Below are 108,152 nucleotides of genomic sequence, written 5' to 3'. Positions count from 1 at the left end.
TGATTCCTGGTCAGAGGACATGCCCCAGTTGCCGGCTCGATCCCCAGTAGGGGGCATGGAGGAGGCAGCCGACAAATGACTCTCTCATCGTTGATGTTTCTCTCTCCCCCTTCCTCTTTCTGAAATCAATAAAGACATATTAAAATGTTCTTCCTCCTTAGAAATTAAATAAAAGCAAATACCCATATTTTACTTATCAGATTGGAAACGTTATTTAAAAATACTCACCCGAGGATATTTTTCCATTGATTTTTAGAGAGTGGAAAGGATGGAGGGGGGGGAGAGAGAAACATCTATGTGAGAGAGACACATTAATTGGTTGCCTTGTGCTCATACCCCAACTGGGCGGGGGATCAAGCCTGCAACCAAGGTATGGGCCCTTGACCAGGAATTGAACCTGCCATCCTTTGATCCACAGGCCAATCTTCTAACCACTGAGCAAAATCGGCCAGGGTGGAAACTTTAAATAAATTATTATGGCCCTGGCCTGTGTGGCTCAGTTTGGGCATTGTCTTGTGCATGATAAGGTTGTCAATTCAATTCCCAGTCAGGGCAGATGCCGGGGTTTCAGGCTTGATCCCCAGTAGGGGGAGTGTAGGAGGCAGCCGATGAATGTTTCAATCTCGCATCAATGTTTCTTTCTCTCTCCCTTCCTCTCTAAAAATGCATACAAATATTTAAAAGTAACTAACTAAATAAATTCTGCACAATACTGGTGCATGTGTATGAAATTGGAATGCTCATACTTTACTGGTCAGAGTTGGTTGTTACCTTTCTAGCCATATATAGTGGTACCTCGGTTTTCGAACATCTCCGTTGACGAACATTTCGGTTTATGAATGCCATAAACCTGGACGTAAATGCTTCGGTTTTCAAACATGCCTCACAAGTCGAACATGCCACACTGCTTCCACTGAGTGCAAGATCCTGAGGCCTAGCTGTCGGCTGTTGATCCCTTGGTTTTCGAACATTTCAGAACTCGGTCTTCCAGAATGGGTTACATTAGAAAACCAAGGTACCACTGTATATGTATCAAAAGCCTTAAAACATGCACACACACACTTTTTATCTCACATCTAAGGGAGTCTGAGGAAACAATGCAACAAGTAGAATAAGATACATGTAACAGGGATACTACTCACAGCAAATCATGGGAGGGAAGCCAGTGTTCACCAAGTAAATGATTAGTTAATAATAAATTATGGTACAACCAAGTACCTATTAAAAGCTAAGTTTCCAAAGAATATTTAAGATTAAAAAATATCACAGTACATGGGAGAAAAAAGATCAGCAAAAGAGAACAGCATACACATTCTGATCTCATGGGTGGGAATGAGAAATATACACCTGCAGGAACCGGGAAAGGTGTATATCAAAATATTAACACTGACTGTTTCTGGGGATAGATTACAGGTGATTTTCGCTTTCCTATTACTGTTTGGTTTCTCCCAGGTTTTTAAAATAAGCATGTATTGCTTTTTAAATGGGGGAAAGTAATAAATGGTATTTAGAAAAAACCCCAGAAGATACAAAAATCCAGTTATACTTTTTCATACTTCTAATTTTTAAACTACTAAGAATCATATCTAAATCTACATATGAAAAAAGAACATGTGTAGGGAGATACTTTTATATAGTAATAAAATATTATCGATTACAAAGGGGTAGAAATATTGCTTTATTTGAGAAGCTTACATCCAAATTATTTTTAGGTGTTTTAAAAAGTCCTAACGACACCAAGAAGAAAACATACAGCTTCCACGGAATAAAGACAAAAAAAACAGGGTTGATGATAGCCCCAAATGATACTTCCTAAAATAAAAAAAAATGTAATATTTAACATTTCTTCTTTTGAGGCAGGGTAAATGAACTGCACACATCATAGGTAAAATTTTCTTACTTTACAAGGAGGAAGGATTGTCATCCTGTCCTGTTTTGATGCTTATGAAATACAAAATACAAAATCCACTCTTCTGATCAAGATGATGGAAAAAATCATTCTTCAACATTTCATTTCTCACCCAATGAAATCCAAAGGTCTGTTGAATCCACCTTTTCAATTCGTGTACTGCCTATGACAAAAAGAAAAAGTTCAATGTTTATTTAAAAAAAAAAAATTCTGGACTTCTCTTATGAAAAAATAATCATGGCTCTGCCCAGGTAGCTCAATTGGTTAGAGCATCGTTCCGACACGCCAAGGTTGAGGGTTTGATCCCCAGTCAGGGCGCATAGAAGAATCAGTGAATGAATGCATAAATAAGTGGAAGAACAAATCAATGTCTCTCTTTAAAAAAATAATAATCAAATGCTTCAGAGATTAATATAAATTACCCTTAAGATGGCAAAGTCTAGGGTAAGAAGTACTCAAGATTATTTAATGTACAGTAAGAAAAGATTACTCACTTCTAAAATAAGCCAAAGCATTTTTGATTTCTGTAAAATCCAAATAGAAGTATGGAAATATACTTTCAAAATTATATGGGAAGATTCCATAGACTTAAAAAAAAAAATCAATTGAAAATAGATATTTTAGGTAACACTAAACACCTAGTTTAAGGGAATAGAGCAGAATTCCAAAATAGGTACCCCATCAAGTAAATCTGATTGCATACTGTACCAGTTTTCTCCATAAAACTTTATTTGAAGGTAACTTTACAAAGGAATGTCAACCAAGGTTCTGGTTCCTTAACTCACCAGCATTCTCACATTATTCATATTCTAAAATAATTGGAATGTCTGTCTTTTATCAGTGATAAAGGTAGAAAGAAAGGCAATGTTTGAAGATGTCTTCTTGACTTTTCCATTCAGTAGGAAATCAGTGAGGTTTCAAGTATAAATTGGTTTGTCCTGTGGAATTAATAAAATGTTTATACTTAACAGAAGACTATATTTACAGTTGAAATCCTTACATAATCAATCTAGATGAGAAATTCAGGAAAGATCTTTTTTAAATCTATAATTTTAGCCCCGGCCGGTGTGGCTCAGTTGGATGAGTGTAGTCCCGTGTACTGTGGGATCGCCGGTTTGATTCCCGTTCAGTGCGTATGCTTGAGTTGTGGGTTCGGTCCCTGGTTGGGGTGCGCGAGCGATATGGCCGATCAAGGTGTCTCTCTCGAGTTGACCTTTCTCTTTCTCTATCTCTCCCCCTGTCCTCGTCTCTATCTCTAAAAGCAATAAAATTTAAAAGAAAAATGTATAATTATAATAAAACTCTAAAGACTTTTAAAAAATGTTTTGAAGAAAGAACCATCTATACAGTTCTAAAACATTTAAGCCAATTACTCTTCTCTATAATAGTTATTAGTTTACATGTAAATTGAAAATTAACACACCAGCATATAAGCAAGGAAGATTAAAACAAAAGACTGTATGGAAAACTGCAACATTTCCTACAAACACAATTATCCCATAATAAATTCTTTCCCAAGCACATAATTTCTATCATTGGTTCAAACATAATAATAGGGTTATGCATACCTGTACTTCTTCTTCTGAGACACATTTATGGCATAGGCATTTACACAGCCATCCAACCTTTTCCCCTGGAGACAAAACAATAAACAAATATAAAAATAGGAAGGAGACATTAAATGCCTTGATCAAAAGAACTGGATCCACCCTAGCTGGTTTGGCTCAGTGGTTAGAGCGTCTGCCCTCAGAATGAAGGGTCGTACGTTCAATTCTGATCACGGGAATGTACCGTGTCTGCAGGCTCAATCCCTGGCCCTGGTTGGGGCCAGTACAGGAGGCAATCAATCGATGTGTCTCTCTCACAAGGATATTTCCCTCTGTCTCTCCCCCTCCCTTTCACTCTCTCTCTAAAAAAAAAATAAAAAAAAAAAAAAATGGAAAAAATATCCTTGGGTGAGGATTAACAAAAACAAAACAAACAAACAACCACTGGATCCTATCAGACTGAAATGGCAAGATCCACCTAATAATGAGGTAGCTCAACGAGAGAAATAATTTTCAGATCCTGATGATGTCCCATGAGCTTCCAAGCATTACAACTCTGTTATAGTCACATGTATGCAAATACTACAATATTCAAACCAATAAACATTCATGGTTTATGTTGTGTGTTTTTTAATACATGTGTTTATTGATTTGAGAGAGAGGAAGGGAGAGGGAGAGATAGAACATTAATGATGAGAGAGAATCATTGATCAGCTGCCTCTTGCAGACCCACTACTTGGGATCGAGCCTGAAACCCGGGCATGTGCCCTGACTGGGGAATTGGACATCGACCTCCTGGTTCATAGGCTGGAGCTCAATCACTGAGCTAAGCGCCAGGTAGGCATTACATATTTTTTTTAAAAGAATAGTTAGTTTATTTTTAGAGTGAGGAAGGAAGAAGAAACATCAATGCTTGAGCAGAACACCGATAATTGTTTCCTGCATGCCCCCTATTGGGGATCAAAACTTAACTGGCACACACCCTGACCAGGAATCCAACCAGCAAACTTCCAGGGCATGGGACAACACCCAATAAACTGAGCCACTCCAGCTGGGCTTAATTTTTTTCACTTCAAAACACTCATGCCTCAGTACTCCTCTTAGTTTATATATTGTCACTTAAAAAAAACATGTGAGCCCTACACAATCATATCAGTAAGAAACTCTTACCAGCATGTGAAGTTACACCACTCCATTCACAACTCAAAGTAATATAAGATTAGTAGAAGTGGGTTATTTTTCTCAATAATCTAAATTTCCATTTATAAAGACTTAAGTTTTAAAAATATATTCTCTCCACACACTTTCCTTTCCTGTCCTTACTTGCTCCCTACAATCCCCCATCCCCTGTCCATTTCTCCTCTTGAACTCCCCTTTCCCCTATTTCTCTCTTTACCCAATTCCCCGCCCTTCCTATAATCCCTGACTTTAGCTCCGTCTCCACAAACCCTCCCTTTTTCCTCTCCCATTTCATTATTCTTTCCAGTATTGTGATGCCTAGACAGCATTCAATCTCCAATCCACTCCTCTCTGAGCTATGAGACATGTATGCAGCTACCCAGTGTCATCTTCATCTGGCAGCTCAATTTCCTTCTTCTGTTTCACAACACTTCCCCTTCTCATAATCCTTTCTTGGTTAACCCTACCACCTAGTCTTTCAGCCTGTCACCTCAGGGTCATCACTGACTGCTCACTCCCACTGCCAATACCACTAACTCTGGCTCCTGAATGGTTCCCAATATTCTGGCCCCTCCTCTCAGTTCAGGCCTTCATCATCTTTCACTTGCACAACTCAGCAGTTCTCCTTGCCTCCAATCTAACCTGCCTCCCATCTGTGCTCCAATGCTGCCCTGGGTCATCTTTCTAAAACACACAAAAAATCCTATCACTCCTTTTCTTACACCTTGCTGACCAGCTATTTTGAGCCAGAACTTGCTCCTGTGGCTGGCTACTTTTCCCCACTAGAATGAATACTCATGACCAGTCAGCAAGGTGTTTAAAATTACTTAAATTAATGTAAATACAGACACAAGTTCAGCAAGGTGTTAAAAATCATTGCTTTCTCTCAACACCTAAAGAATCAACTCTAAATTCCTTTGTATGGCCAAGGGCAGCAAAAACCCTCTGTGATTTGCTTCCTACCTCTGTCTCCAGCCTCATTGTAGTCACTGGCCCATCAGCACCATTTTAACAGTCACTGAATTTGAAATTCCCACAATCCTTCATGCCTACATGGCATTTTCATGAGCTCCCCCTTCTACTTCAAATGATCTTCCTCTTTGTACTGGCCCTTTAAGATCTAACTTAACATCATCCCAGGGAAACACTCTCTGGATTCCAATGGTACCTCACTGCTTCCTTCTGTGCTCTCAAAGCCCTTCTCACACATACTGTCTTTTAACTGAATAAACTTGTAACAATGGAAGAAATCACACAGGTCATAATGGATTAGTTCAAATCAGAATGCTTAATTGGCTTCCAGTTTTACTTACTTTTGTGGAGTCAAAGGCGGCAAATCCCATTACCTTCAACATTTCTATTTCTTCCTCTGTTTTGCCCTCTAAGTCTTCCTCTGCAAAAATAAGTGATAAATTTTAAAACTCTTTTTTTTTTTTTTTTAAATGTATCTTTATTGATTTCCGAGAGAGGAAGGGAGAGGGAGAGAGAGATAGAAACATCAATGATGAGAGAATCATTGATCGGCTGCCTCCTGCACGCCCCCAACTGGAGATGGAGCCCGCAACCTGGCCATGTGCCCTGACCGGGAATTGAACCCCGATCGCCTGGATCCTAGGTCGATGCTCAACTGTTGAGCCATGCCCGGCCGGGCTAAAACTCTATCATTTTATACATATAAAAAGAAAGGTGGCAACAGATGAATAGTCATTCCACCTTACCAGCAGAGAACATATAAAACAATTACTTAAAGACTTGACGGTAAAGAAAAAAAATTTCTCTTAAATTTGGGCACAATGTAACTTAAGATGCAAGGGAGGAATGTGCTCTCCACCTTCCATCAGAAGGGACTGCTTAAAGGACATGCTTGAAGCCTTTAGCCAGGACCACCTTTAATATCAGACATGACTCTTATTTTGAAGGTACTTCAAAAATAAAATATGCTCACATGTTTAATTGTCCTTCCTATATCAGGAACATCATAGATAACCAGGAACTCACTAAAGTACAATTAAAACAAAATCTCAAAACCATATGCAATGAACACTATAAAAAAAACTTAATATGTTACAATGTTAAAATATTAAACTTTTAAAATTTAATCATGCCTGAAGTTATCTAAACAAGACTAAACTCTTCTTACAGTTATTTATCTAATAACATTACCAGTAATCTGACCTTCTTTGCTCTTTGTTTCTTTCTTTTCCTCATCTCTTCTTTCTTTCAGTCGAGAAGGAGAAGGAGATGTGGATCTATGTCGTCTTGGGGATCTAATATTTAATAAGTAAAGAGGTCAGAAACAGACACATACCTGGCCACTTGTGTCAATCAGCACAGATATACATGAGTGCCTGAAAGGTAAAGGCTGAACAAAAGCCAGGCTCCAGAGAACCACGAGTCCATTTCCTATAGAAGAATAAGTTAGAAGGTTCTGCCTAGGCCCTGATTGTTAACAACGTAAATACAGTCTTAGTATAGCTAGGGCTACAAAACTGTAAGCCAGAAAAATGTCACTGAACAGTTTCTATCAGCTACACATAAACACACAGAAAGTTGACTTAAACAGCAATTGATGCTTAATTAAGAATCAAGAGTCCATTCTAGGTTATTCCAAGATCTCACGTTCTTGATTATAGTTGAATAAATCTTTATCACCAGAAAGTCAATAAAAAACAAAACACTTATTTCTTATTCTTGCCAAGCACCACGTTAAGTTTCTCACTCCTAAAGGCAACTCTAGGAATAGAGACTTATTAACCCCTTTCACCAATGAAATGTTAGGTTTCCAATAAGGTGGGCTTAAGTTCCCCTCATTTCATGACATGTAAATTGCCTTAGAAGTGATAAAATCAAAGTAAAGGGCAAGGACTAGTTTCTTTGGGACTTTCGGTAAAACCCAGGGCTATGTTCTGCACTTACCTGGAGCGTCTTCTGTGTGGGGATCGAGAGCGACTCCTTTTCCTGTCTCTCTCCCTGGACCGGGACCTATCTCGGCGCCTGCGTTCTCTCTCCCGGGAAGTGGACCGGGACCGCCTGCGCTCTAACACAAACAAACAAAATTGCAGAGCCGAAAATTACCTCAAACATTTAGAGCTGCACTGTCCAATATGAATATAATGTGAGCCATTTCTAGTAGTCAATTAAAAAAGTAAAAAGCAGGTGAAATTAATTGTAACAATGTTATTTGGATAAATATATATACTTCCAAACTATTAACATTTCCACATGTACTCAATATAAAAAATTATAGCCATTTTTACATGTTTATTCTACTAAATCATGTAGGAAAACTGTATCCTACAGTTAAACAGCACTTCTTAATTCTGATTGAGCACATCTTAAGAGCTCAGTAGCTGTATGTAGATCCCGCCCTCAATTAACTTTTAAGAAAATCAAGTCCTGACTAATTGAAGGTGGAAAAAACAACCAGGGGGAAGAACCTAGGGTCTAAGAGTACATAGCACTGCCTCACTCATGCGTGTGGAGATCAGCAGACCTTAGGAGGACCTTGCTGGACGCAGGATTCTAAACAACGATTTCAAACCCTGCCTAGTGTGGCTATTGGTTGGGCCTACTCCCTCACACCGAGAGGTTTCAGGTTAGATTCCAGGTTAGGGCACATGCTCAGGTTGATGGTAGGGGGCTGCAGGAGGCAAACAATTGATGTTTTGCTCTGATATCAATTTTTCTCTCTCCCTCTTCTTTTTTCTCTCTCTAAAAATCAATTAAAAAATATTTTAAAAAAAGTATCGGTGTGGCTCAGTTGTTTGAGCACAGTCCCACCAAGAGGTCATTGGTTGGATTCCCAGTTGGGGCACATGCCCAGGTTGCGGGCTCCACCTCCAGTAGGGGGCGTGCAGGAGGCAACCAATCCATGATTCTCCCCCTCCCTTACTCTCTCTAAAATCAATTTAAAAATATTTTAAAAATAAAATCAATAAAAACATCTTAAAAATATGTCAATTTGGAGGAACCTAAGGTTGAGCATTTAAGACACAAGCAGTATCACATGCTGAGGTTATGGAATGTGCCATTAATTCTCCCATCAGTTTTATCAGTAATATTAACCCTCAATGTCTAATTGAGGGAAATCGGACTTAGAAAGGATGGGTAACTACACGTGGTCACCCAGAAATTAAATGAGGGAACCGTGGTCTGATTCTAAATTACCGAGTCACAAGAATAACAAAAGTTACTATACGAGACTGACGAAGAACGAAGCCCCAGTTTAGAACCGGAAAAAAAAACTACTTTCGAACTGGAGGGCCTAGGTCTTCGTCCCCCATTCACACACACCCCCAGCCCGCTCTTCTCAGCAGTAAAGGTACTGAATCTCAGCTGCTCTCGCACAGGAAAAAAGAGAGGGGAGATGTGCCTCCAACCGAGCACCAAATCCTACAAATTGCTTCTGGACTCACCCCTCCGTGGGGAGCGGCTGCGGCTGCGACCCATTTGGAGCGCTCCTCTACCTCACGCCGCCTCGGAAACCACTGTGCAGCGATTTCCGGGAGGGCCGGAACTGCGCTTTCACTGCCGACTGGAAAACAGTGGAACGACTCACAAGGGTTCCGGCCTCTAAAGAGCTGAGGCTGCGCAAACCAGCCCAGGATCGCGCGGCCCGCTTCTGCGCTGGAAGATGCCGGTGAGCAGCTAGCTGCTTGTTACCTCTGCTCCCTCGTGCTGGCTTTTGTTTCGCCGTGGGCATTAAAGTGTGCTAGTTGATGTTATTATAGAAATCTGGAAAAACGCGTATGTCCACCACCCTAACAGTTTTCATTCCCTCACCCCCGTTTTTCTTTCCAGTTCTTGTCCACATGCACAAAATATTTCATATCAAACCAATTCTAACCTGGGCACCACGGTGGGTCAGGAAGCAGAGGGAGCGAGGGGAAAGCATGGGTAAGAGACTTGATTGTGGTTTTTGAAGGAAGGAATGGGAGATGCAGGGTAGGTGGGTTTATTTGTGATTGGCTAGTTTGAATAATTTCAGCGGGTTTTGGGATGTAGGGGCTGTCCAGGGTTGTTTCGTAGCTGGCCCTGGACTCATTAGGGCAAAGGAATAGTGCCTGGTTTGTGAAAGGTTGGTAAAGAAGGGGGTTAGAGGACATAGGCTACCAATTCAAAGATACTCTCCTAAGGCTGCAGGTGTTAAAACATGAGAAAATAAAAGAAACAAAAAAGCATGATTAATAAAATTATTCACATGACCATTTATTGCACACCCGGGTACCAGAGGATTGATACTGAAAAAGACATGCCTGCTCTTGAGTAGACTGCTGGCCACTGAGGGGTACAAACTAGCCAACAGTGTGAACCTGCACTGATAGGGAAAGAACATTACGAGGGCACCTAAGACTGATACCTAACTGGTTTTGAGAGGGAGGGTTGTCAAGAGAAGTTCCCAGAAGGAAGTGATGTCCAACAAGACCTTAGGGAGGAGTAGAAATTAGCCAGGTGATGTTTGTAGTGGGGAGAGGTGGAAGAGATTGTGGGGGCAGAGGGGGCTGCACATACAAGGGTGAGGATGGGCTATGCAGAGAACTGAAAGTATGGCAGTCACTTGGGGAACAAGGAGTGGAAATGTAATGACAAGGCCAGAATAGATTTGGAAACTATGGCAGTTACCCTGAAGCAAAGGATGGGAGGGAACCAGATTGAGTTTATTCAGAGAACACTGATAATGTACAGGCTTGACTGGGGGAATGGCATAGGAGACCAGTACAATAATTTGGATTGTAAATTACAATGGCCTGTACTAGAATGGTATCAACAGTTATGGTGGGAAGTGCTTAAATTTGAGAAATAGTTGGTGAAATAGAAAAACTTGGGGATGTTTGTATGCAGAGGGTGAGGGAATTAGAAGGTTCAAGAATGACATCCAGGTTTCAGGTTAGTGAAACTAGGTGGATGGCAGCATCATTTGCTAAGATAAGGCATGTAAGATCAATTCTGGGGAAAGAAGATACATTCATATCAGGACAAGGTAATTTGAAGTGCCATTTTGAACACCCAAGAGGAGATACCAAGTAGATGTGTATTTGGAGCTCAGAAGAGATCTAGGCTGGAACTACAGAAAAAGGAGTCATCAGAATACAGATGTTCATTTGAAGCTGTGGAGGAAAAGAGGCCACAAAATCTTTTTTTAAGTTTTAAAAACTTTTTTAAAAAGCCACTTATGGTGGGTGGTCAGTCATGTTCTAGGCCGGTATTTTCCAAGACAATGGTCAGTCTTTACCTTAACTGAGCCTATTGTTTGTTTGCATCTATGATAATGTATCATTGGAATATCAAAGTAATTTTCCTTTTTCTGGACCCCTCAAAGCTCAGGCACTGTTCTGCGGAGACCACAAATCCCCTCATGGTTATTAATTGTTCACTGTTAACTATCCCGTACCCACCTAAGTAAAAGAACTGTGTCTATCATTTTACTTTTTATCCAATCCCAGAGGTTCCCTCCCCCGCTTTGCTTTGTCCCACCTCCCTAATCTATCACCAGTGGATTTCATGTAACTCACTTATGTCTCCTCCTTAGATTTTAATGTATGAAACAAGGTGCAAGACTGCCATTCTCCAGAGCACTGTCTCAATCCGTTGAGGTTCTCCTTTCCGGCATTCGTTGACAGTTTGGTTCAAACTCACAAAAATTCACGGATTTGAATGCTTTTACATTGGCAAAGCCCTGAGAGTGCATGAATTCACCCACCTCCTGCAAATTGAAGAAAAAAGGCCTGGAGATAGCCACAGGAGGAATCCTCAAAGACTAAGGAATGGTCAGAAAAACAGAACGAAAACTGGGTAAGTGTGGTATGAGAAAGTTTAAGAGAAGGCTGTTTTTAAAAAAATATGTTTTCATTGATTTCAGAGAGGAAGGGAGGGGGAGAGTGAGAAACATCAATGAGAGAATCGATTGGCTCCCTCCAGCACGACCCCTACTTGGGGAGCAAGCCCATAACCTGGGCATGTTGCCCTGTCGGGGAACTGAACTCTGCTAGCTCCTGGTTGATGGTTTGACATTCAACCACTGAGCAACATCTGCTGGCTGCTTTTTTTTTTTTTTTTAAATCCTCACCTGGGGATATTTTTTTCCATTGCTTTTCAGAGAGTGGAAGGGAGAGTGAGAGAAACATCAATGTGAGAGGCACATATCAATTGGCTGCCTCCCTGCACAGGGGCTGGACTGGGGCCGGGGTTGAGCCTGCAACCAAGGTACATGCCCTTGACCAGAATCAAACCCGAGACCTTTCAGTCCGCAGGCCAATGCTCTAGCCACTGAGCCAAACTGGCTGGGGCTAGGCTACTTTATTTAAGGACGAAAACTTGGTTAATTTTAAATGTTAAAAGGAGTGAAAAAAAATCCAAACACATGGAATCTATAGGATTTAGCAACAAAGTCTTTGTTGACTCAGGAAGTTTTCGTGAGGTTGAGCTGTCAATGGCTTTTGAATGAAGACAGTTTTGGAGAACGCTTTGGACTTTGGTGATGCAGGGCAAAATATGGTAGTTGGTAAATGTGTGACTGGTGGTTTTTCAAAGATGGGAGAAATTCAGCACATTTAAATAGTGGTGTGAAGGAGTCAGTAGAGAGGAAAAAAGTAGAGAAAGGGAAAAACCAAAGGATTAAGTTCTGTAAAAGGACACCCTGAGATCAAACTTAGGCAGGAAATGGCTCCTCCCCTTTAAGATGTGGGATGGACATTGGGTTCTGCTAGGGCTGCTTCCTTATTTACCGATCAGGTTGCCTTCTCTCAGGATGTACATTGTCCAGCAGTGTGTATCTTCAGCATTGTATCTGGAAGAAAATCCTGTTTTCAATACATGGTTTGAAGTTCTCTCATTCTAAAGGCCATTTAGATGGAATTTGAGTGGGGAGGGTGGGTTAAGGTAAACACTTGTGATCACACTTGTAAGTTTCTTCCCCAACTGACCCTTTTTTTTCAATAAAGACAAATTGTATTTAAAGTATGTGTGTGTACCAACATTAACCATCTGTGATTCTCTGGAAATGTACTATCTCTAGCCTTGGTTAAATTTTGTCTTACCTTTGCCAGCCCTGTTTCATACAAAAAGTATCCTTTACAAAAGTATCCTACTTTGTCATTCCATATGGATGCCTGCTGTTGAGTCAGTAATTCTCCCCCAAATTAGATGTAATCTGACCACTAGTTAACAGTGATTAATGATGTTTGAAACTTGGCTTTTATACACCTGTACCCTGGACCTTGGGAAGAATTTCAGACTCTCTGTTTGGGGAGGGAACTGTACTATGCTGTTTGTTTTTTAACACAGTCAAGTGATTAGATCCATATTGCTTGAAATTATGGCTCAATATATCATTTTAGGTGATTGACAAGTTATCCATCATTTGTACCCTGGCTCTATTATCTCTTTTGTTCTTTACCTGGGTTCATCTTTAAGGGAATAAAACCTTTGATGTAGTTTCAGTATTGACAGTCCACCTTTCTATGTCAAATCTATTTGATAGAGCTTTCTGCAAAGATGGAAATACTCTATATCCGAACTGCCCTATATTTTAGCTACTGGTTACATGTGATTACTAAGCACTTGCAATGTGCCTACTGTGACTGAGGAAGTAAAATTTAAATTTTATTTTAATGAGCTTAAATTTAGATAGCCACGGTGATTCTTAGTAACCCTATTTTTGCATGTGACATCAAAAATTGTTCATTAACAATGGTAATAGTATTCAAAGACTTGAAATTTGAGAAAATGTTGGCTGCTAAATACTTGTAAAAAAGCTAGTACCGCCTGGTCGCCATGGCTGTGATTGTGCACTGACCCCTGAAACGGGGGATTATGGTTCAATTCCAGGTCAGGGTACATGCCGGGGTTTCAGGCTGGATCCCCAGTAGGGGGTGTGCAGGAGGCAGCCAATCAGTGATTCTCTCACATCATTGATGTTTCTATCTCTTTCTCCCTCTCCTTTCCTCTCTGAAATCAATAAAAACAAATTAAAAAAAAAAAAAAAAGCTAGTACCTACCTCTGTTCATTTAATTTTGGCTTACTAAGTTTCAAGCCAAACATACATACATATATATATATGTTTAAAAAACAAAAGGTACATTCATATCCCTCTTTAATACTTTAGCATGAGAATCTAGAACATTTGCTCTTAAGGACCTCTTCTTTACTAATAGTGAAGCTAAGATAATTATTACTGGGTATTGTTTTCTAGCCCTGGGGAAGAAAAACTATCATAAATTCCAAAAGTTAAATTGGAAAATATCTAACTTAAAAGAAAAAAATTCTGGTTTCAACTAAGTTTTTTTTGTGTGTGTGTGTACATTTCATGTAAGAACTTATTTATTCTTTTTCCAAATGGGTATTTATTATTTTTACAGATACATAAAAGTGATTCCCATTTTTAAAAACATACCAAAAATATACATTAACCACAAAAAGAATTCACTCTGACTGGAAAGTCGATGAGGATGGCGGTTTTCATAAGAATGGTAAACACAAGAAGCCAACATATATAAATCATGACAAGTGTACACCTCATTTTTGACAAAAATAAGTTCTATTTTTACATTAATGCTGTATTACCAGTTTCTATACGACATACTACGACCTTATTTATATTTACTACGAAACTTCTATTAGCATGTGTAACTCAAAGGCACTCAATTGAGAATTTATAAAGTCCTGAGCTTAAGTAGGAAACACGATTCCCAACTAAAATTTGAACATAAATAATTCTAAAGAGCAGAGAAGATGAAAATGTTGAGAGTGTAATATTTTGTACATAAATAATCTTATGAAGTACTAAAAAAATTGTAGAGGGAAAAAAAAAAAGAAAAAAAGACCATGTTAGGCAAAGGTATATACTCAGAATCACACTGATTTTTTTCCCAATTCCAGTTCATTTGAAAGTTTGAAGCTGATTCTTTTGTTGGTAAAACTCCAGGAAAGCGAAATTAAAAGCAAAATAAAATAGCATAAGAATGCTTAAGTTAAATAAAAAGTTTCATCAGCCATGAAAGAAGTATTTAATGATTAAAAACAACTACATATTGAAGAATAGGAGAAATCATAAAGAGCAGTTGAAAAAATTAAAGAACAGTCTTAAACGTATCAATTAAAAGAGCATTTATAGTTAGCCTTTCAAATTATTACTTTAGCATTCTTATAGACAAAAATAAATTTACAGATGGATAACTGAGGTATATTAACATTAGGCAGGATCAAAGTTTAAGCTAAAAATTAAATCTATATTTGGTTTCAGAGAAATGTGAAATTTACCTATAGCGATTTTCTACTGATGCTAAAGTAAAAGCATGAGCTGATATCTTTATAACAGAAATGGGTTGACAGATATATTCTTGGCTTTAAAATGTTTTTTAATATATGCATAGAAATGTAATGAGAATAAGAATAGTCTTCTGTTTTATCTGTACAGTTCATAAGGCCTTTGTCACTGTTAGTCACCTTAGATGTGAACAACATAGGGCCATTAAATTAAAGCTGGCCGAAAAAGTTCAAAGTGCTACTGTTTCCAACTGAAAAGATCCTCCTCAGTTTTCTGGATTTTCTGGATGACGATTATTTTCAGTTCTTTTTTCTGGTGATATATACAGGAAATTACAGCAGATATATAAAGGGAAGATCAGAAGCCTGCTGTCCAAGTTCATCACTACTTGTTCCTATAAAACAAATTTGTTGCTTTAATGACAAGTAGATAGTAATATTAAAAAAAACAAACAAACAGAAAACCAAATTGTTGAACTGAATGAACTGAAGGAGACAGTATGGCAGTTAAGAGCTTACATCTGCAGTCTGAGTCACCACTCAAATCTCAAAACTTCTACCCACTAGCTGTGTGACCTTGGAGTGTCACTGACCTTGTCAACTGCAGCTTCCTCACTGTAAAATGAGGACAATAAGAGTATCCACCTCATAGGATTACATGAGACAATGCACACAGAGGGTTCAGCAAAGCCAGCCATATATGAAGTACTAAATTATAGTAGTTATTTTCATTATTGAAAAATTTCTGTCAAGTACCTACACATTTTATGAATGGACAGAGTCCAGAAATATGCAGACTTCTCATTTGGCTTCAATTTCTGAGGGCTCTTAGGTATAGCAAATAATTAGGATGTAGGTGGGGAGTCATTATTATTACTATCAATCGTGATTCCCATTCTTATGTAAGATTTCCCACTGTCTCTAATGCAGACATGTTATTTGTCTCTTGGAATATAAAGCACCATGTAAAATCAATTTCAAGTTCAGTTACCTCAATACACATGAGAATGTCTTGAAATCCCAAAGAGACAGGAGTTGATAATACACTTGAAGACCACAAATGTAACCATCACTCATGCTACCGATACCTTGTTTGGAACCCTTAAAGCACTTGGTGAACAGAATAAGTCATTACAGTAAAAGCAGCAGTACTGAAATAATTTCTACTTCTTTAATACTTGGCTATACTCTCTACAATAATATGCATTACTTTCACCTTATTTTATACATTTTGGAGAATATGCTAGTAAACACTGTTTAAATCTAGAGTTTTAATTTTTTTTTTTACTAAGGAGGTGCTTCTGGAATGTATTCCTGGAATAAAGAGGGACTGAAACTGGAACATCTGTATGACTGACATAGGCTCAACTGGACATAGCTCCTGTGTTGGGGGAGCAGCAAGATAAATTTGGATAAAGATGGTAGGGAATACAAATGTCTCTCTCACACACACACAATTTTTCTATAGTCTCTAAAACAGGGAAAGTGATTAAGATGGGTAAGATGACAGGTCAGGTAAGGAAGGCAATCACCTGGGCTGATGGTGCTAACAGGGATAGCAGAGAGGAATGATGTCAAAGCATAGGTGACCTGGTCAAAGTGTACAGCAATAACCCAGGTGAAGGCATATTTACTAAATTGACTCCCCATCCCAGCTCTTGACTATCTTACCAGATTACTTTTTTTGCCTGCCCCTTAAATACCAGTGTCCCCTAGGTTTCCATCCTGTCATATCCTCTACACATTTCCTGTAGGTTAGCTCATCTAATCATTATTTCTAGCCCAGGCACTGCTTGGAAAACTCCAGACCTAGCGACGACCCACAAGCCTATCAAATTTTCACCTTAATACCCTCACACTAAATATACCTTAAACTGTGTTTATCACCTCCTCATCCTCACTTTAAGTCTCATTCATTTTCTTTTTTTATTGATTTTTTAGAGAGAGGGAAAGGGTGAGAGAAAGATCGATTTGTTGTTCCACTTATGAATGCATTCATTAGTTGACTCTTACATGTGCCCTGACCAGGGATCGAACCCACAACCTTGGCATATTGGGATGACGCACTAACCAACTGAACTACCCAGCCAGGGTGTTATTTTCCTTTTTGTAATTCAAATCTCAGGTGAAACTACTATAAATCAAGTTGCCCAACTCAGAAAACCAGGAATTACCTTTGACTACTTTCTTTCTCACGCTCACACACAATTAGGAACCAAATTCTTTCAACTGCACTGCTTTACAGTGGTACCTCAGTTTTCTAATGTAATCTGTTCCGGAAGAACGAGTTCTGAAATGTTCGAAAACCAAGGGATCAATAGCCGACTGCTAGGCTTCAGGATCTTGCACTCAGTGGAAGCCGTGTGGCATGTTTGACTTGTGAGGAGTGTTTGAAAACCAAAGCATTTACTTCCAGGTTTATGGCATTCATAAACTGACATGTTCATCAACGGAAAAGTTAGAAAACCAAGGTGCCATTGTATGTCTAGAATCATTAACATTTCTTCATCCCTACTGCTACCTTCCTTAGATTAAGGTTCTCATAATTTCTTATCTGGATTATAGCAATAGCTTCTAAGTCATCTTCCTGTCACTATCATGTCTCTAATCCTTCTTACACATTGCTCAGTGATCCTCTATAATGCAAATCTAGTTAGATGTAAGATGGATAGTTATAAAATATGCAAAAATCACTAGCTTTCTTATATGTCATCAAAACTATTAGAAAAAAGATTCATTTCATATTAGCAATTAAAATATAAAATACTTAGCATTATGCTTCCAGGAAATATATAAGAACAATATGGGGGACAAACTACAAATTTTAGAGACATAAGGTAAGACCTCAATAAATGTAGAAACTACCATATTCCAGAAAGGAAGATATCAATTTTCCAGAAATTAGTATATATATTTAACAAATATAAATCACTGCTTACTTTGGCAGCACATATACTAACAAATATAAATCAAAGTCCTCATAGGAATTTTTGAGAGGAGACATGACAAAATGATTCTACACCCCATACAGAATAATCATGCACGAAGACCTCACAGATTTTTGAAAAGAGAAGAATGAAGGTGGGTTTGTATTACTAGGTATTAAAGTTAATTTTTTTTAAAAAATATATCTTTATTGATTTCAGAGAGAGGAAAGGAGAGGGAAAGAGAGAGATAAAAACATCAATGATGAGAGAGTCATTGATCGGTTGCCTCCTGCACGCCCCCCGACTGGGGATTGAGCCCACAACCCAGGCATGTGCCCTGACAGGGAATTGAACCCGGATCGCCTGGATCCTAGGTCAATGCTCAACCGCTGAGTCAAGCCTGGCCAGGCTAAAGTTAATTTTAAAGTTAGTCTAGTTAATGTATTATTGTCTCCACAACAAATAAATCAATAAAACAACAAAGTTTAGAAATGAAACCAAATATATAAGGACTTAGTATATGATAAAAATGGCATTTCAAATACATTGATAAATCTGATACACTTCAGATATATCATAAAATACATGTAAAAAAATAAATAAAAGGAATAGAAAATAGTATAGCCAACTGTCTATATAATCCTAGTTATTAGGACTAAGCATCACACTAAAGAAATGATTAAATGATTAGATTGATAGATTACTTCATGAAGTTTGAGACAAATGACAAAATGGGAAAACTACAGCATAACACAAATGTTATTCCTCTTAATATATAAAATCTGTTAAAAATTAACAAGAAAACAAACACCTTAATAAAAGTTTAGATATAACAATATAAATTGTCATTTTACTCAAGATAATATGACCAAGAAGCAAACAAAAAAAACAAACTACACCAGTAACCAAGGAAATGAAAATTAAATACAATTTGTTTCCACTTTTTATACTGGGGAAAGATTAGAAAGACTGATGATAATACACTAATGTTGGTTATACTCTCCTGCTGGAAGGAATGTAATTTGTAAAGTATTACTAGAGGGCAATTTGGCTCTGAGGAAATGTATACACTATCTGACAAGAATTCTACTTCATGGAATTCATCATTTAAAAAAATCAGAAAAATGTACAAAGATGTATGTACATTTCTTTTATAATAGTGAACCCCCATCCCCCAAAAACGATTATTTAAATTATGGTATATCCAAAATAACTAACATTATGCAGTAATAAAAATGATGTATATATATATACAGGGTGTCCCAAAAAAATGTATACACATTTTAACAGCTGATAGCTCAATTGATATTTCTTTCTTTTCAGATTTAACCCATTGGAATTAATAATTATTCAAAATGTGTATACATTTTTTGGGGACACCTTGTATTTATTGACAAAAAAAGCTATGCACAACAAAGTAGGGAAAAAGCAGGTTACAAACAGTTAATAGTAAAACCTAATTTTGGTGTCATCTCTAAGTGGTATATGTATCCTTTTTCTTTTCACTTATTTATTAAATATTTTCTGATTTTTCCATAGCAAACATCTGTGATAATCTATGTGAAATACACATATAAAACTCCCCAAATGAAATCCTTCCATAACTCTACAGAGATCTCAGGAAAAGTCCAATCTCCATCCACAGCCCATCATGTCCTGGCTCTAGTCTACTGAACTCCTCCAAACCTCTTTCAGTTCCTTGAATGACCGATGTGCTTCCTTGCCTTCATCTTACTCTTCATTTGAAGCTCAGTTCAGGCATCTATTCACTTGTCAACTATTCCAGGAGGGGAGGTTTTCCCTGTCTTCCCTTCTCCTACGCCCCCAATAAACCACACCTGCACCCAACCTCATAAAGTGTTAGAGACTTCTCCCTCAACGTTACACATTACTCTGAGCTCATCTCTACCATGCTACTTAGTCTAAGCTATATAACAAGCTCCTCCTTATTTTCTCCACTTCTAGCATAGACACTAGCATGCGGTAGAGACACAAATGTTTGCTGAATGAACAAATCAAGGAACACTTGGAATACAACTATTATCTTGGTCTAGAGTGCTTTTTAAGTCTCTGGCTAATTTGAACCACGACAGTATTTTTTATAAAGTTTCACGTGGAAGGTAAAGAGTCATTTTCTCTACCATGTGAAAGAGTCAGCTCTGTCACCAGAGTTGCTGCAATGATTGGAGGACCCTCTGTAAGAATGCTGATACTGAGTATGTGAGGCTAAAACTATCACTTCCAGGGTTCCTTATAATGCTAAATTTCTAATGTTCCATGAAAGTCACTTCAGTTTGAGGAAAACTGCTGATTTCTAATAATATGAATTATAGGCCCTGAACTCTTCAATAAAACAGTATTCCTTTGGAATGGTAGTTAGTTTTAATAGAAAAAAAAATTTCGGCAATATTCTAATGCCTCTCATTTTACTTTTTGGAAAGTGGTTTATCATGACATTTTGAATCTTTGACGTGCACATGAAATATGAAGAAACAAATGGCTTTAGAGAATCTGGAAACATTACAGATGTCTGTTATTTTAAAAACCTATTGTGCTAGATGATAATGTTCTCTTAATATTCAGGAACTATAAAGAGACAAACTGGATTGTCTTCAAGGTATTTGCTATTGCATAAATAAGTGCACTTATGAACACAATGGATGAAGCAATTAAAATTCATAACTTTTTGAGGATGGTATTTAGGATAAATAATTATTGCCCTATTAAAGCTTTATCCTGCCCCTCAAAATCAAATTGTGTTTTTTTTTGTCTTAGTTACACTTCTAGTAGAATGGGGTAAATTATACAGAAGTGAATATGGTACTTCCATCTTTACCTTCAAAAACACTGTCAAACCAGCCTTTAAATCAAATGTTAATTCTACTTAAGAATTTTAATTCTAATTAAGAGGATTCAAAAGACAAATACTACAGTGAAACAACAGAAAAGTAATCAAACATACCTGATCCTTTTCAAGTGTAAGTATTTGATAGCCAGTTGTTCTACTACATATTAGTTTTCCACTACTATCAAATGAGGCCAAACGTAATCTAGGATTTAAAAAAAACACACCACAAATAAAACAATATACAATTTTTTAAACCACAGATTAATTTAAATAAGCCCTCCTTCACTTTAATATTTATCTTTGTCTTCCATATTTTCTAAGTCTTTGTTTGATAAAAAAACTTTAAAAAGTCTTTTCAAACTATAAACTGATTCCATTTAGATTTACAAGCTTGTACTATTACACATATCTGAAATAAAAATAATTTACAAGTGCCTTTTTTATGGGGTAGTATATACATAAAATTTATCATTTAACCATTTTTAAGTGTACAGTTCTTGGCATTAAATACATTCACATTGTTCTGCAATCATCACCACCATCCATTTCCTAAACTTTTTCATTACCCCCATCTAAAACTCTGTACTGAGTAAACACAAATTCCTCATTTCCCCTTACCCCAGTCCCTGACAACCACTACCCTTTCTGTCTCTATGAACTTGTCTATTCTAGATACTTTGTGTGAGTGGAATAATACAGTATTTGTTCTTTTGTGACTGGCTTATTTCAGTTAGCATAATGTCCTCAAAGTTCATGTGGTAGCATGTCAGGATTTCCTTCCATTTTAAGGCTAATATTCCATTGTATGGATATGCCACATTTTGTTTATCTGTTTATCTCTCAAGACACTGGGTTGCTTCTTTTAGCTATTGTGAATAATGCTGTTATAAAAATGAGTGTACAACTATCTATTCAAGTCCTTGCTTTCAATTATTTTTGGGTAAATACCCACAATAAAAATTGCTGGATCTTATGGATTTTTTTATTTTTGTAGAAATGCCACATCATTTTCCACAATAGATGTGCCATTTTACATTCCCACCAGCAATATACAAGGGTCCAACTTATCTATCTCCTCAGCAACACTGTTTTGTTTTTGGTAATAGACATCCTAATGGGTGTAAGGTAGTATCTCATTGTGGTTTTGATCTGCATTTCCCTGATGATTAGTGGTGTTGAGCATCTTTTCATGGGCTTATTGGCCATTTTTATATCTTCTATGGAGAAATGTTTATTTAAGTAAGTCCTTTGCCAATTTTGAATCTGGTTGTTTTTGTGTGGAGTTTTAGGAGTTTTCTGTATATTTTGGATATTAATCCCTTATCAGATATATGGTTAATAAATATTTTCTTTCATTCTGTGGGTTGCCTTTTCACTCTGTTGATAATGCCCGTTGACTGCACAATTTAAAATTCTGATGAAGTCCAATTTATCTTTCTCTTTTGCTGCCTGTGCTCTGGTGCTGTATTGTAGAAATCACTGCCAAGCCCGGCTGGGCGTGGCTCAGTGGTTGAGCGTCGACCTAGGATCTGGGCGATCAGGGTTCGATTCCCAGTCAGGGCACATGCCTGGGTTGCGTGCTGCAGCCAATCAATGACTCTCTAATCATTGACGTTTCTGTCTCTCTCTCCCCCTCTCCTTTCCTCTCTCTGAAATCAATAAAGATATATTAAAAAAAAAAAAAAAAAGAAATCACTGCCAAATCCAATGTCAAGAAGCTTTTCCCCAATATTTTCTTCTAAGAGTTACAGTTTTAATTCTTATATGTTTAGGTCTTTGCTCCATTTTGAGTTAATTTTTGTATATGGTTTAAGGTAAGTATAAATATGTGGCTTGGGAAAAAAAATCTGTTCATTAAGCTATTTTCCAATTTGTCAGCACCCTCTCCAGAAAAATACTGCCAGCTCAACCATCAGGCAAAGTTGGGCATATTAAATCTTATAGAAAGTGAAGGATAATACCAAGCATGTTTTTGTGGGAAAATACCTTGCTGTATTTCCAGTTGGGATCTTTTATTTGCTAGGAACAGCAGCAAGGCAACAGCTTCAGCTTCAAGCCCAGTATTAATCCTTTATCATTCATATTACATCCTATTCTTTCTCCCTGACATACTAGATCTAGATCTTATGGTTTAGATTATTAATACATTATAGGATAGAGCCGTATCATTTCCTTACACATTCGTATATACTGGCTCTTATCAAAGTTCTATTGTTGGTGTAAATTACCAAGGTTTTATTTCATTTTTAATATTTCTTCAGGAGTGAGTTGGAATGGGGTGGGGAACTCTCAACCTACCTAAATGCTACGCTCCTTCGAGGTTGTAAACTGACAGATCCACTACATGGCTGATTCAGTGTATTACGCTTGAAAATGATGAATCGATTGGTATAAGTTACAAGCAGATCAAAGCCGAAGTTAAAACCTGTCCACCGCCAGCAGTACTAAGAAATACAAAAGAGAAAGATTTACTTCATTTTATCATGCTAGCAAATCGAAGTTCAAAATCTCTTTTATTTCTCTAATGCATTGCAAGTATTTCTCTCATGGGTCCATACTTTATGTCAGTGCCTTTTCCTTTAGACTTTCCACACAGAATATATCTGTGAATATATATAAAGGTTTACCATACAGATATAATATATATCAAAGCCAAAAAAGCAGCCTTTATGATCACTGTTCCTTAAGGTACTTTCTTAATATCGCATCTTCATGATCTGTTTCATTATATCTCCATGATGTAATTCTATCAAAAGTAATATGGCTTTTCACTGCAACTCTAAGTAGGTATAGGTATAGGTTAAGGAACTAGGAGTCTAGATGGAAGTAGTAAGAACCCATTAAAATCTACCTCACTTTAAAAGTACTCTAGCCTGGCCGGGTGTGGCTCAGCAGTTGAGCATCGACCTAGGATCCAGGCAATCGGGGTTCGATTCCCGGTAAGGGCATATGCCCGGGTTGCGGGCTCAATCCCCAGTCGGGGGCGTGCAGGAGACAGCCGATCAATGACTCTCTCATCACTGATGTTTCTACCTCTCTCCTTCTCCTTTCCTCTCTCTGAAATCAATAAAGACATTAAAAAAAAAAAAGTACTCTAAAATACCTTAAGTAACCAGCAGATGTACAACTAATTTTAGGTTTACAAGTTTGTTTATTCTATTGTTTAATAATGAGAGATTATTAAGATGGTGTGGTACAGTGAAGTAAAGTTAGAGCTTCACGTGTTTGGCTGGCACTCTGAATTACAACACTAATTTAATCACCAATATCGACTGAGCACATATTATGTGCCAGGTACTGCTCTAGGCATTGAAGAAATAGCAGTAAATAGGTTTCTGCCTTAGTAGAATGTATATTTTAATATGTTTATATGTTTGTGTGGAAGAAGTAGATTAATAATGGAATGGAATGGAAGAAAAAGGACCAGAGCAAAATGTCAGGAAAGGGAACAGGGTAGAGGAGGGGGGCTTACAGCTGGGGAGCCTGCTGGTTCAGACAGATGGTCAGAGAAAGTCTCTCTAAGGAGATGCTAGGTGAGAGGAGTCCTGAGTCAACTTAAGAAGTGGACTGGGGCCCAGCCGGGCATGGCTCAGCGGTTGAACATCAACCTAAGATCCAGGAGATCGTGGTTCGATTCCCAGTCAGGGCACATGCCCGGGTTGTAAGTTTGATCCCCGGTTGGGGACATGCAGGAGGCAGGTGATCAATGACGACTTTCTCATCATTGATGTTTCTATCTCTCTCCCCCTCTCCCTTCCTCTCTCTGAAATCAATAAAGATATATTAAAAAAAAAAAAAAAGCGGACTAGGTAGCTATCTGGGGAAAGAGTGACTTAAAGAGAACAGCAAGTACAAAGCTCTAGAGGGAAAAACATGCTTGGCATATCTGAGGAATACCAAGAATGGCTATGTGGCTAGGGCAATAAGTGAGGGGGACAAAAGCTGGAGATGAGTTCAGAGAGTCATTCAGGGGCCAGAAAATGTAGGGTCTAGTCACCACAATAAAGAAACATTTGGATTTCTTCTAAGTGTGGTATGAGGCTAATGGAAAGTTTTAGGGAAGAAAGTGACATGACCTAACTTGTACTTTAAAAAGATGACTTTTGCTATTGTGTGGCAAATAGAATGTAGAAGAACAAGAGTAAAAACAGGGAGAATAGTTATGAGGCTACCACAACAGTCAAGGCAAGAGATAATGGTGGCTTGGACTTGGGTGGTAGTGGCAGACATGTGAAGAATATATTTTGAAGGTAAGAGCCTGGAGGAATTTCTTATGGATACAAGGTGTGGTATGTGGTATGAAAGAAAGAAGAATCCAAAGTTTGGAGCTTATGCAATATGAATAGAGGAACCATTGGGAAGGAAGCCTCCAATATGGGCTGGAGACTATTTGGGAAGGAAGAAGTGTGGGGATGAAATTCAAAGAGTTCACCTTGGGACTCTTGGAATATCTGAGATGCTATTAGGATTCTAAGAAAGATGTCAAGTGAGTAGCTGGATATATGAATCTGGATTTAGAAGTCATCACAGTAAGTCATGTGGGACAAGGTGAGATCACTTAGGGGTGAGCACAGATAGGAAAGAAGTCCAAGTACTGAGCCATTAGTCACATCAGCATCTGTTGAGAAAGAGGAGAAGGATCCACATTACCTACCTGATTTGGCAATGTGGAAATCACTGATGACAATGTCAGCAGCTTCACTGGAGTTTACTGTAGTTAATGAATTGGGGTGGATTCAAGAGAGCATCAGAAAACAGGAATTATAGACAACAAATAGTCAACTTTTTTCAAAGAGTTTTGTTTCAAAGGGGTGCAGAGAAATGGAGCAGTAGCTAGAGGGGAATGTGGGGTCAGGATATGGTTTAAGATGGGTGATGCTGCAGCATGTTATATGCTAAATGACAATGATCCAGTAGAAGAAAAAAACTGATGACACAGGAAAGGGAGGAGATAACTGTAGGAATAAAGCTTTTGAACAGGTGAGAAGGGATGGAGTCCAGGAGGGGATGGACTAGAATAGAAGCAGATGGTTTATCTATTCTAGTAAAAGGAAAAGCACAGCACACAGCTACAGATGCAGCTAGAGTGGTAGAATTATTAGGAGGATGTACAGGTTCTCTTCCTCTTGATTTTATTCTCCAAATGAAGAAGGCAGCAAGGCCATCAGTAAGAATGAGGGTAGTAGCATTGCCTTTTGAGAAGGTATGAGAGTTACTCAAAGAGTGAGAGGATACGTTCACTAGGGAAATTTAGAAGGATCACCATGTAACACTCAAGACCTGCCTGAAATTTAGTTACATCTGCGGGGGCATAGTGTTTTTCTTTAGTCACATTCATCTGTTTGGAATCAGGCATGGAATTCATGGAAAGTTGGGATTTAATAAGAATTGGGGTTTAGCCAGGTGAGTTTGACAGAGGGGCATTACGAGTACATGCCAAGAGCCCTAGCTGGTGTTGCTCAGTGGTAGAGTGTTGTCTCATGCACTGAAGGGTCTCAGGTTTGAGTCTCGGTCAAGGGCATGCATTTAGGTTACAGGTTTGTTCCCCAGCCATGGTTGGGGCATGTGCAAGAGGCAACCAATGTGTCTCTCTCACATAAATGTTTTTCTCTCTCCCTCCCCCAACCACTCCCTCCCTCCCACTCTCTCTAAAAATTGGTGGAAAAAATATCCTTGGGTGAGGATTAACAACAACAACAAAAAGAGTACAAGCCAAGGGACGAATTTTAAGGTGGAAAATAGAATATAAGTCAAGTAAAGGAAGAAGTAGGTATGTGGTGAGAAGATGATGGGAAAAATGTACTAAGAACAATGTATTGTACATCCCATTGGAATTAAAAAAAACACGATTGGAGTCAGGTATTAGAGGGGAGAGTGCTAAAAAGATAATAGGTGGTAAAGTCTAAAAATGATATATTTGAAATGGAGATTTTGAACAGGGTGTTTTTAAAAATGTAGTTCATGTCCCATCAGTGGACTGGAAAATCAATTTAATGAGTCACAATCAGCTTTTAAAAAATTTAAATAGAAAATAAGATCTTTGGACACAGCAGCAGTGTTGATCCATGATACTTTTGTTTCACTTATATACATTTATATTGGGAGGTAATGAAAAATGGAATTCTTAATGTGGGTAGCAATTAAAGGGTAATTGTAAAATAGAATCACTTTTAAGACTATGTAACAATTCCCATGTAATTATTTATCATAATTTCTGTGTTGCTGAGGGATCCTCTTCTCGTATCTTTTATCTAGACCCAAAAAGTTCAATCCTGATGCAAGACTGAATAATCAATCACCACTGAGTGTGTAAGTTCTTGTACAGGAGACCATGCTACACAGACTGTACCAAAAAAGCTCTTCAGAGGTATGACAGGTGTCATGATTCTAACTGAAACTGTATTTTGCACTAATAGTAGAGCAATTTGTATGAGTATTTTAGAGTCACAACCCACACTTACTTCACCATCTTTGGCAAGCTTTCTACCACACCTCATGCTATTTCCCTCTAGTTCTTCTTTATTGATTTCTTGAGGCCTAAAAATATACATAAATCATGAAATCTCACAGGAAATAGGCAACTAATAATTGCAAATGAATTGTACGTTAAAAAGAACAGAAAAACTTGCCACTAGATTTAAAAAACAAATGTTTTGTGCTGTAGATAAAAATAAAATGCATTGATAAATCTAGTCCTCACGTTAGTAGCCCTGCAGGAGTGAGCAGATGTTCAATATCTGTGGATAGAGTGCTTCATTGGGGCAATATAATTAATTTTATACTTCTGAGGGCAAGATAACTATTCTAGCTCAGTCCCTTAGGTGAGACTCTATATTAAACTCAGTAAGAACATAGACGAGAAAAATCTTTAAAAAATGAAGAATATCCAACATTTAAAAACTGAATATACAAAAGAAATACAATGACTTATAAAAGTATTTCATCCATTACAAAATGCTTCAAATTGGAATTCCATTAGAGAATTAACTTTCACTTTTTAGTTTTTATTATTTGTTTAAACAATCTTATGTTTGTGCAAGATAAGTATTCTGTGAATATATCTGGAAAAAGGTAGGATATAAACTAAATAAAGTAGAACTAAGAATCCTGGATAATCTCATAATCATTATCATGAATTCATATAACACTTTCATACACTCGTCGTTTGGATATAAAAACTTAACTGGGCCATTATTTCAGGAAGTTCTTTGGTATATAAAAATGGGTTAGCCCTGGCTGGTGTAGTTCAGTGGGTAAGGAGTCGATCCATGTACTGAAAGGTTGCTTCAGTCAGGGCACATGCCCGGGTTTTGAGCTCAGTTGCTGGTAAGGCGCGTACAAGAGGCAGCTGATTAATGTCTCACTCTCACATCAATCTTTCTCTCTTTCTCTCCCTCTCCCTTCCTCTCTCTCCAAAAATCAATTAAAAAATCTTTTTAAAAAAATGGTTAAAAGGGATCAGGGGCAAAAATATTAAACTTCTTAAGGCTTCTCCTATATACCCACACATGGATTGTCTCTTCACTCTGCCCATACCAAGGAGCTGGTATAAAGATCAAGGAATAAACGTGGAAGCACATTTGTAAACTGCAAAGCACTATGAATTGAAAGAAGAGATCATTTTCTTTCCCATAAATATTTTGCAGGAGGTCATATACTTTTGGGTAAGACAATCTGTAACCAGATGTTAATTAATTTTAGACTCAAAAGTCTTCAAAAAACCTATTAATCAGAATTTGACAATACTACCACAAATAAGAAAATTAGTTTTACCTATACATAATATGAAAATCATGTTTTATGAAAGCATTATTCCAAGTAATATTTCAATATGTTGAAAGAAAATCGTAATATAACACTAGGCGAAACAAAGTATATGAATTACTTAATTTCACTAATATAGCAAATGACAATTCAAACATTCCATTACACTAATTGACCAGAAAAATATTTATAAGATTGATAATGTTGTAGAAATAGAATAAAGCTGATTACATGATCTTTGCTCTACTTTAATAGCTCTTGATTTTTCAACATTGTTACTGATTCAATATAATATGCATTAAAAATGTATAGCCAAAGTTTTTTTTCTAAAGAGAGATATGATGTAGCATACTTACCCCACCTCACTGTCTTGTTCTGCCCGGAGCATAGCAAGCCACTGCTGTTTGTACACAGAAGACAGCCATCCTAAAATGTAATAATAAATATATTAATAAGAATAATAAGAAACATGGAAGAATAAAAAGGATTTTAAAATTTAAAAAATATATATATCTTTATTGATTTCAGAGAGAGGAAGGGAAAGGGAGAGAGAAAGATAGATACATCAATGAGAGAGAAACATCGACTGGCTGCCTCCTACAAGCTCCCCACTAGGGATTGAGCCTGCAACCCGGGCGTGTGCTGACTGGGAATCTAACCACAATCTCCTGGATCCTAGGTCGACACTGAGCCAGGCCCGGCAGGGCAAGGATTAAAAATTTTAAGAAGTTGATAAAGTTGTTACTATTTCTGAATTCAAGTTTAGAATAGTAATAAATAAAACTGGTAATTTATATTTTATAAATATGCTATAACAATATGACTTAATGATTTAAAAAAATGTTTTTATTGATTTTAGGGAGAGAGGAAGGGAGAGGGATAGACAGAAAGATCAATGAGAAACATCGACTGGCTGCCTCCTGCAAGCCCCCTACTGGGGATTGAGCCCACAACCCCCGGCATGTGCCCTGACCAGACTAAAACTACTAATACCCACTTCACATTCCAAAAATATAAAGCTTATCTACTTGCATCACAGACACACCTAAGTTAAATTACTTTAGAATAGGCTTTCCTTTTTTAACCTCTTCCAAATTCCATTTCTAAAGGGTCTTAAAAAGAAGTCCAATTAGCCCTGGTCGGTGTGGTTCAGCTGGTGTCATCCCATGCACCGAAAGGTTGCTGGTTCCATTCCCAGTCAGGGCACATGCCTGGGTTGCAGGCTCAATCCCTGCTAGGGGGCATGCAAGAGGTAGCCAACAGATGTTTTGTTCTCACATCAATGTTTTTCTCTCTAAGTGGGCTTGGCATCTAATATTATACTATTGCTAGAGCCTGATATATAAACACACACTAAAACGACTATATAACTGCTGTATTATAGAGTAGGGGTAGGGAACCTTTTTTCTGCCGAGGGCCATTTGGATATTTATAACATCATTCAAGGGCTGTACAAAATTATCAACTTAAAAATTAGCTATGAAAAAAACTCCTAGATTTATTGAATTTCTAGACCCGGCTGTGGTTACCCTGGAACGGCCAGGCTAAATGATTTTGTGGGCTGGACATTCCCCACCCCTGTTATAGAGAATATAATCTTCAGAGAAATTGTGTCTAAAAAGCCCCCACAACCATACAAATATAACACACACCCTCTCATCTTGGCAGTGTAAAGCTAATATTATAAAAATGATTCATATAAAATTAATAGAAAAACAGTGTCTATAAACCTGTTAGAATGATTTCATAAAACCGCATTACTTTCAAATATATTAAAAATGTTACTCTAGGTTTGCTTTCCATTGAACACCTTTCTAAATAAGTATACAGATTACAAGACCAATGTAAATCTATAAACACAGCTATATTAAAAACTAAAGTGTCAGATAATTACAACTTTTCAGACAAATCTATCACTAATGTTTACAAATTTACAAATATTCAAACAGGAATTCTATTCTATACTTCTTATATGCATATACAGTACTAAGCTGAATCTTATATAAGCACTAGAGATTTAACTGAGAATATTAAATCAGTAATTGTTTTAAAAAATTTAAATTATAATTAGAAAAGATATTACTTTTGTTTTGACATGAGCTTTAAGACTAGAATAAGGAAAAAAAGAAAATAAGTAAATTTATGGGCTATTAATAGAAAAAAGCAGTTATAACCTTTAAAGAATACTACAAAAGCCATTTTTAAAAGTCTAGTCCCAAGTAGTGTACTAGTTAATCAAATGAAGAACACCCATATTAGAGAAAACTATATAGCCACTTAAATATCTTGGAGAGTATTTAATGATATGGAAAAATACACAAAATATATAATGTGAACACAGAAAATTACCTACATGGTATGATTCAGCTTTGGTATAAAAATGTGTACCTTCTTGGGATTAAGGATAATTTCTATTAAGTATTCTTTTCTCTGATATATATTACTATTATAATCAGAAAGATACTACTTAATATAATAATTTCGTTATGTTCTCTTACCTGAAGGTATTAGAGAATCTTGTTCAATAATTCGTGCAGAGGCCAAATCACTGATAATATACTGTAACCTTAAATGTCTGAATACTGACACAAATGGTTTTCCTTGCTCAGTTTCAAGGAAGGTCATACCTTCAAAATCTATAAAAAACAGTTTAAATTAAATAGCCATTCTTTTAAAATCTACTAACTTACTTTTTCATTAAATGTTTTCATGGGTTTCGGACATACACACACACACACATCTATTATATAAAAAGCTAGTTTCAAAGTTTTCAAAGATTTTATAAACCTCAGGTAGGTGGATAAAAACTTGGGAGATTTAGAAAAAAGCCCCAGGAAATTAATTTTGGTCCTAAGTAGAACCTTGGAACAATTCAGTTGTACACCATTCTGGGGTTTGGAGCTTGCAGTGAAGCAAGGTAGGAAAGGAATGCTTGAGAACGATAGTTAGGATTATGGTATCTCCCCAGGACACCCTCTCCAAGGCACTGACAACTCCAGTGGAACTCTAAAGCCCAAGTGCCTCACTTAAGGGTCTTCAAAAGATACACAGGTCATGGAATGTCTCTAAGGAGTCTTCTAACTTATGCTTTAGCTAGATGCGATGACCACTAATTAATTTATTAATTCTCTATTCAAATACAAAATAAGATACAAGGAAATTGTAGCCATGGATTTGTTACACATGGATAGTATTTATTGTTAAAATAATTCAAGTTTAAGAAGTATATGGCTTAACTGGTCAAGATGGTAGAGTAGGCATATGTAGTACTCGAATCCTCCCACAACCACATAAAAATTAGAACTAAACAACACAACAACCATTATTCAGAACCACCTGAAATCTAGCTGAATAGAAGTCCCACAACTAAGGACATAGGGAAGCCACAATTGAGACTGGTAAGAGGGGCAGAGATGTAGAACAGGTTTGTTCCACACCCATGAGTGGCAGATAAAAATCGGGAAGGATGTCTTGTATGCAGAGGTCCTCCCTGTAGAGTGAGGGGTCCCAGCCACACACCAGACCCCCCTACCCAGGGTTCCAATGCAAGGACAAGAAGTCCTCAAGACTTCTGACTGTAAAAACCAGCTTGGATTTTGGCTGAGTGAGACAGAGAGAGGGCTGCTAGAGTACCAGGTGTTTTTCTTAAAGTGTCCGCACAAGGACTTAATCAGTCTCACTCACTCTGAGTTCCAGTGCTGGGGAACTAGGGACATACAGGGAGGAACTGAGTTGTCTGGCATCAGGCGAGAGTTGGAGAAGCGGCTTGATCCCAGAGAGTAGTGCTGGCAGAGGCCACTGTTCCTTTTTTGGGCCCTCTCCCCACAGAGCCAGCAGGCAGGTACCATATCTGAGTCTCCATCAACCTGGCTAATATTGTTAACCTCACCCTGCTGATTCCCTGAAACCCCAGTGCACCCAACTTGCAGGCCCATCTAAGCCATTTCCAGTGGCTTTTCCATACAAATGGCCTGTCTTGGCTCAATCTTTGGATTTTCCTAAAATCTCTCAAACAAGCAGCATCTGGCCTTGGTATGCCCCATATCTCTTGCTAAGTGGCCCCAGGCTTGGCACTAGTGTAGTCTTGACCCATATATATCTGAAAAGTCAAATAATGAAGAAAACGTGAGAGAAATATGCTAAAATATAATGGGTGAGGGGACCACAAGTGATTTCTCTGTTTTACTTCCTCTGTATTCATCACTTTATAATTTTAAAACTGTATGAAAACCTCAAAATCCTCACTGAAACATAAGAGCATTAGACATCTATTTTGCTTTACGCAATCAGTGTCTCCCTGAAAAGTTATCTTAAACTGTATACACTATGAAGACTGGGTTGGAGACCCTAGAGTGAAAACCAGAAGTGGACCACAGCTTCTTATTCTGGTTTAATTTCTCTAGATGTGCTGTGGTTAACCCATCTGGAGCTCAAGAGGATAAGTTTATGTCAACATTTACCTAATACCTACTGTTTCTATTGAGTCCCTTTGTCTTTTTAGCTTCTCCGCCCTCCTTATCTCTTTCAGTTTTTACATATCTCCCTGTTTAAGATTTCTCCTCGATAATTTATCTGATCCCTCTTTAATTACCATAATGTAGTACTAAGGCATAATTTAAGATGTAAATTTAGTATTTTGTTCTTTAAGTAAATCAAGTTAGATTTTATTGGTATAGCCCTTTAGACATTTTTCGTTCATGAGCTTGACAAAAAAAGAATTTATCTGGCTCTAAGCTAGGAAATCTCACTACATAAAATAATTCTACAAAATTTATTTAAACAAGACACAAAGAGCACTAAATTTTCAAAATTAAAACCTTCTATTCATTAAAAGACACCTTTAAGAAAGTAAAAAAGATGACCTACAAACTAGAAGTGCAACACATATTTATGACAAAGAATTGATTTCAAGAATATATAAAGAATACCTACAAATCATTAAGAAAAGAAATACAATATTAAAATAGGAAAACACCTGAACAAGTATTTCACAGAAGAGAAAATGGCCAATACACACATAAAAAGCTGTTTAATTTCTTTGTTTTAAAGAAATGAAAATCAAGTTCATAATATGAAATAGTTCAGTAACAACTAAAACAAAATGATACACTGTCCAGCGGTGTACTAGAGCTGGCTCGTACTGGCTCACAGGAGCTGATGGTATGCATTTCTTCCCAACTCCACATTCAGTGATGTCATGTTGGTAGCTTGAAATCAGCCATGTTGGGGAATTGTAAAATGGAAATTTAAAAATAATCGGGGATTATTTTTCCAGAGAGCCAGTTCACCAGCACACCACTATATTGTATATGTTAAGACACACATATATATGAAATAACATTTTTTTTTTTTAAGCAAGGGAATAATAAACCCAAAATTCAAGACAGTAGTTGGGAAAAGTCAAAGGGACACAACATGAAAGAAGCACATGAGCAGACTATAGTTATTAATGTTCTAGTAACTGAGGATTAATTTCTGGAGGTTTGCTATATTAAAAATAAACAAAAAGGTGGCAGTACATAGACTAAAAGCGACAGTAAACAAAGGAAATCATGAACTAAGGATTATGAGTTATCTACTTCCTCGTACCTGAGGGCCATTAAATTTTTCCCCTGTATCTGTTTTAGCAAAGTAAAAAATAAATATATTGTATATTCTACCTCTGTCCAGATAAGACAGACTTTATGGCAGTTGATCTTAACCAATTTTAGATCAACCTCCCTGGGAATCTGATGAAAGGTATGGAAACTCTTTCCCCTAAAAATGCAACACACACAGACATATAAAATTTTGCATCCATTTTCAGAGGTTAGTGACACACAGAAGCCTGTCTGTGGGTCCCCCATGTTAAGAATTGCTGTCTAATACACAGAGTTTAATTTGTTAGGGAAAATTCAATGTGGTCAAACAAAAGACAAATTCAAAAATCAGTAGTTACAGGGATCAAAACATGGTTTAAGGAGTAATAATTTAGTTACTGATAAGCAAGGCATTTTTCTTATCCAGCCTCAGTTTTCTCAGGGGAAATGAGGGGTTGAATTAGATAATTGCTAAGGTCCTCTCCAACACTAAAATTTTCTAAGTCTATAATGATTTTAATAAATTTCAATTATAAAAACAAGTTTTCAGGTATACCTTTTTTCCTCTTAGAAAACCAGACATCTGTTTCAGTCAAAAGCTGTTTTAAAGATCCATTCCAAGAAGGCACAAGCTGAAGGAACATCCACTAGGTTAAAAAAGAAAAAAATGACAAGACTTCATATTATGATTTTACATTTTCAAACTGCTTCCACCTTAAAACATAGTATCTAAAAGTTTTAATTTTCATACAAGCAATTGAAAGAAGTAGAACTATTACATGACATGCTTATAAAGCTTTAAATTAATTGCTGTCCAATAATAAAAATTAGGTGTGTGTGATAAAGAATAAACTAATCCTTGAAAGTTAATGGTCTCAAATACACTGTAGTTATACTACTTAAAAGGTAAAGGTTTAATATATAGTACATTAGCAAATCTATACTAATTTATTCTACTCACCAATTAACTCAATTTCACTACATACTATGTGAGATTATAAATGTAAGAAATTAAATAAGGGAAAAAGGAGTTTCTTTTTGTCCAATTGTCTTATTGCTGTTGAGACATAATGCAGAATAGTAAAGAGCATGAACTTTTAAATCCTGACCCTACTATTTAGTAGCTGGGCAAATGACCTAATTTCTCTGGGCATTAATTTCTTCATTTGTTTAATGAGCATAATATGTCTACCTCACAGAACATTTAAAAAATTAATACGTGTAACATAGTTTGAATAGTGCTTGGTACAGAGTAAGCATTTATCATTACTGGCAAACCAGCAGTTACAACAGGAAAGTATGAATGCTACCAGAGATAGAAATGAGACTCCTTTAATGATTAGATAACCCCGTTACTAAACTTCCTTGAAGAAAAATAGTAAAAGAATCTCATCCTACCATAAAAACAAACCACCACAATGATAAAACAAGAAGGTGTCTCTCTCATTCCCAGATTTCACAACTGTGTTAAATGTAGACTCCATGTGGGGGACAAAAGGCTAAAGGCAAAATTATGCAGTGGGAAAAGCAATGGATTGGGACTCATAATACCTGGGTTCTGCCTCAAGTCTGCCACTTAGTTATTGTAAGAATTCTAAGTTTTAGCTTCTATAGAACAAGAATAATAAAAATGATGATAATAATAATTTTAAAAGTAAAAAATTGCAAAAAAAGACTAGCCAATTTGTCTCTTCAGAGAGTTATGAAAATAAAATTACATTTAAAATGTTGAAACCATTGAAAAGGATGGACTGAAACATAAGCCTGAATGAAAATAAGGTCTTTAAAAGAAGAATTTTAACATTTTCTAAAAAAGGCAAGTGTGAAAATTTCATCATAGTTATTAATTCAACTAAAGCTCAACTCTGAAAACATTTCTGAAAACCATATACGGCCGACCCTTGCATAACACAGGTTTGAACTGTGCAGGCCCACTTACATGTGGATTTTTTTTTCAATAAATACCGTAAATGTATTTTCTCTTCTTTATGATTTTCTTCATAACATTTTCTTCTCTCTAGCTTACTTTATTGTAAGAATACAGAATACATATAACATACAAAATATGTGTTAATTGACCATTTATGATATCAGTAAGGCTTCTGCCAACAGTAGGCTATTAGTAGTTATGAGTAGGTAAGTTTTTGGGGAGTCAAATTTTTGACTGCAGAGTGGGGGGGAAGTTGGTTTCAGTGCCCCTAACCCTAGAGATGTTCAAAAGTCAACTGTAAAACATTTAACATCTCTGATTATATAAGTAACATAACAATAACATATTTGTTGTTGAAAAAAATCTGGAAAAAAACAGAAATGTATCCCTAGGATAAAGGAGTATGAAGAACGAAATTAAAATCACTCAGCATGACAACAAATCCCTAAACACAAAGACTTCTTAACATTTTTGCATATTTCCTTTTACTTTTCTTAAATTTATAAGCATTCCCTATCACTGGCCACTGGCTGTTTCCAATTTTTCACTATTATAATCAATGCTGAGGTGATATCCTACACACATCATACTACATCAATACCTTTTTAAGAGCTGTGTATACATCCATCTCCACTTGCATCACAAATAAGTTAGATGAACCAATGAGCAGTTTCATGACATTTATACTAAAAAAGATAAAATAGAGGTAGTGAGTTTATTTTCATGCACAGGCTAAAAGAGGCTGGTAAAACTGAAAATGTTGCATTTCTTATCAAAAGAAAATGTGGAATTAAACATTAAATCAGTCTTTTTGCCCAAGACAAAGAATATTTGGCAGAAAATAATCTATCTGAACACAGAGATAATTCAGATAGTGTGCTATGAAAGGTCTTTTTTTTTGCACTAATAGGAAAACAAAAAGAGTTCTGATCTGCTAATTAACCCAGTTAAAGCAAGGTCCCAATAAGATAACTCTTAGTATGCTCTGATAAAGTGGCAGCCTTCCTCATTTTCCTTTCCTCCCCATTCAATATTTAAAAAACAAAGACACTTGTCAAAATACAATGAAACAGCTAGATCTTCAAATTAATGTTTAAACTCTAGGCCTAAGAGAAGTGCTTAGTCATAAAACATGTTTTTATTACTATAAGAGTAAGATCAAGAAATATGTGTTAGTTTAAATTTAAAGTGAAAATAACATCACCAGTTGTTTTCCTTCTTTCCCTTTTTCTTTCCTTCAAGTCAGAAAAAAAGCATCTGAGTTTTTAAGATGACCACTATGATTTATCTTCCTTTTGAAAAAGCGCAATGAGAAATTATAACAGAAAAAATTTAAAGTATTTCTAATGATTTTCAAACCAAATATACTGCAGAGCTTTGTTTATGTGATATCACTAGGTGATGGTTTCTTTCTTTTTTTTTTTGTAGAATAATACTTTCTACTAAAGTACTTAAGGGCAGACAAAAGGAAAGGATCCAGAGTTCCAGAAGGTGGTCTAGTCATAAAAATAACACTTCTATTAATTCTTGTATTTTATCTTGAAAATTCAAAGAAATTTAAATTCTCTCTATTGCATAATGTATTTAAAGATAAAAGTGTTTCTCTCCTATGTCTTTCTACGCCTCCCTCTCCCCCACCCCTAGTCAGTAAAATTGACATCCCAGGAAGATTAGGCAATGATAAGTCATTGGTTTTGTACATTTTCATTGGAGTGTCACATACTACTTAGGGACATTTGTACCCTTTCCTCAGAAGCACCACTGTAAAGGAAACACAAGCTTGAAATGCAGCCTGAAATGCAAGACTATAAAGCCTACTGGTCTCTAAAAGATCACTCCTACCCTGAATTTCTCAGATTCTGCCATTACTACAAATAAGCTCCTTGAGGGCAGAGGCCATGACATAATCATCTCTGTATCGTTCACAGCCTCTAACAGAGTACCTTTATACATAGCGGACATTCTGGAAGTATTTGTAAAAGGAAGGAGGAAGCAATAGTAAGCAGACTTAATTCAAAGTCCAACCTACTTAATTTAATGAATTTCATTAGGCTTATCAAAAAGTTTACAATTTCCTTAAACTTAATTTTTCAATGGGAAAGATGGCTTTTTTAAAAACTATTTTATTGATTTTTAGAGAGAGAGAAAGGGAGAGGGACAGAGAAAGAGAAACATCAATGTGAGAGAGAAACATCCATCCACTGGCTGCCTCCTGAATGCCCCCCACCAGGGATCGAGCCTGAAAGCTGGGCATATGCCCTGACCAGGAATGAAACCAGCAACCTTTTGGTGCATGCGACGATGCCCTACCAGCTGAGCCACACTGACCAGGGCTAAAGATGGCTTTAAAAATAAACTTTTAGGCCCTGGCTGGTTTGGTTCAGGGGATGGAGCATCAGCCCACAAACTGAAGGGTCCTGGGTTCCATTCTGGCTAAGGGGACGTACCTCAGGTTGCAGGCTCTGGCCCTAGTTGGAGCACATGAGGGAGGCAACCAATCCAGGTCTCTCTCTCACATTGATATTTCTCTCTCTCCCCCTTCCACTCCCTCTGAAAAGCAATGGAAAAATATCCTCAGTAAGGAGTAAAAAAAAGAAAAGAAAAAAAATAATAAGAGAACTTTTAGAGCCCAGCAAAAGTGAGATAACAAAGACTTTTCTACAATTTTATAGCAGCAATGAATTTTTCTATTAAAATTGGTTAAAACAGTCAACATAATATACATTATATCATTCATAATTTGTGTAGCATTTCATCAGTTCATGGGTGCAGTCATGATACCTTTTACCAAATTGTTTATTTTTTCATAAGTAATATATTTTTGTTTTATACAAAAATATCTTGTATACTTTGGAAAATGTAAAACAGTATTTTAGAATGATTAAAAAGTTATTTAAAATTCAAATACCTCAGTTCTTTAAAAAGTTCAACATTCTGATGAGTCATCAAATTGTTTAGAAGCCATTCGAGGCACCTGAAATTAAAACACAGAATTATTACATTATATATCATGTACTGATGATTTACTAAGTAAGACTTACAGTTATAATAAAAATGGAATATTAGTCTTGCTAGGACATGCTCAAAATTTTTAATTTAACAATTAAAAATTTAGTATTATTTTTTGTCAGCAGTTATTAAGGGAATATTCCCTTTATATTAATGAGAGCATTTCAACTTAAGAAAACCGCATTTCAAGTTTGTGTTAAAAGGTTTATGAAAGAGCTTACAAACTTCGATATAATTTGAAAATGGGTACTGAAATTCTCAAGAGTTAAAAAAAAAAAATTGTCAGTAGTTGCATTGATATGATGTCTAGCATGTGTACTAATTGAAAGATTTTATAGAAAATCTACAGTAGAGTGACCATAGTTTTTATAAGCATGTATAACCCACCCATGGTCACTTACAAAGACATCACTTTTGAGAAATTTACTAATTTGTCCAAATGTAAAAAGAAACATTTAATACAAAATTCTATTCTATCTTTTTTTTTTCTTTCGTTCTTGTCACTACACATTCTCTTAGGAAACCAAAGCAGCCAAATTCCCAAAAGTGGGAGGGAAGGAAAAACAAAAAGGGTAACTCACTTTTTCTTTACAGAATCTAATCCATAGGTCCCTGCTGATGTGTAATAGCCACATACAGTTTTCACATTAATTGTTTCCTTCATTGTCTCACCACACTGCTGTATTAAACCATCCTGTAAATATAAATAAGCACTGGAAAGGCCCATTTCATGTGGGAAAAATTAGCTCTGAACATGTGCTTTTACATATTAAAAAGTAAAAAAAGGAAGAAAGAAAAGAAAGAAAACTCATTAAGTGCAACAAGCCTAAGTTTTTCATAAGTCCAGTAAAAATACCGAAGGGGGGAAAAAAAAAATCCAGGAGGTATGCAACTAAATACTTGGAATTAAAAATGGAAGAGAGGGGGTAAAAGAAGGCAGAGATGAATATTATTATCCTCTCTCTTTTCTATTCTTCCCTTTCCCTGGGATCTTTGCAAATTTAAGCAACATTCTGTTTGTTTTGCCAGTTCTTTTTAAATTAAGACCTCTCTGCATAGAACATGTGATGGGCTAGGCAAGTAAACTATGAATCATCAGAAGGTGTTTATTAAAGTTTAAAACATTTATGAATATCTAAAAGATGTACTTACATCAAATATATTATTGTTTTAAACTAACACTGAAATTTTAATCTAAAATGTTTACATATAAGATTTCCTTTTTTTTTCTTCCTCCACCTCCTCCTCTGCCACCCTCCATGTAAGATTTCAAATGAACTTTATTCAATATATGGAATGAATACTGTCACTGTTTACTCAACTTTCTGAAATATATTCATGCAAATATATTACTAGGTTAAACAGTTAAGTCATAAAGATAATGCAGAAAGTGGATTTAGAACAAAACCAAAAAAGGACTAAAGTTAGAAAATAAAGTATACTTAGTGGAAATAAGAATTGTAAGGATCAAAACATTTTAAAATATCAAATAACTTCAACAAAGTATATTTAGCAAGCTATTAACTTTTACTTCAAATAAATTAGTATACAAATGCAACATAAAAAGAAAATTAACTCTTTTAAAGATCAAAATAAATCACTGATTCCATTAGGATTTTAAACTTACCAGAATGTCATTCTAGACTTCTCCCCTATCCTCTTAATATCTCCTTTGTCATGAAGTCCAGTGGATTATCCCTGTGTTATGACCCTAATTTAGACCCTTACTTGGATTATTACAATAGTTTTTATACTCATCTTTTCTTCAATCCATCCTTCACATTGTTCCTGAAGTATTCTTTCTAAACACAACTTTGTCTTTTTCCTGATTAAAATCTTCCAAAAGTACTTATACATAAAGTCTAAACTTTTTAAAAGGTATCGAGGACTTTCATGAGCTGGCCTCTGCCTCCCTCTCTCCAACCCTTTTTATATTCTATACTAGAGCCATGTTGCCCTCAGATTCTCTAGTTTTCCACAGTTTCACATCACCAGGTCTTAGTTTACTGTCTGAAATGCTTTCCTTCTCTCTTCTTACTTTGCAAAAGAAATACATTTTTCAGTTTTCAAGACTCAACCTCAAACACAACTTCCTTCTTTGACACCACCATGTTAAACTGACCACTTTATGGATCCACGAAATCCTACATGATGTTTATTATCATACCTATAACACTGGACAGCTCTTACTTTATCTTTGGGTTGGCGTATCAACCCTCCCTCTCCCACTCATTATACTGTGAGCTTCTTAAAGGTGGGGAAAGTACCTTAATTTACCTTTGGATCTTTATGCCTACTTTAGCACACTGCTTAAGACACTTCTGTTGAATGAACAAATCTGTCCTTCTACCAATAAATTATACACATTTACACACAGTTATTTCATAATTAAGAAAGTTTACACAGTAAGCACTCAATGTTTTTTGAGCCCATGAAGTAAATGAATTAGTAATTACGTATAAGCCATCTGCTTCATAACAGTCAAAATAAATCATTATTGAATAGAAATCTGTAAATGGACTTAGACAAATAAATTTTTTCCACATTATAGTCATTCTAAGATGTCTACACAGAAATAGCTTGTATTCATCTTACATAGACATCATGACCCCTCTGGTTGCAATAAATTGCCTTTGGCTAAACATTTTAGATGATATCACAAATGGCATATTTATGCAATTCATTTTTATTTTAAAAATTGTAAAAAGCTAAACTTTATTTTTGGAATAGATATTTTGAAACAAAGATATAACTGTAATCCTTTCTTTGAATAATGCATATACTTACCAACTGTAGCATACAAGCTGCTGCCAAAATGGCAATAACTCGACTGGGCTTTATTAAGACATCATCTCGATATAGTGACCCAAATGCAACCTGCAGTGCTGGAAGCAAAAGTAAACATGTAGAATGAAATAACAATTATATCTATAAGAGTATTACAAAGATAACAACACTGACTTTTTTTACACACTAAAACATATGTCTAAATCTAATATGTACTTAAAAAGGGCAAGAGAAACATCATTAATTAAAATGCTAGTAATGGTTACTGATTAATGGTGCTAATTTAATAGTAATGTTATAAATTTCCATTTATTTTACCAAATCAAGCTGGATTCTTCTACATCTAACCTTGACATTAACTAGTGGTCAGAATTCAGATACCAGATACCCTTGGAAAAAGCTTTATAAAGATAGCCCTGAGTAGACCAATTATTAAGTACATGTATAGACACTATGATATTAACTCTGATGCTTTTCAGTGCTTCACCACTGGCGAGTATGGAATAGCTCATGGTCTTATCCATGCTATACTCTCACCAGCCACCATAGCTATCTGAGCCTGTCCTTCCTTCTCTCTGCTGTACCTGCATCTATGTCTCACATAATTTACTTTATGTTTTTGCACCTGAAACTTGTATGAATATTATTCACCAGCTTTTCTATGTAATTATAATACATAGTCATACTTCTCCTTCCTTCACCCTACATTCTCCATATCCCAGGGAGATATATTTGTAAACATAAGTAAACAGATTGATATGGCCCACATGACTAAGATTAGACATAGGTAGAAGAGAATTGATAAACTATGGAGTAAATCAATATAATGTTGTTGTCTTGGGGTATTAAATAGAGCTTTTTACTAGCTTCCAAAGAAAGAAGAAAATATTTTCTACCAAAAGAAAAGGTTATGTTTTCATTATTTTGTATGGTAGTAATAATTATGGTGGTGGTTACCTTCTACATCAATATTCTGGTCAGGAATCTCCAGTTCAATAATATTCATGCTGGATTCTTTCCAAGAACCACTGAACATACTAGAAAAGTAGCCAGACTTAAAAAAAGAAAAATCAATGATTATCCAGTACTTTCTGTGTCTTCCAAATTATCTCCCCATTTCTAACTTTAAGCCAACTATTCTATCAAAACTAATTCATCATATTATTTTAAGAGAAAAAGAACTGCCAAACATGTCTATAGGAGAAAAGAAATTGAGGTAAGGGCACTATTAGGTATACGAAAATATTTTCAGTTTAGTACGAATTTAATGAAAAATAAACCAAATTCTTACATCACTGTCTGAACTAAATCCCTATATAGTAATATATTTGAACCTCATTAGCTTTTTAATAGAAACGATTTCTGCAGTATATTACATGTATATGTTTTCCTTGTGAATGACATTTTAAGTTCAAACATAAATTTTGTTATATATTTAAGCATCTCTCATAAACATATGACAACACACAGGTGGATAAATAAAAGTGTACCAAGGAAGAGAACTGACTAAAAGCCCTCAAACTGTTAAATCCTTACTGTACCTAGTGGCTGTAAAGGGTCCAAACCAGTCTCAAGTCAACACTAATAAGATGATTCCCGAGAAATTAGGGAAAATCCAAAGTTTAGTTTTATTTAATCAGAAAATTCCAGAATGAACTTGAATTCTTGGGAAAGTTTCAGAATGGATGAAGTCTTCAGTTATTTCTAGATAACACCTCTCATAATCAGAATTACTTTGGAATGGCTCAAATATTAACTAATTTATTTTTTTTTAAAAATTTCTGGGTACATAGTATATACAAGGCACTATGAATATAGCTGTAAATAAAACACACAGTTTCTGTCCTCAGGGGGCTTATAATTTAGCATGTGGTTTGCACTATAAACCAAGTAAGTATATCAAGCTTCTCTTGAGATGGCAAGAGGTATTCTCATCCTTAAATTCGTAAAACTGAGAGAAAGAGGCATTTTCATCCTTAAAAATCACAAAACTGCTTTGAGGGATTAAAAAAAACCAAACATACGGAGCATATCCTCAAGCTGAGACCAATGCTCTGATATATTCTCTTGGCTACATACTTTAAGGCAAAATAAAACTGTTCAAAAAATTAAATAAAAACTACGATTAAAATGTTAGAGAAAAATTCCTTTCAAATGTTTATACTAAAAAAATCTTAAACTATACTGTCTTACCAGTAATTATTGTCAAATGGTAAAAAAGAGACGGAAAAATATAAGTTCCACAGGATAAGAAACGAATTGTTCACTGCTCTATTTTCCCAGTGCCTAGAACAATGATTTGAAGAAAAGACAGAGTTGATGAAAAATAAAATATTTGAGCCATTAAAGCAATATTTTCTTTCATTTTGAAAGTTCTGAATCTTTAAAATGGGGTGGTAGATAGTAATATTTTTCAGCACAAGAATCAAATAAGTATATCAGCTAAATGACTTAGTCTATATACTTTCTTTATGGTGTCTTTAATTTAACTGCATTTTTCAGGAGAGAAGGAAGAGTAAGTGCCAAGAACTTTCCATTCATATTCAGCATTAACTACAAAGCAACATTCTAGCTGATTTCACCCAATTAATCATATACATAATAAACAAATTCAGCAATCTTAACTTTAATGTTAAACATTTTTTTCCATAATCCTTTCCCTTTTGTCAACAGAAGGCACCCAAATAAGCACCCTACTGAAGCAATGACAGAAAGTATTGATTTCTAGGCCAGTAAGACAACGAAAATTCAAAATCTGTTTTCCAGACCAAACTAAGCTTTCACTAACAATGTTTGCCATATTTCTAATAAAACAAGACTTTTTATTAGCTGATAGGAGTTAACCACTGTTCATGCAAAAGATTACTGTGAAATGCAAATATAAAGAACATGACTTAAAAGAGTTTGAGTTTTTTTTTAAGTAATCATTCAAACAGAAAAATAAAATACTTACTTGACATAAATATATTTTGTGTAAGCTCCACTCTTCTCCTAGAGCACAAATTTTAATGTCACTGTTTTCACCATTCAAAAACAATGTTTGATAAATATATTTGGATGTACTCTTTAATTTTTTCCTGTTAAAAGAAATGCAACTGTTACATGTGTGTAAAACTGAATGTTTTACTGATTTTGCAAATAACTCAAAATGCTCCCTTTGTTCAATCGTTATTAAATAAAGCCAATTTAAGTAAAAGGAGAGAAGGATATTATATATTTAAATTTGCTCATGTATGGAAGAGTACATTAAAAAAACTAATAGTAGGAGATTCCAAAATGGTGGTGGATTGAGTGGAATCTATACTGACACTCTCCCAGGACCAAACTGGAATTACAACTAAAATATAGAAAAACCATCCTGAATTATCAACTGAAGACATTCTGTAGAGCACCCTCATAACCAAGGACATAAAGCGGAGAACACATAGAGACTGGTAGGAAGTGCAGAGGTGAGTGAAAGCTGGCTGGGCTTCCATAGGCAGCAGCTGAAGTTCCGGAGGGATATCTCAGCTGGGGGGACTTCCCACTGAGAACTCTGGGGCCTAAACCCCAAGCTGGGCTTCCCAGCCCAGAGCACCAGAACTGAGAAAGGTGCCCACATAACATCTGGCTGTGAAAAGCAGCGGGGTTTCTGTATGCCAGGGAGAGACAGCTGGAAATGCAGGCACCCTCATTTTTTTTTTTTTTTAAATCCTCACCAGAGGATATTCCATTGCTTTTTTAGAGAGAGTAGAAGAGAGTGAAACATAGAGAAATGTCAATGTGAGAGAGACACATCAACTGGCTGCTTTGCATGCACCCCAGCCAGGGTCACGGATCAAGCCTGCAACAGAGGTATGTGCCCTTGGCTGGAATTGAACCTGGGACCCTTCAGTCTGCAGGCCAAAGCTCTAACCATTGAGCCAAACCAGCTAGCGCTGCAGGTACCATCTTAAAGGGCCAATGCACAAAGTCTCATGTGCAGCCATTCACCTTGTGCTCTGGCAGAGGCAGGGCAGAGTGGACTAGAGCTGTGTGAGGAGAATCCAGGGTTGCTGCCTCGGGGTTAGAGCTCAGAGGGCAGCTATCTGGATTCCTGTGCTGAATCATTCCCCGACACTGCAGAGGACATCTTTCTCAGGCAGACATTTACTGTCCAAGCAGCTTTTGCCCGGGTGGGAAGCAACTACCCCACCCACTGAAAACCTCTCACTCCACCCTGTGGAGTTTCCACAGCCTGAGGCTCCTTAAGAGACTGAAAACAATCAGCCTCTGGGAGCTTTGAGTCTTTGCCTGATTTGCTTCTGGACTCAGGGCTTTGAAAAGCAGATGTTGGTGTGCATCTTGGTCCTTTCCAAATGCACCCAGCCCCAGCAGAGGGAACCACAAGCTGTGGAGTGGGGAAAGTTTCAAACAGGGTACTAAAGGCCAGTCACTGGCCTGCATTAGAGACCATCCAAAAGACTGAGAGTCCTGGCAAATCTACCTAATGCATAGAAACAAATCCAAACAGGCAGCAAAAATGGGGAGACGAAAAAAAACAAGCCCCGAATGAAAGAACAAAAGATTCTCCAAAAGAAGAGCTAAATGAAATGGAAATAAGCAATCTATCAGACATAGAGTTTAGGATACTGATCATAAGGATGCTCAACAGCATGAGAAAAGATATGGAAACTATGGAGGAAATTAAAAATGACATAGTAGAAATAAAAAATACATTGGAAGGAATAAACAGCAGATTAGGGGAAGATGAGGATCCGGTCAGCAAATTAGAAAACAGGGTAGTAAAAATTCACTCAATCAGAAGCAGAAAGAAAAAACAATTAAAAAAAAGGAGGACAGTTTAAGGGAGCTGTGGGACAACATGAAACGTAACAATATTCACATCACAGGAATGCCAGAAGGGGGAGAAAGTGAGCAAGGAACACAGAACCTGTTAGGAGGCACAGAGAGTTCCAAGCATGAAGAACCCAAAGAGGCCCACATCAAGACACAACATAATTAAAATGCCAAAAATTCAAGACAAAGAGAGAATCTTAAAGGAAGCAAGAAAAAAAGCAATCTGTTACCTACAAAGGAGCTCCAATAAGGCTGTCAGCTGACTTCTCATCAGAAACTCTACAGGCCAGAAGGGAATGGCATGAAGTATTCAAGATAATGAAAGCAAGGATCTGAAACCAAGAATACTCTATCCAGCAAGGCTATCATCCAAAATAGATGGTGAAATAAAGAGCTTCCCAGACAAAAAAAAAGGCTAAAGGAGTTTATTACCACCAAACCAGCATTGCAAGAAATGTTAGAGGGACTACTGTAATAAGAAGCTGAAATAGAAACATAGGCATAAAGAAATAAAATGGCAACAGATAAGTAACTATCAATAATAACCTTAAATATAAATGGATTGCGTGCTCCAATCAAAAGACATACATAGGGTAGCTGAATGGATAAGAAAGCATGACCCAAATATATGCTGTCTACAAGAGTCTCACCTCAGAACAAAAGACTCACACAGGCTGGAAAAAAAAAGACTTCTAGAGGATTTTAAAGGAGTGATTGACAGCAATACAGTCATAGGTGGGGACTTTAACACCCCACTGACTTTACTGGATAGATCTTCCAGACAAAAAAATCAACAAGGAAACAGTGACTATAAATGGTGTACCAGATCAGATGGATTTAATTGACATTAACAGAACATTTCACCCCCAAGCTACAGAATAAACATTCTCCCCAAGTGCACATAGGACATTCTCAAAGACAGACCATGTTAAGACACAAAACAAGTCCCTACAATTTCAAGATTGAAATCATATCAAGCATCTCCTCAGACATTTACATCATGGAATACTATGCAGCTGTAAAAAAGAAGGGTCCCTTACCCTTTGAGACAGCATGGTAGGATCTGGAGAGCATGCTAAGCTAAATAAACCAGTCAGAGAAAGACAAGTATCACATGATCTTACTCATATGTGGAATCTAATGAACAAAATAAACCAATGAACAAAACAGATCCAGAGACATAGAAGCATGGGATAGGCTGATGAATCACAGAGGGAAGGCAGGGGTGGGAGAGTGGGGGGAGAGAATAACCTAAGAACTTATATGCATATATGCATAACCCGTGAATACAGACAATAGTGTGGTGAAGGCCTGGGGTGGGGGAATACAGGGTAAAGGGTATCAATGGGGAGGAAAAAGGGTTCATTTGTAATACTTTCAACAATAAACATAAATTAAAACATTAAAAGAAAAACTAATAGTAGTGGCTATCTCTGAGGTAATCTATTCCCAAGAGGGGTAATAGTAGATAAATGGGGAAAGCATGAGGAGAACTTTCACTGTACTTTTTTGCAATTTTTAATTTCTGAACTAAGTGAATTACCTATTCAATGAATTAAGATAATATACAATTACAGAATGGAGAACATGCATAAAAACTTCACCCAAGTAATTTTTAAAATAATTTACATTCAATCTTTTGGTACCAAACTATTTTAAAAACTAGTTAAAGTGCCACAACCTCCCCCCCCCCCCCCCCATCTGCCAATTGGACAACTGGTTTGCAGCCTTAGACTAAAGGTTCTCAAAATTAAGCTCAATGGAAAAGTGGCGACCAGGGAGAGCCGAGAAGTAAATGCTGGGTATCCCACCTAGCTTCAACCAGAGCAGCACCACATATTATATCTGTAAACATCTTGCATTTCTGCATAAGATTCAATTTAAAACAATAATGTTTTTTAAGTTTGATAATCATTGCTCAAGATGGTCTAGTCAATACAAAAAGCCCTAGGTAGAGGCTGATCAGTATCTTTTATATTCCTGGTCAAACCTGAGAACTTTCCTAGTAGTTAAAAATACTTAATATTTTAAAAAATGAAGCAATTGTTTCAGGTAGTGTCTTGAGCCAGAATATTTAACATCTCTTTCCAACAGGCAGTAGAAACAGCACATGCTTTGGTGGTCAGACTTGAGTCCCAGCTTCACCACAGCTCAGTTACCCCAGATATAGAGGATATTAATAGTACACACTTCATTGGGTTACTGTGAGAAATAAATGAGACAATGTAGTTTCCAGTCCTTATAGCATCCTCCCCAACTTACATTAAAAGATTAAAAGTACAGAAAGGAATAAGCCCACAGCAAAAAGGTGAGGGTGGGCTTATTACCTGATTGGAGAATTCTAAGGATCTGGAAGTTCTAATGGGGAAACTTGTTCCCCTAATGGCCTTCTTCACTCTCTAGGAAAAAAGTACAGATAACTCAGGTATAAAGATTCCAAGGATCTTCTAGAAAGAAATAAAACAAATCTATCAAAAAGATCTAAGTCTTTAATGTAGGTGTCGATGCCCCAGACAGAGCGATCCTCATTCTGGCAGATGAAGAATCTGTAGCCTGGTAGCTCCCAACCTATTCACCCTAAATCATGGTTCCCAAACTGTGTGTCGAAGCACCAGAAGCACCACAGCAAACTCAGGTAGGCATGTGGAATATCCTAAATTTGAAGGAAACACAGCAACATCTTTCAGATACCATGCAGTCTGCTCCGATTAAGTTGGTTAGACCTAATTATGAGGTTTTTCTTTAGGACCCAACAAAGCATGCCCCACCCATATCCAACAGAGTAGCCAGTACTCCTACTCAAAGGGGAACCTCAGTAGAAATAGATCTATTTACTCAATTAACACACACACACTTCCTCATTCTTAAATATAAGCAGACAACCAAGGAGCACCCAACCTGAGGAAAAGTAGGAGTATTAAAGATTGTTAAAAAGAGAGAAATTGACTCGAGAGGAAACACAATTCAGGGAAAAGAGAACTTAAAAACAAAACTAAACAAAAACACTCTAATTAATACATCTAGAGATCTGAGAATATTACATTTATAAAATAACAAGATGTTATGATAAAGAATTACTCAGAACAAGAAAATAAAAGAGCTGTTAGACCCTAAAAGCACAGTTGCTGAAATTAAAAAGCCAGAAGAGAGGCTGAATGGCAGAGTTAAGGAAATTTCTCAAAACATAAAGCAAAAAAAGACCTAGAAAGGAAAAAAAGAAAAGAGAAAGCGGTACAATCCAAGAAATCCAAAATCCAATTAAGAGGGGTCCAAGAAAGAGAAAACAAAGATAACAGGAGAAAGGTAATTATGGAAGAAATTAATGGAAGAAAGTTTCTTCAACTAAAGTAGTGTCTAGATTGTAAGAATACACAAAGTATCAAGGCCATTAAAAGACCAACACTTAGCACATTCTAGTTAAATCCCAAAATATCAAAGAAAGGAAAAAAAAAAAGGTCAGCTAAAAAGAAAGGAGAATTAGACCAGCATAGTATTTCTCATTAACACTGTGCGCTAAAAGACAATGAAGTAACATCATCAAAGATATGAAAAGTTATTTTAGATTTCCATACCCAGTCAAAAGATGAATTAAGTGAGACTAAATTTACATTTAGATAAGCACAAATTACCTCCTTTTGCACCCTTTCTTAAGAAAATACTTGAGGATGTAGTTCCCTAAAATGAGTGAGAAAGAAAAAAGATATAGGCTACAGAAAACAGTGGATCCAATCCTAGAAATGGAGTGAAAGTAAGTCCCAGGATAAGTGCAGACTTAGAGAGCAATGGATCCAGACTGGAAAAGGATAATGGAGGGACTCAGGAGAATGGCCTTGGTTTTACAGGAGAAGGAGTCCGTGCAGGTGTATTTGGAAAGATAGAAAAATCTGAAGACATGATGAAGGAATATTATTCTTTTGAAAACAAGGGTAGCGTAGGGGGGAAGGAGCAGTTAGAAACTCTAGAAAAATAAAGCAATTAAAAAAAGGCAATATCTCAATAAGATACACATGAAAACAAGGCCTGATTTAATGCATTTGATAGAATGAGAGAAAAATATTCCATTTAACTATAAGGTTAGAAAATTCCTCTAAGAAAAAACAGAGGGTTGTGATATTGCGCCCATGAAGTATGATCTATAGTCCTAGCACACTAGTTGACTCTGCAGTGAACAATATTTACAGAGTTATAACAATAAATACTGTTGATAGATTTCAATACTTAGAGACAATCTAGAGAAAAAACACTCAAGATCTGGTTGCAGAACAGCTGAGTTTTAACAATCTTGTTAATGTAAAGTAAAACATGTAGTTGACAAAGGTATGAGGTAGAAGGTGGGCCTGGAAGCCAAGCTTTTCATGGAGCAGCTGGGATAGCACAGCAGACACCTCAGGAAGCATATTAGTGCCAAAATTCTAGGTCTTAATATTTTCTTACACCCTTCATTCATACTGGGATAAATATGCCAAGCATCTACCACCAATATACACATACTAAACTCTGATGTGCATTTTCTAATAAAAGTTTGCTTTAAAGACTTTCCATTCCAGTCCACTCATGTAGTTCAGAGGTTGGCAAACTTTTTGTAAAGGTCTAGACAGTAAATATTTTCAGCTTTGTACCACAAAAGCCAGATGGCCTCCAAGAAAATTTTGTCAGCATGTTGGTGGGCAGTTTCCTGCTTGCCAGCCTCAGCCTACCAGATCTCAGCAAGCTTATCCATTTCTGGGCTATAGCCACACCTCCTTCAACATCAGAATCTCAGCTTGGAAAAGGCAGCCCTATTCCAAATTTGTTCCTTCCTTGGGTATTCTGTCTCAGCCCTAGAAGTAGTGAGTGCTCTCTATATTCTCCGTATTTTTTTATAACTCTCTTTACCTTAGTAGTTTACCTTCAGTAGTTAATTTCCAGTTACTTGCTATTAATGGCTATATTAAATTTTTCCCGTTCAAATTACTGTGTAGACTTCTCTTTCAAATAGACCCTAACATATATATTTCAATAATGACATATTAAATATATGTGGCCTAAATACTAATTAAAAGACAGAGATTATCCTATTGGATTTAAAAAACAAAAAACAAAACAAAAACAAGACCCAACTATATACTGTCTAAAAGATAGCACTTTAAATATAAAAACAGGTAAAACGGAAAGGATGGAAAAAGATATACCCTTAAACACTTAACTAAAATAAAGCGGTAGTGGCTATATTATCAGGGATAAAGAGAAACATTTTGTAATGATAAAGGGAGTCAATTCATCAAGGAGACAATATTTACTGAGTGCTTCTTTAACAGACACTGTTTATTGTACACATTCTAACATTTGTGAAACCCTATAAGCCAATTATTAGTATCTCCATCTTACTTATGAGGAAATAGGCAATTATGTACAGAATACAGACTAAAACTCAGAATCTGAGCTGTTAAAACTTATTATGCTAACTCTCCAAAAAGGTAACAACAATTTAACAGTGGGGGCCCATTTTTGGACAAGCATTCTTACATAAAACTGTACGAAGGATTTTATAAATCAAACTATTAACATAAGCTATCTATGCTTTCATTTTACAACACATAATACTTGTGTAAGCAAAACATTTTTGAATCATTTTTTAAAAATTTCATTAAAAAATTAAATCTATGTAACCCCACTAACCTTTAAAAACAAAGCAACCAGATTGCTTGTGTGAAAAACATATTCTTCTTAGAAACAACATTCTAGTTCACAAGTAAATATGCTGATTTTCAACTCTTCGAAAAAAAGGTTGAGCAAGCTGCAGCACAGCCTTACACATATCCATGGTGAAATTCAAGTACTAGAAGCTTTGAAAGACTGTTCCTAGTAAGGTACATATGTACACTATTGATAAACTTCACCTTTACAGTTAAGGAGAACTGTCATCTTTTCCGTTACACTGAGTGGCCGACAATGGGAGTGCCGATCTCAGAGACTAAATTTACGCGTCTAAACTATTTAAGGCCACCGGACGCAAGACAACTTATTCTACTGCCACTCAGAGAAAACAAAGGTGTATCACATAAGGCCGGCCGGGCGGCCGGCGGTGTCTAAGGTTTAATGAGGCGCAAGCTTCGGCTTGGCGTTTCCGAGTCTCATCTCGGGGCCATAACATCATCCTGGCGGCGTCTGTGGTTTATAATCCCGAACACCAAGCGCCTCCCGAGGCGCTCCCCATCAGCCTTGCATCGGACCGGTTCCCACACTTACCTTGTCAAGGACATGTCCGCTCCTCACAGGCTGGGAGAGCGCCGCACCCCCCCGAAGCGCCACCTGGCTAGTCCCCAGGCGGGGCCGCGGGACCCGCCCAACAGGTGCGGACGCGTCCCCCCACGTACCTTCGAGGGGTGTTGAGGAGCCGCTGCTGCTCGTCCCCTTCCTCTTCCTCCTCGTCTGTCTCGGATTCGGGGTGACAGTAGCATAGGGCCCCGCTGCTCCGCTTACGCTTGTGGCTGCCGGGGCAGTAACAGAAGCCGTGGCCGGCCGCATCGCCGCCAGTCTCCGGCCTTCGGGACGAGTCCTCCGCCCCGGAACCCGGTTCCTGCCGGGCTCGGGTACGCCCCGAGGGGCGCAGCACTCGGCTGCTCAGCGAGCCCATGAGCCACGGCTCCCCGGGATTTCAGGGAGCGCACCTCAGGGAGCCCAGCGGACCTGGTCTCCCGCCATAGCCCAGCCGCCGCCGCCGCCGCCGGTCTCCGCCAGGCCCGGGTGTCTACACGACCACTTTCTCACGCGCGGCGCCAACCGTCGCAGCGGACGCCGCCGCCTCCATCCACCGCCCCGCCCGCAGCGTCTGTGCGCGCGGCGTCTCCGGGCTGCAGGACCTTGCCCCCTCGCTTTCGCAAATAAGCGCGGCCCGGACGGCGCAGGCGCTCGGCGAGCCTCCGGAAGGGGCGGGGATAAGTGGCGTGGTTGGCGGGTGGAGCCTGCGCAGAACGAGACTAGGGCGGGGCCCCTCGCCGTTTCGGGCTTGTGACTTTTGCGCGGCGATCCGCTTAAGTTTGGGGACCGACCTCATTTTTAGCGTTATTTCAGGCAACCCCTTTACGTTAACGAGACCCGGAATTGCAGCTCATTCATTCTTTCTGCAAAAGTGCTTCGAGCTGCAGGTATCTACCGGGCCCTGTGCTACGCTAGGGGCCAAAACAGGCTGTTGGATGGAGCTCGTCCCTGGGGAGTCCCCACGTGCCGGGGGGCGCCCTGCCCAGGTGGGGTCTGGCTTTCCGGGGCAGGAGGACTACACTGTGCGTCTTAGAATGCTAGGCCCTTGGGTTTCTTAAACATCAACTCTCCGCTTCCTAAACGGATTTTGGCAGACGTTTCCCGCACTCCTTTCCTTTCTGCCCTGCGGCAGTGGGGCCTCGGATTGGGGTCTGTGCTGGGACTGTCACGGCTTCAAGTGCCACCTGGAGGCCCAAGCAAACTTTACAGGTGTCTGCCTAGAGGATGCAGCCCTTGCTATGGACACTGGAGAGCCAACTTGCACTCCCTGACTCCCTCCTGCTACTTTTCAAATAAAATATAATGAAAATATTTCTAATGACTTACTCAGAGTAATATGATAAATACCCATGGGCCCACAACTATGATAACAAATTTTAATAGAAACAAATTTATTATACTTGCTTTGACTCATTCGTTTATATAGACTACAGATAGGTTGACGCTCTCTCCATCTCAGTCTGTCTCTCTCCCTCACCTATTGTGACCACTATCTTGATAGTGGTGTATATCCTTATTCCCATGCATGTTCTTATATGTATACACATTAGCAATATATTTTCTTGTGCACACTTAGGCATATAATTAAATGGAATTATACTATACCTATCATTCTACACCTTTCTCCTCTCAAAATTATACTTTTGAGACTTATCCAACTGACAAATCTCTAGTTAATTTTCACTGCTCATTGTATGATTAACCCATAATTTATTTTTTCCCGTACTGAAAGAATAAGGTTTTTTTCCAGTTAATGCTCTTATACAGCAGTAATGAACACCGTGTGTAAGAAATTCACCAAGTAGATCCCCAGAAGTGAATTTACTAGGAACTTTCAACTTTAACTGTTTGTTAAATTGCTTCTGAAATGATCACACCAATTTAGACTCCCATCAGCAGTATATGTAGTTTGGGGGCCCCAGTGGACTGGGTTTTACCCTGAGAAATCTGAACTGAGAGAAGCTGGCTGGGGCAGTTTGGGGGGAGGCGCTAGGAGAGAAGCAGAGAATGATGGCTGCAAGAGGATTAGTCTGCATGCCCAGAATTTGTCAACACAAAGGATATGCAAATGTTTACCATGAAACAAGTGTATGCCACCATAAGACATCCAGCATGGGATCATCTTAGAGCTTGTGCAAGAGGATTGGGTGGAAGGACAAACACATTGCAGCACAGAGAATCTGAAATTATCATGGAATTCCTAAAGGCTGAAAAACAAGAACTGCATTTGCCTTGCCAAGGGAACCAAAGATGAACAGTTCCTGGTGATGGGGTTGATAAAAGAACCCAAGAGAAGGCCCACAAGTATCAGCTTTAAATATCTGCCAACCTCACGTAGCACTGACCATCAACACCAGAGCAGTCAGGTAATGTTAGCGTAGGTAGTTAGCTAGTTATTAATAAAGGGAGGAAGCAAAGGGACTCAGACATTATTATGTATAATCAACTAGGGAGCAAGAGCCTACTTGCTTCGCCAGGAAGTGACAGCTTCACACACTCCCCAGGGAACCACCAATCTATTCCTCCCAGAACACTGGGGAAGGGGGTAGAACAAAGAAGGTGAAGGAAAGCACGAGCCAATAGAAGTCAAAATGGTGCAGGGGGAGGTGCTTGACAATAGCCTGGGGAAATAATAGATTGGTTGGAAGGTGGGCCCAGCGCAAGCAGCATGACAGTTTGGGAAGTTGACTGGTTATTTTGAAAAAGCTGGTCTTTCACAAGCCCAAGATAATATAACCCCAGGGGAACAAAGAAGAGACTCCCCCCCACCCCCCCACTGGGGAACACACGACCATGTAGGTCTAGCAGCCAACTACAGCCCACAGCAGACCTTGAGAAAGGACTAAGAACTAAGTTTTAATATGAAACAGAAACTCTGGCCACTGGCCTTTGTTTTGGCTTTGATGAAAACAAGACTGCACTTTTCCCACGGTGGGACAGACGGAGATCGAACATTGGAGGGGCAGCCTTCTATTTCCACCCAAATAAATCTTGCCACACCATCTCCTGTGCATGCGTCCATGAAAAGCTTTTTTCATGATCCTGTGAACGTAATTTCCACTGGCAACTCCACTTCAACCCTGGCTAGGCTGGGGGCTGGGGGGTGGAATATGGGAGGAAGCCTAGGTGGACAAAGAAGAGCCTACCATATCCCTCCCAAAAGCCAGCAATAGGCCAGAGCTGAATGAAGGAAGAAGCCTCAACTATAAATCAAGTTTAGAATTTTGACTGGGCACGTTAATTACCAAAACGACACTGTTTTATGACCTCAAGGGACTGCACAGGACTTTTTATAACCTAAGAATGACCAAAAAAGTTATGACTCTATCTTCTGAATTTTCATCTAAAGACAGGAGAAGAAATAGGCCCAATAAAAAATGTAAATGAACAGTAGGAGACAAAAATAAAGTTGCTTCATAATTATAGTATTACATCATACTTGTTCAATATAACAAACATCCTCCAGGGTGGCTTGCTTTATCCTGCCCTCTAGAAAACTTCTAGTCAACAAATGCAATTTGTTTTAAAATTTTGGCTAAGTCATGTACAATTTAAAGATAAAACTGCCAAAGAAAAAAATTGTAATGCTTCTAAAACCAAATAAAGTTATTTGGAAATTCCATACTGTTCTAGGTAGGTATCAGCAGTACTATTTCCTATAATCAACTAGAATTACTAAATATTCATGTAAATAGCTTTTACCAATTGTTTGAACACTTATAATAAGCAAGTAGAAACAAATTGGAAAAAAAAAATCCTGATATTTCACCCGTCAAAATACAATAGCATAGAATGAACAAAGAAGACAATATGTTCTTATTTAATGTAAATGGTCCACTTAGAATGGAGAGCATCACTCATTTTCAGAGAATAAATTACATTATTTTATATCATTAAGTAGTAATAACACTTGGTATATGTGAGCATTAGTTTTACAGCAGTAGGTGCACATAAGACTAAATATGTTGTTTATTTCTTAATGCAGTTCTTAATAAACTGAGTAACACAGTCCTTCAAAAATACCTTTCTGGGTTCAGGATGAAAAAAACCTCAAAAGTGATAAAGTCAGATAAAGAATATACCTCATCTTAAAGACACCATGTTTTATTAAAATTATTTTTCCATGATGTATACAAACTGAACTTTTGTATTAAATTCAAATACACTTCAGAATAATTCTAGAGTTGAAAGGCAAAGTGCAAATGTAAGCTATTACAAATCAACAAAATCCAAAATGACTTAAAAAATTATTTTTAGCACAAAAAAAATTAAGTAAAATTCAGAGCATTACATTCATCTTCAAGCTGGATTAAGACATTAACCATAATATTGTGGAATGTTCAGCATTTATGTTTGGTAACCAGACATATGATCTGTATAACCACAGTTAGAATTTAATTTATTCAGACAACTTGGTGATTTTGGTATACTTCAACTTGGAGAGAGTAAGTGATTTTAACAGAAGATGTGATAGGAAGTATCTCACATCAAACCTAGTAAAGATCAACTAATGCTATCAACAAAACCTAAACAAAGGACATTTGTGGATGCTTTCAAACTATGACTATGTGAAACAGCAAATTGGACAGATATTCTCATTAACTAGAAGCTCATAATTTTAAATCAAGAAATAACTAGCCACTTAAAAAATAGAATTAGGTAAGAAAAATGATTTTAGAACAGTTTTCCAATCTTCCACTTTAATAGATTTTCACCAAAAAGAAAATATGAAATAATTTAACATATTCCAATTTCTGTGAAACACAAATGAAGAAGAGATCTGTTAAAAACACGGAGTACATTATTATTATTTCTAATTTTAAATCTCCTTTTAGGTTTTATAAGCTTTGAAACGCAAGTACTGCTTTAAAGCATCATGAGTTATAATTATAGATGAATAATAACACAGTCTATATTCTAGGAGGCATCTGTAGGCGTTTTAATTTGGAAATAAGCATTCTGAGATAATGCTAATAGCAGTGTAGAAAAATGAAGTTAAAAAATATCAAGGTTTTGGGAATCCTCTTATCTTCCCAGGATTTCATTTTAATCATCTCCTCCACAGAGAATAAGCAGGACCTTCCTGTAGTCTCCAGATGTGTCACCCTGAGGATGGGAAGCAAAGTTGCAGCAGATAAAAGGGTTTTACAATGGAATACACAGCACAAAGCCACCTAGGTTAACTTTGTAAAGCTTGTCTGCATTTTTCTCAGAGTTTTCAAAATAACACTTGTTATTTTTTTTAATCACAAAAGTAATACTTGTTCAATGAAGAAAATAGAGACATAAAAGAAGAACATAAAAAATCATCCATCTAGAGATGACTGTTCTTAGCATTTTGGTTTGTGCATATCCTTCCAGACTTTTTTCTATGCATATAGATTCCTATGTAACAGGGCTCTAGTATTTTGTATTCTGATTTTTTACTTAATATAGCCTGAATATTTCCCTATTTTAATTCATTAAATACTCTTCTGCAGCATCATTGATTATTACAGAATATTCCACTGTACATAGGTAAAATAACTTATTTGATCACCCACCCCCACTATTGGATATATATATAGTTTCCAATTTTGCACTATTATAAACACTGCTGCAATAAGCATATTACAGTTACTTTTTTGTATTTTCTTGATGATTTATTTACTCAGGATAAATGTTCATAAAATGGGAATTACTGGATTAATGATCATGTATTTTCTTAAGCCTTTGATATGGGTTCCAAAATAGCCTTCCAGAAGGTGCTATAATTTCAACATAGAAATTTTTATGGTCTAATTAACAGATCAATTTTCGTTAGTGCTTCATGGGCACTAAAAAAGATGGAATCTGTGTTTATAGGGTTCAAAGTTTAATTTACATCTGATAAAATAAATGTAATATATTCTTGTTTATACTTTGTCTCAATGGCCTGCCAAAGAATATGTTAAAGTCTTCTTTGCATAGTAGTTCCATCAAATGTCTTCTTTTGGTGCCTCAAATTTCTTCTTTATATATTTGGCACCTAAAATTTCATGAGACTTTAATCTTTGTTGTGAATCATTGCCTTTATCAACTTAAAGTGATCCACTTTCTCCTATTTAATGCTTTTTCTCCTTAAGTTCCTTTTTTTCCTTAGAGTGTAATCCTTCTTCTTTATATTTGTCAAATGTTCTTTTCCTTGGCCTTTTTATAAGCTTCTTGCATGTCACTGTATTATAGCTGTTCCTTATATATAGCATGGAGTTCAATTTTATATTTTCACCTTACCTGAGAGTTTACTTATTTTTATTATAATTTACATTTTTACCTTATTTCTGTCAATTTTTCTATTTATATATTTTATATTTCTATTATGATCTTTCTGACAATTGTTATTGAATGGGCAATGTATTCCTTATTTTGAATCTTTTCCAGTGTTGTGTATGTGTATACACATATATATTAAATATTTATATATACAAACATGTAATATAAATTTATTTATGGCGATGTTTTCCCAGGTCAGTCAATACAGGATGGGGCAAAAGTAGGTTCACAGTTGTTCATATGGAAAAGAATACAATAATTAATAAATAACACAAGAATAAACTCTGTATTTCTCATACTCACAACTGTAATCCTATTTTTACCCCACCCTGTATTTTTGCATCCCATCATTTTAGTGTCTGTATAGTACTACATTGTATGGATTTTTCATAACTTATTGAAGTCATCCCCCATTGGTTAATAAAAATAAAAATATATAATAAATTATATATTATAAAAGTATGCCATATTATTTATTCAAATATAAATAATATAAAATAATGTAAATAACATAAATAATGAAACAATAAAAATATAATATTTAGTGTATTTTTTCACATTTTATGAGACAATTTTATTCAGATTCTGTCATAGATTTTTAAAAATGTGGTAAAATATATATAACAAAACTTGCCATTTTAGCCATTTTAAGTGCATAATTCAGGGGCACTATTTACATTCACAATGTTGTGCAACCCTCATTACTATTTCCAAAACCTTTTCATCACCCCAAACAGAAATTCTGTCACCAGGAAGCAGTAACTCCCCATTTTCCCCCATCCCTCAATCCCTGGTAGCCTCTAATCTACTTTCTGTCTGTATGAATTTACCTATTCTATACGTATCATGTAAGTGAAATCATACAGTATGTGTCCTTTTGTGTCTGGTTTATTTCACTTAGCATGCTTTTAAGGTTCATCCATGTTTCAGAAACTTTGTTCTTTTGATGTATGCATATGTCACATTTTGATTATCCATTCATCTGTTGACATTTAGGCTGTTTCCACCCTTTGTCTGCTGTGAATAATGCTTGCGTTGGCGTACAAGTATCTGTTTGAGTCCCCGTTTTCATTTCTTTTGAGTATATGCCTGGGAGTGGAATTGCTGGGCCATATGGTAATTCTATGCCTAACTTTTTGAGAAAGTGCCCAACTCTCTCCCACAGTGGCTGCACCGTCCTACAATCCCGCCAGCAACGCATGAAGTTCCAGTTTCTCCAAATTCTCACCAACATTTATTATTTTCCCCTTTTTTAAAAAAATACAGTCATCCTAACAAGTATGAACTGGTATTTCATTGCGGTTTTGATTTGCATTTCCTAATGATTAATGTTGTTGACCATCTTTTCATGTGTTTGTCATTTGTATAACTTCTTGGAGAAATGTCTATTCAAATCCTTTCTCATTTTTAAATTGGGTTGTTTGTCTTTTTGTTACTGAGTTGTAGTTCTTTACATATTCTGGATAATAAACCTGATTTATTAGATATGATTTGCAAATATTTTCTCCCATTCTGTGGATTAATGGACTTTTATTTAATTTTCTCTAAAGAAATTCCTAAACATATAATGTCGAAGTAAGAGGTAGAATTCATTTTTCAAACAGATATTGCCAAATTGCCTCCAGAAAGGTTAGATCAGTTTTATAGTCCTTCCATAAGAGCTGGTGAGTTTTTCCCACGCCCTTCCACAATGCTGGTTATGAACTCTTTAAATTTTGTGAAGGTGTTAGGTGAACAGTGATCTGTCTTTATTTTCAACTCATTAAACATTAGTGAGATTAAATATTTTTTATAAATTGGCCATTGGCGTTTCATCTTTCACAAGTGCATATTTAATATCCTTTCCCAGTTTTGTTTTTGGGGATCTCTCTTTTTTTTCCTTAGTGATTTGTAGAAGCTCTCAATACAGGGATATTAACCTTATATTGTATGCTATAAATATCTTTCCCCATAACTTCATTTATGGCCATCTCTGAATCTTTAAAGTATTTTATTTACAGCTAGCTACATTTCAGCTCTGCAAAATAAAGTTACCCCATAGGCTGTACAGAAATAGAAACAAGTAGGATAAATAATACTACTATGAAACTCTGCAGCTCAAATCACCTAATAGTTGTACCTCTACAAGCTCTCGGTAGGATTCAAAATATTTAATTCACAGATTGTATCCTGATTTGAAGTTTGGGCAGGTAACACCAGCTTCTAGTGAAATGGGTCTTGGTTTCATATTCATGGTCTCATAATTTTCCTCAAGAAGCAAAATCCAAGTAATGAGAGGTTTTTAGGAATGTGGATCATTCCTCGTCACTCCCATGTCATGTTAGCTCGCCTATAAGTCTGGTGCCAGGGAAAGAACAGCAACCCAGGATAACGAACATGCTTTCCCATATTCTCAGCAGACCTCAGCTGGCCCTGGATAGGATTCTGGATGACTGATTCAGAGGCTTATCTTTCATTGTAAGCAGGTAGACAGAGAAATTATGCTCTTAAAAGTATTTATTAAAATATAATCTTGCCCGGCCGGGCGTGGCTCAGGGGTTGAGCATGGACCTAGGATCCAGGAGATCGCAGTTCGATTCCTGGTCAGGGCACATGCCGGGGTTGTGGGCTTGATCCCCAGTCTGGAGTGTGCAGGAGGCAGCTGGTCAATGACTCTCTCATCACTGATGTTTCTCTCTCTCTCCCCCTTTCCCTTCCTCTCTCTGAAATCAATAAAGATATATTTTATATATATATATAGGTGTGTATGTATGTATATGTATATATAATCTTTCTGTGTCTGGGGTCAACATGAAATAATTAGTATATTTACAATGCAAACGTTTCCAGCTTCTAACCCGGCAGAGATTTCAACATCTGTGTGAAAGGAGAGACTGGAAATATCTGAATTAGAGTACCACCTTTAAAGGGAATGATCTCTGCCAAGGAGAGGATAAGAAGTGTCTAAATACCTACGTGAGAACCCTATCCTCTCATCAGAGCTTTCCCCTGGGCCAGGGCAAGGCTCCCTACCTTGATGAAGGAGTACAGAGACTTTCCATAGAGCCTCTTGAAGTGTGCCCGGATGTCCAACATATCAATCTCTGCCCGAGAAACCATCACTCTGATAAGAGTGTCATCATCGGTGCCCAAACCCTAGGGAAGAAAACAAGATCCCAGCATATCAAAGTCTAGGTGGTTTCCAGATAGTGCTCTTTAGTCTGTCAAGGCAAGACTGCGTGACTCTCCCGATGATGTCCTTTATGCCACAACCTTAAGGTGTGTGGAACAGCACTCCTCAACATAGTGCTCAAGGCTTCCACCAACTTACCTTTCCACTACTCTGCTCTGACAAGAGAACTAACTCTCTGCCACTCTACAGGTACACCCAGTGTTCTCCAGCCTGCAAGCCTCTCTTGCAATGATCCCCCCATGTCACCCTTCCCTCCCCTGTCTTATCATGTAAAATCCTCCAATGCAAAACTTCCTTTAAGGTCCTGCTCAAACATAACAACTTCTTTATATATTCTTTTCTGATCTACACTTTTTTTAAAAAAAGTTTGGAAAAAATACCCTATCCTCTGTGTTCCTGTAATATTTGGATCCTCAACTACTGTCTGTATTCTATTTTGTTCTTATTGGTGTTTTGCACATACTTGCCTTCCCCTCAAGGCTAGAAGTTCCTTGAGAGCAAGGAGTACATTTTAATCTTTCCTACACCACCCATAGTTCCCAACAAGGACACTGGCACAGAGTGCAGTGCATGGTTAGGAGCTTGAGCTCTGAAGCCAGACTGCCGTGTTTGCATCCCTGCTCCATCACTTCTTTCATGAGGACCCTGGGCAAGTTGCATATCCTCTCTGTGCCTCAGTTTTTTCATCTGTAAAATGGGGGATGGTAATAGTACATGCCCCATAAGGCTGTTGTGGGGATAAAACTAATCTACATGCATAAAGCATTAGGAAGAGTGATCACACATTATAACTACTCAATAAATATTACCTAGTATTGTTAGTAGCTGGTACTCAGTGAAGTATCTGATCTATTGAACTGAACATATTTAGACTGATTTTGTCTCATTTGGACACAAGACATGTCAGAGCCATTCAGATGCTAAAAAGAAGCCTTTTACCTTCATAGATTTATAAAGCCGTTCAGCAAAATATGCAGATTTGTTCCTCATGCACTTTACTGTCAAGAGATAAAAGAAAAAGAAATGAAAAGATTACAGATAAAATCTATGAGAAAAACCTAACAACTGTTCCCTGTTTCTATAAACTATGAAGTAGCATCTCTTTGTCAGAAAAATTGTAGCCAAGCCAAGCTTTATGAACAAAGGCTATGCTGAAAGCGCTTTCACAGATGGGAAGTACTCTTAATTTATTGTCAAGTTCCTGGAGAAGTAATTAATAAAGGCCATTAAATCAAAAGGCAGCATATAATTTAAAGATGATTTCCATCTCTACCATATGAAGTCATTTGTTCTAACCATTCACAGACATATAGGATGTAGCTAGTATAGGATTATCTTTCCCATATCTCGAAATATAAAGGCACAAATGATATAAAATATATAAAGCCACATGGTACAATAACAATTAGGTTGTATATAATATTTCTTGTTTAAAATTGTGCATCACATCATGAGTGATTTAAACAATTTTTTTTATCCCTGAAAAAAAAATCTACAGCCCATGAGTGTCGATAACAAGGAGAAAAGTCTATAAACATTTGTTTCTCCACTCCCAACCCCTACCAGCTTACCTATGGCCAGCAGGGCATCTTCAAAGCTTCCAGATGTTTCAGATTTAATACTCTGTTCAATATCCTTCTGTGATATCCTTTTGTATTCATCAAACACTACAAATAATAGCAAAACGGAATTACAAATAATAAAAAAAGAACAGAGGAAACTAAAATTTATAGAGCGAATGAGCATCATTCAACTAGACCACACTATTTGGCATATTTCAAGAGGAAACTAACGAGCATTGCGAGGGAAAAGCCAGGAGGCATATGGTAAGTGGAATGAGCCTGACGAGAGATGGGGATCAGGCGAGTTCTTTCCTTTATCCCAGATCCTGTTTTCTCACACATCAAATGGAGATAACCCTTGGAGAGATCTGCTTCCTTTTCTCATTGTTTCCTTAATAAGCTGAATGTGTCTTTTTGTCATTTTGGCTTGGCAATCACCTGTATAGTCATCTTCCTTTCGGCTCATCAAAACTAGAGCAAGTCAACCTCTTCAAAACTGAGTCACATTTAATAACAGCTGATTGCATCTAATAGGCTTTAACATAAGTACAGTTTTCCACTTTTTTTGCCAAGTTTTTTTTTTTTTTAATTTACCTTTATTGTTGAAAGTATTACAGATTTCCCTGCCAAGTATTTTTTAATGTGATGAACATATTTTTCTCTCTGGCTGCCTTCTTAGGGTGGATATCTGTTTTGTTTATCTTCTTAGCATCACCTTCTTTGGGTTGCTGCCTCCCCAACAATGTGATTGTCACAGGGCTGTCAATCCAAGGACACCTCTGCCCCTACACATACACCATAAGCTTAATCAGTCTTATCTTCCTGGGGATTTTTAAATTGAGCACATAGATCATGGGGATGGCCAAAAGCACTGAGTCATCTTTACCTTCAGGGAACAAAAGAATCACCTGGGAAACCTGTTAAACTTAAGTTGGAGTCAGTGTATATTGCTCAGAATAACAAAATCTAATAGACACATTTTTCTAAACCTCAGTCTTTTCCACTGTAAAATGGGGGAAGTGATGGTTGCTCCATGGGGATATTGCAACAAACAATGCTTATAATATGCTTAGCACTACACCTAGAAGATAGAGAATTAACAAAACCTTAAATATTATGAACTCTCACTATTATTGTTGGTTAGTAAGAAACTTATGAAGTTTTCTTTATCCAAATAGTACTTAAAATATTTTCTTCCAGAGGTTTACATGCAGATTATTTTATAACTGACCAACTATTGATTTGTGCCTAGAAGTAAAATTTGTTACAAATGTATTTGCGTGAAATCGACTTCTGGGGACCTGCAGTTTTTGGAAGGTACCACCAGGGGGAGATTTGTGTTAGTAATCAGGTCAGGCAAGGCAAAGGAATAGGGAGTTGAGTCACAAGGCTGGTGCATCTGATGGTAGATAGCCCATTACATTTATTAACAGGAGTAACCACCTATTTCTTGTCACTGTGGGACATCTGAAATAACTGCAACTTCCAAACGTGTTGTAATTTTCAATTCCTTTGTTTTCAATTTAAAAAACTCATTCTCAAATTTCCCACAAGCTTTGTAAATTGTGATTATATGGGCATGATGGGTTTATAAAATTATGATATAGCACAAAGGCATAAAGAGCGTATAAAAAAGATGAAATCTCTTATTAAACCCTTATTGCTGTTTACAAGAAGAAAATAAACCTGACAACAAATATTCTACAATTGTTTCGTATCTTTTTGCCAAAGAAGTTAAAAGCATATTATGCAGACTAGCCTTATCAGAAGCAAATTAGAAAGATTCCATCTAGGAATAAAATTTAAATTATCCACTATTCATCTGATGCAACATAACCCCTAAAGAGATCACTTCTATTAGTTTTACAACTTGGATGTACTGATGTACTGAAGATTTTCTCTTATGTATAACTCAATTTAAATAGTGCTGAGATTACCGGCCTGTGCACCGGAGGTATCAAGTTTCGATCCCCAGTCAAGGGCACTACCTGGGGTGCAGGTTCGATCCCCATGAGTGTGGGAGGCAACCAATCGATGTGTCTCTTTCACATTGATGTTTCTCTCTCTCTTTCCTTTCTACCCTCAAAAAAAAAAAAAAAAAAAAAAAAAATCAATGGAAAAAATACCATCTGGTGAGGATAACAAAAATATATAAATAAATAAAAATAGAGCTGCTTCAGAAAAAGGATTGACTATGAAGGTCAGTTTCCTGTAAACAGGAATGCCAAACATCTGTTAATTATTCATAACTAATCTTTCAGAAATTGGCCTTCATGCATATCATTGCACTCACACCTTTCCAAGGTAAGACATCTCAGACAGTTCAGGACAATACGTTTTTGTACCAAGTAAAGGAGGAAAGGTTATCAATTCATTATGGTTCATATAGTTTTCACTATCTTTCAAGCAATGCCTCTAGAAGATGAAGCAAGTGCCTTACCATGCAACAGATGATTTCGATTCCGGGAACAGAGAACAGTTAGAAATTTCACCTCATCTGTCCCCCACTTCTTCTCTCCAGCCTCATACAGGTCCTGAAGCCAAACAAAGCACAAGTTTAAAACACCACAGAGAAGGTGCCAGAACATAACCACATATTTCCAGAACTTTAAAGAGCTGAGCTGGCTTAGTTTTACTTTGCCAATGATGGGAGTGGAAGACGCATTGGCGGTGAGTGGTAATGACTCAGGATTTTTCCTTAGGTATGCAACTAATGAGACCCTATAAAACTGCCTGAGAGTCAGAGGGATCACCAGCAGCTCCCCACATACAGACTACATGGTTCTATCTTAAGAGCTAAAAAACATGTCCTAGATTTGGGCTGTCCCATACAGTAGCCGCTAACCACATGTGGCTATCTAAATTTTAATTAATTAAAATAAAAAAATAAAATTCAACTCCTCAGCATCCTAGCCACATTTCAAGTGCTCAGTGGCCACATGTAGCTAGTGGCTACCCATAATAGACAGTGCAGACGTAGAACATTTCACACATTGCAGGAAGTTCTATTGGACACTACTGCTCTAGAATGAGCTGTGATTTGCTTGGGGCTACAAAGATCTCACAGTAGAACCAAGACCCATGAGTAATTGCCTATATTCCAACCAGTTAGGGATATAAGAAATTGATTCTGGTCCCTTTAACTATACTATTGACAAGTCAACACTGCCGTTCATATCACCTCACACCTATTAGGATGGCTGCTGTTTAAGAAAAAGTGTTGTCAAGGTTGTGGAGAAATTGGAATCCTTGTGCATTGTTGGTGGGAATGTAAAATGATACAGCCTCTCTAGAAAACAGCATGGCTATTCCTTAAAAAATTAAAAATAGAATTACTGTATGATCCAGCAATACTATTTCTGGGTATATCCAAAAAAATCAAAGCAAAATCTTAAGAAGATATCTGTACACCAATGTTCATGGCAGCATTATTTATAATAGCCAAAGGGTGGCAGCAATCCAAACGTCGGTCGACACATGAATAGATAAACAAAATGGTATATACATACAATGGAATATAATATAGCCTTAAAAAGAAAAGAAATTCTGACATGTACTACAACATGGATGAACACTGAGGACATTATGCTAAGTGAAATAAGCCAGTCACAAAAATACAAATATTGTATGATTTCACTTACATGAAGTGTCTAGAATAGTCAAAGTTAGTATAGAAACACAAAGTAGAATAGTGGTTGCCAATGGCTAGGGAGTGGGGGAAATGAGGAGTTGTTTAATGGTTTAATGGATACAGTTTCCATTTTGCAAGATGAAAAGTTCTGGAGATTGGTTGCAAATGTGCACATAGTTAACACTACTTGACTGTACACTTGAAAATAGTTAAGATAGCAAATTTTATGTTATGTGTATTTTATTTTAAAATGTTTTAAATCCCTATTGTTCACTTATAATCAGCAGCTGGCTTGTTACGTTTCTCAAAATGCCCTTAATTGACATATTTTATCACCTAGTGGGCTTACCTCCATTTACTCGTCTGTTTCTTCACTTCTTTCTCTAATTCCCTCATTGCTTTAGTGTCAATTCACAGAATCATGAAATTTTAAAGCTGGGAGGGCATGAAAGGTTCATCTAATTCAGTGTTTTTCATATTTGAATCTCAGCAAGCTGTGACTGCTTCAGTCAACAAAAGTATGGTGGAAGTGACACTGATTTCTGAGGGTAGGTCATCAAAGGTCAGGCTTTTGAGATGCCCCCTCTTGAGATCCAGCACCAGGCGTAGGGAAGCCCAAGCTACCCGGAGAGGCCACATACGGGAGATCCCTTTGACAGTCCCAGATGAGTCATCACAGCCCAGATCATAGACACAAGAGTGGTGAAGCCTCCAACCCCCAGCCACCTGCGTCACCTGCAGCTGTTCAATGCTTCTCAACTAGACCTCAGACATGAGAGAGCCAAGACAGCCCGCTTCATAGTGACTTGATTGAATTCCTGACCCACAGAATCCACGGTCATAAAAAAATGGTGGTTGTTTTATGTCACTAAATTTGAGGTGGTTTGTTAAGCAGCAATAGTGACTAAACATGGATAAAGAATCAACTTACAATCTGTCATAGAATGAATGTTTTGTAAAATACCATAAAATGACCTTGAAGAGAGTAACCTTTTAAATAATAGGTGGAAATTGTATTTTTTGTGTTAATTTTTTAAATAACTAGTGAGCTTGGGCATTCTTTTTTGTATTTACCATTTCTACTTTTTCTTTCTTGAGTTGCCTGTTAAAGTCCATTGCCCCGATACCTGAAACCTATATGATTTTATTAACCAATGTCACCCCAATACATTCAATAAAAAAGTCCATTGTCCATTTTTTTTAAACTAGAGCATTCTTACTCATAGTATCAAAATAGTAGTTTTGATTTATCAATAACATAGTTAACTATATTGTTTATTTATAAAACCTCTTTATATATTAAGCTTATTATACATAAGGTGGAACTTTTCCCCATTCTATCATTTGATCTTGAATTTTGTTTGTGGTATTATCTGAAAAACAATTTGTGTGTGTGTGGGGGGGCTGTTTTTTAATGCAGCCAAACTACCAGTCATTTTCCTTTATGGTTTCTGCCTTTTGTGTCAGGTATACAAAATAATTTTCCAGCTCCAGATTTTAAAAAATATTTAACAATTTATTACAGTATATTTCTGACTTCATTTATTTACAGTAAAACTTCAATCTATTTAGAATTCATTATGATGTGAGGTGAAAGTCAGGATCTAACCTTTTTACCTCTCAAGTGGTTAGCCAGCTGTCCCAACTCCACCGAGTCCTCTGTGTCTTCCTCACTGATTTAAATTGCTACCTGTCTATTTTCACATAGGCTTGGTTCTGCTCCTAGACTTTATAATCATTCCATTGGGTTCTCTCGATTCTTACACCAGGACCACATTCCTTTATTTACTTTTACCTTTATTATACTTTTAAGTATATACCAATACAAAGTTTTCCACACCCTTTTCGTCACGATTCTAAGCTCCATTGTTTTTCCTCTATATTCCTCCTTTTCTCTGATTGCTTTCCTTCTGAATTCTGGAGACTTTTTTCAGCATAGCTTTTCACAAGGATTCCGTTTTCAGCAAAATCTATTTTTGATCATTCCTGCTTCTAATGAACTTTAAAATTCTGATTTTCCCTGTTTTATCTACGATCATTTCTCCTCAACTCATCTAGTTCCCTTTTTTAAAAAAAGCTTTGCCTGCCCTTCACCCAGCTCCATTTCATCTGTTATTTTCTTATGACATCTTTTTTTTGGTTGTTCTTGTTTAATTATAATCCATTTTTTTCTCTCATTTATTTTAGGGTCCAAAGCAATCTGAAATCTGTCTCTTTCTTACAGTGGGGTCCTATTTGCTTCCCTCCATGCCTCCGCTTGTTCATAGGCCACATAGTGTTTGAGGGGAAAATCTGTTGATTTTTAAGCTTTTTCATTCTTAAATGATGAGAAGTTTATCTAGACTTGTCCACCCCCCTCCCCCAATCCCAGAACAAGGTGAGTGGACTCTTCGTGGAGCTCCTCACTTTTCATTTGGATGAATTTCAAGCAGGAGCACTTATAGCTAGTCCACTAAGGGCCGCTGAGACACAGAACAAGTCTCCTCTGAGGAGTTTCTCCCTGTTTGCATGAAGCCACTGTGCCTGGTCCCAGCTGGAGGGAGCTTAGCCTCTTTTCTGGGGCAGGATGGCCCTCCTCCATCCTTGGCGCAGGTTTGCTGCCCATCTGGCATTTTAATGGCCCTCTTCCATAGTTTCCAGTGTTGAAGAAGAGTTTTCCCTATTTTTACGTTTCCTGTTGTGCCCCCCCACCCCTTGGCCCAGAAGAAGAAAATCAAATCTGTGCCATCTTCTAACAAAAGCCCTGAAGGGCATTTTTAATCTAGTTTTACCGTATCATGTATTTCTTTTTAAAGTAGGAATTCTGAACACTACCTATTATTTTCATTTTGTCCGTGTGTTTCATCCCAAGAACAGATAAAATTGGACTGGCTCTATAATAGCCTCGCTACATTGTAAATTTTCTACCTTTTATAAGTAATTACTACCAAATTCCACCTGCCCTGGTCATTCTTTTCATCTCAAACTCATTTACTTTCCTACATCAAAAACCAGCTATAATAACCAGTGTCTGCCAACCATCCCCTTGCTGCTGCTGAAGTTAAAGAGCAAAGATTGACAAGTTTTTCTATTGTCTTATCCTAGAAGAGCTGAAACCTTGGCTGGAGTTGTTCTTAAACTCCTTGCCTCTTGGTAAGATGTGGAAGACCCAGAAAAACCCTATTCTCAGTTCTACTCCCTCTGTCCAACTTCCCCAGCTCAAACTTGTTTAACAGCACTTTTCCACCTGGTCACCTCCAAGGAGAACTGTGCTCCTTGAAGAGCCCAAAAATATTTGTTTGTTGAATTGCATGGTTTTAAAAACATCGACAGACCTGGATTCAAAGAACCCAATTCTACCAACTTTGTGATCTTGGACTAGTTAATGAAATCTCTGCATCAGTTTCCTAATCTTTAAAACAGAAGTAATAGGCCCTGGCTGGTGTGGCTCAGTTGGTTGAGCACCATCCCATGCACTAAGAGGTCATCAGTTTGATTCCTGGTCAGGGCACATGCCTGAGTTGAGGGCTCCATCCCCAGTAGGGGGCGTGCAGGAGGCAATGGATTACTGTCTGTCCCTCACTGATGTTTCTCTCTCTCCTTCCTTCCTTTCTCTCTAAAAAACCTCAAAAAACCCCAATAAAATATATTTAAAAAAATAAATAAAACAAGTAACACAATGCCTGGGAAACCCACAAAAAAATTGAGAATGAATATAATGTTTCAGGAATAAATTGCTAACTCTTCCACTTAATTTGGGATTCACCTGAGCTATGGAGGTTCTTTCCAGCATGTCCAAAAATGTTCTTGTTGAGGTAGTTGACATTCATATAAGCATTCGAGTTCCTTTATTTCCAATACCTTGTCCTTCCTCAAAGCTTCTGGATTGAAGACACTTTCCTATGCCTCCTATGTGGCATGGGCTTCCCTGAGTCCTCAGAACTCTTATGACAGACATGCCCTTCTCCCTTCTGGTGAAAGCAACACGTTCTTGCCTACAGAATCCATAGTGGCTTATACCTCACACTGAATGGAACCAGTCCTTCTCTATGGTTGTATATGGGTTAAGAGTACAGAGTCTAGATCCAAACTGCCTAAGTTCAAATCCTAGTTCTGCCATTTATTATCTGTATGAACTAGAGCAAAGAACTTGACTTCTCTGAGCCTCAATTTCCTTGCCCACGAAATGGGGATAACAATACTTACTTCATATGGTTACTACAGGGATTCAATGACATATGTCATATCAAGAGCTAGAATAGTATTTGGTACCTGGTAAAAGACCCACTTTTTATTAGCTATTATTATTAGTGTTATCTGGCCACAGTAAACAGACCAGGGGTTGGTGCCAGGGCAGCTGCTAGTGGGCTGGGTACCAAGGAAGGAACTGCCTCTTTGGGTTGGTATTAATTTTGCCCAACAGGGTACACACTGTGCAAGCTGTTTCACACAGGTCCCATCACAGCTCTCTTTGGGGAAGCGAAAATGCAAGGTAAACAAAACAAAGGCAGGCCCCTTCACCTCCAAGTGATTCAGAAGACTCACTCCATGATGGCCACACCATGGTCCCAATGTCAAGAAGTCTAGAATCTAGGGGTGCTCATATAATGATGCCTCGTGCCACTCCCAAATTCCAGGTATTTCTGAAAGAAACTTCTGCTATTAAAGATCATCTGTGAAGATTTTTTTTTTTCCATAACATATCCCAGTCAGGTCAATATACACTGAAATATAAGAGGGGGTCCACCAATGAAGAACTCTCTTACTGGCAAAGGGGAAGAAAGCAGCCGCAGTTCTACTCACCTGGGCATCCTGTCTCATGAGCCCATCGTCCAGGTAATTGCTTTCATCCCTGCCACCCTGAGGATGGAAAAAACAAACCGAGAGAGTGAGAGAGGAGCCAGGGAGATTTCGACAAGACAGAGTATCTGGGAACTCCACGAGATGATAAGAAGGCAGAATGCCACAAGGGGTCACACTTCCAGCCTCGGGAGAAAGGACAGAAGTCCTCTGAGTGAGCCTGCATTTTCCCATGGCTCTGATCAGAACCCAGAGGACATTACCAGAGGGAGAGCCCCTGTCGCACTGTCTCTGCAACATTAGAAAGGGAAAGGGAAAGGGAAAGGGAGCGAATGCGCCTGTTGAGCGCTCACTCCACTACTCCTCCCCCCTTCCCCACCTCTCCCCAGCCCTGTCTCTTCCCAGCTCATTCATGCATTTGGAACCAGCAAGTCTACGTTAATTAATTCTGCCAAACGAGTTGGGAACAGAGAATCAAGAGTGTCTGGGCAGCAATGGGGCTTCAGGAGCACATGAAAACACCCCACCCCTCACCAATATCAACTCTCCCGGAGGGCAGGGTTGGCGCCCTGGAGGAATGCTAAAGAGTGGCAAGCCAGCTACTTTCCTCTGGTTTGTTAGACTATTTTTATTGCTATGCTGTCTCAATATTCTATGGTCTAGGCATGGCGCAGTAGAATGGTAAACCCAGGAGGAAAAGAAAAAATGGGTAAGAAGATATTAAGTAAATATCAGAGGCAGAGCAAGGTGGAAGATGGAGATGATTTCCAGGGTTTTGCTTTGAACAGGAACAATATTAACAGAAAAAGACAAAGTCAGGAAGAAGAGCCAGTTTGGAGGGAAAACGAGTTCAGGTTTAGTTTAGGACTAATTTGAGGTGATGGCAGACTATCCATAAGGCAACATCTAAGAAACAGCAAGAAATGAGTCTCATGCTCAGGAAGGAGGTCAGGGATAAAGATATAGTTGGAAAGTCATGTGAAATATCTCGTCTATCCATCTCTTTTCTGGGGCCCCTACTCCCACACTAGCCCTGTCCTGCTTTATTTCTCATATAGAATATTGAGGCAATTTTCTACCTGGTCTTCCAGTCTCCAATTCCTTGCCATTACAATTAATCTTACACATGACTATTACTCTGGTAAAAATGCTGTTCTAATCACATCATTCTACTGCTCCCAAACCTTCAGTGGCTCCCTACTGCTCTCCAAAGAAAGTGTAAACTCCTCCTAATATAGAATCCCAGTTCATCCTTCCATCTTGCTGCTAGAATTACAAGCCTGACTGCTTAGTTCATTGTTCCCAGATCACACCCCTCGTTTCCTGCCTCCTTGCCTTCTTCTTGCCTTAGTTCTGCCTGGAATGCACCCAACCACACCTCTGCTTCTTGAAGTCCTAGCAACCCTCTAAGTCCTCTCTGAACCTGCACCTCTGCAATGAAGCCTTTTCTTTGTTTCTGCAACCAAAATTATCCTTGAACCTTCCTTTTACTCTGTATCTCTTCTTAGGTACTGACGTTTCAAGCCTTTATAGCAACTGTGCACCTGATATATTCCCTTCTGACAATATAAACTCCTAAAGCCCAAGAACAGCCTTCTAATCATCCTCATAACTCTCAATGCACTAAGTAATGAGACTGGGCAGATATTAGGTACTTGTATATATAAACTAGAACAAATGGGTGTATGTGACTAGCTAGAGTTTCTAAAGGAGAGAAGATAAAACATCAGAGAGGCCCAAGGAAAACACCTGAGGAATGTTTACATTTGGGATGTTGAAAGCATGAAAAACCCTGGAAAAGGGAACTGAGAGTGAGCATGTCAATCACCCCAACCCCATCAGAAGCAGGCAGCTGAGGGCGCCACTCACAGCGGACAGAGACACCAGGACCCGCTGGAACATGAAGGATGTATCAGAGCGAATGTCATCTTCAAGGCTCCTCCCGTACTCTAGCAAGAAAGTAAAATTAGCCACATCAGGATAAACAGCCCTGCTCAACACTGTGTCACACTCCAGAGCCTTCAGTCCCCTCCAGGACCAGCCTGTTTACTGAAGCAGCTCCTTGTGAGGTTTTTCACCTCACGCACAGTTTTTCAAAAACAACTTGGGTAAAATGGCCAAGGTAAGTTTAGCTTAGTAGAAACAAGATGTTCTTGTTCCTTAAAATGGGAGGTGGAGAAGGCTGGGGCTGTAATCCTTACTGATGCTACTGGTCAGGGGTCTGTTTTAAACATAGTTTTCAGTGACAGAGAGAATAGTAACCATTGTAAAGCAAATATAGTGGAGTTTTAGAACCATGTTTGGGAACAAACTGGGGGCTGTCAAGCCCAAATTCTAGCATGTGCCTTTTTTGCCATGTCGCTTGCTTGACAGCTTCCTCAAGAGAAGCCCAACCCTTCACAGCCCTGTAGACGCCCTTCTCAGGGGGAGAAGATCTGCATTCGGCAGATATGGGAATCCAGTGCTAGAACCAAACTCCCAAGGTTTAGAATAGCTTTCTCTAAACACTTACCAAAACACTATTATTTTTGTTTTCTTTCTACTAAAGCAGTACATGTTTACTACAGAAAACTTAGGAAAAAATAAATAAGTAAAATGAAGGGGTGGGGGAAATAAAAACCTCAGCACAATCTAATCACCCAGAAATAATAATTACTGATAACCTTAGGGTGAATATCGGTCCTTATTTTTTCTCCCAAATACCCATATTACTTTTCTTTCTTTAAAAAAATGGGATCATGACATACTATTTAATGATTTGTTGTTTTCATCCGTCTGTATACCATACTACTTAGTGTAATTTAATAATATCCTTCAATATATGTTTAATGACCATGTACTCGTCTGCTCTGTGGGTATACCATGCTTTATTTAGCAAATCTGCTAAACTGTTGGACATTTTTAGCTAATATAACAAACACCCAATAAACACTGTGAGATCTAAACCTCTGTGCATTTTTAATTATACTCTTAGGGCAAAAAGGCATGCATCTTTTAAAGGCTTTCCATATGTATCAGCCTCTGGAGATTTTTAAGAGGGGAGTAATGGCTATCATTCTGTGATGGCTGGAGGACACACAGTCCAGCCTGAATGAAGGTAAGGAGTTGGGCCAGGCAGGTCCCCCCCCCCCCGGGGGCTATTCCTTGGAATGCTAAGGAATAGCACCACCACTTTTGAACAAATACCTTCAATTCTCTGATAATAGGGAGCAACTTTCCAGCTTTCAGTGTAATAAGTGGTACTAGGTACCTTGGGCACTAGGTAGCCTAAGTAGAATAGCATGTTCACCGGAGATGTCTTGAGAAGCCAACAGACAATCATTTGCCTGAACAGGGATATGCCTTAAAGCAGAGCTTAGAACTGAGGATCCCTCATAGTGAATGTTTCTATGAAGAAAGTCTGATCAGTGGGTGACCCCCTGTTGCTAGTCTAGTTCTCAGATCACAGTGAAACATCAGCCAAGGCATGGGGGATGCTACATACGCAGCTGGTAGGTCTGGTTTATGCGCCGGATCTCCTCAGGCGTCCGGGAGGCCAGGATCTCAATCAGGCAGCCCTCATCTGTGCCAGCTCCCTAAACCAGACACCCAGAGGAGAGGGCTTTATGAGTCCCAGATAGAGAAGAACAGAACCAGGCCTCTGCAGAGAATAAGGACAACCCACGGGGTTCTAGCTACATGATTTGCTCTTTTTTTTTTTTTTTTTTTTTTACTTTTTTTTTATTCCCTTTTTGTTTTTAATCCTTACCCGAGGATATTTTTTTCATTGCTTTTCAGAAAGAGTGAGAGAGAGAGAGAAACATTGATGTGAGAGAGACACATTGATTGGTTGCCTCCTGCATGAACCCCGACCGGGGTGGGGGTCTCGCCTGCAACTGAGGCACGTGTGCCCTTGGTTGGAATCCAACCCGGGACCCTTCAGTCCATGGGCTGATGCACTAATCACTGAACCAAACCAGCTAGGGCAGATTTGTTCATTTTAAATTGTCCTGCCCAAGTTCCAATGTATTTACTGGAATCATTTTTAGAAATAACACACATTTATGGGCTGTTTCTATGTGTTGGTTATTGTGACAGGTTAGGCACAGTTTCTGCTCTCTGGGGGTTTAATCTTCCCTTATCTCCCCTGTACTTTTCGTTGAAGGGCAGAATCTTCCCGCAAAGGCTATTACGTCTTTGTTTTTTTCAAGAGTCTAGCCCAGAACCATCCACAAGACTGAATATTTATTGACATGGTTGAGGAGAGTAATTGGATTTGAATTTTAAACTTGGTCATTAAAAATCAACAGAACCCTCGGCACAGCTGATCTGTGTCCAGGGAGGCTGAGAACCCCTTCCTGCCAGCTCTGAGCCAGCAGCAGAGCCAGAGGCCCCAAGGTGTCAGTTGTAAAGTTTCACATCTCAAAAGTAGATAACATGGCAAGAAAGTTTCTGGAGCTGCACCGAAAGCACCATAATCGCTCCCTACGGAGCCACAGAAAGAGAGAAGGATTCCCTACCTTTTTGGAAAACAACATTTAAATGACAATTGCTACAATATAATGTCATGTTTTCAAGTTGGCAGCAATGAAGGAAAATCTTTCTCCCATCCCTCATGCTCTCCACTCTCAGGGGGCCCTTGTCATGGTTTCTAGAGAAAGCTCGTCAGCAAAAAGCACAAACCTTCATGGCCCTTCGCAGCTCCTCCACGTCATACAGCACAGTGGGCGTCATCATCCCCAGGATGACCCGCTCAAATTTGCCACTCAATTCCGACTTCAAGTCATCCATCAGGTCCTGCAACGCAAGGAAGCAGCTTGCTTAACCGCGACAGTAACTCAGACCAGCCGCTCTCCAAGTGTGGTCCCTGGGGTCTTCGCGACCCTTTCAGGGGACCTGCAAGGTCAAAACTATTTTCATAATAATGCTAAGACATTATTTGCCTCTTCACTGTCATTCTCTCACAATTGTACAGTGGAGTTTTCCAAAGACTACTTGATATATCTACAAATCTACAATTATGTTAAAAGGCTATTAAAATACTCCTCCCTTTTCCAACTACATATCTGTACGAGACTAGGTTCCCTTCTTGTAATTCAACCAAAACCACACATAGCAAACAAGAAAGAAGCAGATATGAGAATCCAGCTGTCTTCGTTAAGTCAGACATCACAGAAATTTGAAAAATATGAAACAATGCTAATATTCTCGCTAACATTTTTTTTTGTTAGTGGCTATTTTTCATAAAAATGTTATTTATATTAACCTGTGATGCGTTTATTATTTCATTAAGAAATTAACAAATACATATTTTAAAATGTCCTAAATTTTAATTTCTAATATGGTAACTATCAATCTATATAACCCTCAAAAATGTCCTCAATAATTTAAGGGTATAAAAGAGTCCAGAGATCAAAAAGTTTGCAGGCACTAATTTAAATGTATTTGCTCACTTAACAATATATCGTGAATATATTTCCAAGTCAATATTCACTTATGACTTTTTTTTTCAATTACAGTTTACATTCAATATTATTCTGTATTAGTTTCAGATATCTGGCATAGTGGTTAAAAAATCATGTACTTTACAGTGTGGTCCCCCCAATATTTCAAGGACCCACCTGGCCCTATACATAGTTGTTATGATATTATTGACTATATTTCCTAAGCTGTACTTTACATCCCCATGACTTTTTTTTTCAATCTTCACCTGAGGATATTTTTTCGATTGCTTTTTCAGAGAGAATGTAAGAGACAGCGAGCGAGAGAAACATCGGTGTGATACAGACACATCCATTGGCTGCCTCCGCACGTGCCCTGACCAGGGCCAAGCCTGCAACCAAGGTACATACCCTTGGCCAAAATCGAACCCAGGACCCTTCAGTCCACGGGCCAACACTCTAACCACTGGCTAGGGCCCCATGGCTATTTTTTAACTACCAATTTGTACTTCTAAATCCCTTCACTTTTTCCACCCAGTCCCCCAATTCCCCTCCCCTCTGGCAACTGTCATTCTGTTCTCTGTATGAGTCTTCACCTAGGACATTTTTAATAGCTGCAGAAACTTCTATATGTAGATGCAATATAATTTCTTTAACCAGTTCCTTGTTTCAGTCTTTCTAATGTTGTATGCATAGGCATTTAGTTGTATCTATTCAGTTATTCATAATTATTTCTTAAGCCTCAATTCCTAAAAAGAAATGTAATTATTTGGACAATAAGGAGCCAAGTTGCTATTCAAGTCCAGATCTCTGATCTTCACAAACCTGATTCCATAGCACAGTATTTCAATCTATTGTGAATATTTAAAAAATTTATCTTTATTGTTGAAAGTATTATAGATGTCCCTTTTGATTTCCCCCCATTGACCCCATCCATCCGACCCTCCCCTCCCCAGGCCTTCTATGGTAAGTATTTTTATGTTACATCCACAAATCAAATGAGTGAATGAATGAACAAATTAAATTAGAGCTTAATCCATTCAGGTTGGTCATTTTAACAAACTGCCATTAGATTAGATTAGTTTTGAAGTCTGGAATAATCGACTCCAAATGTGTGTGGCAACATTTAGGTCTCTGGTTTCCACATCACATGCACATTCATGCCTATTTGTGTTCATTAAATTTCTTTGGGAATGGAGAAGAGTTTAAGTGGTCAGAAGATAGTCTGAGCTATGGATAATCCCATTCCCTACTGGAGTGCCCAGCAAGGTCTGCATGCAGGTGCTCTGGGGAAGGATTGAGTCAGCCCTGTCTGTATCTGTCCCACCCAGCAGTTTAACGCCTATCTTTGAGTAGTAGCCACAGTCTGACTGGTTGTAAAGTATCTCAATAATAGGAATGCTTATCAGAGTTCCTGTACTCTGAAACCTGGAGAAGTTATTTCCTCAATAAAAAGATTCGGGCTAATCACAGATTTTCAGTGATGTGCAAAGACGGGGTGTAATGACTCTGGTAAGTGAGTTGTTGAAAATGGAGACTGAGAGAGGGTTCCTGAGGGGTGAGGGATTCAAACCCTAAGGGGAAAACATGGTGAGTGAAAAACCTCTGAATGCACACGTTAATAAATTACATACATATACACAAACACCTCAGCCCCATTCTAGAATCTGAGGGGTGTTCCTCAATTGAGGGTCATCAAAGGAATGCACATATGCTACAAATGGGTTTATGTGGAAGAGTCGGAATAGAACCTAAGTCCTAGGAAAGCCTATTTAAAACAAACTGGATTTAAATATTTTAGTCAGTGTGGAGGGTCTTCATCCACAGTGGCCTAAAAGAAGCCTAATCAGGGTCAGAGAAGCAATACTGGAAGCTCAGCCCTGCCCAGTGCTCGAAAGGGTGCTGGTTGGGTCCATTCAACAACCAAGCCCCTGTGAGGACTTGAGTGGGAAGACAGCAAGCTTGGCCCTGAGCTCTATATTAAGAGCTCCCTGAAATCACTTCTTGCTAAGGAGAGGTGAGGAAACATGTCCACCTCCCCCCAAGAATATCTTTAAGCAAGGCAAAGCATCCCTCTTTCAAAAACACGGGGCCACTTCAGGAATCTGGATCAGTGAGACTGCGACCTACCCTGCCGATGGTGGTTTTGTAGGCCGTCCTGATTTCCTGGCGCTGGGCCGTGCTGCGGTAGGCGAGCACGTTGATAATGGCATCTTCATCGGTACCTGGGGGTGGGAAGGCAGTGAGCGGGCACGATCTGACAGAGGAATGAGAAAATGAGTTCCTCTGCGGAAATCGGAGTCACCCAAACACACGCGGAGAGCTTTCTAAGAGGTTTGTTCAGAGGGTTTGTCTATTTTGGAGGAAAACAGACACTAGCTTTGAGTCGTAGCCTCTCCTTTAATTACCTATATACCACCAAAAAAAAATAGTTAACTTTTCTCTGAGCATTAGTTTCCTTATCTATAAATGTGAGTGATCATAAGGCTGATGCAAGTGTTAACTAGAGTAATTAAGTGAATTACTTAGCACAGTGATTTTCAACAGGTGTGACACAAGAATTTTTAAAACATGCAATACCTGACTACTTAGTCAGGGGCATTGACCTCTTTCCCCTTAGATTATCAAATACAAAAATAACAGCAGCCGACACAATAATATTTGCCGGGTGTGAATGCCCTGTCTTGAACCATAAATATATAGGTCAATAATACAGTTGCATCTTATTGGTCACGTTGCATAATAAGGTTGCATCTGACTGATTAATTCTGGGTACCAGAAATCCATATATACAAAATAGGCACCTGATTTATTAAAAAGTCACTTTGAAGCAAAAAGGGTAGATAACTATTATTATTGTTGTTATTATTATAAATCAAAATTATACCTATTTTTGTCAGATCAGCAAGAGCTATATTTTTTGGTGTGTTGCAGAATTTTAGTAATTAGTTTATTTGTGCCATGAGATGAAAAATGTTGAAAATCGCTAACTTAGCACAATGCCTAGCACTCACAAGTCAATAAACATTAACAGGGAGTATGTTTTTCCCCTTCCTCTGAAATTCTTATACTGTGTTTTGGATCTCCTGTGTCTGTTTCCATGTTCTTACCTTTTTTCATTTTTAATCTATTTAGAATTTTCTCTGAGTTTTGAAACACTTCAAATTTGTCTTTTAATCCAGTGATTTGGCACTTTGCAGGGTCTAAACTGGCTGCTCACCACATCTACTGCATTTCAATATCAGTAATTGTGTTTTCCATTTCCAAGCTGTCTTTCCTGATCTCAGATGGTTCCTTTTTTATCATTGCCCATAAATTTCTATGATGCAGTATACCACCAAAACTTTATGTTATGAATTGCAAATTAGAAATGTCCTAAGAGTTGTTTGCCTGTTTTTTACAGCAGCTGTTTTAACAGGGTACTTTATTCTGATTTTCCAAATTGGTCCCTCATGTTAGTATCAGCTGGATGTTCATATACGTTTTGTGAGTTTTCTGTTTCCTCATTGTACTTGTGGGGAGTTGTAATGGGTTACAGAAGAGATTCTATTGAAATGTTTCAGTGAGAAATGAAAAAATACAGATTCATCAGGGTTATTCTTTGCAAGATCAGAGATCCAGAAAAATGTGAGGTGTAGGGAAGAAACTATAGAACTTTAAGCTTTTATGTACCTTAGGCCCCACTTTCTGTTCTCCCTCTTTTTTTTTTTTAAAGAGAGTAACAGATACCTCCATTCTTTTCTCCTTCAGAAATCTCAGCTTGGGAGAGAAGGCTCATCACCTTCTGCTTACCCCATTTTCTGTGAAAGGCACCACCCTTCTTCCGGTCAGTCAAGTTTGAACCCTTAAAATAGCTTTGATTTTTTTTACGCTCTTTCTTCTACATTCAAATTTCCTGCCAAGTCATGCAAAATCTAGCTCTGCGATTTTTTTTTGCATCTGTTTCCTCTTCTGAATTCTTACCACTACCACTCCCATTCAGGATTTCAGGGTTTTCTCTTAAACAACTGCAAAAGTCTGCTAACTAGTATTCTTACCTCCTAATTGGTCTTTCTAAAGTTTTGCCAGATCCATTTTCCTATAAAGCAAAACTCTCCCAATGTCCCTCCCCTGCCCAAGAATACACAATGGCTCCCCACTGTTTGCTGGCTTTACCACAGGCACTGCAGTCTGGCATTTGAGACTCTACAACATCCCATTCACAACCGTGAATAGAGATCCATATAAAAGGATACCAGGCAGCCAAACCCACAGACTAAGCTCTTGAACTACTGTACTTGACCCAACTGTACTGTACTCCATTCTCCTGACCTCCTTCACTACCAGTTTATTGGTTTATGTCTCCCTACCCGCCCCCCCCCCCCCCATTTGGCACCATGATTCTGGCATTGGTTGTTTCTTGGTCAATGTCTTTGGGCCATCCTACCCCCCATGTCTGTGATTCTATAGGTGTCCTTCTCAGTAGCACTCTAGGACTTCCCTTCTCAGAAAGTTCCCAACCAGCCAACTCCTGCTTTGCAAGTACCTCCTGCTACAAGCCACCTTTCCATATATTCACCAAGACTCCCTTAAGCCTCAGCTAAATTGGAAAATGGGATGATCCTTAAACTCATCCCATGTCTTTGCTCATACTATTCCATTCACCTGAAACACATTCTCTCTTAGCTCTGTTTATTAAAACAACTCATTTCCCAAGGCCCACCTCAAATTCCATATTCTCTAAGAAGTTTTGCCTGATACCCCCAAACCTCCCTCTGAACCCTAATAAGATCTTATTTGGGCCCCTCCTATTGCTATCATATTATGAACTGGTCATAGCTATTTCTGTATTTGCCTTAGCCACCTAGTATCCATGGAGTAGTTGACCACAAGGACTAGGTTTTATAACCTTTGTCTCCTCCAACCATCCAACTTGCACTGGCCCCCACACAGCAGGCACTGAAAAGCACTGGCTCTGTCAAATGTCTCCTGACTCTGATTTTGACAATTCTGAATATCATATGGTCCATGTTCTGAATTATGGTGTTCTTGACATATATCAAAGAATCAGGATAAACCAGAAAAAAAGAGTGGGCCAAGTACATTTTCCATTTTATTTATGAAAAACAGAAAATGAGATAAATACATAGATTTAGAACAATATTCTGTCCAGAGCTGGGCAGCACAACAGCACAGTGGCTGAAACTCCAGCTCTGGAGTCAGACTACCTGGAATTGCCTAGAATTCTGACTCTAACACTAACTAGTTCTGAGATCTTGGGCAAGTTAGCAAACCTCTCTAAATCTCAACTTTCTCATCAGTAAAACTGTTATCAGGATTAAAACAGTTAATCCATGTAATACACTGTACCTGGCGCACAGTAGAGCTTAATAAAGGTTCACTATTATTGTTATCGCTGCTGTTGCTGTTAGGAGCATTGGGGCTAAGTAAAATGAACTCTTCTTAGAAAAACTGGAAACTAAGGCCTCATGGTCAAGATTTTTATCTAAATCTCAAGGAGATTCTAAATAGCAGCTACAACTAGGGAGCACTTCTCTGGCCAAATGCTTACCCAGGCAAGGACCAAGACCAGGGTAGCCTGCAGCGCACCCGCATGACTGTGCTCACCTGACTGGAAGCCTTTGCCCTCGGGGAGCTGAATGGAGGGTAGTGCACTGGAAGGCAAGCCTTATGGTTGTGTACACACAGCCTTCTCATGAAATCCCATACACTGCACGTTGGTACTGCACAGCTGTGCCTGTTGCAGCAACAGGCAGAGGGACTCAAGGGAAAGAATGTGACCTTAGAGTGGGCAAGCCCAAGCTTGGCACTGGGCTCTGCTGAGTGTGACTCACGGTTCAGTTCTGTTTACTATGTCACTTAGTTTCTCTGGGTCTCAGCTTCACATTTGTAAAATGGGGCAAAAATGACAGTAGCAATAGCTGCTTTCAGTAAATCACAGGGTCACTGTATATATCCATCGAGAGATTTGTGAAAGTGGTTTGCAAACCCTATGGTGCTACACACATCTAGCACTAACTGGAGAACAGATTCATTTCTAAATACTTATATATAGATTCAAAATGTTGTAATGCAAAACAGATTTAAATAATTGGGAAAGTACAGGATCAGAGTATTAAATTAAAAATTCTGTAGTAAAAGAAGAATTAAGGCCCTTCCATTTAATTTGTCCTGAAAAGCCAACTTGTTCCCACTGTGTTTTCTTAGAGTGAGACCTATTCACAATTGCCAGTGGACACACAGCACCCTCTGTGTGACTCTGTGACACATAACACATGAGGGAGCGGGACACTTACCCATCCCTTTCATGGCTTTCCTCAGGGTTTGGGCATCTTCAGTGGCATTGAATCCTGAAGCAGCTTTGATGGTGCCTCCTTTGGTTTCCTGAGCATAGAGAAAGAGGTGACTGAGAGGCAGCATCTTCCCAACACAGAGGCATCTCATTCAGCAAAATTTGCTCAGCACCTACCATGGGCCAGACACTATTCTAGGTGCTAGGAATATAGTAGGGACCGTAAGAGATGAGGCTCTTGCTTTCAAGAAGCTGATGTTCTAGTTCAGGAGGGAGGAGAGGGAAGGGCAGATAGTAAACAAGCAACAAATAAATATTCCACCAAGTGCCTGGTGGTGAGAAGTGCTACAGAGCAGATAGACAAGTCCTGGAAGGGCTGCTCTGCAGTGTGACACTTAGGCTGAGATCCCAATGACATGAAGCAGCTGACATGCAAAGATCAGGGGGAAAGTGTTATGGGCAGAGGAAACAGCTAAGCCAAAGGCCCTGAGGCTGGAACTAGCTTTCATGAGAGCAGCAGGATAGAGGCCAGTGTGGCTCAAGTTGATGGGCAAAAAGGCAAGTGGTAAAATAGGGTTTACAACAACCTATGTAGTAATCTTGTCCCCCCAGGCCCTTCCCCCACAAAAATGGGGGGGGGGTGTCAAACCTGAATCTGATCAAACCTCTAGAGCCAAATACCACTTTACAGTAACTAGAAGAGAGGAAATGCTAACCCACACCACAGGGTTGTAGATAAATAAATTGCAAGGGGAATTAGAAAAGAGAGAGATGGAAGGGAACTATAGCTAAAAAGAGATTAAAAAGGCATATCAAACCCGGCCGGTGGCTCAGTGGTTGAGTGCCAACCTATAAGCCAGGAGGTCATGGCTCGATTCTCAGTCCGGGCACAGGCTGGGGTTGGGGCTCGATCCCCAGTAGGAGGCAGAAGGCAGCCGATCAATGACTCTCTCTCATCGCTGATGTTTCTATCTCTCTCTCCCCATGTTTTTTAAAAAGGCATATCAATAATTATAATGGGTGAGCTTTATTTGGATCCTGAATAAAACCGTAAAAAAATGTGACATTTATGAGACAATTGGAAATTTGAACACTGATGATATTGATGACCTTAAGGAATCAGTGTTAACATTTTTAGGTATGATAATGGTATTGTGGTTCTATTTTATTTTTTTATAGGCTATAGTGAGAGGTAGTAAAGCTTGGTGCGAAGGAACACAGAAATTGGAGTGGGATAGACCATGTTTGAATCTTGGCTTCAAACCTTCCTTTCTAGTCGTTTGGTCTAGGGGAAGTTTCATTTTTCTCACCTGTATGTTAAGATTAATGATATCAACCCACAGGGTTGTTGTAATAATGAAACAGGAAAATATAGCAAAGCACTTAGCACAGAACCCAGCAAACAGTAAACTCTAAAAACAAACTCACCCTCAGTGGCTATCATCATCGCCATCATCACCATTCAACATGACCTCAACAACATCTCCACAATAAACATAGTTGTGAGATTCTTATATATATTTCTATTAAAAGCCCTAATGCAAGCCTATGGGATAATGCCAAAGAAAAATCCATAATAGAACATTTGTACAAGGCGGTAAAAACCATGTAGACTAGATCTAAAGCTTTCTAATGATTTAATTTGCTCCAACGATGTAATATGGGCCATCTAAAGGCATGGAGGATTTTTATACCTAAGGAAGTTCTCTAGCAACTCAGACTTGAGCTCTATGAGCAAGTTCCCCTTGGTCTGGACCTGTCAGGGACACTCTGGCCCACATCATGCCCATCCAAGGACTTCAGGTACCAGAAAGCGGAGGCCTCACCTGCTGGAAGACCAGGCTTTTGCCTCCTAGACATGGTCAGCATCCGCTACTTAGTCACTATCCTCATGTACTGACAGAGGAAAGTAGAAATCTATAACATTAGCTTTCTTGGGTACTGTTATGGGTTGAATTGTACCCCCCACCAAAAAAATATGTTAAAGTCCTAAGCCCCAGTATTTCAGAATGTGATCTTATTGGAAATAGGGCGATTGTAGATGTAATTAATTAAATTAAGATAAGGTCACACTGGAGAAGGTTGATTCCTTAATCCAATATGACTGTTGTCCTTACAAGAAAACAGCATGTGAAGACAGAGACACACAGGAAGGACAACACATAAGGATTAAGGCAGAGACAGGAGTTAAGCAGCTGCAAGCCAAGGAACACCTAAAGATTGTCAGCAGCCCTAGCTGGTTGGCTCCGTGGTTAGAGCGTTGGTCCTCAAACTGAAGAGTCCCAGGTTCAATTCTGGCCAAGGGCACAGGCCTCAGTTTCAAACTCAATCCCTTTCCACTCTCTCTGAAAAGCAATGGGAAAAATATCCTCAGGTGAGGATTTAAAAAAAAGATTGCCAGCAAACCACCCCATAGGTTTCAGAGGGATCGTGGCTGTGCCAATCCTTGATTTTGGACTTCTGGGCTCCAGAACTGTGAGAAAACAAATTTCTATTATTTTAAGTCACCCAGGTTGAGCTACTTTGTTATGCAGCCCTAGGGAATTAATACAGGCATTTCTTTCCTTCTATTATATATTGTCAGTATTAAGCATATTGGTGATTTGCTATCAAAATTCCAACATAGCCTAATTCAGCCCTTGGCCCTACCAAAAGACAGCTTCCTGAGTTGAATGTTTCACAAGGTTCTTTTGCAACTCCAGTGTTGAAAAAAATTTGGATGGTACTCAAACACTACATTCAACTTTAAAGTAAAAAATGCATTACTGAGGGACACTACTAAGGGCTGAAAATTAATATCTAACAAGATGAATCAATACAGAGATTTGCAAACATGGCTCAGCTTATCAATTAGCATTCTCAGTGACTCATTTTTCCAGGAAAGAGATAAGCTTGGGAAATTTGTTCCTGTTACCTCTAAACTATCCATATTGATTAAATTCCAGGGCATAATGTACCATTATTCATTCTGGGAAGGCAGGGGATTCCACCTCAGGAAAGTTTCTTGTGGCAGCAGGCAAAGGAGACAGGAAGGATGTGGGGAAGAATGACAAAAATGAATAGCTAGGAATAGGTGTTATGGCATAATCAATGAATATTATTCAGTTATTAAAATGATAATGAAGATGATAAAAGTAAAAAAGATTGGAATATGATATAATGGAATACTAATTAGTAATAAAAAGCAATAGAGGAACAAACTGCTTACAGCAACATAGATGGATTTCAAAAAATATAATGCTCAGCAATAGAAGCCAGACACAAAAGAGTACATGGTCTATGTTTACATTTATGGGATGTTCTAATAGAGGCAAAACAATCACTATGTATGGTGATAACAATCAGAAAAGTGGTTGTATTTCTGGGTTGAGGAGCAGAGTAGGAACATCCTGGAGTGATGAAATGTTCTATCTTGATAGAGGAGAAGATTACATGGTACATATAGTTGTCAAAACTCATCTACCAGTAATCTTAAGAGCTTTGCATTTCACTATACGTAAATTAAACCTCTATAAAATTTTAAAATAATACTTGAGTACAATAGCTTTTAAAACAGGTTTTCCTTTTGGAAACGTACCATATAATCATTGTCAAGATTTGGAAAATACTTTTAAAATTTAAGAAGAAAGTGAAAACGTCCATACTTTCACCATCTAGAGTAAATGATTTTAATAAGCTACAAAATATAATATAAACATGTCAGCATAGCGAAGATTTGCGTAAATACATACTTAACTGTTATTTATGCTCTTATTACTACTGTTTAAAAACCATGATACTTGTGAGTAGGGTGTAAAATAAAAGAATGGAAAATAATTGAAAATTACAGTATTGTGACCATTGTGTGTTTTTCCTTTCCTTTAAACATTTCCTGCCCAGCCAGCGTGGCTCAGCGGTTGAGTGTTGACCTATGAATCAGGAGGTCACGGTTCAATTCCCGGTCAGGGCACATGCCTCAGGTTTCGGGCTCGATCCCCAGTCGGGGGCGTGCAGGAAGCAGCTGATCAATGACTCCCTCATCATGGACGTTTCTATCTCTCCCTCCCTTTCTCTTCCTCTCTCTGAAATCAATAAAAACATATTTTATAAAATAAAATAAAAATTTATCTGTTCAATAAGTAACAGTCATGATAGGTAAACAGGCCCTAGGAAGAAAGATGAGAGCAACTGAGGTAATTTTCCTACAGTGGAAAGCACGTTAAAGGATCACCTGATTACAGTCATCAACTGTAGGAAGGCTGTGAACGTGTTAAGGAAGAGTGTCCCATTAATTTTGAGTCCCCTGAGCCAAGTACCATGTCTGGCACAAAGTAAGAGCACTGTAAACATTTCTGAATAAATGATCTCCATGTACAGGGAGAATCTATCAAGAAGGAATGAATTTTAAATGAAAGCATAAGTGATTTGGAGCAGACATGAATAGGACTTTGACTGTCAGGGATGACAAAGAAAATTCTAGAATGTCTAAAGTAAAAAACATTTAAGAGTGTATTACTAGTTGTTCAGGATAGTTTACACGTCCATCTTCCTAAAGGGAGGCGTCTAGATCGGGCAGGATCTCTAGTTTCTCTCCAGGTATAAGGTTCTACTTCTATTATTCCGTCCCAGAGCAGCAGGGATCAGAATCACCTGCTTGTTCAGAAACCATATTTGGGTGGGACAAGGAGAGCAGATGGCCAGCCTCAGGTAGAGCCATGTTTGCAGCTAAGAGGCTCAGTTTCCATCTGAACATTGAACTTTATGGAATTCTCAAAGGGATCCGATTCCCTGCCTGTCTCAAAGATCAGATAACCAGGCTCCAAGGAGTCCAGTCACAGCCAAAAGCGGGAGGCAGATGACAAGCCCAGGTGGCTACATGCATCCCTCTGGGTGAGTCTGTAACGATGGGGTCCCACCAAAATGCGGACGGCACTCATCTCCTGGTGGTAGAATCTACAGGACTTTCACTTTTCCCTTTTTCTTTGCCTAAATTTTCTCTAATGAACTACAACTTGTTTCTGTATTTCAGGATGTTGGAAGGATTCATTTTCAGGGTCAGGTTACTCACCACCCCTGAAAGAAATTAAATGGCTCTTAAAAAAAGAAACTGCCTTTGCATTTCCTCCTCCGTCCCCTCTGTTGGGCAAACAGCCCTCTGTATACGCCACAGTCACTAAGTAAGCATCCTGTACCTGTCTGCGGCTGGCACCAGGTAGGGTGAGGCGCTCCACAACTTACCATGGCTATCACTGTGTCAAGATCAGAGGTCAGTCACCCAAGCAGTTCTGTGATAAGAGAGAGGGAAAGCAGAGGGAAAAATTATTGATGAGGGAAGTGTCATTAAAACCATTGATCTGGATAACTTACAGTTTTCACAAAGTTAAACCATAGGGAAACAACATCCAATTTCATCAAAAGGCCAGCTATTGATTAGCTAAAGATACAAGGGCCAAGCTAATAATTAAAAAGAAACTGTTTGAACAGGCAAGTTTATTACACCAGCAAAATACTTTCCTACTTGCTCTTCTGTGTGGAAATACACATTACAGAAATGATTCCTATAGTTTTGTTACAGTGAAGTACATTACTTGCACTCCAGCAAAACCTAGATTCTGAACAGTACGTTCTAGTGGATCAGAAGAGGTGTCTCCTTGGAGAGAAGAGATAATCCAGCTGTTTCAGGGAAAAATATGGCACTCCAGCCTACACCAGTGCATGCATGTATGTGTGTGTGCATGTATGTGCACATGTATGTGCATATGTGTGCATGTGTGATGACAGGCAGCAGCCCAAACATTAGACTCTTCATTTCCCAACAGCCACTTTCACTGCCAGTACCTCAGGACTTAAAGGTGCTTCTTCCTTTAAGCTGCAGCCTAACACACCCGTCATTTATCTTCAGCAACTCCTCCTTCACCAAGAAGACTTAAATCATCACGCATTTATTCGGTCATTGAGAACGCGAGAAATGTCTTTATTGCCAGCTGGGACTCTTGGGGGTTCTCATGATATACAGGCAGGCCTCTGAGGGGCAGGCCAGCTGACTTCCTGTTTCCATATCTAAGTCCTATGGAAAAGGCTCCTTTCCTAAGCTTTTGTTAGATTCTTGATACTCAAAGAATTGTCCTAGAGCCAATGCATGGGCATCACCCGGGAGCTTGTTAAAAAAGTAAAATCTTAGACCCTACCCAAGGCCTAAGGCCAGAATCTGCATTTTAACAAGATTCCTCAATTATGTGTCTGCACAGTGGTTTGAAAAGCACTGGCCCAGACAATCCCACCAAGCAGCACTTTTCATGTATCCCCCAAATAACTACATCTTCCTTAACTCACTTTATTACCAATTAAGCCTCATTTGGTCACGTTCGCTTTTCATCTCCCGGCTCCCCTGAGGCTCAGCTCCATCCTCCCCGTTTCCCATCCCTCACTGCAGACTCACCTCATATCACACAGGGGGTGCTGCCTGAGGGGAATGCTAACAGGTTCTGGGGCACAGCCTGAGCAAAGGTGGGAACGAGCAGTGGCTTTGGGACAGTGAGGAGCTGAGGCTGCTGGAGCAGAGGGCTCAATCCAGGGAAGGCTCAGGAATAAGACTGGAAAAGCAGGCAGGGAACTGATTAGTAAGGCCCATCTGAGGAGCTGGACTTCATACTGCAGGTAACGGGAAAATTGTGAAAAGGTTTCAGTTTTCGCAGAGAAATGATATAGTAAGAGACACACTTTATTTAGCAAAAGACTATACTAGGACTATACTATAGAGTAGCCTGGAGGGAGACAAGAGGTCAGGAAGGCTTGAGATACTACTACAGGGACAGACAGACAGAGGCGAAGACCTGGGGGGGGAGGGTGGCACCTGGAAGAAGACAGACATAAGAGATGTGGAAGGAGGACTCTGTTGGATTTAGCAGCTCCGGAAATACATCAATTTATCTATCCTATCACCTTCACATTCCAGGCACTGTTCTAGTTGATAGAGATAATGGAGTGCATACGACAAAGAACCTGCCTTCAAAGAGCTCACAGTGTGGCAGGAAGATAGACAACAAACAAACAAGTAAACAAGATCATTTCAGATACCAGTACATTGAAAATACAACAGGATCATGGTATGGAGCAGGGAGCAGCTCCTGGTTCAAGTCCTGTTTTTGTATGGCCTACAAACAAAGGATGGTTTTTACATTTTCAGTAGCTGATTAAAAAAATCAAAAGAATATTTCATGACATATGAAAATTATATGGAATTCAAATTTCAGTGTTCATAAACAAACACAGTCACATCCATTGGTTTACATATAGTCTATGGCTGCTTTCCGACTACAACAGCTGAACTGAGTAGTTGTGACAGAGACTGTGATGCTCATAAAGCTGAAAATATTTAATATCTGGCCCTTCACAGAAAAAGCTTGCTGAACCTTGGTTTGGAGGACAGTGTGATCAGGTTACTGGGAAGGAGCTGGACTGGACAGCTCTCTCAAGGAGATAGCATCAAGCTAAGCCTTGACAAGAAGGGGCTAGTCATTCGAAGTTCTGGAGAACTACCTCAGGCAGAGGGAGGAGTTAGTGCAAAGGTCCTGAGGCAAGAATATACTTAGTGGGATGGGCAAAAGCATCAAGAACAAAGGGCCAGAGTGGCATGAGATGGGGATGGAGTAGGGCCAAGACCCTCTGTGGAGGCAGGAAGGGGTGCCTCTTTCACATCTGCCCAGAATGTGCCAAGGTAAGCCAAGAGCAGGGCTTTTTGAGGCTTTCATGGGCCTTAGCCATTCCTTCATCTAGAGGCCCTGTTTCACATCATATAAATTATTAAAATGCTCCCATATTCATCGTTAATACAATATGTGAATTGAATTGAATTGCTGCTGATTGAATGACAATCTGGAAGACACAACTTTTAGGAGCAAGGGCCCTCCCTTTGCTTCCAAGCAGTTTTGAACTAAATGACAATGAGTGAAAGGGCAGGGAAGGGGGATGCCTCCCACAAAAGCCCACCTTTAACACAAATACTTTCAGTCCTTGGACCACGTCAAGAAGTGGAAAAACTGTTTGAGCAAAGCTTTCTCAAAATAACTGAGCTATTATTCAATGAGTAGAAATATTTCACTAAAGGGAAAAATGTATCACACTTGAACACAGAGTACTTTTAGCCAGATATTTTATTTTGAAACTTGGACAGCACACAGCATAAGCCCATTTATATAAAAGCAGCTGTTTTGTATTTATTATTTACTAGAACCAAAGTAGTTTCTAAGATAGATTAGAGAAATGAATGTAGAAAATGGTACTCCTTGGTTCTTTCATTAAATATCAGATAATCCATACAAATGCTTACGAGCACAGTCTGGCACCCAGCAAAGTCTCAGTAACTCTTGGCAAGGATGGAGGAGGAGTGGAAAGAGGGGAAGGAACCCCACACACCCCTCCCCCAATACAGAATTGCTGTAGGCCTCTTAACTGCACAAAATGATCAGCCCCCAAAGGTGAAAGGCTCTTCTCCCCAGGAAACTCCACTTAGAAGTTTTCCCACATTTCCCATCACCCTGCAGAGCCAAGGATTCCTAACAGGAATCCTTTTCTGCCTCAGTTTCCTTGATTCATTCATTCTTTCTCTCCGAAGGCCAGCCTACAATTCCAAAAACAAAACATGACCAAATTCACAATGACTCAAACTTGTTGTCGGGGTTTGAAAAACTCCTTTGCTGCTCACAGGTGGAGCAAAATATTTAACAACTGTGGCTCAGCTTTGACACTTGTAAAACACAAACACACTCAGGACCGGGTGTGGTTCAAACGACCCTAAAACTATCAGGAATCTTCAAAATGGATAGATGAAGACTGAAGGGATATGTTTGTGACATCTAAAAAAACCTAAATGTTTGGCAGTATGTGGGTGGGGAATTGTAACTTCCTTATAAGATGGAATCTTGCAAGGAGGGCTCATGGTTCAGCTCCTGAAGATTTTAAGACACAGTCTTAGAGCAACTGAAAGAAAGCTAGGAACTAAACATAAGAAACCTATTCCAATAGCAGTTACATAAGGGAATAATACATTGTAAATAATTTCAACCTATTTCAGGTAAGATTACAAAAATTTGCGGAAATAATTTATGATGGATTCATAAAGAAAAATTAGGTATGTTGAGAGCACATCCATATTGTTTTCAGGTTGAATGTCTAGAAGGATAATTACTACACCATCCCACAAATTGCTCTTTTGTATCACTGCCAGAAATTGAAAGCTAGGTGCTGACTCACGTAGAAAGTTTCTTATGTCCTTCTGGCAGACTGCACGTATGTGGAACAAGGACGTCTGATCTCAAGTATACTTCAGCAAGCCATACATGGAGACAGCCATGTGGTGCATTCCTTCCCACATACCCCAAATTTGGAAAGCAGGCAAATTAGATTGTTCCCTGAGCACTAGACTAGTAAAATCAGCAAATAACCATCAAAACAAAGATATACAGATGCATTTCAATGAGAAAGAACAACTCCTGAGCTGAAGCCAACTTACCGAAAGGTATTAGAGTATTTAAAGAAAAATTGTGTCCACTGGCAATGCAAGCTTCACACAAAATCCTCAGGGAGGCTTACTCTGAAATATTATCCAAAGCCCTGTCTAAGGAAAGAGGGGCTTGGCCCCAGGATCCAATGGTCCAGGGTCAGATATTTCCCCACTATGAAGATGAGTTTTCTCCACCTAAAACCCTTTGTTCTACCCCATGGTTGCCAAGCAACCTCTGGACTAGAGTTTGGCTTCCCATGTGTACTTGTCTACAAAGTACTGGAGCATAAGGTTTTTTGTCTAAGTAACAATTACATTTCCCAATGTAAATAAATAAATTAGCAGTGTGTGTGTTTGTGTGTGAATGCATGCATGAGTGTATGTATGCCTCTGTGTGTGTGTGTGTGTGTGTGTGTGTGTGTGTGTGTGTGTGGTGAGCCTGTAAATGTAAACCTATCCCTAAGAGTTGAACCCCTTCTTGGTGTGCTGATGTATACGATGTCCCTGGTCCTGCTCGATCTGGCACCATGATGAATTCACCCTGGTACCAGATACTGTCTCTGAGATCCCAACTTACCTTGGTGGCCTCCATTCAGATTCATAACATTGACCCACATCCCAGGACAAGCAACCAAAACAGTCATTATGAAAGGCATTTGCTGTCCTTGTGGCACAATCTTACTGAATCCCTCTCTCTCCCAGATCACATGTGAGTGAGTCATTCACCACTTTTCTTTGGTACATGGTTTCAATTTACAACCCACAGGCTGACAAATTTAAACTTCTAGTCTAGATTTGTGGAGGGTATGACTGGCCCACCCAAACACTAAGGCTTTCAAAACTGTCTATGACATAGGAAAATGAAAGCAACTCTTTTTCCTTGGAACTTAAGATCCTTATAAAAGTAAAGGAAGTTGCAGAGGTGGGGTATGAGTCCAGAGAAATAAGAATGTTCAAACATTCAATCAAAGACAGAGTATGTGAGCTAAATCAATGCAGACAAATTTGGAAACCTGCCTAAATAATCTTAGGAAATAATCTATTCCAACCCAGCACCTGGCAAGTAATTTACCGGCGAATTTTTTGTTGTTGTTGTTAATCTTCACCTGAGGATATTTTTCCCACTGATTTTTAGAGAGTGGAAGAGTAGAAGGGACGGAGGGGAAGAGAGAGAGAGAAACCGATAAGAGAGAGACACATTGACTGGTTGCCTCGCGCACGTGCTCTGACCAGAGCAGGGAACGAACCTGCAAGGTATGTGCCCTTGACCAGGAATTGAACCTCAAACACTTTGGTGCATGGGAGGGCACTCTACCACTGAGCCACACCGGCCAGGACTTACTGACAGACTTTTGTCCAAATTTCAGCCACTTATTCACAGCAGTGTGGGAGACAATAGTAATAATAATTTTGATCTGCAAATAATATTAAAACATATATTTTACATAATTTAGAATATCCCCACTCCTTCTCTAGCATTCCCACATATGCCAGGCTATTAACGTTTTCACTCTACTCCAATGATCCCTTTGTCTTAAAGGTAGGGGGAAGGATGGAAGAAACATCTATTAAATACTCCTCTGCATTATCTTCATTCATCTACTCAATGACCTCTGGCGTCATTGAGATTAGAAAAATAAAGAGTGCTGAGGTGGCCTAAATGATTGCTGGGAGAACTGGTTGGATCCTGCATTCTTTGTTCAATGCTTGCCTTGCTAAAGGTCTTTCTACTTCACATAATACCTTAGTTTCCCCAGACAGAAACTTCCTGTAGGGCACAAGTCAAAGCATATTCTAGTAAACTTCATAAATATACACCTTCCCTACCTTGTTTCTCTGGGTACTGTAATCAGCTTGCATAGTTTAGGGCTTGAAATTTTCATTAAGTGGTTTTCTTGTGTTATCTGAGTGACTCCTAGTACCACCTGTGAACTGGAAACCTCAGGAATTCTAGAGGGCTGGTTTTTTGTTGGTGTCTGGGTTTCTGAACTAGTCTGCCTTTTAATTGCAGACAAACTGGATTCCCCTCCTCCCAGGCCAGAGACCATAGAAACAAGAAGCTGATATGCTGGTAATGCTGATTGTTACTCACAATCCTAAGACTAATATGATAGTTTTACTGTGTTTCATGTTCATTCATTCCACAAACATTATCTGAATGTCTGCCCATGCCTGGTACCGTTCTGGGCACTAAAAGGCACATTTCAATTTCCACCTATATACCCTTCATACAGAAAATTATCCCATATGTCTTCTTAGTTCAAGAGTGGCCTATTGTTAAAAAAAATCCTGGAGGCTGTTGGCGATGACTCAGACTTCCTTCCCATCGCAAGGACTCTCTACAACCTTTCTGAATGGTCATCCCCAGCCTTTAGTCATTCCGCCTCTGATCACGGGGCTCACTCCTCCACGGGACAGGCCTGGCCACTACTAAGTGGCTCAGCATCAGGAAAAACAGCCTTGTATTCTTTGTTCTGAGTTCTGGAGCTAGTGTCGAAGGAGGTTTAAAATAATAACCCTTTTGATTATTTTTACCCTATTGCTAGCCACATTAATATTATAATAATATTATCCAGTATGCATCAGTAGCAAGTGAAAGAAGAAATGCCAGAAATAGCTCTTCTTGCTTTTGCCAGGAACCAAAAACATTATGGGCTTTCATTCAAAGCTATGGGTTCGGCACAGCTATGACACATTTTCTCAAGCCCTACGTGGCAGTTGCTTATGCTGTTAGAGGCAGTGCCCCTCCAGACTTAAAACACAACTATTCTTTTGATCTCAGAGTTGATAATGAGATAGGCTAGTAAGCCAGGGAAACTGAGACAGCTGAACAAACTGACAGAGCAATTTACAGCAGATACAGAAGGTCACCTCCCTAGAAATAACATCTAGGCCTCAGTAGTATTTCAACCCCAGACCCAGAAAAGCAGCAAAACCAGGTAGGGGACACCAGGACCAGTTGCAATGACTAAGGACCCCCTGCCCTGACACTAACAAATCAGTGAAGATCATGACCCTAAAGGAGTACACCTAGAAAACTGATAAATATTCTGTTGAAACCCTCCCCAGACCTCCCCAAAGATTCCTGCCAGAAAGAGAGATAAAAGCCTCAAGACAAAGGATCCAGCTTGCACTCTCCCTCCCAGGAGAATGGGAGCTCCATTCCCTTGCCCCCTTCTTTTCCCAAGGCATGTATCTCTTAAACTCCATAAGGCTTGCAACCAAGGCGGCAATGGGCAGCAGCAGTTCATCCCAGAGAAGCCCCCTGAACCTGTCCCCAAGGCCCCCTTTTCTCTGACATCTTAGTGAGAGAAAGCAGACCAGCCTAGGCTCATTTCCCCAGCCCTTTCCTGTTTCACTGTTCCCAGCTTTAATAAACATCCACTAAAATTCACCTGGAATAGTGTTGTGAAATTTTTCCTGCACGAAGTCAAGAACCCACACACTACAGGCTGGCCCTAGGCAGACCTGGTCAGGGCCAGGTCCCCTTTCTGGTAACAGTAAGATCAAAATGCTAAGCTAATCACAGGTGCGAAAGCAATTCCAAGGCTGAGATGTAAGTGCACAAAGAAAGAGGGAGTAGAAATTGGGGGGGAATGCTTGCCCCCTGGAAGAGCTCATTTCTGCCAGTGCTGGATTATGAGGTAGAGGAGATTTGAGAGAGTGCCCAGCCCACCACTTCATTTAGTAGGCATGAAACAGCCCTGCCTACGGGTAAGTAGTGAGACCACTTTCTGGGTAACGTGAATGGTAATAACGTGTTGGGTTCGCTCGTCTGATCCGAGGTCTGGCAGGTGCTGGCATCAGGAACAGCACAGGTATCCGTCAGGTTGGGAGAATCCATGCCATCCTTCTGATGAGAAACAACAGTGCAAAGGTCCTGACCTGAGATTGGTGGAGCCAGCTTCACAGCCTAGTTGCTAATTTCCCATGATGCCCATTCAGACAGGCAGGGCCTCCTCCTTCAAAGACCACACACACCATCCTTCCTAACAGAGTGGCTGGAGTCCAGAGCCCAGTCACTTGGGTTTATAAATCTCTTGTCACTCACTCACTTCCTAGCTTATGATTTGGGCAAGCTATTATTTCTCTGTATTTCAATTTCCTCATTGGTCACATAGAATTAACAGCAATACTTTATAGGGTTGTTGCAAAGATTCATCAAGTTATTATATCACAGGAAGTAATTAGAAAAATCACACATTACATACTCAACAAATGTTAGCTATTCTTTTTATTACTCTGCTCTCCAAGTATCTGCCAGATCTTTATGTTCTAGTGAGCTGTTCAGTGAGCTAAGGTGTGGGTTATCAACTCTACCCATATTAAAAACGTCTGCGGTGTACAGAGTTCAGGCTTTCACATCTACCAACAAGTCAAACCAGATTTCCCTATGGTTTTTTTGGCCACCAAATCAATGAGGCTGTGTGTGTGTGTGTGTGTGTGCTCTGATAAAATCACTATCCTCACAGTTGCCTGAATTCTGAGACAGCACCCCATGGTATTTGCTAAAGAAACATTAGCACAGTTTCGATTACTCCAGCCACGCTGGGGTTTATTACATTCTCTACCTTGAGGTAGGCAGGGATTTCTGAAGGATTTCCGTGGATTCGGTTCACCAGATTCCCTTCCTGGGCTCCCAACTTTCCTGCTTCTGATTATTATTATTATTATTATCCTCACCCAAGGATATTTTTTTCATTGCTTTTCAGAGAGAGTGAAGGGGAGTAGAGAGAGAAACAAAGATGTGAGAGAGACACACAGATTCGTTGCCTCCCGCTTGCTTGCCGACCGGGGCCGGGGATTGAGCCAGTAACCGAGGTACATGCCGTTGACCAGAATCGAACCCGGGACCCTTCAGTCCTCGGGCCATCACTCTAACCATTGAGCCAAACTGGCTAAGGCCTCCTTCTTATTCTTAACATGGCCTTGCACACAGTGCACATGTAAGAAATACCTGACTAACTAAACTAGCTGCTCCTTCAGCCACAGGACCAGTTTTCATCGCCTTGGCTCCTTGGGCTTGCTGAAGGCCTGGTCTCCACGAAGGGTCCTCTCCCCCACAGCCCTTCTCAGCCCTGCCCACAGTCTCCTCCTCTCACCCTGTTTCTGAGCCCCATGGTATTTGCTAAAGAAACATTAGCACAGTTTCGATTACTCCAGCCACGCTGGGGTTTATTACATTCTCTACCTTGAGGTAGGCAGGGATTTCTGAAGCCTCAAAGAAGCACTAGCCATAGAAGACAATATTGATCAATAAACATTATTCTGAATGAATGAAGCCAAACAAAGTTTTATATGAAATTCTAGAACAAGCAAAGCTTATATATACTACTAAAAAGCACAAAAGTGATTGCCTGGGGCTTGGGATGGGGGGTGGGGGTGAGGCAGAGGGGCTACTAACTACAGAGGAGTGAAAGAGAAGGAACTTTAGAGAATAATGAAAATGTTCCTTATCTTCACTGGGGTAGTGGTATCAAGATGTACACTGAACTCACCTCATACCCGTTAGGATGGCTTCTATAAAACAAAACAAAACAAAACAAAACAGGAAATAACAAGTGCTAGTGAAGATGTGGAGAAACTGGAACCCTTGTGTACTGCTGGTGGATGTATAATGGTAGAGCCACTGTGGAAAACAGCATGGTGGTTCCTCAAAAAGTTAAAAATAGAATAATTACTATATGATCCAGCAATTCCACTTCTGGGTATATATTCTAGGTATATACACTTCTGGATATAAATAGTCTTTCAAGAGCTGAAAGCAGGGACTCAGAGATATCTGTATACCCACGTTCATAACAGCATTACTCGCAATAGCCAGGAGGTGGAAGCAACCCATGTGCCAATTGATGAATTTATGGATAAACAAAGTGTGGTACATACATGCAATGACATATTAGTCGGCTTTAAAAAGGAAGGACATTTGACACATGCTACAACATGGATGAACCTCGACATGATGCTAAGTGAAATAAGTTGGGTACAAAAGGACAAATACTGTATAATTCCATTTATATGAGGTAATTAGAGTGACCAAATTCATAAAACAGAAAGTGGGGGGTGCCTGGCCGGGCGTGGCTCAGTGGTTGAGCGTCAACCTAGGATCTAGGTGATCAGGGTTCGATTCCTGGTCAGGGCACATGCCCGGGTTGCGGGCTCGATCCCCAGTCAGGGGCGTGCAGGAGGCAGCTGATCAATGACTCTCTCATCATTGATGCTTCTCTCTTTCTCCCCCTCTCCTTTCCTCTCTCTGAAATCAATAAAGATATATTAAAAAAAAAGAAAGTAGGGGGTGAAAGAAGGAGCTAATCAGGAGTTATAGTTTAGCAGGTAGAGTTTCAGTTTTGTAAGATAAAAAGAGTTCTGAGGATGGATGTTGGTGATGGTTGCACAACAATGTAAATATACTTAAAAATAATTAACTGTACACTTAAAAATAGTCAAGATGGTGGCCCTGGCTGATGTGGCTCAGTTGGTTGAGGGTTTGATTCCCGGTCAGGGCACATTCCTAGGTTGTGGGTTAATCTCTGATCCGGGTGTGTATGGGAGGCAACCGATGGGTGTATTTCTCTTACATAGATGTTTTGCGTTCTCTCTCTCTTTCTCCCTCTCTCCCTCTTTAAAAAAAAGAAAAAATAGTTAAGATGGTAAATTTTATCTTTTGTGTATTTTACCACAATTTTTAAAAGCAATCTTTAAAAAATGTGAACTCCTTTTAAAAACCCTTATAAAACTAACCACTTAAGCTTCAGGTGTGGCTCAGTGGTTGAGCCTGGACCCATGATCCAGGAGGTTATGGTTCAATTCCCGGTCAGGGCACATGCCCAGGTTTCGGGCTCAAACCCCAGTGGGGTGGGGGTGGGGTCATGTAGGAGCTGCTGATCAATGACTCTCTCTCATCATTGATGTTTCTATCTCTCTCTCCCTCTCCCTCTCTGAAGTCAATAAAAACATATTTTAAAAAAGCTAACCACTTAAAATCTGTGCATTTTATTATATGTGAATTATACCTCAATAAAATATTATACATATATATGTATATATATGTGTGTGTGTGTGTATATATACATATATATATATATATATATATATATATATATATATATATATATATAGACTAAGAGGCCAAGGTCTCAGCTTTGTAGGCTGACTGTGGCCTCTCAAGGGAAGGATGCTGCTGTTACCCTTCATTTAGCAATATCCACTCTAAGGCAAAATCAAACTCAGTGGAGACTCTAAAAATCCATATAGCTTTTGCACAGCATCCTGGTTAAAATCATATGTGCTCAGGTATAACAATTATTCAAAAAAAAAAAATCTGTCCAGCATAGTTAGGCTTTGCCACAAGTTTTATCTTGTTTCCTAATTAATTTCCAGAGTTACTTTAGAATCAAAGGTCATTTAAATTCCATGTTCCTCCTTCAGAAATACCGTAAGTACACTATTCTAGACAAGTAAGAATCTAATGCAGCCCTAGTTGGTTTGGCTCAGTGGTTAGAGTACTGGCTTGTAGTCTGAAGGGTCTCAGGTTCGATTCCAGCCAAGAGCATGTACCTTGGTTGCAGGCTCGATCCCCAGCCCTGATTGGAGGGCATAAGGGAGGCAACCAATTGATGTGTCTCTCTCATATCAATGTTTCTCTCTCTCTCCCTTCCACTCTCTCTGAAAAGCAATGGAAAAAATATCCTCAGGTGAGGATTTAAAAAAATCTGATGCAGGAACCCCAACCAGTTGATCACAAGCTACTGGCATTGGTCTCCAGTACTTGTCTGTTCTATTACCATAGGTCCAACTGCACTTGTGTCACCTCTGGCCTCTCCTTATGAATCACAAATTATAGGCGCCATATCCTGAAGGCCCAAATCCCAAGGTTGACCTAGTACTCTTGATAGCTTCTCTTGTCTCAGCAATCAGAAGTCTTAGGGATAAAACAAGAGGAGTGCCTCATGAGAAAAAAGAACCTCAAATCTAGCATCTGGTCTTTCTCTTATAATCTTTCCCAAAGAAACTAAAATCCACTCATCTTTCTTTACAAAATCCTTATGAAGCAGTAAAGGAATGGACAGACTGGACCCAAATAGAAAACTAAAGTACAGTCATCTTCTCTTATCCGCGGTTTCAGTTTCTGTGGTTTCAATTATTTATGGTCAACTACAGTCCACAAATATTGAGTGGAAAATTCCAGAAATAAACAATTCATAAGTTTTAAATTTTGTGCTGTTCTGAGTAGCATAATGAAATCTCTCACCGTCCTATTCTGTTCCACTCAGGACATGAACCACCCTTATGTCCAGAATATCCATGCTGTATACACCACCTGCCTGCTAGTCACTTAGTTGCTATCTCGGTGATGAGAGAGAGAGAGAACATTCATATAACTTTTATTACAGTATGTTGTTATAATCTATTATTAGTCATTGTTAATCTCTTACTGCGCCTAATTTACAAATTAAACTTTATAGGAAAAACCAGTATGCATCAGGTTCAGTACTATCTGCAGTTTCAAGCATCCACTGGGGATCTTGGAATGTATCCCCCGTGGATAAGGGAGGGGCTACTGTAGAGGAGGGAAAGGATTTGCAGTGAGTCAGTGAGAAAGCCAGACATGCAGCCAGGCTTCCTCTTGTCCTGCTAGGTCTTATTTGCCTGTGAGTAGGAAAACAGGTATTATGCAGTCCAGTCATTTCCCTACCAACATCACCACTTCTGTTTGCCCACGAGCAATGAAAAACTGCCCAGGTGAATGGGAAAAGCAGCTGAGTTTTCCTTCGTAGACTCACTCGGGCTCAGCCTTGGAGATCTGGAAGTGAGCTGAGAATAAACACTGCTCTCAAGTGTTCCATTTTATCCTGATGCCTCCAGTGCCCTGTAAATATTCTAGCTTTGTGGGCAACTCCCCTTGCCCCTGGTTCAGCCACTCCTTCCGTGGGCCAGGGCAGGGTTCTATTCCTAAACCTTTCCAGAACCCAAGTTGACTCTGGCAGAACACAAAAACAGAACTGTGAAAAATCTTCCACAGGGCATTTCTGATTCACATAAGGAACTTGCTATTTCTGGTGCAGCCTCTCCCAAGTTTTCACTAAAAACCTCATGAAGGCATGGGAAGGCGAAGGAAGAAAGCCAAGGCAAAACCGAAAAGACTAGGACTGACATGAGACAATGTCAGGCGCTGAGAGGAACTGAAACTAACTTAAGGCAGATGGGGTGTGTGTGTGGGGGGGTTCATATCTCTCCATCAGCTCTATATGATGAATGTGGGGATCCATAAAGAAAACCCCAGCCCAGCCTACCCCTGAGTTGAAGAACCATAAGGTGGGCCTATTACTGACACTGTTCACCCCCCAAACCAGCCAAGGCGTCCTGGGGTGGACACATCAGTGGTAGAGCAGATGCTGAAGCATAACTGCGTGTTGGCTCTTTGTATTCAAATAAGAAAGTTTATGATCTTATATTAATTCTGAAGCTGGGAAATTTGACAATTATACATTCTTCATCTCTGTTTCATTCTTCCTCTTTACAATGTAAAAATGGGGAGGTGGTATTGGTAACTCTTCTTGTGTATCCTTTCAGAAGTACTTAATGCATTCACAACCATGTAAGAATATAGATGGCCTCTAGCCTTCTTATCTACAAAAATGGTAACATATAATGAAAATCTATATTTTGCTTTTTTAAGGAAAAAAGGAATCTTTGATATCATCTTGTATCTAATTCCTATCAATCTGTATTACTTTTTTCCAATCCTCGCCCGAGGATGTTTTCATTGATTTTTTTCTTTTTTAGAGAGAGAAGGGAGAGAGAGAGAAAGAAACATCCATGTGAGAGAGAAACATCGATCGTATGCATCCCAACCAGGGGTCAAACCCGAAACTTAGGTATTGCCCTGACTGGAAATTGAACTCGCAACCTATTGATGTGTGAGGACGACACTCCAACCGAGCCACCCTGCCAGGGCAATGTGCATTACTTTTTAAGAGCTGCATAATATTGCACTGCATGGATATTCCATAATTTAATCATTCTCTTATTGATAAGTATTTAGGCCATTTATAACCTTTTGCTGCTATAAACAAGGCTGCAATGCATGTAACCTTGTACACGTCTTTACACACATGTTCAAGTACACCTTTGGAATAAATTCCTAGAATTCAAATTGCTAGAACAAAGATAAATGCTTTTTTTTTTTTACAAACATTGCCCAATTTCAGAGCTTTTTTTTGTTTTGTTATCAAATGATCTTTATGCTTGATCTTAGCCAAAAAGTTGATATCAATGATCTTTAATTGAAATATTTTCTTTTGCAGTTCTTAACTAGCTGGGTACTCCAGTGAAGCACTGTTGATCCGCTGATGTCATCTGTGATGTCATAAAGGTGGCAGCCATCAATACTGCAGCCCACAGACTGAGCAGTCCAGGGCAATTCTTAACAGGATGCCTACATACCTGCTACGTGTCCATGATTGGGTTTAGAAAGGTGCCCATAAACCCTTTGAAACTGTATGAAAAATGTGAAACGTGTGTTTGTTCTTCTCTAGACAATATCCATGGCTTTAATCAGATTCTCAAAAGGGTCTGTGATTCTAAAATAGATAAGAACCACTGAGTCAATAGGTCCTTATACAGCATCAAAAAGCAACAGTAGCAGAAGGTGAAGATAAGCAGGGCCCAGAAAATCCTTCCTGAGCCCCCTGGAGGAGTGAGAAGGAGGATGCTTGGGGCTGATTACACCACAGGGCTTGAACCTACAATGGACCTCCTCAGGGAAGATGGCTCAATTACACATTAAGTCAGGGACCTTGCTCCCACTCACCACAGGGCTGCTCTACATTAGCTTCTGATAACAACTTACTGTTACCTCTTGGAAGGGGGGGAGGTGAGTGCCCCTAAACCAGAGTTTCGAATCCATAATGATTCTTTGGTCATTTGTAGGACCTTCTGCTCTGTTATAAGTCAGGCTGCTCATGCTGCATTATATCCAGGCCTTAAAGGGCTACTGGTGTTGAGGCAGAAAGTTAAAAGGTCTTTTCCAGAGTAACTTACAGTCTGGCCTTTAGCGGCAATTTATCTCTGCTGCTGATTACAGATAAAATATTCACTACGGTTTTCATGTCTATCAATCTAGACCAAGTAGCAATATGGCAATTTCCTGACCTCAAACATCTTGAACCTTTGAAAAGAATTCTTCAGAGGTGGTAGTTCAAGTTCCCATAGCAAAAGCTCTCAGTCCAGTTCAAACACAACTGAACACCAACAAGTTACTCCTGTAAAACCAAGAACGGGCCTTAAATAGAAATCCTACATTCCTTGGGAAATTAAACTTCATTTTTATTTGTTTGGTTTACATATGCTGTGAACTGTTTACCACAATAGGTTCTACGAATACTCATCATTTCATAGGTATAATAAAAAGAAAAGGAGAAGAGAAACAATATTTTTTTCCTTGTGAAAAGAACTCAGGATTTACTCTCTTAACATCTGTCTTATTTATCATATAGCAGTGTTAACAATCTTCATCATAGTGTACATTACATCCCTAGTACTTATTTATCTTAGGAAAATTTATCTTAATATAATAATCCATCTTGGTTTCAATTACATTTAAAAATAAACAAAAAAGCCCCCTTTTGTTGGAGATCCATATTGGTCTATGGGGTGAATTTGATGTGATACGTAAAATAAAAAGGTTGAGAATGGGGACAATTTCAGCATTTGCCACATTACCTAGAGTTTATAGCATAATGGCAGGCCTATAAGTTTTTGTTAATGCTTTACTTAGCAAGCATGCACATATTCATATAAGTGTTTGTTTGTAAAGCTTTATTCGTCAAAGCAAGGTCCAAGAAACACCTGAATTACAATCACCCAGGAAGCCTCTTAAATACGCAGATTTCCGGGTCCCACCCTGTTATACTAGATATGAATTTTTAGGAGTGGGGTAAAAATCTGCATGTTGTGCAAGCTTCCCGGGGGATGTACCTGCAGTTTGGAAACGGCTCTAGAAGTCGTCTTAGTTTAGCCTTCTACCCTTCACAGCTCCATCAGAAAGGGGCTGTGGATACTTCAGCCTAGATACCTCTGGTGAGGGAGCTCTTGTCAACTCCAAGCTCACCCAGCCTATGGGTTTCAAAAGACACTTCCTTAAATTTAACCAGGAGCTACCATCCAAAAAAACTCCTACCCAGCTTTGCCCAGAGCCACACAGAGTGAGTTGATTCCCTCATCCACATGCCAGTCCCTCAAGCATTTAGGGCCATTAACATGTATCCCCACACCCACCTCAATCTACCCTCTTTAGTGGAAACAATTCCAGTTCTTTTAACCATATCTCAAGAAAAGGTTGACGAGAAGAAAGTTAAAAAGGAAGATAAAAATATTTGGTCAAGATTAGCTAATAAGCCAGAAAGCCACGAATCCAAACCTCAAATCACTATGAACCAAGCACTGATGGAGCAGAGAGACTAAATCTGTTTACAGTCGTCTGACTCCCAACCAGGCATCACAACTTGGAGCCTTGGGATCTTCATCTGTAAAACCAGGTTAACAACCCCACCTCAGGTTAAAATAAAGATTAAAATGAGTAACCTAGGATAACTTATTCAAAGTCCCTCCAGGGAAGACACTGGAGCTCCTATTAAACTGCCTACATAAGTAGCCCTAATTACAATGAAAGCAAACCCTCAAGGGCTAGATTTGAGCCAAATCACAGCTCAAAAGCCCATGCAAAAATTTTTGACGTTTTTTAATTTTATATTAAAAAGATATCTAAACTTTGAATTCTACTCCAAAATTTACCTGTGGCTGTATAAAAAGTGTATTTATCCTCAAATATTTCGGTAAAATTGACACCCAAGAAAAACTGACCCCTTCCCAATTTATTCTGAAGCTTTAGGTACTCCCTGGCATACCACCTACCATCCCCAGTGCCTGCCACTCACCTCCATCTCCCTTGGAGAGGAGTAGGCTTAGTTTACAATCAGATGAGCAAGATGGGGAAAACGAATTAGTGACTAGACATACCAAAGAAATGGGCCATAAAACATGAGTCTGGGGATGTCTAGGAGGCTCAGTCTTTAGATGCTGAGAGCTGGTGTGATCCCACATGATTGCTTAAAATTGCTTTCAGAGAAAAATTATCCCTAACAAAGGCAAAAACATCTAGGAGGTAAATTCATAGACACCCTTGTTCAGTAGTTGTGTGTTTATGCCTGCCAGTGTCTATGTGTGTGTATGTGTGTATGTCTCCAAAGAAATAAAAATCTGACCTAAGATGAATGTAGGGGATTTGGCCAGACAGGGCTCTGGGGAGCAAGCAGGTCTTCAGTGGCTATGGTTACCCATTTTCTAAATCCTGTCCCCTTCCTCTCCTGCTTGCTCTTCCACCTCTGTATCATCTGAGAAGTCCCTGGCTTGGCTATCAATGGAGTTCCTTGCAATGTAAGGAGGAGGTGGAAGTTTCTAGAATCGATGGACTATGGTGTGGATCCTTTAGAGGAGGGGATCCTATCCATTCTTCCCACAAAAGTTGGGGAGATAGTTGAAAAGCAAATAACTTTTTGGTTCTAAAGTCTCAAAGCCATGACAAAATAGTGAAACTGAGCCACTGACAGATTCAAGTCATGGGTCTCATAATAATTACAGATTCAACAATAATAAGTATTATTATTATTATTATTACAGAATCCCAGGTGCCAGGCATTGTGCTGAGGGCATTAGATACACACGAAGGAGAGAAAGGGTAAGAAAGGAGAAGAAAGGTTCTTAAAGGGATCAAGGAAATAATAAAAAAGTAAAGCCTGGGTGCTGGGCAGCTCCAAGGAATATGAACTGAATACTTTGTTCTTAATGCCCAGCGCAGCGCCTGGCGCCTGAACTCAGTAAATAACAGCTGCGGCCTCTGACTGGCGTCCGGAGCGGGACAAGCCGGAGCGCAGGTCCCTCCGCATAAAGGCCGCACCCATCCGCCTCGCGCGCACCGAGCGAGTCCCGGCGGCCGCGGCCTCCCGCTCCACCCCCGCCGCGGGAGCCGGCCGCGCGCAGGCCGGCGAAGGGAACCCCTCCGGGGCGGGGCGGGGCGCGGCGGGCCCGGCCGGCCCCGTCCCTGAGCGCGGGACCCGCGGCCCGGGGCCCTTACCGATCGTGCGGAGACGGGGCTGCGCTCGTCCTCAGCGGCGGCGGAGGTCACACCCTCGTCGGGGCTGCGCCGCGGCTCTTATCCCCGGCGGACCCGCCCCGCTTCGGGGTGGAGACTGCGCCTGAGTTCCTGGTCGTTCCTCGGCCCAGGAAGCCGGAAAGCCGCCCCGCGCGAAGCGCACCTGGAATGGGGACTGGGGCCGCCCCGCCCCCGGGCCGGGGTCTGCACGGAGCGCCGGCTGCTTCCCCGCGGCGGCCGGTCTCGCTCCCCCCGCGGCCCGATCGCCCGGCCCCCCCGGCCCCTCCTGCCCTGTACCCTCCGCGCCTCCGGTCCCCGGGCGCCCCCACGCCCTCCGCGAGCCCCCAGCCCCGCTCCCCGACCCCCGCCGCCCCCGGTCCCCGGGCGCCCCCACGCCCTCCGTGAGCCCCCGGGCCGCACCCCGATCGCCGCCGCGCCCCGCTCCGCCCTGGAGCCGGGAGTCCCGCCTCGAGTCAAAGCGTTTTCCTCGAGAAACCGAACTTTCTCCGCCGCCGCAGGGCTCACGCCGAGCCCGTGGCTGGGAAAGTGGAAAGTCAAACCATTTCCCTTC

General features: G+C 39.0%; 3 protein-coding genes across 6 annotated transcripts; all 3 read right to left on the bottom strand.

The window, feature by feature from the left end:
• Positions 1–1,654: 1,654 nt before the first annotated feature.
• Positions 1,655–9,125, bottom strand: LOC107528062 (uncharacterized). 3 transcript variants are annotated; one of them, XR_015715525.1, is made up of 8 exons: positions 9,051–9,125; positions 7,552–7,672; positions 6,799–6,902; positions 5,949–6,028; positions 3,478–3,542; positions 2,910–3,164; positions 1,901–2,072; positions 1,655–1,812 (listed from the first exon to the last, which is right to left on the bottom strand). XR_015715525.1 is itself a non-coding variant. In XM_087823609.1 (7 exons), exons 1-6 carry the CDS (start codon positions 9,082–9,084, stop codon positions 2,954–2,956), a joined length of 615 nt encoding a protein of 204 aa, XP_087679735.1. In that variant the 5' UTR covers positions 9,085–9,125; the 3' UTR covers positions 1,655–2,072; positions 2,910–2,953. The 3 variants fall into 3 exon arrangements, 2 of the variants coding, with proteins under 2 accessions (XP_087679735.1, XP_087679736.1); XM_087823609.1 differs by having other exon boundaries at positions 1,655–2,072; XM_087823610.1 differs by having other exon boundaries at positions 1,655–2,072; positions 6,811–6,902.
• Positions 9,126–14,152: 5,027 nt separating this feature from the next.
• Positions 14,153–53,303, bottom strand: GMCL1 (germ cell-less 1, spermatogenesis associated). Of its 2 annotated transcripts, XM_016224218.2 has the most exons (14): positions 52,918–53,302; positions 44,697–44,820; positions 42,701–42,797; positions 41,744–41,841; positions 39,538–39,650; positions 38,856–38,921; positions 36,549–36,633; positions 34,574–34,664; positions 30,937–31,074; positions 28,795–28,864; positions 27,136–27,211; positions 22,973–23,118; positions 20,789–20,876; positions 14,153–15,294 (listed from the first exon to the last, which is right to left on the bottom strand). In XM_016224218.2, exons 1-14 carry the CDS (start codon positions 53,175–53,177, stop codon positions 15,166–15,168), a joined length of 1,581 nt encoding a protein of 526 aa, XP_016079704.1. In that variant the 5' UTR covers positions 53,178–53,302; the 3' UTR covers positions 14,153–15,165. The 2 variants fall into 2 exon arrangements, with proteins under 2 accessions (XP_016079704.1, XP_016079706.1); XM_016224220.2 differs by lacking the exon at positions 30,937–31,074 and having other exon boundaries at positions 52,918–53,303.
• Positions 53,304–56,884: 3,581 nt separating this feature from the next.
• On the bottom strand, positions 56,885–107,741 carry ANXA4 (annexin A4). The gene is made up of 13 exons (XM_087823608.1): positions 107,564–107,741; positions 89,166–89,212; positions 83,953–84,040; positions 79,787–79,881; positions 76,899–77,012; positions 75,721–75,811; positions 74,106–74,185; positions 72,240–72,296; positions 66,267–66,360; positions 63,836–63,931; positions 63,204–63,262; positions 62,105–62,227; positions 56,885–57,907 (listed from the first exon to the last, which is right to left on the bottom strand). Exons 2-13 carry the CDS (start codon positions 89,166–89,168, stop codon positions 57,848–57,850), a joined length of 960 nt encoding a protein of 319 aa, XP_087679734.1. The 5' UTR covers positions 89,169–89,212; positions 107,564–107,741; the 3' UTR covers positions 56,885–57,847.
• Between the last annotated feature and the right edge of the window lie 411 nt (positions 107,742–108,152).

The sequence above is a fragment of the Miniopterus natalensis genome, chromosome 13, assembly GCF_054644295.1.
Source record: "Miniopterus natalensis isolate mMinNat1 chromosome 13, mMinNat1.hap1, whole genome shotgun sequence".
NCBI lineage: Eukaryota > Metazoa > Chordata > Mammalia > Chiroptera > Miniopteridae > Miniopterus > Miniopterus natalensis.
This window is presented reverse-complemented; position numbering and strand designations above follow the sequence as displayed.

Coding starts and splice junctions, on each gene's coding strand:
- LOC107528062 (XM_087823609.1), bottom strand. CDS start 9,084: ATGGGTCGCAGCCGCAGCCGCTCCCCACGGAGGG. Junction 7,673..9,050: donor CAGCCGCTCCCCACGGAGGG/GTGAGTCCAGAA, acceptor TGTTTGTGTTAG/AGCGCAGGCGGTCCCGGTCC. Junction 3,543..5,948: donor CCGCCTTTGACTCCACAAAA/GTAAGTAAAACT, acceptor TTTTGTCTCCAG/GGGAAAAGGTTGGATGGCTG.
- GMCL1 (XM_016224218.2), bottom strand. CDS start 53,177: ATGGGCTCGCTGAGCAGCCGAGTGCTGCGCCCCTCGGGGCGTACCCGA. Junction 44,821..52,917: donor CTCCTCAACACCCCTCGAAG/GTACGTGGGGGG, acceptor TTCTTTTAACAG/GAAAAAATTAAAGAGTACAT. Junction 34,665..36,548: donor TATACACAGCTCTTAAAAAG/GTATTGATGTAG, acceptor TTTTTAACCTAG/TGGATGTTCCTTCAGCTTGT.
- ANXA4 (XM_087823608.1), bottom strand. Junction 75,812..76,898: donor AGCTGCGAAGGGCCATGAAG/GTTTGTGCTTTT, acceptor TGTCTGGTTTAG/GGAGCTGGCACAGATGAGGG. Junction 74,186..75,720: donor AAACCAGACCTACCAGCTGC/GTATGTAGCATC, acceptor CTTTCTTGCTAG/AGTACGGGAGGAGCCTTGAA.